The 142925-nt window shown below is 39.1% G+C and overlaps 10 protein-coding genes, 4 long non-coding RNA genes and 10 other non-coding genes across 51 annotated transcripts in view; 7 read left to right on the forward strand and 17 right to left on the reverse strand.

Moving 5' to 3' along the window:
* Positions 1-16384: 16384 nt before the first annotated feature.
* TRNAD-GUC (transfer RNA aspartic acid (anticodon GUC)) lies at positions 16385-16456 on the reverse strand. The gene has a single exon. It is a non-coding gene; the product is annotated as a tRNA-Asp (tRNA).
* Positions 16457-17071: 615 nt separating this feature from the next.
* TRNAD-GUC (transfer RNA aspartic acid (anticodon GUC)) lies at positions 17072-17143 on the reverse strand. The gene has a single exon. It is a non-coding gene; the product is annotated as a tRNA-Asp (tRNA).
* A 639-nt stretch (positions 17144-17782) lies between these two features.
* On the reverse strand, positions 17783-17854 carry TRNAD-GUC (transfer RNA aspartic acid (anticodon GUC)). Its single transcript has one exon. It is a non-coding gene; the product is annotated as a tRNA-Asp (tRNA).
* Positions 17855-19175: 1321 nt separating this feature from the next.
* Positions 19176-19247, reverse strand: TRNAD-GUC (transfer RNA aspartic acid (anticodon GUC)). The gene has a single exon. It is a non-coding gene; the product is annotated as a tRNA-Asp (tRNA).
* A 1325-nt stretch (positions 19248-20572) lies between these two features.
* On the reverse strand, positions 20573-20644 carry TRNAD-GUC (transfer RNA aspartic acid (anticodon GUC)). The gene has a single exon. It is a non-coding gene; the product is annotated as a tRNA-Asp (tRNA).
* Positions 20645-21271: 627 nt separating this feature from the next.
* TRNAD-GUC (transfer RNA aspartic acid (anticodon GUC)) lies at positions 21272-21343 on the reverse strand. Its single transcript has one exon. It is a non-coding gene; the product is annotated as a tRNA-Asp (tRNA).
* Positions 21344-21971: 628 nt separating this feature from the next.
* Positions 21972-22043, reverse strand: TRNAD-GUC (transfer RNA aspartic acid (anticodon GUC)). Its single transcript has one exon. It is a non-coding gene; the product is annotated as a tRNA-Asp (tRNA).
* Positions 22044-22673: 630 nt separating this feature from the next.
* Positions 22674-22745, reverse strand: TRNAD-GUC (transfer RNA aspartic acid (anticodon GUC)). Its single transcript has one exon. It is a non-coding gene; the product is annotated as a tRNA-Asp (tRNA).
* A 640-nt stretch (positions 22746-23385) lies between these two features.
* TRNAD-GUC (transfer RNA aspartic acid (anticodon GUC)) lies at positions 23386-23457 on the reverse strand. Its single transcript has one exon. It is a non-coding gene; the product is annotated as a tRNA-Asp (tRNA).
* Positions 23458-24099: 642 nt separating this feature from the next.
* TRNAD-GUC (transfer RNA aspartic acid (anticodon GUC)) lies at positions 24100-24171 on the reverse strand. Its single transcript has one exon. It is a non-coding gene; the product is annotated as a tRNA-Asp (tRNA).
* Positions 24172-33689: 9518 nt separating this feature from the next.
* On the reverse strand, positions 33690-35984 carry LOC111249457 (uncharacterized). Its single transcript, XM_022803346.2, has 2 exons — positions 34839-35984; positions 33690-34680 (listed from the first exon to the last, which is right to left on the reverse strand). Exons 1-2 carry the CDS (start codon positions 35745-35747, stop codon positions 34303-34305), a joined length of 1287 nt encoding a protein of 428 aa, XP_022659081.1. The 5' UTR covers positions 35748-35984; the 3' UTR covers positions 33690-34302.
* A 182-nt stretch (positions 35985-36166) lies between these two features.
* LOC111250067 (uncharacterized) lies at positions 36167-38262 on the forward strand. The gene is made up of 2 exons (XR_002673185.2): positions 36167-36332; positions 36871-38262. It is a non-coding gene; the product is annotated as an uncharacterized LOC111250067 (long non-coding RNA).
* A 2287-nt stretch (positions 38263-40549) lies between these two features.
* Positions 40550-42043, reverse strand: LOC147756018 (uncharacterized). Its single transcript, XR_015326278.1, has 2 exons — positions 41902-42043; positions 40550-41499 (listed from the first exon to the last, which is right to left on the reverse strand). It is a non-coding gene; the product is annotated as an uncharacterized LOC147756018 (long non-coding RNA).
* On the forward strand, positions 41493-46250 carry LOC111249762 (transmembrane reductase CYB561D2). 4 transcript variants are annotated; one of them, XM_022804051.2, is made up of 5 exons: positions 41493-42066; positions 43435-43562; positions 43721-43758; positions 45049-45150; positions 45517-46250. In XM_022804051.2, exons 2-5 carry the CDS (start codon positions 43493-43495, stop codon positions 45949-45951), a joined length of 645 nt encoding a protein of 214 aa, XP_022659786.1. In that variant the 5' UTR covers positions 41493-42066; positions 43435-43492; the 3' UTR covers positions 45952-46250. The 4 variants fall into 4 exon arrangements, with proteins under 4 accessions (XP_022659786.1, XP_022659785.1, XP_022659787.1 ...); XM_022804050.2 differs by lacking the exon at positions 41493-42066 and adding an exon at positions 42387-42677; XM_022804052.2 differs by lacking the exon at positions 41493-42066 and adding an exon at positions 42781-42916.
* LOC111249761 (uncharacterized) lies at positions 46238-51943 on the reverse strand. The gene is made up of 6 exons (XM_022804049.2): positions 51710-51943; positions 50193-50302; positions 49033-49682; positions 48628-48782; positions 47986-48328; positions 46238-47409 (listed from the first exon to the last, which is right to left on the reverse strand). Exons 1-6 carry the CDS (start codon positions 51762-51764, stop codon positions 46899-46901), a joined length of 1824 nt encoding a protein of 607 aa, XP_022659784.1. The 5' UTR covers positions 51765-51943; the 3' UTR covers positions 46238-46898.
* Positions 51944-53090: 1147 nt separating this feature from the next.
* On the reverse strand, positions 53091-55415 carry LOC147756019 (uncharacterized). 2 transcript variants are annotated; one of them, XR_015325740.1, is made up of 2 exons: positions 55289-55415; positions 53091-53226 (listed from the first exon to the last, which is right to left on the reverse strand). It is a non-coding gene; the product is annotated as an uncharacterized LOC147756019 (long non-coding RNA). The 2 variants fall into 2 exon arrangements; XR_015325739.1 differs by having other exon boundaries at positions 53091-53233.
* A 128-nt stretch (positions 55416-55543) lies between these two features.
* On the forward strand, positions 55544-66052 carry LOC111249808 (uncharacterized). 2 transcript variants are annotated; one of them, XM_086986961.1, is made up of 11 exons: positions 55544-55791; positions 56753-56985; positions 57440-57607; positions 58963-59133; positions 59822-60458; positions 60783-61014; positions 61422-61636; positions 61970-62118; positions 62975-63220; positions 63636-63707; positions 64596-66052. In XM_086986961.1, the coding sequence occupies exons 1-11, from the start codon at positions 55695-55697 to the stop codon at positions 64734-64736; spliced, it is 2361 nt and encodes a 786-aa protein (XP_086843087.1). In that variant the 5' UTR covers positions 55544-55694; the 3' UTR covers positions 64737-66052. The 2 variants fall into 2 exon arrangements, with proteins under 2 accessions (XP_086843087.1, XP_022659892.1); XM_022804157.2 differs by having other exon boundaries at positions 55547-55791; positions 64527-66052.
* Positions 66053-67902: 1850 nt separating this feature from the next.
* Positions 67903-76854, forward strand: LOC111249807 (uncharacterized). Of its 10 annotated transcripts, none has more exons than XR_015326320.1 (14): positions 67903-68235; positions 69849-70090; positions 70625-70792; positions 70921-71091; positions 71621-72041; positions 72228-72459; positions 72854-73056; positions 73466-73614; positions 73968-74198; positions 74635-74736; positions 74833-75027; positions 75665-75691; positions 75789-75997; positions 76367-76455. XR_015326320.1 is itself a non-coding variant. In XM_086986957.1 (14 exons), exons 1-14 carry the CDS (start codon positions 68130-68132, stop codon positions 76526-76528), a joined length of 2469 nt encoding a protein of 822 aa, XP_086843083.1. In that variant the 5' UTR covers positions 67909-68129; the 3' UTR covers positions 76529-76854. The 10 variants fall into 10 exon arrangements, 8 of the variants coding, with proteins under 8 accessions (XP_086843085.1, XP_086843084.1, XP_086843086.1 ...); XR_002673089.2 differs by having other exon boundaries at positions 67904-68235; positions 75623-75691; XM_086986957.1 differs by having other exon boundaries at positions 67909-68235; positions 75938-75997; positions 76367-76854.
* A 6194-nt stretch (positions 76855-83048) lies between these two features.
* LOC147756020 (uncharacterized) lies at positions 83049-88354 on the reverse strand. The gene is made up of 3 exons (XM_086987512.1): positions 88207-88354; positions 86698-87414; positions 83049-85860 (listed from the first exon to the last, which is right to left on the reverse strand). The coding sequence occupies exons 2-3, from the start codon at positions 86897-86899 to the stop codon at positions 85625-85627; spliced, it is 438 nt and encodes a 145-aa protein (XP_086843638.1). The 5' UTR covers positions 86900-87414; positions 88207-88354; the 3' UTR covers positions 83049-85624.
* A 28024-nt stretch (positions 88355-116378) lies between these two features.
* On the reverse strand, positions 116379-126061 carry LOC147756021 (uncharacterized). Its single transcript, XM_086988765.1, has 3 exons — positions 125702-126061; positions 117240-125535; positions 116379-116829 (listed from the first exon to the last, which is right to left on the reverse strand). The coding sequence occupies exons 2-3, from the start codon at positions 117675-117677 to the stop codon at positions 116476-116478; spliced, it is 792 nt and encodes a 263-aa protein (XP_086844891.1). The 5' UTR covers positions 117678-125535; positions 125702-126061; the 3' UTR covers positions 116379-116475.
* Positions 126062-126076: 15 nt separating this feature from the next.
* LOC111248993 (uncharacterized) lies at positions 126077-128944 on the forward strand. Its single transcript, XM_022802223.2, has 2 exons — positions 126077-127089; positions 127700-128944. Exons 1-2 carry the CDS (start codon positions 126322-126324, stop codon positions 128156-128158), a joined length of 1227 nt encoding a protein of 408 aa, XP_022657958.1. The 5' UTR covers positions 126077-126321; the 3' UTR covers positions 128159-128944.
* Positions 128945-132707: 3763 nt separating this feature from the next.
* Positions 132708-142925, reverse strand: part of LOC111248996 (uncharacterized) — an 11412-nt gene continuing 1194 nt past the window's right edge. For 2 of the 14 annotated variants that reach the window (XM_086988755.1, XM_086988759.1), the window contains exons 2-4: positions 137966-138084; positions 135265-135402; positions 132708-135059 (exon numbers count right to left, since the gene is read on the reverse strand). In XM_086988755.1, the coding sequence (XP_086844881.1) occupies positions 133831-134886 (1056 nt within the window). In that variant the 5' untranslated portion in view covers positions 134887-135059; positions 135265-135402; positions 137966-138084 and the 3' untranslated portion in view covers positions 132708-133830. Of the gene's footprint in view, positions 135060-135264; positions 135403-136470; positions 136798-136860; positions 136909-137965; positions 138220-138267; positions 138343-138559; positions 140375-142925 lie in introns of those variants that run through there. The other 12 variants (XM_086988761.1, XM_086988756.1, XR_015327486.1 and 9 more) reach the window with 11 other exon arrangements.
* LOC147756022 (uncharacterized) lies at positions 136862-137661 on the forward strand. The gene is made up of 2 exons (XR_015327495.1): positions 136862-136980; positions 137386-137661. It is a non-coding gene; the product is annotated as an uncharacterized LOC147756022 (long non-coding RNA).
* HPS1 (Hermansky-Pudlak syndrome 1 protein) overlaps positions 140426-142925 on the forward strand; it is a 10785-nt gene continuing 8285 nt past the window's right edge. Inside the window, exon 1 of the mRNA XM_086988746.1 lies at positions 140426-140608. The gene's annotated coding sequence lies outside the window, so the exon portion shown is untranslated. The remainder of the gene's footprint in view (positions 140609-142925) is intronic.

A 142925-nucleotide genomic window follows, 5' to 3' on the forward strand; every position in this document is an offset into this window, starting at 1 on the left:
TATATATATATATATGTAAATAACACGCATCCTGAGTACTTAGCTAACTGGACTATATATATATGCGCAGTGCCCACATAAATTTGTTGCAACCGAGACGAAATTGTGGTATATTTTAAGCCAACCTAAATCGTTTGCTTTCTATTTCGATTTGTGAAATTAGAGATCAAAAAACCCTTTTATTGACAAAAATGATCAAGAATGAAAGAATGTGCAACTCATACTATCTATTCAGTAGAGATAATAGTAGAGATAAATAGCAAATTCATGCGCACGTGCACAGATAAGATCTAAGCCTTCGGTCTGACGTTGGAGCTACGAACGATTGGAAGGTTGAAAATAGCTTGAAAGCTGTCGCCAGGGGAAAGATGGATACGTTATGGTTAAAGTTACTACTACGCGTGCGACGTGGAACGTCGTACATGTGGTAGCAGCTTCATCAATCAGCAATTCGGGCGTATAAACACGGAAAATAAAGCATCTTTACTACTGTTTTTCTTTTTCTCTTTATAACAGGCATTTACTGCGAGGATACGAAAAAAGGCAGAACATGTATGGACTAGTGTCCTTTGTACGGGTCAGATAAATTAACACAGGTTACCAAGATCGTCGAACTTCTATGAAATAATATTGTTGCAAGTTCCATGAAATACGCTTGATTTTTTCCAATGAAACTAGTAGGATGTTCTTGTTCTCTTTTTTAGTTAACCGTTTAGGCTATTGTTTAACCTAGATCAGCATATCAGCGATATAAACAAGATAATTAGAGATTGTTGTAGACATGCAGGAACTTGATTGGCTTGAACCCTAATTGCGGATTGTATTATGTTACAATTGTTACAACGCAACTATCCAAATGTCTGTATAGAAATAGAACAAAAGCGTTAGCTGTGATTCGTTTTTCTAAAATGAAATTTATATATATATTAAAAACGAAAACAGGAGCTCGCAGTAGGGATTATATCGAAAGACTTGAATCTTGAACGAATACAGACCCGTTCATCTAAAGGATGCAATTTTTAAGCTACTGATATATTTTCAGTTGGTACGGAACCCAAAATGACCTAGCATTACTGTCACATAGTTATAAAGGCGCCCGAGAGGTTTTCATAGTTATGCACATAAAAACATGTTTCGGTGTAGACCGGAAGCTCAGCTCTATGCACAGCCACTAATTCGTACAAATCACCTGTTAATGACAATTAGAAGTGTGTATGTCAATGACTATTATTTTGTACGTAATGGCAATTGTTTTCAATCGTTTCGCTCCCGACATCTCTTCCGATAGGTGAGGATATCGAGGCCCATAGAGAACTTTAAGTAACGCAGAATTCTTCGAGACCTTCGACAATGGGGCTTTTGCTCGACAGGTGTCGACCTGCACTTGGATAGTACTCATGTATTTTATTTCTATAAACAGAAATGAAGCTCTGGACCATTCCTATCGCGTCTACTGAAACGTGCGGCCGGGTGGTTTATGGATAGTGCATTAGATTTAATAAAGTAGTAACTTTCTATAGTGTGCTTGTAGCTGAAACGTTCCATGGGTGAACGTGGTCTATGCTTTCTCGAAAATATATAAATAGTGCTTGATAATATAGTGAGTCGACTCGATACTGACAAACTGAATAAACTAGAGTTAGCTTGTTCATTATGTAGCATGCAACGTTTAACGCAATAGTGGCTGGGGTGGAGTTGTGCGGGTTGTTGAGTCGAGGCTGAGAAAAATACAACCAATGATCTTTCTACCGTAATTTATGCTATGATATCGAACGATTATGAAGTTTATTAAGGTTATTGCAGTTATTCTATTGTAAACTGTTTCTCTGCAATACGTTGTCAACATAAAATATTCCAGTTACAAAGCCATTCCGGTACATGATTAAGTAAGCGATCGATATGCGTTTTCCACTATAATTTCATATAGATAGAACTCGCTTGGTTGCTGTTGCCCCTTCACCACCCATTCCCTATGGCGACATGCCAAGCAACTTACTGATCGCAAGCGGTCGGGGCAGCTACAACATTGTAAATTTCTCAGGTTAACAATACGTTTTTGTACGATGTTCCATGAATACGGATTTACCCATACTCAGTTTTATTGGCTCGTGTCTTCCCAGTCACCTTCGGCTTAATTTAGGTATATATGAACAACAGCGTATGTTCAGAAAGCTTTGCCATCGAGCCTACGAATAGTAACGTATGCATCGAATGAAACAATTATCTATCACTGGATAAAGATTACTCTGTTTCGTTTGCTATACGCTTGATGCTACGTGTGGTCATGGCACATGGTCGAAGTAGGCATATTATGTCGATTGAGGCTGTATAGTTCCGGTGGCGGAAATCATTAAGTCCTTTCCTTGTAGCGCCATACAAACATTTCGATCCAAGTTCGACTAATTTTTCGGCAAATTTTAAATGGTTTCTTTTTTTGCCCCTTCACTTCCGCTGGCCGTTGCAGTGCCTGTCTCGTACGAACTGGTGCTTAACCTTTCTAATTCAAATTTAGGCGGTAAATTTAGCATCCAGCTAAACTAGCCGCCGGCCAAGACAATAGTAGTTACTTCATCATCGATGGATGATTCAGATCTGTGAATGCAATATGTCACAATGAATAGTATGTAACGCTACAGCTCTTCATGCGGTCTCGCAAAAGTTCAAGTTTCGTAGCAAACCATCACAGTTATCTAACCTAAATTATCTCTTTAATTCAACGTACCCAGTCATTATTTATTACTGGATAAAATCAGTCATTTGAACACATTTCGATTGGTATCGTTTTTAATATCCGAAAATTGATGCTGTATTGCCTTGCATTGCATTGCAACACTGCATTACTTCATGTGGTACGTGTATTTCAGTTGAACAATACGTCATTGACTATTAAATACATTGTGATAACCTCTTTCACTCCTTTTGTTATTGTTTCCATAGTAGTAAAGCACAAACTTAAACCCGGCATGAAAATACTGATCGTTGTTCTAAAAGCTATCGGCTACTTAAACCGGCAGTCTTAGACTACTGAATACAAATGTCATGATATATTGACTCGAGCGATTCATCATTTCGAGTGTTCCGCTGAGCTCGTGAAACGCTTTGGAGAAACACTTCCCAAAGTCATATATATATAGCTACTTGATAGTGTTTTGTGAAGGTCCTTGCCTGTATAAGGCATGCAGATATCTACGAGCCCATGAGGTTTGAATCACGAAGAACAAAATGGAGATAAGCGTGACTCAGTTCTTGTGGTTGAAGAATAACTCGTACTTCGTTTGGGGTTATGCTAAAAGAAGCATACTCTCACGTCACACGGAACTTTGCCGTTAGTAGTTGAGTAATGATGTGTAAGGTAAGCAATGTGCAAGATCCACAAAGCCGTTCTTTCATGCTCCTTTCAACTGAAAATGTGTTCGTCATTTATAACAAGGTTTGGGTAGGTGATTGTTTAAAACGTACTTGCTGTTTATTGCGGCAAGTTCGTCACCCGAATTTTAAAATGAACAAAGCTTCTCTCTAAACAGCGTAACAATGTTTATCCTAAATAGGATCAGATTATTCCTATTCCTAGGAAATTGCTGAGGGATAGCAAAATAGTGAAGTTTGGTTTATGCTGTAGTCTACTAATATTTTTATCACTAATATTACTGCCGTTATTATTGCGAGGTCAAGTCTTTTTATTATAATAGAGTGTGTCGTTGTTGCCTAATTAGACCATGTATCGAGTACCCCCGACTTTGATTAAATATACGATTATTTTTACGTTCAACTAGCGGATCTACACGTCCACTGACATGTAAGGAAACCCTTAGGAACGAGAAAATTCAAGTAGGAACTAAGGCCCAGAAATGTATATACGTGTGTCAGAGACAATAACAACAACCAAACGCTTCCGGATAGCACATGCGCTCAGACTCGCATCACTCAGATTTTTTGCTGGCTAGTTATTCCATCTAACTGACAACGCGCATCTGATTCATTTTCCGGTGGCACAAAAATTTATTTAGCACTTATAATTTGTATGATTATTTATTTCAACTAGCAAATTTGTAAGTAAGCAATCGCATCGATTAGTAGCAAGCATTAATAGAGGAATCATTAACGATGAACACTTACTGGTAAGGGTTTTGCAAACAAATTTTTTACCTGAAACAAACGCAACTTACTGAGTATAGAGCTATGTACTGGATCCGTAAATTTAGTAGCTATTTTTTTCGATACATCTTTAATCTTGTCGAGCGTTCTATCAAATGATATCTTTTTGATATTTCTCTAAAGTACCATGTTATACATAGAGACTATTTGCAGTTTATCGATAGGCAAGTATACGCTATTTTCTCCTTTTTCTTCTGTCTTTTTTCATGGGCTGTGTGTGTATGGGTTGATGAATTTTCCGGCTGTCAGTAACTAATTATTGATTGGTTCATCGATACACATATAGGCACAGAGAGGATCGTACCCGGACAGCACCCGTGTTATTACCACGCAAACGCCGAAAGTATTTCTGCTAAATCGTTTTGCTTGGGTGGGAGATAAGACGTCGCAGGTGGGCTAAGACAAGGATTTTCGTTACAATTCCCTCTCTAAGTAGGAATATGTGTGCGATTGTTCGGTCGTACTGGTCGTTCAAAAATAGCCATATCGGTGGCGGGGGCGACGGCGGCTGTGATACGCCCTACCTGAAGCAGCGTTCCAACAGTGGCAACGTCACCGGCGAGAGCAGTACACAGCTGAACGCGAAACTGATGTGAGAAAATCGATACGCCTCTGTGTTTCTGTTTGTATAGATGTATTTGTGCGTTCCTGTTTTTGTTCGCTCATCTGTGTGTATACGTAATACAGAGCGCGGTGCAGGAAGCGTTTTGGACCGAGAAGTTGCTGACTCGTCACCTCCGTAAAAAAATAGATTACTATAATCGTATGCTTACGGTTGTGATTCTCGTGCAGTCATGGCTAGCATTGTTATTGTTAACGCTAATATCTCCGTCTGATATTGTCATTGTTGTATACGTAGATACCGACTACCGTTTAAAGCTACTGTCTTACTGGCTTTGGCTGAATTGACGGTGGATACCGGTGTACACAGACGCTAACTGACAAAACGAGGACAAGATGAACAAACATGTGGTCCTTCATGGACAAGGGCCTGTTTATAGCTGTTGTTGATGGTGGTGCTGCTGCTGTCCTTATTGCCTTCGGGATGGAGCTGGCTCTTAATTCGAAGCTCCGCCCACAGCACGTGTGAAAAGTAGCGGCAATCCACCCTGACAAAGTGCCGCGTCCTCAACCTGTAGGGCGATTAACAGATACCCACTCGTAGACACACACGTACGCCAAGTGCACGACAACTTGCGAGCATTCTGTACAGAGCAGTGAGCGACTACAGAGAGCTGTGCTCCAATTGTCCTGTGAGTGCCATTTTCATAACCAGCACAGCCAGCAAGTACGCGAATTTAGCCTGTCCGCCAGCTTAAAAACTCCAAGGACATCAGTAGTTTTGCCATGTCCTTCTCTTTGCAACACTGGAAGGCAACGTTGTCTTAGTTGCAAAACACCATATGACTCAGCACCAAGTTCCAATCTCGTCTGTATGAAAGGGCCGTTTAACATGTGCGAACGTTGTTTCTTTTTGTGTGCGTGTTTGTATGTTAAATAGGCTAACCTAAGCTAAGCGACCGTCAATGATGTTTGACCTTGTCCAAGAGAAGGCTAGAAAGGCTGTGAAAATTACAGGGGGGGCCTTGCTGAACGATCGAAGAGACTTGCAGACAAGTACGTGCCAGCGGACGTGCGCCTGAAAAACAGAAATACTCTTCGCAGGTTTTCCTTGTTTATGTCCTGCTAAATGCAATGGAAATGGAAAGGGGGATGAAATTGGAAAAAAAAGTATCAGCGTCATAGCGTTACAACTACAGCGGCGGATTCAATATAACTAAAATGAGATGAAGCATTAGTAATGTATCCTTAAAATGCTTGACACCTTTTGTCACTCCCTAAAGTAAGAGATGCTTGCTAAGTTCCTGTAACTTCCTTCGGATGAATCCGTCATTTTTTTAAGATGTCGTGTTTCGCATGACAAGTACAGTCTCGTATTTGCGTAAAACTCTATAGAACGCAATATGCGTGTACAAGAGGCAAACTTGAGCCATAAAGTGGAACTTTAAGAAAATTCGAGACCTGATTGCACAATCACTTTTTGCTAGTTATTTTTTTAAAGAACTGTTCTTGTGATCGATTTGAATTTCTGGGCATTAATTACAGCAGAACGCTTTACAGAAATCTTTGAAAGCAAATGAACACTCGGTATAATGTCGTATATAGATTATGCGATCAGAATTGACGCGAAACATTTCTAGCAAAAAAGGGATGTTTTATTTGTTTCCTATTGGACATCTTTTCACATACAAGAACTACCTCGAATTTCCAAGAGAAAAGTGAACAGACTTTGTTACACAGCACAGTTTGTGCCTGTAACGAACGAAAGATGGGGGCGTAGGGCGAGAAATGGGCCTGTCGTTAAATGCGTTACGGGGAGTTCGACGTGCTTCATTTTCTGGGAACGAGGTATAATCGAAGTGGCTCGATGTCACCGGTAATGATACGGACAAAATTCCGCTAAGTTTAGCTTTTGAAAAGTAGAAAAGGTACGATGTAAGAATTTTCGGAATAAGCGTCATTATGCGGCTATGGGCTTTGTCAGTATTGGGTGACTATGTCTGACAGAAATACTCGCACACGTCCATTCTGCCTGCCAGTATGGCTGCATTGAATACAACTAATTAACAATGTTCGTAGCTTCCATTGAAACCGCCGACGAGCTTATGCATAGACAAGATTGTTTATCTATACGAAGGGTTGTTATACATTAGGGTTCGAATAGAATTTGGATAAGTACAGTCAATAAGATCGCTATTCCTAACGTGATGCTAGCGCAACATGTGGTACTTCCACAGATATTCCAGGCACGGCTTTGACGCTCACAGGCGAATGACGTTTCTCACATTAATCTAGACCGCATCGACGGCGCAGATCGTTCAAAAAAAGCCATAGAAAAGTCATGCTCTCAAAATGTTCTAAAGAAGTATTAAAAGACTGAACTTTCCGTTAGCCCGATCCAAAGCAGCAAACCCGAGCAAAGGGAGACTGATCATCCAATACGTGACCGCTCCGGTCGATATATTTTCATACTTCTAATGATTTAGCGACAATTAAGTAAACAGTAAAGTAGTGGCAGCCATGACAGCTTTGGCTGACGCTGCTGCCATTGCTATCGTTCCGCCACAAGATCTCCTCTCAAGAGATGGAAACATGTCGTTAACTTGTAGGGGACAGTCTTTCCTCGAAAAGCTCTCGGTCCGTGCCCCTTGTTATAGGCTGTCACTTCGCCCCATATAGTGCAAACAGTTCGCTTTTATTCGTTTATGCTTCGATAAATTTGCGATAAATCAAAATGGCCAAGTTAGTCACAGGCGAAAAAAACGCATGTATCTATTGGCCGTCGTGGTAATGATTAGCGCCTCGAATATTGGTTTGGAATAGGAAAACGTTTCGTCTTGCTAGATATCGGCACATAAACATTTAGAAATTTCGTTCCCAAATAAATCGTTAAAAATCCCAAATCGACCGTATAACGCTGGGAAGTCAAAGCGGTCGATGTAAGCCGAAAAAGATTTCGATCACTCTGAGAATATCAGGATCTTACGCAAAACAGTAGTCGAGATTATTAATCTGTTGATCTGTCCACCCGTAGTCAGAATCTTATTGTAGCCGTGTTTCACATATCAAAAGAAATCCTCTCGTATGTTTCGGCGTAATCGTGTATCAGCGTGGGTTACCCAATAGTGGGTTATGTAATGGGTCACTGTTCAGCTGGGCCAAATAGAGCCTATAGCAATTTAGCAACGCACGCGCACCGTACCATTGATACTTGAAACCAATTCGATATACACTAAATTAGCAGATGACATTTGATATATGTTATCACTTAAATGATCCTGTGAAATCAATTATAGTATTAGAAGGATAATAATAAACGAACGTGTACGGCATCGGGCGTCTTGGCCACGCTACCTAAATAGGCCGCTCCCTAAATAAGGCAGACGAATATAAAACGCAATCTGAACTGAAACATTATTATCTTGAAGACTGATAGCTTCTAACATATGGTAACCTAAAAACGACTATTTATATCGAAGTGTGCGCATGTTCAACTATTGTTATTATTTCCACATGATCAATCCACACAAAATACAATTTTTTTTTTTACTTGTATAGAACATCAAAGCAGACATATTTATCGGGTTCGAAAGGATACAAAACCAAATAAGTACAAAGTGAAATGCAATTATATAGCGCTATCGTCAAGAAGGTAATTCCCCGGACATGATTTGTACATGACGGATCTTAATTTGCCTAGTGGTATATATCTAATCGAGAATCTTGGTGGTAACGTGCTTTCCTTGAATAGGAGACTTTTTGGTTTTCCGGTGGCTAAAACAGAGACACATGGAAGCGCCCCTCATCGCTTCATATACCTCTCACCTTGAATCATGAATGTAATGGACAATAAAGCAATGTTCAAATCCAGACCGACCTTCGCTCTCTAATATATTAAACCGTCACAAACGAATCCGATGGTTTTTAAAAGGATAAATAAGCTTTGAACTAATAAGCCTGAGGTACTTTTTTTACCACCCAAGGGCTTTGGCATAGGCCTACTATTCGTTATTCTTATATGTAATTTCGTTGTTTATGACTTCTTTAAGTAAATCAACTGTGGAATATAGTTGCCCTTTTTTAGGCCTCGTAATCACATGGACTTAGATCAAGAGAATCAGCGGGCTGCGATCAACGTTGAATATTCCTTTACTCAACCTGAAAATAATTAAGACGTGGCAATGAGATCTAGCGTTGTCATCAAATAATCGCCAATGGTCTTGAGGAATACGAGGCAGCTGGCTTCGCTTTCGGTAGGTATCCTATCGTGGCAGATGTCCCTGATATTAATTTTAAATACTGCCATCACCTTAGTTTCGATACTGCCACCGACCGATTTTTCTCTACTGTGATGCCATTCCCTCTCCACTTTCCACCTGCATGCTCCAGGCATGCTTTTGGTTGATCTAAGTCACGTGGAACGCACTGCACGCGTTCCCAACTCGCCTGGAGGAAACCCACTTTTTTTTTTCAATGTCCGCAGTTTCGACATTTAATTTCTAACTCCGTGACATTTTACGTGCGAAATGCCAGCTTTAGTCGACAGAGCCCTTAGAGTCCGAGCTCTGCTTTCGCCAACTGTAGCGATGCGTTTTTGTCTTTAGGGTCTCGACATTTGGTCATTTCTTCGCTAACTTTCAACATTCCAATCGTCTGTGGAACGCCTGCCTTATTCTCGTACTGTGCTCTCGCTCCTTGCTTCAATAGATTCCGCAGCGCTGTGGTCTTCTTCCGCCAAGACTACGAAATATTTTTCTTTCTGAATTTATTTCTCGTAAAGTAAACTCAGTTGGCGGCTTCCATTCACAAGGTCCTAAAGCATTCACTAATCAAATATCTTCTGCTAGTGGCAAAAGTTTTTTAATTCCAAATTGGCCAGATCTTTTGGCAACAGTTTACTTTAAATAGCGTTTGCTGGAAGAAAAGCCAACAAAGCCAGAAGTGGGTCAGGCATACTAATAGTGTGTTTGTTTACAAATTTTGAAAACGTACGAGGTGGCGCGAGGTTCGAAGCCGAACGTAAACATTCAGGCTTAACCTAAGGGCAAGTTATTTGATGTAGTAATTAAGGGCAGTACCGAATGTCGAACTTGAAACCATTTAGGCCTGGCGTATTTGATTAATGCGGCGTAAGTGGTGATATGTTGATGGAAACAAAAGGCTTATAATTTAAATTTAGAAAAAAATAATAATAATGTTTCCATTGCATTTGTGACGAAAGTCTGGCATCGGTATAGAATTTGCACGAATTTAAGCATGCTGCACTACTTTTGATCGATTCTTAGATCAAGTGGGGAAAATGCATGTTTTCTGAGGCTATTGGCTGGAAATTTACCGTTTGTTTTACATATAATGACTGAGAGTGTGCGAATTGTCCTACTTCAAATCTGGAGGTACTCGAGTAAGGCAGGAAAAAAATTAGGAACCATCTGATGCCACTGGTAGGTTTCAGTAGAGCACGTATTCCCTCGTGAAGTTATGAAGAGATCTGATCAGTTAGTGGTTTGTATCGATCAATAACAATTTTATTAACAGTTAGAATATTCTAAAAAAATATTATCACTTGCAAAATGTAGCTACGATGGTTCGTTTAGGATAAACGCAATGTTCTTGTAGACACGTACACCCCGTCGTCCATAGCTGACCTTAAACTTGCCTATAGATATATATAAACTTGTGATTTATCGGAGTCCATATAATTCCAATAGTTTACCTAAACACAATTCGAATAGCGACGAATACTATCTGTGCGGAACATACTAATAAATTATAGGAGTTGTTTGTCCTGAGCACTAGAAGGTAAGTTTAACCATTTCGATGTCCATTGCAGTCTCCTACGCGGAGAGTTTATTCGATTTATAATGATAACGTATTTCATTCGATTGTTTTTTCAGTTATTATTATTGTTGTATGTTTGGATATTTCATAGTTAGTTAGTTAGTTAATGGCGGTATTCTTAAGTGGTAAGTGCAAGATATTTACTACATAATCTATATCAACAAGCTGTTCTGACTGGATAAATTTTACAAACACTTATGCAGTCAGATATATTAGCGTTTACTAGAGGTTCTACTGCTAATATAGGTTTATTCGTTTGGAAATATCTAGTTCCAAATATAGAACATTAATTCGGGCCATTCACGCGACGAACGATTTAGCGGTAACTTTTATGGGTGATAAATACATTACTGAATTTAGCGAGTTCCAATGCTCAAATGAAGGACGCTTTAAAGGTCACGCTTAAAAAAGAAGTGAAATCAAACGACATAGACTAAAAATGGTGTAAGAAGAATTGTTTCATAGCAAAATTAGTGAAATGAATTCAAATTTAAAAAGGCAGCTTTTTTTTTTTCCACGAATAGCAATAGATTAACCAATAGCAATAGATTAGTGAACAGACCCGCACCCTCCCGTATACTGTTAAAAATATCTAGCATTTTCATCATCGTTACCATGCTGTTGGATTGTTTAGTTTAGCTTTGCTTTATTACTGTATAATTATCTTTCCTACAATTCTAAAGGATTAAGTATTGCTTCTGAAGTACTTCTTCGCTATCCGGTTAGTACAAGTGCTGCATATTACGTTAGAACATATCAAAGACGCAGCCTTCTTTCTGACCGGCCAAACTCCATTCAGTGATCTATTTTGTCATTAAAAAAAAGTATTCAGAACAATTATACCGAATAGATTTGATAAATTCTCATCTCGAACGAATTGCTAACCGTTACATAAAAGTAATGTTATGATCAAAATAAGATCTTTATGTTTTTCTACAACGCGGTAGCAAGTTTCAGTAAACATGGAAAAAAAAAAGGATTTTTTGCCGGCTAGGACTATTTTATGAAAAATCATCCAACTTTACTAAGAATTAGCCTAACCTTCTTTGAAGAGTTTTTCAATGTGTTGCTGTTGCTGTACTCTCGCGTGGAAAATCATCAGATATACGTATGGATTTTCATCCGAAAACCTGTTCTAATTAATTATACACTTCGCTGCAAAAGTGAATTTCGAGATAAGATAATTTTTTAAAATCTTTGCTAATGATTACGTCGTTTGTTACACTTAAAACTACTAAAAAATATCCGACTTATGCAGCTTGGCAAAGCAGAGTTTTATCATACTATTAAAGCTGAAGAAAATTAGATAGCACGCAAGTTCGTACTCAAGACATAATTGGCTTTTTTCTTAGAAAAAAAATAGCTGACAATTGAATAGGCACTCGCATATGAATCTAGAGGGAACATTCGGATCAAAGTAACGTATCATATCGTGGTATTGTTTGTTTCTGTTTGCAACCCCCTTCAGTTATAGACGATACGTCGACGAGGCAGAATCGTCTGATGTAGAAGTTCGGTTCTTTAACACATGCGTGCCCGCTCAATAGGAAAGTTGTGGCTTCGTATGAGCAGTAGCATAATGTCAAGGACATTTTGGAGGATTACATACGCCACCAGCAGGAGAGTGGGGCCGTAAAATGAGTAGCGGTCTGATTTCAAAGGAATTCAGGCTAAATGTCACATTCACTTTACATCAGGGCAATTTTTACTCCTATCAGGAACTGAGGAATACGTTAGGTTATCATTGCCAAAACGATTATTATTGCTCCTTGCGGTGCCTTGTACAGTTAAGCTTTCGGCTAGCAAAATCAGCTCTCGCTCATTTAATCCCTTCGCTAATAACATTACTGTTACCACCCGTCAAATACGAGATTAAATATAAGAAACATAAACTCATCATTTTCCAAAAATCCTTTAACATATTTAGGGAATGTCGATGCAGAAAATAGATTGCTAGTACAGGGAGTCGAGGGTAAATACACTTCGAATGAGTAGATTAAATTGTTTGGTAAAACTAGTTAGACCACCAAAGCGAAGTAAGTTAACGGACCTTTCGTAGACAAATCCGAAGTTCGACTAACAACCTTTGCAGATGTCCTAGCAGTTGTTGTGATATCAATTCATATTGTTGTTACTTTCCATGACATGCTGATACGAATTATGAATAGATATTATGGACAAGGGCAATAATATTTTGTTTGTAAATATACGTTTGGGATAAATCATTTAAGTCAACACCTGATTATCTTGATGTATGTTATACAGACATTCTATATCGGCAGAAGTGTTATGAACAGATAATAATATTATGAACAAAAATTACTCCGGACAGTTTTTCTAATAGGCAAATTCAAGTTATCTTTTCAGCTCATGCTTTTGAAGTTCAGTAATGCACAACGATGTTATATTTGGAGTGCTTATAGAATACAAATAAGCGTTTAGCAATGGCTTAGAAAACTTTTCAATGCTTACTGCCATCTTAGCTATATTGAACTGCCCCAGTTCCTTTAGTTCATTCCAATTTGTACAAGGAAAACTACGAGAGAGCGATAATTAATTCCGTCAAGGTACAAGGATGTTTTCTACGTTTGTAAAACAAATGGAGAATAAAACTTCATAGAATACGACTCCTAAATACCCTTTTATGTTTTCAGCATTGACGATTTTGTTTATTCTTTTGACCCTGCATATATTATTAATGAGCAACAATAAATTATATTTCTGCAGTATAAAATGTTGTTTTTTCCAGTTTCCTAATTTGCTTACTTTGCATTATTATTATTATTATTATTTGTTGCCTGATTTTAGAGACACCAAACTCAAATGCCAATGACCTGACCGCTATTGCTGCTATCGCACCTACCCTCGTGGTCTGTCTAGGATCTGGCGATATTGCTTACTTATAGCGTAAAACTAAGTACTATCATACATCCTTTCATCGTTCAGGGCTCCAGTTTAACTCCCGTCACTTTGAATCCTTTACTCGTTTCATCATGTCGCCGCAGCTGGGACCTAGCGTCGCTCATCTCCATAAGTCTAGCTCTGTATAGCTCGAATTTTTTATTTCACTATCACTAGATTTATTTCTCGTTACGGGAGCCGCTTTACATCCAAGCTCTCAGTCGTCACTCGTTAATTTGACAAAATCATCACTTCAAAAATGACGGCAGCATCTCAAGTACGACGGTGCTTTTGTAGCGTTGCACAAGCGTTCGTTTCTGCTTTACAGCCAAGTGCAACGTGTAGCGGGCTGCCAGATGCTCCTCGTTGTTAGTAACGGAAGTCAATGTACGTGACGCAAATAATCCTATGCGATGACAGTAACTGCAGCTGTTGGTAGAGGCGTATTGTTAATAGCGGCCAGTCGTAGCATACTGCATTGCTGGCCGATTGATCTCGTCGTTCGGTTTCTCTTTTCCGCACTCGTCCTTTTTTCTGCATACGATCACCTGTTTGAGCTGGCAAAATTACAGTACCGCCTGTTGCCGTACCTTGAGTCTCCATTTTTTTTCATAGGCTGTGCACCGTTTGGTGGTGAGGTCCGCAATGTGAGGTGGCAGTGATGATGCACGCAAGCAAAGGATAGGAATTGAGGGGGCGGACTCGACGGTACATGGGTCACTCAGTGGCGTGCTAGAACTGTACATCGTTTGGCAGACCGCAAGGGTATAAGGCTTTTAGGCTTTGCCAGGCAATGACACAGTCGTCACATAGTCACACGCCACTAGTAGGCCTGACAGCGAAAATCAAGTAGTTCTCCAATGTGAACTATATGATGTAAATAAGGAGAACTCTCCATGTGACTGACCGTGTTGTAGCAATTGGTAGAATTGTTGATTGTACAATACATGATTAGGGATAATAGTTAGCGTTACGAAGTGGAGAGTATAATTTGAAAACTGCCTGAAATCTAACAAATAAAAAAGGGGTTGCATGTGGCAAAAAGTGGACAAACCTCAACTATCTTGAATGTCATCGAATGGCAAAGTGGCACTACGAATTATCATTATAATCATAAACTTCATAAATTTATACCAGACTCAAGTCATTGCCTTCAGAGCCCTTCCTCGTATAGAGTGTACTTCAACGTGTAGATAATTTGATTAACTTTATTTATACTTGCCATATGTATATATATATATAGGTCGTATAGGAAGAAATTTACGATGCTAAACACCTGTTAACATTGTATTTAAAGGCCAACGCCGGCCCTAGGACTAGAAAAAAGAGGATAGTATAAAACTTTATGGCAATGTAATTTTTAAGGCTAAAAACGATTTCGCAAAGCGTTACATGCGCCACGAAGTCGTCAAGCTTGCCTTTGCTGACCGGATATTCATCTTCTTTGTGCAACAGTTACTACTAAGCATAGTATAATTATTTAGGAAGGTAGATTAGGTATTTGAAGAGGTCAACAAAACATGATCTTAATAAAGCGGATCTCGAACGTAGCAAAGGGCCTTCAGAATTGCTACGAGTTTCCCGTGTCTCTAACCTTTCAGTTATCATCTGAGGTGATTAGGTTATCAAAGGATTTCAACGGACCTATGTGCGTCATTGGCTCCTTTATATTATAGGAAACAAGTCAACAGATAGTTTTGGCTTTTGTTAAGAGCATGCGGTTTCGAAACTTCTTATTAGTACGGGCTATGCGAGTATATTTATTTATTAATGAACAACAAAGGAACAATTATTCTTGGATATCTATTGAAGTTGGATATCTATTGATCTAGAAGTAAGTTGGCGAATGAAAAAACAATCTGTTTTGAAACCAGTATGTCCCAGTGACTCGTGGCCACGTTTAGAGCTAAGTTATGCTGTACGAATTGAAGATAATAAAACCTTGTGTTTTTTACAGCTTGACGCAACTCTATAAACAATATTTCGTGCGTTTGTATTAAGTGATACAACAAGCCCTTTTAAAATAAACAGCATTGTAGTGTTTAACTGATAAACATCTGACAGTTACCAAAAAATGTTTCCAGAGGGTATTAATTACTCGTTCTCTTTGACCTAAAGCTGCAATTTGTTGTACCGTGACAACTACAGGTCACCACGTCCTGAAGGGCGCACTCAGAAAGTTTAACATATTAAGCAAAATTTTTTAATTAATTATTTCCTATTGCCCTCACCGTTGTAGACTTCCACCCCGGTCTCCCGCGTGACGGGCGGGGATACTAACCACTATACTAACGAGGGCCATGGATTGCACAGCAGTTAGAGGGCGGGGCCAAGCAGATCATAATAAGGTGTACTGAGACTCTTCGCCAAATAAATTTGTCCTTGTTTACGGAGTCAAAGAAGTACTCAAATAAATACCGACACGTGACCGAGAATAGCGGAAAGCGTGCGTTTTGTGTATGATGCGTTCGAAGGAAATGCTTTCTATGTGTTGAGTTTTAAGTCCGGTATCGTCGTTAGGCATAATTCCATCAGACGGAAATGCTGGGGGCCGTCGACTCTGCCGTCCTATGGATGAAAGCTAAAAAATGCATTTTTGCTAATCAAAAGGTAGTAAAATTAGGCTCAGAGATCAGAATCGCCGAAATTTCTTCAAAGCTGGATCTGAATGATGCCAACCCTGCCTACTTTCGCGATCTAAAGGTAGGTGAAGAGCTGCTTTGATCTCGTCTGCTGCTACCGGAAGCTCAAATTTAGCGCAGATTCCATGATCATTAGTTGCTTTATTCGAAGCGAGGAACTTCTCTTGGAGCCTGAGTGCATCTAACAGTTGTTCAACACAAAGATAATACGCGACCCAGTTTATTTTGGCGCGACTTTTTGTCTACAGCGTACTAGCGGTGTAAAAAATGTGCAATGAAAAATTCTTCTCCCCGTCGGGGAATCGAACCCCGGTCTCCCGCGTGACAGGCGGGGATACTAACCACTATACTAACGAGGACCACGGATTACCCAGCACTTAGAGGGCGGGGCCAAATAGTTCATGACAAGAACGTGTACTGTGACTTCGCCAAATAAAATTGTCGTTGTTTACGTAGTCATAGAAGTACTCAAATAAATACTGACACGTGACCGAAAATAGCGGAAAGGGTACTTTTTCTGTATGACGCATTTGAAGGAAATGCTCTCGATGTGTTGAGTTTCGAGTCCGGTATCGCCGTTAGGCATAATTCCATCAGAAGGTAATGCTGGGAGCCGTCGACTCTGCCGTCCTACGGATGAAAGCTAAGAAATGCATTTTTGTGACTCAAAAGGTAGTAAAATTAGGTTCAGAGATTAGAGCCGCCGAAATTTCTTCAAATGGTGCAAGCCCTGCCTACTTTAGCGACCTAAAATCTGGTGAAGAGCTGCTTTGTTCTCGTCTGCTGCTACCGGAAGCTCAAGTTAATCGCAGATTCCATGATTATTAGTTGCTTTATTCGAAGCGAGGAACTTCTCTTGGAGCCTGAGTGCATCTAACAGTTGTTCAATACAAAGATAATACGCGACCCAGTTTATTTTGGCGCGACTTTTTGTCTACAGCGTACTAGCGGTGTAAGTGCAAGGAAAAATTCTTCTCCCCGTCGGGGAATCGAACCCCGGTCTCCCGCGTGACAGGCGGGGATACTAACCACTATACTAACGAGGACCACAGATTACCCAGCAGTTAGTAGGCGGGGCCAAGTAGGTCATGATAAGAACGTGTACTGAGACTTCGCCAAATAAAATTGTCGTTGCTTACGTAGTCAAAGAAATACTCAAATAAATACTGAAACGTGACCGAAAATAGCGAAAAGTGTACTTTTTCTGTATGACGCATTTGAAGGAAATGCTTTCTATGTGTCGAGTTTTGAGTACGGTATCGCCGTTAGGCATACTTCCATCGAAAGGAAAGGCTGGGAGCCGTCAACTCTGCCGTCTTATGGATTAAAGCTAAGAAATGCACTTTTGCGACTCAAAAAGTAGTAAAATTACGTTCAGAGATTAGAGCCGCCGGAATTTCTTCAAAGCTGGATCTGAATGATGCAAACCCTGTTTACTTTGGCGACCTAAAAATCGGTGAAGAGGTGCTTTGATTTCGGCTGCTACCACCTAAGGCAAATTTTGCGCAGATTCCGTGATCATTAGTTGCTTCACTTGAAGCGAAAAACTTCCCTTTTTATCTAAGGGCATCTAACAATTGTCGAAGATAATACGTAATCCAGTTTATGTTGAGACGATTTTTTCTATAGTGTACCAACGATGTAAAAGTGCACATATCAATTTCACTGTGAAATGAAAAATTCTTCTCCCCGTCGGGGAATTGAACCCCGGTCTCCCGCGTGACAGGCGGGGATACTAACCACTATACTAACGAGGATCACGGATTCCGAAGCACTTAAAGGGCGGGGCCAAATAGGTCATGACATGTACGTGTACTAAAACTTCGAAATAAATTTGTTTTTTTTTACGTAGTCAAAGAAGTACTTAAATAAATACTGAAACGTGACCGAAAATAGCGGAAAGTGTACTTTTTGTGTATGACGCATTTGAAGGAAATGTTCTTTGTGTATTAGTTTTAAGTCCGGTATCGCCGTCAGGCATAATTCCATCGGAAGGAAATGCTGGGGGCCGTCGACTCTGCCGTCCTATGGATGAAAGCTAAGAAATGCACTTTTGCTAATCAAAAGGTGTAGAATTGAGCTCAGAGATCAGAATCGCCGAAATTTCTTCAAAGCTGGATCTGAATAATGCCAACCCTGCCTACTTTCGCGACCTAAACATAGGTGAAGAGCTGCTTTATTCTCATCTGCTGTACCGGAAGCTTAAGGTTAGCGCAGATTCCATGATCATTTGTTGTTTTAGTTGAAGCGAAAAACTTTCTGTTGGAGCCTGACTGCATCTAACAGTTGTTAAACACAAAGATAATACGTGACCCAGTTTATTTTGGCGCGACTGTTTGTCTACAGCGTACCAGCGGTGTAAGTGCAAGGAAAATTTCTTCTCCCCGTCGGGGATCGAACCCCGGTCTCCCGCGTGACAGGCGGGGATACTAACACTAACTAACGGGAACCCGGATTACGAGAACTTAGAGGGCGGGGCCAAATAGGTCATGATAAGAACGTGTACTGTGACTTCGCCAAATAAAATTGTCGTTGTTTACGTAGTCAAAGAAGTACTCAAATAAATACTGACACGTGACCGAAAATAGCGGAAAGGGTACTTTTTCTGTATGACGCATTTGAAGGAAATGCTCTCATGTGTTGAGTTTGAGTCCGGTATCGCGTTAGGCATAATTCCATCAGAAGGAATGCTGGGAGCCGTCGACTCTGCCGTCCTAGGATGAAAGCTAAGAAATGCATTTTTGCACTCAAAAGGTAGTAAAATTAGGTTCAGAGATTAGAGCCGCCGGAATTTCTTCAAAGCTGGATCTGAATGATGCAAACCCTGTTTACTTTGGCGACCTAAAATCGGTGAAGAGGTGCTTTGATTTCGGCTGCTACCACCTAAGGCAAATTTTGCGCAGATTCCGTGATCATTAGTTGCTTCACTTGAAGCGAAAAACTTCCCTTTTTATCTAAGGGCATCTAACAATTGTCGAAGATAATACGTAATCCAGTTTATGTTGAGACGATTTTTTCTATAGTGACCAACGATGTAAAAGTGCACATATCAATTTCACTGTGAAATGAAAAATTCTTCTCCCCGTCGGGGAATTGAACCCCGGTCTCCCGCGTGACAGGCGGGGATACTAACCACTATACTAACGAGGATCACGGATTCCGAGCACTTAAAGGGCGGGGCCAAATAGGTCATGACATGTACGTGTACTAAAACTTCGAAATAAATTTGTTTTTTTTTACGTAGTCAAAGAAGTACTTAAATAAATACTGAAACGTGACCGAAAATAGCGGAAAGTGTACTTTTTGTGTATGACGCATTTGAAGGAAATGTTCTTTGTGTATTAGTTTTAAGTCCGGTATCGCCGTCAGGCATAATTCCATCGGAAGGAAATGCTGGGGGCCGTCGACTCTGCCGTCCTATGGATGAAAGCTAAGAAATGCACTTTTGCTAATCAAAAGGTAGTAGAATTGAGCTCAGAGATCAGAATCGCCGAAATTTCTTCAAAGCTGGATCTGAATAATGCCAACCCTGCCTACTTTCGCGACCTAAACATAGGTGAAGAGCTGCTTTATTCTCATCTGCTGCTACCGGAAGCTTAAGGTTAGCGCAGATTCCATGATCATTTGTTGTTTTAGTTGAAGCGAAAAACTTTCTGTTGGAGCCTGACTGCATCTAACAGTTGTTAAACACAAAGATAATACGTGACCCAGTTTATTTTGGCGCGACTGTTTGTCTACAGCGTACCAGCGGTGTAAGTGCAAGGAAAATTTCTTCTCCCCGTCGGGGATCGAACCCCGGTCTCCCGCGTGACAGGCGGGGATACTAACACTAACTAACGAGGAACCCGGATTACGAGACTTAGAGGGCGGGGCCAAATAGGTCATGATAAGAACGTGTACTGGACTTCGCCAAATAAAATTGTCGTTGTTTACGTAGTCAAAGAAGTACTCAAATAAATACTGACACGTGACCGAAAATAGCGGAAAGGGTACTTTTTCTGTATGACGCATTTGAAGGAAATGCTCTCATGTGTTGAGTTTCGAGTCCGGTATCGCGTTAGGCATAATTCCATCAGAAGGTAATGCTGGGAGCCGTCGACTCTGCCGTCCTACGGATGAAAGCTAAGAAATGCATTTTGCGACTCAAAAGGTAGTAAAATTAGGTTCAGAGATTAGAGCCGCCGGAATTTCTTCAAAGCTGGATCTGAATGATGCAAACCCTGTTTACTTTGGCGACCTAAAATCGGTGAAGAGGTGCTTTGATTTCGGCTGCTACCACCTAAGGCAAATTTTGCGCAGATTCCGTGATCATTAGTTGCTTCACTTGAAGCGAAAAACTTCCCTTTTTATCTAAGGGCATCTAACAATTGTCGAAGATAATACGTAATCCAGTTTATGTTGAGACGATTTTTTTCTATAGTGACCAACGATGTAAAAGTGCACATATCAATTTCACTGTGAAATGAAAAATTCTTCTCCCCGTCGGGGAATTGAACCCCGGTCTCCCGCGTGACAGGCGGGGATACTAACCACTATACTAACGAGGATCACGGATTGCGCAGCACTTAAAGGGCGGGGCCAAATAGGTCATGACATGTACGTGTACTAAAACTTCGAAATAAATTTGTTTTTTTTTACGTAGTCAAAGAAGTACTTAAATAAATACTGAAACGTGACCGAAAATAGCGGAAAGTGTACTTTTTGTGTATGACGCATTTGAAGGAAATGTTCTTTGTGTATTAGTTTTAAGTCCGGTATCGTCGTTAGGCATACTTCCATCGAAAGGAAAGGCTGGGAGCCGTCAACTCTGCCGTCTTATGGATGAAAGCTAAGAAATGCACTTTTGCTAATCAAAAGGTAGTAGAATTGAGCTCAGAGATCAGAATCGCCGAAATTTCTTCAAAGCTGGATGTGAATGGTGCAAATCCTATCTATTTTAGCGACCTAAAATCTGGCGAAAAGCTGCTTGGATTTCGTCTGCTGCTACCGGAAGCTCAAATTTAGCGCAGCTTCCATGACCATTAGTTGCTTTATTTGAAGCGAGAAACTTCGCTTAGTGTCTGAGTGCATCTAACGATTGTTGAAGACAAAGATAATACGTGACCCAATTTATTTTAGCGCGATTTTTTTTTACAGTGTACCAGCGCAATAAAAATTTTGCTAGGAAAATGCTTCTCCCCGTCGGGGAATCGAACCCCGGTCTCCCGCGTGACAGGCGGGGATACTAACCACTATACTAACGAGGACCGCGGATTAGCCACGCTTAGAGGGCGGGGCCAAATAGGTCATGATAAGAACGTGTCCTCTGACTTTTCGCCAAATAAAATTGTCGTTGTTTATGTAGTCAAAGGAGTACTCAAATAAATACTGACACGTGACCGAAAATAGCGGAAAGGGTACTTTTTCTGTATGACGCATTTGAAGGAAATGCTCTCTATGTGTTGAATTTTGAGTCCGGTATCGTCGTTAGCCATAATTCCATCGGAAGGAAAGGCTGGGAGCCGTCGACTCTGCCGTCCTACGAATTAAAGCTAAGAAACGCACCTTTTTTACTCGAAAGGTAGTAAAATTAGGCTCAGAGATCAGGGGCACCGAAATTTTTTCAAAGCTAGATCCGAATGGTAGAAATACTGTCTACTTTAGCGACCTAAAATCTGGTGAAGAGTTGCTTTGTTCTCGTCTGCTGCTGCCGGAAGTTCAAGTTTATCGCAGATTCCATGATCATTAGTTGCTTTAGTTGAAGCGAAAAACTTCTGTTGGAGCCTGACTGCATCTAACAGTTGTTCAACACAAAGATAATACGTGATCCAGTTTATTTTGACGCGACTGTTTGTCTACAGCGTACCAGCGGTGTAACTGCAAGGAAAAATTCTTCTCCCCGTCGGGGAATCGAACCCCGGTCTCCCGCGTGACAGGCGGGGATACTAACCACTATACTAACGAGGACCACGGATTACCCGGGACTTAGCGGGCGGGGCCAAATAGGTCATGACAAGAACGTTTACTGAGACTTTGCCAAATAAATTTGTTGTTTTTCATGTAGGCAAAGAAGTACTTAAATAAATACTGACACGTGACCGAAAATAGCGGCAAGTGTACTTTTTGTGTATGACGCATTTGAAGGAAATGCTCTCTATGTATTGAGTTTTGAACACGGTATCGCCGTTAGGCATAATTCCATCAGAAGCAAATGCTGGGACCGTCGACTCTGCCGTCCTATGGATGAAAGCTAAGAAATGCACATTTGCTAATCAAAAGGTAGTAAAATTAGGCTCAGAGATCAGAATCGCCGAAATTTCTTCAAAGCTGGATCTGTATGATGCCAACCCTGCCTACTTTCGCGACCTAAAAACAGGTGAAGAACTACTTTGATTTCGTCTGCTGCTACCGGAAGCTCAAATTTAGCGCAGATTCCATGATCATTAGTTGCTTCACTTAAAGCGAGAAACTTCGCTTAGAGTCTGAGTGCATCTAACAATTGTTGAAGACAAAGATAATACGTGACCCAATTTATTTTGGCGCGATTTTTTTTCTATAGTATACCAGCGGTATAAAAATTCTGCCATGAAAATGCTTCTCCCCGTCGGGGAATCGAACCCCGGTCTCCCGCGTGACAGGCGGGGATACTAACCACTATACTAACGAGGACCACGGATTGCGTAGCAGTTAGAGGGCGGGGTCAAATAGGTCATGACAAGAACGTGTATTGAGACTTCGCCAAATAAATTTGTTGTTTTTTACCTAGTCAAAGAAATACTTAAATAAATACTGACACGTGACCAAAAATAGTGGAAAGCGTACTTTTTGTGTATGACGCATTTGAAGGAAATGCTCTCTATGTGTTGAGTTTTGAGTACGGTATCGCCGTTAGGTGTAATTCCATCGGAAGGAAAAGCTGGGAGCCGTCGATTCTGCCGCCCTATGGATTAAAGCCAACAAATGCACTTTTGCGACTTAAAAGGTAGTAAAATTATGTTCAGAGATTAGAGCCGCCGAAATTTCTTCAAAGCTGGATCTGAATGATGCAAACCCTGTTTACTTTGGCGACCTAAAAATAGGTGAGGAGGTGCTTTGATTTCGGCTGCTATCGCCTAAGGCAAATTTTGCGCAGATTCCGTGATCATTAGTTGCTTCACTTGAAGCGAAAAACTTCGCTTCTTATCTAGGGGCATCTAACAATTGTCGAAGATATTACGTAATCCAGTTTATGTTGAGGCGATTTTTTTCTATAGTGTACCAGCGGTGTAAAAGTGCACATATTAATTTCACTGCGAAATGAAAAATTCTTCTCCCCGTCGGGGAATTGAACCCCGGTCTCCCGCGTGACAGGCGGGGATACTAACCACTATACTAACGAGGACCACGGGTTGCGCAACATTTAGAGGATGAAGCCAAATAGCTCATGATAAGAACGTGTACTGAGACTCTTCGCCAAACATATTTGTCGTTGTTTACGTAGTCAAAGAAGTACTTAAATAAATACTGACACGTGACCGATAATAGCGGAAAGTGTACTCTTTGTGTATGGCGCATTCGAAGGAAATGCCCATTGTGGATTGAGTTTTAACTCTGGTATCGCCGTTAGGCAAAATTCCATCAGAAGGTAATGCTGGGGGCCGTCGACTCTGCCATCCTACGGACGAAAGCTAAGAAATGCACTTTTGCGACTCAAAAGGTAGTAAAATTAGGTTCAGAGATTAGAGCCGCCGAAATTTCTTCAAAGCTGGATCTGAATGATGCAAACCCTGTTTACTTTGGCGACCTAAAAATCGGTGAAGAGGTGCTTTGATTTCGGCTGCTACCACCTAAGGCAAATTTTGCGCAGATTCCGTGATCATTAGTTGCTTCACTCGAAGCGAAAAACTTCCCTTTTTATCTAAGGGCATCTAACAATTGTCGAAGATAATACGTAATCCAGTTTATGTTGAGACGATTTTTTTCTATAGTGTACCAACGATGTAAACGTGCACATATCAATTTCACTGTGAAATGAAAAATTCTTCTCCCCATCGGGGAATTGAACCCCGGTCTCCCGCGTGACAGGCGGGGATACTAACCACTATACTAACGAGGATCACGGATTGCGCAGCAGTTAAAGGGCGGGGCCAAATAAATCATGACATGTACGTGTACTAAAACTTCGAAATAAATTTGTTTTTTTTACGTAGTCAAAGAAGTACTTAAATAAATACTGAAACGTGACCGAAAATAGCGGAAAGTGTACTTTTTGTGTATGACGCATTTGAAGGAAATGTTTTTTGTGTATTGAGTTTTAAGTCCAGTATCGCCGTCAGGCATAATTCCATCAGAAGGTAATGCTGGGGGCCGTCGGCTCTGCCGCTCTACGGATGAAAGCTAAGAAATGCACTTTTGCGACTCAAAAGGTAGTAAAATTAGGTTCAGAGATTAGAGCCGCCGAAATTTCTTCAAAGGTGGATCTGAATGACACAAACCCTGTTTACTTTGGCTACCTATAAATAGGTGAAAAGGTGCTTTGATTTCGGCTGCTACAACCTAAGGCAAATTTTGCGCAGATTCCGTGATCATTAGTTGCTTCACTTGAAGCGAAAAACTTCGTTTTTTATCTAAGGGCATCTAACAATTGTCGAAGATAATACCTAATCTAGTTTATGTTGAGGCGATTTTTTTCTATAGTGTACCAGCGGTGTAAAAATGCGCATATTAATTTCATTGTGAAATGAAAAATTCTTCTCCCCGTCCGAACGGGGTGAACCCAGGTCTCCCGCGTGGCAGGCGGGGATACTAACCACTATACAAACGAGGACCACGGATTGCGGAGGGCGGGGCCAAATAGGTCATGATAAGAACGTGTACTGAGACTCTCCGCCAAACATATTTGTCGTCGTCTACGTAGTCAGATGAGTACTCAAATAAATACCGGCATGCGACCGAAAATAGCGGAAAGTGTGCCTTTTGTATATGCTATTGCGATTAGTCTCACATATTACTGCAGTGGGTAGCTATAAATGGTCTGCGTCTATACTAGGCTTACACATTAACCTTTTGAACATGGAGGTCCAGATATTATAAAAATGTATAATAGCATTAGTAAGTACGGCATCAAAGTATAGCACCACCCTGTAAACATTGCTGTAAAAGCTCGCTAAACCTGCTAAAGTACTCAACTCATGTGTTTGGTTTTCGCGGGCTTATAAAATTGACCTTTTACACATTATTTTCACATCACCTCGTCTGAAAAATGCTTGTCTCTTTCTTCTAATTAAAAAAAAAATAATATAGTTGAAATCTGTGCTGGTTTCAATACTGAATACCCCTCTGATGAACAGATGTCAGTTTTGGGTGTTTTAGGAATACGACATTTTTTATACGCGCGTTTTTTAACGATGCGGTATCTCAGGCAGCATTTTTCGGATAAAAACTGTAGAATCCGGTGGACCTATGTTATAAAGCCAACATCCTTAAAAACGGTACAGGTATCAAAATTTTCGAAAATACGAAGAGAAATCGTAAGAAATTTTTAGTTTTTATTTATTTGTTCAGCGTTGAAATAAACGGGCGCAACTAATCTCGTTCATGTTCTAAATTTTTGTCGGGCGTTAGCACTTTATAATTGTGTTCTAGACAACAAACAAAGAAATAAAACGGTGATGAATAAAGGTAATGAATAAATAATCGAAGAAATAGAGAATTCTTTTGTGCAATACACCACCTTCACATGACAATTGTAGTAGTTTTAATAAATTCTCACATGTCGAAATTCAAACGTTTCACGTTTACGATGTGTTCGCGTTTAAGCATTCAAAAAAACATATTACGCCTTTTTAGTGTCAAGCGTCTATTCTACACTTGAGACAAAATGTCTGTACCGCAACATGGGTTTTCGTTTAGATTTATATTATTAAACCATGTGGTAAAACTGTATTAAAATCACTCTGCCTATTACGATATACTACATGCGTTAATAGGGAACTATCTGCAACGAATTTTAGCATCACTACCATCATGCTTCTATGATGAATTTGATCTAAATTTTTCACAATAAATTTTACAAAATTCAAAGTTAAGTAATCGCACAGTTTGTAGAACCCATCTGCAGGAAAGGATAAGGTCATTGGTAAGGTAAGGTACGCTATTGTCTTATTCTTGAGTACGGGTAAAGTTAACTGTTATTAGAAGTTCGAGAGCCGCCTCAGGTTTGCCGAGCTTGACGGAACTGGTCGTATATTGCAAAGTTTTTTAAGTGTGATTCGAGGATTTGACTACGTCAATTGCATCCTTAAAGTTCCTAGCACTTATTTTTGGTACTTGCGCTATAATTTCCTTATTGCTGTAGAAAAAGTTTGTAAGCGTTCTTTTTTTCGATTTGTAAAAAGCATAGGAACTTCACTCGCACGCATAACAGCAGACATGCTTTGGGTCTCTAGTAGGTCTCTATAATTAAACTTAAGTTTTTACTTTTATTGTGAAATGAACTTTCTCTGGCGAATTGTACCTTATAACGATTTTATATCTCCTCCTGTTTGTTGTTTTATCATCCCGTTTGTTGCCGTTGCACCTGTTTTTCGCTTGGTTCATTGATTCTAAATATCACTTTAATTAATTGAGGAGAACCTTCAGCTACCTTCTTCGCGTTTTATTTCAAACACACGGCGATGTAAGAGATAAACAGACGCTGCCGGTTGAGCGGATTTAACAACAGCGGTTCTATCATGAATTTCAGAATTTGTTACGTTAGGTGATGAGAATAACTCAGGTACAATGAATAGGTCCCAACTTTGTCTAGGCTATCACGACTAATAACGATAAAAAATTAGTGATCGATATGAGACGCTGGCAAAGTCGCGCAGTCCCCTTCGAAAGGAAAACAAACATACGTCCAGAGAACGCCTATCAGTCTGGTGTATAACACTTCGGAGGAAGCTCTCAATCATTACTTTAGTATTAGAATACAAAGTGTTCGTCACTTTCCGTCATGTGAGAACCACCATGATCTTGTCCTTGAATTGCCCTAACCGGTTTAACTACTATCTATACAGAGGTTATAAGTCCGTTGGTTAGGGTCAAAGGCCAAATTTAATGGCGAGCGCTAGATAGTACCTGGCTGTTCAAACATCTACAAACGATCAAATCGGTTATTTGACATTGTGCAACGTCCGATATATATATTTATATATATATATATATATAAAACAGATGTGGAACGAAAAATTGGTGGATAATTGCGGCCGCTGTTAGGAGGCATTTGAGGAAAAGGGGAGGGTGAACTATGCTCATGTGAGCTGTTTAAACCGGTGTCAGTTTCAAAAATAAATACTTCCTTACCAAAATGCAAAACATTTTCGTAGCGTAGAGCTTTTCTAGGATTCTTCATATGTTTATTTATCAGCACGAGGCTAAGATAAGCTTCACGCTTTAGCTATTATTATGGCTTATCAAATAATATATTATATGAATTAAAATTTAAGTTTCGAACAAACGCTACGGCTCAGCAAGTATTATTTCAACTGTACATAAAGCGCCCATTATGAACTCGCAACTTCATCCTATCGTTGGGCTCCAGCAAAAATATAAATAAGGTCCACTCACAAAATCCTAATCAACTCAATCTGGAAAATAATTCTTGAATAATCTGGAGGATAAGACATGAACTTATTTGAAAAGCAAATCTCTTAAATAATATCGGACCCAGTTCCGAAAAAATAACCAATGGGCATATATTTATGGATATAGGCGTTTCAATGCTAGGGCCTCTATTTGTAGGAGTTAAACACATTATTCTATTTATTAATTTTGTTATTCCTTAATATAGACAAATAACCCGCTGATGGTTTATTACAAAATGGAAAATTGAGAATTTGGCAGTATATCGTGAAGAGGTCAGCAGGTGGTACTTAGACTTTTTCGTAAACTTTTTCCACACAACAGAAATATTTTTTGTGCTTCTTAAGTCGGTTACTTAAAAAGATTATCCACTTGAGTTTGCCTTCCGCTTGATCTGCACTATTCTGCAACAGTTGCCTTTGGAAGCTATCTATTGAAATATCCAAGCTTATCCTTACGCTCGAAGCATATGACCTTGTGTCTGCTATAAAGTGAAGCTATCCTAAGTTGAACAACGTATACCAGCAAACTCTAGTACTAGTCGAGCCGTTACGGTCAGCTCGACATGAACAACGTGAAGCCGACGTTCGCTGACCTAACATAAACAGACGCGGCTTAGGCTCACCTAAGAACGAGTTTATCGGAAGTTGCAATACTTAGATGTATCAAAAGGCAAAGCTATTTGTAGAAAACGACGTAAAACCCAAAAACAATGAAATTTTGATTGTTTTGTACTTTTTTATATTTAATTAGACAAAAAAAAAACAGTGATTTTTTACATATTAACCTTATCAGCCTTTTTGAATGTATTCATTTCCTGATTACAGCCTCGTGAAGGTAACTTTTGCAAGCAAAGCTGCCTAATTTCGTAGTAAATTTGATAATTTTATTTAAGATAATTTTCTTTTTTGTGCTATACAGTTCACTATTTCGTTTCAATTTAACGCTCTGAAACTATTTTTTAAGCCACTACAATTTAGAATAAGACAATTGCATTATAACAGCCTTGAGAAAAATAAGTCATGACCGTTGTCTTGCATGAACTCTAATAAAATACTACTGCAGCGACCTCTGGTGTTAAAAGCAGTTGTCAACCCGTTATGATCCAGCTTTTTGCATGCTTCTTACATACTGACGGGGAATAAGATTACGCAGACAGTCTCTGTGCTTACATACATATGTTAAGTAGCTCTATATAAAATTTGTTTTTTGCCATGTACGACTTTGCTTTATAAGGGACTTCAAAAGATGTTATGACATTAGTGTACACCTGTTGGTATCATATACGCAAATATGTTGCTTTATTGTTATGCGTTAGGTTCAGTGAGGGTGGCCACTTCAGTAGATCTTGCCAGTAGAAGTAGTTCAATCATCGGCAACTTGCGTAGCAGTTTCTGTATGATACGTTTCGTAACAATGTTTGTACATGTAAATGTATGAACTATGTAAAATAGTGTGAAAGTCACGTCTGGTAAGATGGACTGTGTAGATGTAAATTGTCGTTAACAAGTAAATACTGCCAAAGGTATATAGTGTCTATAGTGTTGTAATTTTTGCCAGATAAAGTCGACTCTTTCAGACCAAATAAATTATAAATTTATAAAGTTCTGAGCAAAGTATAGAGCGCATAGTACTATCTATTCTCCCATTCGACTTCGTAGAGATTTGTGGCTATCAGAGATAGTGGATAGCTTGCTGTCAATGGTATGCAATCAGATGCTTCACCTACCGTACGCAGCAACCATGTACCAGCATGAAATAGAATTCTCGTTCATTCAAGCTACATATGGGACTAATGTTCGCATTGCCGTCGTCGTAGTTGTCGTAGGAGAGTCGTATTGGCGAAGTTGGCGCTTAGGTAATTAGGTTAGTCTACTAGCCACCCAAAAAATTCGTTCGTCTGTCTCACTCTCACAAGTCAAGAAAACTTGCTTTCTTTTCAATACAGTCTTTAACAACGTTGCGCTGTAACTCTTGAATGTTTTGCGCAATCAATTAAAGTTTTCCCATAATCCGCCAGCGAAACTTGAAGGATTGGAGTATCATCGCCAATCAATCGGCTCTAAATGAGACCTAATGATGAGAGAAAAATCAAGACCGTGGGCAGTAACCTTGGCCTTATCGAAAGGTGACCTGAAGCATATAGGCAAAAGTATGGATAACGGAGAAAGCCTTAGTCTCACTTTGATCGTATATTTTGCAATGTTGTAATAATATACTGCCATAGACCGTTTTTTTCTGATAGGATAGTCTAACATGAACTCCTAAGGTCCCACCAATAAATAACCAAACGTACTTACTCCTTGGCTATAAGCGAATATGGAAAAATGCCAATTTAAATAGTGTATACTTTTTTAGCTGTGAAATGATGTATAGGTATTTATTTGGCACTGGCAATGGTAATAGCAAATGGCTTTGTTATTTCGATCACTATTCCAATTCAAATAGCGCTTGAAATATTGCTTTAAACATTTTCCTCTTTGCCCTCAATATGGAATGCCTTGCAATTGCCCTCTACGGTCTGCTACCGTGGGTTGCGCGCGCTCGATCTCACAGCCATTTAACTAGACGCGCGATCCCACCAGCTTTTTCTCACTGCCTTTTTATAGCGGAAACACTCTCTGATAGAAGAAAATTTCCGTAAAAATTAACAATTAGTTTGCTTTTCAGGAACAAAAAGCAAGTATCATAAGTACAGCCTAGTATGCAAATAAAGATGTTCAAAATATTTGCTTGTCTTCAAAAATTTGTCCTTTGAGAGAGTGCGATCATGACTTACTACGGAACATGAAAGTGTTGTATAAAGACCCGATACTAACAGGAACTAGATAACCTCGAATGCGCGCTGAAAATAAAAGCTCGATTGTATTTAGCGAAGCAGTACCGATACAAATAAGATATACAATTTTTTAAACAGTGCGTAAGCGCTTTTTAGTAATTTTCATCTTCTATTTGCCGACTTAACTGTTAGATTTTGTCTTCCAAAGTGGCCTATGCATACATTTGTTTTTGATTTCAATCTTATACAACTCTTCTTAAAAGCTCGTACGCATACGCACAGAAAAAAAAACAATATTAATAGTCGTTGATGGATGGAATGTAACGTAAGTTACTTTTTGCAATATACTTAATATATCTTTTACATAATAGTCATCTTTGTATACAATAGTAGTCACCTAGTAAGATGGATAACTAAGTAAGCCTAACTGGCTAAGTTTAAAACCAGACTGCAAACTTAAAGCGACAGACGTTGATGGATGCGATTGAGTTCTTCCTACTAGCTATTTAACGGTGTAGGAACAAAAATTGCTTCTGCGAACATAAAAGAAGTAGGTGTCACTAGACCGCTTTTTTAAACAAGTTGTTTTAAAATAAAGGTGAATATTCTCTATTGTAATTCTGCTGTCCATTGAACACTCTTTTTTTTATTAAAAAAAACCGTACATGGCATTGCATTATATCTTTTCGAGTGGCCGATACGACTCTATAGGCATTTGGATGCCAGTATCTCCTATGATATTGCTCGAGTATCTGTGCATAGGTAAAATGCAAATTATAGATTTAAATATGCTTAAAATAAACAAGCATGATATTTTATAGTAGCGTGCAACTGCTTACTGTGTGCCAGTTTCAAAACATTACGTTGAACGTAAATAATAGGTTTCCTATTTCCTTAACTTATATCAACTTGTTCATTCTCTAGCTACAAGCCAATATGGCCGTCATGATAAATTCTCGTTCACATGGAATAGCATGGCATGTTGCTGTGGTGAAAATTCTGTCGTGAGCTTAAGATTGCCTAAACCATGAAGTTGCACAATGCAGGTACTGAAGTAAATAAAGTCTTACTTTCCATTTTAAATACGACTTTTAGTTGCCAATTTAGAGCAAAAAACTAACACAATAACACTATAGAGCATAGGTACTGGGCACTTTAACAATATTTCGTTGCTAACTACGATTTACGTTCATATTAACACAGAATGACAAATCTCATTATGTATATATATATTTACTACTAAAGACTTCGAGCAGTAGGTTTGCCTGACTCCAGTCTATCCTTCGAAGTGGGTTACGTGAATTAGGCTAAGTTTATTCGACGTGTATTATAGGAAAGTGCCTGAGTAAAAGATGGAGTCGAATGAACAAGTACTCTTGCTGCTAGAGGGAAAAGTTTGGTTTCTCGTAGAAAGCGTAACCTTAATTTGATTGACGGAAAAACTTCTTGTTTATTTTGCACGTAAGGCCGTGACGACGGTCGAAACACCAGCGACGGCGGCTATCATGTTATCATGGCTTGCGTTTAACATAAGATGTAAGGCAAATTTTGTTCAAATTATCTGGCAAAGAAAATTATCACTCAAGATTTGAAAATATGTTGGCAGGATTTGTCGTTAAGAAGAAAATTTACCGTTATTGTAAAACATACCTTATAGAAACAAGAGGGGCAACTATCGTGAGCAAGGAAAAATTAGACTGAATGATATAAAGCTGCCTAGTAGCTAACTGGAAATACACGAACAACAAAAAAACATCAGAAAATACGATTGTTTTTATTTTCAGATAATCTCATTTGTGAGTGTGATATCGTTCTAAAATCATGTACAATCCTTAATTAATTATACAAAGCGTTGTTAGTCATAGAATCGGATTACTAATGCCACGTAACAAGCGGCTATCCCTGTTTCATTAGAATTGTTTCATAGATCCAGAGAACACTGCCTACAAGTTTTAAATCGCCCGGAATTTTCTAGCCTTTGGTAATTCAAGATTTAGAAGACGTACTTGACAAAGACAACCCTTAGATTCAATACCTAACAACACACAAAGTGTATATTAAAGACTTAAGCGAAGCACGTATCGAAAAAATGTGTAGCAGGCAGGCAGTGAGTGAAGTGGAAACTAGTGCAAAAGGCTTCGATATGACACCGTGCCACATCGTCCTACGGTACTGAGACGAGCTGAAAGAACAGGACAACCAAGCAGGCAGAAAAACTATTTGTAAGTCGTTTGCGAAATACATCGATCCTTTAAATGCCGACAGTCCGTATTACTAGCGCAGTCAGGTGAAAATGCCCCCATGATGGCTTAGTTTGATATTTGCCTGCTAATCTTAGGGACACTGTAATCTAGACTTAAATAGAATAGGAATAGATACACTTTATTTCATGCCGGGAGCCAGCCATCGAATGAAATATTTAAGGGCGAGACCAGACGTAACGCTTGAAGTATAAGGGTAAAAATAATTAGCACCGTTAATTACGAACAACGCAGAACAAAGAACTAACTGTAGCACGACATCAAATTGTGAAGGTCAATTTGATCATCTTTTGCATCCCTTACAAATTATCTATTTAGTAATACCTTGTCCATTATAGTTGTAAAAATTCAGTCGAAAAAATTGTCTAATCTTCATTCAATTTGACCAAAACTTTCCTACGCATAGGGGATTCACAAACGTTGTAAAAAACGACGGCAAATTTGAGACGTTGGCAAACTTTTCATACAATAATCTTCAATCCAAGACAAGGACAGATGGCAGAACATTGATAGGTCACCATTACGCACATTCGTATGTCCGGAGCTGCGCTATTGTTTCCGGCCATTCAATGCAAAGCAGACGGGTCAGAAATATTAGCCTTTTTAGTGAAGGCGACAAGCAAAACATTGAACAGACCCTACCGAGAAGGTGTTCTAACTACTGTGCTTTTATTTTATTTATTTAACAAATGCGTATTATGATTGTTTTTCAACTGGTGAACATAGACAAATAATTCTGCGATAGTTCACCTCTTCGAGTAGTTTACATCTGTGTTTCAAGATTGAAAAAACCATACGACACATTCTTCCAAATACATCGTGAACATGTTTGCTCAAATGCCTGTTACGGCTTTTCTACGAGAATATTGCCCCTAATCAGATGCACACGAGCAAAATATAAGCTTGTGCTTGTCCCATATAAGAGAACAACTAATTATACCGCGTACTGTAAAGAAAGACAACCTCGAGTCATCTAAATTAATACACACTTTTGTTTTTTTATTTATCAGTATATTCTAGCCTTTAATGTAATAGCAATAAAAAGCGTGGGCCATACAATTATTTTTTTTAGTAATACAGTAAAACAGGATCTTTCAGAAATATAATACTGTAAGTTAATTATGACAGGTGAGTTTTACGGCGCTAATCACAAATGCCGTACTTCAAATATGAGCGGCAATTATTGGCTAGTTTTCAAATGCTTTACACAGCATCCTTGCAAACGTTTAAATGTAAGCGTGAATTTAATAAACTTGCCTCAGTATGAAATCTCCTTAATGGCGAGAAACTAGCTTGTTCGCCACCCACCCCAGCTTCTGCCGGTATCTTGAAGGATGTTATTCATTGTAAGTAAGCTAAGGTGTAATTGTAATATTGTTGTTAAAAAAAAAAAATGTTTACTGATATACACGATTCCGCATGATCGATGCAGAACTGACATTAAAAAGTTGTGATTTTGTCACGTTTTCGTTACATCGAGATGCAAAAAAATGATCTGGTAAACACAGCGATGTTTTTTTTTTTTTAGTGCCGTTACTGTTTACAGTATAGCTGTTTTTGCAGCCATGAGGCTTGGCAGCGACTAGTCAGAGATAACTAGATTCAGATGTGTGCAGATGTTCGTTAGACTGTCTTTTATTCGATTTGGCCACTGAATATGGAAAACGGTATCGAGCTCGTAATCAAGCCTTAGTTTTTCTGGTGATTCATATTGTGCGTATATTGTGTGTGGAAGTGTATCGAATACTTTGAGAATCAGCAGAAGCACCTCCTCCATAATCTGCTGCGTATTCGATGGACAGTCTGTGAATTTTCGCCAAGGATATCGCAGTAAGATGATTTTAATCAAGCCTTTATTAAAAATCCATTTGAGTGCTTCCTCGTGCCGCGCTTGAACGAGGTTCGACACAATTTCTATAAGTCGCATCACGTTTCCATCGGTCGCTAATAGTAGAACAGACTGAAAACGATACACAAATATACAAGAATAACACGGTAAGATATTTTTCATCACCCGAGTGCTACTCGATGTAATATAACGTGCCAACTGATCTTTATTTTGCTTTTGTTTTGACTCCATAAGCAGATTATCAATAAGTTTTTTTAATCCTTATTCACCTTTAGACAAACGAAGACGTACTGCCCTAGGTGCGCTGCGCGCTCTATGACAGTAGGATGTTGAATCAGCGTCAGGATTAGTTCAAACCACGGTTTTTTTACCTCGATCCATGCGATCGGTAAAGATTTGTTGAGCCGGTAATAGGCAGCGACCAGATCTACATCCTGGAATTTCATACGCTGATTTCCATCACAAGTCACAAACCTCCACATGAACCTTATATCCTTACTATCCTGACTAATCGTATAAAAATCCGCGTTGAACACGTTCCGACTCAGGTAGTGATGAAGAGATACTCTAAACATTCTGAACACGTTCAGCTTAATTAGCGTGTCAACACAAGCCTCATCGCCAGCCAGGTCACAGAGAAGATACAATGCCGCGGCAATTATCCTGCTGTTTACCTGCGACAAGACAATTTTCCCTAGGGTGTCATGGATACCTGCACCCATAACGCCCCTCCGGCCCAGTTCAAATTTGGTCAGCTCATAGAGAATCCATAATATGTGAAATGCATTTGCTGGATACTTCCGCAGTATCGAGCCGAGCTGTTGAAAATGGTTGTTTCCAAGGTCGGTGGGGTACGGCAGGCCAACACTCAGCTCGAAGGTTACCGACATCAACAGCCGCAAGGCCAATTCACGAGACACAGGCGAAACCCTCGATTGCGACGCATACCGAATCAAACACGACACACATCCGTTATCAATAAACCAAACCTGGCTCTGACGTTCGAGCGGTTCCGACGATAGCATTCGTAGGGCATAAGTTTGTTCTTCCTCTGTACCATGTAAAAACACGTAGAAGAATGCATTGTATGCGTCGAACCTGGTAGGGTCCTGAAACTCAACTTCTCGCGAGGGTACGACGCGGCGTAACAAGTCTGTTTCATCTGAAGTAAAGCCCATTTTCTCGGATTTTTATGGAAAAACGTGTATTTCGCAGAACGAGTAGCGCCTCTTTATGCAGGCTGTTCTCCTATCCACCCATCAATTAACAATCATACATGAATAAGTATAAATAATCAGCCGAAACAAAAATGAGACAAGTGGGATATCTATGCCGGATAAGAACTGTTCAGCGGTACAAACACTGCAACTTAAACGTGTCCACCGTTGGTTGCCTCGCAGCTACTGTGAGACGGACCGCTGCCCAATTCGATGTGTCCATATAATGTGGGAAAGACTCGTTTGACATGTCCTATTTCATTACTGAGGTTAAGAAGCATGATTATTACGACAGATGCAACGCACGTATGCGAAAATAGAGTACGTCGCGCCAAAAACAAAAAAATTTGATTCATAAGCGTGCATAGAAGTATGTCCGCAGTGCATTAAGGAGCGCCATTCGATATGGCGTAAACGGACTCCTAGTCAGTTCGCCTAGTTATTGTGATCGAAAAAAAACTATTTATGCAGATTTGCCATTTCAATAAATCATAACAATTTACCCTGTACACTGGATGATCGCTACTTTTCACGGACTACTTAACAGTGAGTTTTTTTATAAGGCCATAGTATATGACACTTGTTAATAATTCACGGTATATCGAATTGTAGATGAGGATTGACGCTATATATACGTTTAACGTCCTGACTTAACCTGTTTCCTGCAGAAATACGCGTCGTATCCCAGCGTACCCTTTTGCATGCAACTGAGAGTGCTTAATGTTTTTCAATTAAAAACCCATCTCAGGCTGTTTTAAATTTTTAGCAAGCTGCGCTACTCCGCCAATTTCAAAAAAATGAAATGCTACTATAGGATTATTACGGCATCTTTTGTAATTACTGTCTTATGTTCTGAACAAGCTTTATTGAGAATACTCCAAAAGTATTTTCTGAATAATCTACATTTCAATGGCCATATTATTTTACATAATTAGTTAAGCGTTTTTTTAAAAATCCTCATATATACAGTCTTCCTCGAGGATAGTCTTGTAATAGCAAACGATCTTATATTCATATTGTCCCAAATGTAAGGTGTTCATTGACATCCATTCAGCTAAGATTACTGGAATATATTGAGTTACAGGTAGAGCGTTGTATAGGGAAAGTGATGGCAACCGTACGTCCGGATATCGGAAAAACCCGCGTTCTAAATGAGAACGTTTACAAAAAAGGCGAATCTTGAACATGAGATCGAAAAACGCAAGCAGAAGCAAGAGTGAAGTCAGAACAGAACTTCTTGTTTTAATGATGTTGGTAATATACCTATCTCAAACATAAACACTCTGATAACATTTGGAGATAGCCTAAAGTGACTTCAGGCACGAATAAACATCAATCAAACATGTGCAGAACGAAAACGACTACGTAGGCCAGTGTAATTTTCGCATCATATTCCTAGACTGTGTAACTGCTTCAGCCGATTACTTCCCATTATGTCGACATGCAATTATTAAAATAACAATCTATAGCTACTAATTTTTACTAATCAGATTATCTCAGCCACACCTGCACCGGTAGCGTCCAATGAGTCTCTACGGTTTGTTTCAGCGTCAAGGTCAGTATCTCTCTATAACCTATCAAAGCGTTCTTCAACGCTGACCGTGACCGCTTGGCTCATCCGCCCCACCCCCACGCCCGTCTATGTTTATCCTTAGTATTCTACGTATGTGTGTATGTCGGTATGAACCTTCACGTGTATGCAAGCATGTGTGACCATATCGACGGCAAGCACTTCTCCACTTTACCTCTGGCTAGCTAGCCTTACCTAGATGATTCCACGGACAAATGCCCTCTTTTGTAAATCGTTGCACCGACGAGGGTTGTTCGACAAGATAAGATCCCATCAAGGATGTGACGATCCAGGTGCTCCCGTAGCTTTCTGTAGAAGCGCTTTTAGCGTCTAGTTAGCTATTCATTATAGAAGCGATATACACACGCGATGAGCTATGTATGATAGCAAAATATTACTTCATCTGAGACAAGTCAATCTTCGTAACTGCAGAGAAAAACTGCGATGGTTGACGCTAACTAATTCATTTCGGATCTAAAGTCTCAAGAGATACAGAGTCAGGAGAAATAAGCAAAATAAGCGTCATATATATAAGACACCGGGCAAAGCTCCTAATGCTTTACACTAACTCCCATTAGCGATAACGTGACTTTAAATAATTTCCGCCGCGAAGACAATGCCTAAGAACCGGTTGGATTTATCGCGTCTAGCGAAGGGTTTCTTCAGGGGACTTATCTTTAGATGGCTGATTTCCTATCCTTTGGGAGAAATCCTAGGGCAACATACATACAGATCTATCCACTAACAAAATAATAAGCTAACTAGATAGCTTTTTTTTCTATGTGCTGGTGTATTTTTCTACTTATTAGTCACTGAAGCACCTTAAAACCGTGAGATAAGGGATATTGTTAGAAGTGAAAAATTTGAAAAACCTAATACATTTGAATTCTCCTGTTAGAGCCGCGATGTCTCTCTGTGCTTACTTACTAGAAACAAAATGGAATTAATAATTCGTGCTGTGGCGTCGGTTTAGCGGTTAAAACGGCGGCCTTCCAAGACGTTGACGGGCTTACTATTTGCGACCCACCCAACTTGCCTTGGTTAAACCCGTATGCATATTCCGCAAGCCCTATAGAAGGACAGGTGTTTGAAAGATGGAAAGTATCCATGCATGCTACACCCGTCAGATTATTCTTTGCTTGTACATTTTTGTTTACCGACTTGAGTCTAGAATACCATATATAACAAACAATAAATTGAAAACTTTGTATTAGATAAAGTACATTCAGCAGTCATACAAAAAAGTCTTTGACGGCTTCCACCGGTGCCATCAATACCATAGCGGTTAGCAAGGCTTTCTTTCAAGCAGTATGTACGTATATTTCCTTAATGTAGATATTTTGTTATGTATATTGTTTTTATAATTTATATCATGGATAATAGGTAAAAAAAGTGTAAGCATGGATAAGACGTGCACATGCACGCTTTCCGCTTCACGTAAAGTTCTAGCAGATTACAATATCAAACATTATTCGTATCTTTAAATAAGTAATAAAGGTTTTCGTTTATTAAATAAAACTTTGTTCGGGTTCGATTTGGACTGATGCATCCCGTTTTGAAGCAATGACAATCGTGAAAGGACACGTTCGCAGAGTCGTTGCCATATTATGATGGTGTTTATATCTTTGCGATAACCACTGAACCAAGTAGAAAGCGTGATTGGAGCATCAATACAGCTTCGTTCGTACAAGTTCGAAAATACTACACCTAAATGATTAGCTACATGTACAGGGTAAAAATATGGCCTAGCTTTTGCGGGGTCGTTGGCTGAAGTTTAAAAACGTTATTTCAGTGCACCACCCAAAATTGAGCTCAGAAAAGGTTGTCGTTTTTCCGCTAAACACAAGTGATCGTTGGAAAAAAAATTTAATGTTTAGCTAACAACAAACGCGTGAACAGTTCCTGGCATATGTCGGTCGGGGTAACTCTTACTTAACAATATAGTACCTGATTAGTGTTAGAAATATTAAAAATCGTGATCCTTGTGGTCTCATTTCGAGAGCTGTTGGTGAAGCGACATTGGTCGGATTATAAACTATTCTGTTTTCTATACCGTCACTTAGAGTTCCCTCCGTAAAGTTATGTGCCACCAAAACTTCATGTTTCTATTTGCAAACACTGTAGTAAACTGTGGAATAAAGATTAAGACCATTCAAAAGGCAGAACTTCCGTGATTTTTGTAGATATAAGAAAATTATTTAGTTTGAATTTCGTTCGTCTTAAGTAGTACTTTTCTTGCATACAGTGATAGAATATGCATGCATACGCAGACAGAAATTGCCCCATAACTCGGTGTAGGTTCGCAGCGAATTGAAGTTTTCTTTGCTATATCGAAGATGGATGGCCGTGAGTACGTGAATTCTGGTTCTCGTTTTTATATATGACACTTTGGCGAAAAAGTGGTTCTTGGCCTTAGCCAGAACGCCGAAACACGCTTCTAAAACTACAGAAATAATCCTAGTTAGGAACTTGTCTTAAGTTGTCAAAAGGCCAGCTATTTGAAGCAATTGTTAATCAGAGTACCTATCATAAGACTCTAACTGTATATTTGCAGAATATCGGCTTTTGAATTTTAAAGACACATGCGACATGTATTCAAGAAACCAAAAATAGACAATAAGTTTTATGCTGGGGCCTAGTCACCGACCGTAATGTAATGGGTTTTCTAACATAAAACTCTTAGAGTTTTATGTTAGAAAACCCTTGGTAGAAGAAACTTGGTAGTGGTAAGGTGCTACATAGATACACGTCTCAGATCATCACTGATATCCGGCTGAAGCATCGAAGTATTCTATCTAATACTATAATGATCTTACTTTCTATTGGCGGCGCGCAGGGCTTTTTCAAACACCGGGGCTACCTTCTCAATTCTAAAGCATTAATTCTTAGAAGAACTTCATTTAAATTTACTTACGTTCGTTCAGATTATGGGAAGCATGTGAGACTAATGTACTTTTATTGTGAGCATAACCGACATAATTAAACGTCGTATTCATATTTTTCGAACAGTGTTCGCTCGATAACCGCTAAATTCAGCATTAAGGGTTTTTTGTAGTTTTTAAAATCTGTATTTTTACTGAACTATTAAACTCACCGATGACCGCCTTCGTGAATTAGTTTACTTTAATGATAAAGTTAAATGATGGCAATCGCTTAAACAGTATGGATCTTCTTAAATAGTACGAAAGGTTGCTTGGTTTTTCCTGTTTTTTATTTTTATTTATTTATTTATTATGGTGTCTTTTATTTTACGCAACCAAACTGATGGATCTTCTTGAATATACGTGTATTTATTTTAAAAAATGTATCGACTATATGGCCAGGAAACCAGAGGGGTTTTGGGTATAAGAATGCGGTAGAGAGTTTTTCTGAATAATAAAGCTCGATTATATAATTAATTAAGCAATTAATTATATATAAGTGCGTAAATGTGCCCACAGATTTACTGAGTCAAGTAATCTATATATCTTATTTTAAAGTTAGTTTATGAGAAAGACGATTATGGTTATTAATATGCCTGGTTTGAAGTATGCGCTCAATACTCGAATAAATTTGAATCTCTGTGGGTTGGTTCATTTACCACGTATTTCCATAGCAAAAACTGCTGCAGTGGGCATTATCTCCGTTGAGTTACCATCAATCATTAAAGTATGTACTGATAATCGACAAAATTTCAAATCTTGTTTGTCAAAAGAATTTCACGTATCGAATAAAAGTACATGATCTTTAAATACATACAACTTTTATTATTTCTACATCCAAATCACTTGATTTCTCTCATCAACGGAATTATTACCCACCTTCTTACAATATATCTTGTAATTTTCTAACATAAACAATTTGTGTGAATCAAACTATCATAGAAAGGTTAGTATTCAGCGTTTTGTCACGCAGTAATAACAGTGATCCTTTTTCTTACATTATTCCATATAGGTCCTTTTACAATCGGTGTGTTTTGGAAACTTCATGTTTAAACACTTGTTTTTGATATCTCTCTTTGTTAGCCGTTTTCCTTATAACTTCCTCCTAGAGTCTACTAGCCGACTAGAATTCGAAGTTTAAGTTCCGTGACAACTGCTAGCGGAAGCGCGCCAGATGCGTCGCGACGCCTCGCTGGAGCGATTATCTGTAAGCAGCTGACGGCTAAAGCAAACAACAACCAGCTGAGTTGGTTCGGGTCGAATAATAACAATAATAAGGACAGGGCTTCATAGCGATCGGCGCGTATCACTAAGCCACATAATAATAGCTACGTTGGCGCTTGTTTAATATGAAGTATGACTTTGCTACAGAGGTGGCTGATGTTGTTCGAGTGAGCAAAAAAAAAACACGGTCCTAAATTTGTGTGCGTATTATGGTTTTTCTGTGTGTAAATAGTTCTCTGAGCAGTCTTCGTGATGGCCTATAAAACTTGAGGATAAATGAAATGATCATGGAAACCAGGCATAGCCACGCTAGAAGTAAAAGAAAGCGTTCCTGTTTACAAGCAATGGTCAATTAAGACAGTACCGAATGTGAAAGTTACAGAACAGAGGATTACAGAACTGATTAACGAAAGATTCACGCCGTCCCATCGTCCAAGAAATTGTCTAGTAGCATACGCAGTCTACTATCCATCGTCCTTCTGAGCTATTGCGATTTCCAATAAAATCAACACATCGCGTCTGCTGCGGTTCGTCAGTAACAACATCTGTGGCTGCATTTTGCACGGTGAGTTGATCCGTCAACGTTAATCGATTTATCAAGCATGTCGCGAAACGTAAATTATAGGCCAAACCGCGCACCATTAAACGACCTGGGCAATGTTGCGGACTGGAATGGTGCGCGCGAACACAAACGAACTTTAACTTTCGCCGTTGGCTGCGTATGTATCAACGTCTTGCTCAATATTTTTCTTGCCGCTTACGTGACGCGTTGCTTCTCCACCGTCTGCTGTGCATTGGTAGAGTCGTTTGCGGCTGCTGTTGTTATTGTCCCTATTGTTATCGCATTACATTGCGCTATCCTACATACCAGCAAGTCAAGAGTGTTATCGCCGCCAGATTTGATAGCCGCCTCGTCGTGACTGTGATTATTAATAGCGGCGCCTCCATACAGTTCGAACTGAGAGAGTAATTTTTGACGCGAATTCTACGAACATTTACTGCTGATTGCCAAGATTCGCTTTGCCCCCCCTGTCTGCGAACGCACGTCAGAACTGGACGTATTATAACAGTGCATTACTTGCATTTTGTACACATACAAAGTGAACTCGGAATAAAAATTTTGTTGCTGGTCGATTATAGTGTAGTGGGAATGTCCAGCTGTAGTCTGGGACTTAGGTGAGTTTATTGGGTCGCTTGTGTGCATCTTTGTACGTTTGCATATTGCCGGCGAGCTAACTTATTAAGGAATCTACTGAGAGGGAGAGGGAGGTCACGTTCGCTTAGAAATGACAAGAGCACGGTTACATGAGGACACCACGTTATTGCAACGGCCGAACGACATTTTTGAAAGTCTTGTAATATATACATGTGTTGTTGATATTGCATGGTGAATGCATTCAATAAAATGTTCTGATGTAGGTTCGGAGTTGGTGGAAAAAGTTTCATGCGTATAGTATAATAGTTTATTTTTTATATGTAAAAACGTATTATGAATTAAATGAAGCCCAATGGGGCATTATGATTATAGATAATATGCTTGCTGCAAGGTACTCAAACTTAAGACTGTAAAAACTAAGGGCTTAAACATTTTGTAATAATACTCTTGCATTGCATTTGTTGTGCGTGAAACGCTAAAGGAGTATGTTAATTTTTACGTGAACTAGACACTTGTACTTAGAGCAAACAGTCGGAAAAAGAGCCTCGTTGTGTTTAGCAGCTGTAAGCAAGCTGCACAAGAGATTTTCCTAGTTCCTTTCGTTTCAGTTTTTATTGGCTGTGGTAACTTTTAGCTTACGTTTCCTGCAATACACTGAAAATACCAAGTCCTGGTTCCGAAAAATTGCCGGATTTATCTATACTGAGGCATATATTTCACCTCATATCAGAATTTAACATTACTATTTGATTCGTTATCGTCGTCGGCTTATTACAGAACTTTGTTGAAAAAAAAGTAGTGCTCGTAAATCTCCAGATCACGAAACAAAGCCAAGATGTCTGTGGCCTCTTCCCTAGCCTTTGGATTCACGGGATTTCTAATCTACAATGCCGAACCCGGTTCATGTAAGTCTGATGTTTATATAGCGATCGATATGAATGCGTTCAATTATTTTACTGGACTCTAAAGCACCGTGCTTAGATATGTAGCTGTGTATATATTTTTGCCCGTACATAGAAATTGAATAGAACCTAAAAAGAGGTATTCTATGTGAAAATTTCAGCTTTCTTTGCCTTTCACCCCGTGCTCATGACGATCGCAGTAAGTATTACGCAGGTGACAATATAATTCTACTGCGATAATAGCTGACTTCATATGTGTTCAAATATAAATTATCACGAAAGTCGGAATAGGCTAGCCATGAGCCACAGTCGTCGGAAGTTTTAAAAGATGATTTTTAATAGTTTATGAATAATCTCATCATCTGCGATTAGTTTCTGTGAGCAATAAAGAATAACTTAAAACAGAAATTACTCGAAAAAAATGGCACATTCTCTAACGTTGGACTTTTTCTGTCAAAACAAGAACTACTTAATGGGTGGATAGATCCAACGGCAATTGAGCATGAACACTTATATTTTATATATGAATTCCATATCTTTTATGAGAGCGCATTCGAGTACATTGTCTAAGTTACAACATTGAGCAACAGTTCTAGCATTTATGTTAGTAAGAGTGGACACTTATAATGTTCACAAATAGTGGCTTAGGTGACGCTGACTAGCTTAACTACGTGGCATCAAATTGTAGCAGCAGGTGGAAATGTTAAAATTGCGATGTGTGTTTGAGCTACTAATGTTAACGTACTTTTATTTGAACTGCCTTCAAAAAAGTACAGAGAGCAGATTTCCTTCTAAGACAAACGTACACACCGATAATGAATCGAGACTGTCTAAGAGTATAGGAACAAACGTATCAATATGAATTCGGTTTTGTCAAGCTTTGTTGTCGTATGCTAAGATCTAAGAAAAAATTCCTTGTTTCCTAGCAAGAATGAATTTGAATCGTCGACTAATAGTTTTGTCGAACTAATTAATCAGCAGACGAACTGTTAAAAATCATCGCTCAGTCTACGTGTAGAAATTTTAAGAACAGTACGATTACATGGCTCATTTGCTTTCAGCATTTATCCCCCTGGATCTTATTTAGAGAGTCTTGAGCTCCAAGCAACTTGTTGCATAAAAAGCAAGTAAAGCAAGATTTGCAAAATGCCCTGGTGCTTAAAAATTATCGATCTTATACGAGATTTCAATATAACGTTATTCTTGTGTAATTTTCACCTCTTCATTGTCGTATTAATTTATAATATTTTTCTCTAACGAAAGCACTGGCGCAGTTTTTTCTATAGTGGTTACAGTTATCAAAGAAATAAGGACTCGTCAATGTTTATCATATTGCAGTATACCTGTACGCCCGATGTATGGTTCGTCCCAAAAAATGGTCCGATTTTTGTCAATATCTACGTGTTCTTCTGTGTTAAACATTATTTCCTTAAATACATATAATTCGAGACATATGCTAATGTATATGCCCCGTCATTCACGATTTCAGTACAGCCTGTTAATGTTTGAAGCAATACAGATATTCAACAAATCGAATCCCCTTCGAGATTGGCTTCCTATTAGAGCTGTCACTTTTCATTGGTTGCTTGCGGTAAGAACCAAATTATTACTAAATTATATATTATTACATATACTATTATAAAAATTTGTGTCAACTAGCTAGAAATAATCGCGTAAAAATAGCCATCGTCACGCCGTTAGTGGCATCGACCTTAAAAAAAATGTTCGTCACCATCAACTAACGAATTCCTATCTAATATTCTTAAGAACCTGAAAAATAATTATCACATATACCAAATACGAAGCTATATACGTGCGTGACCAGCTGGATCGAAATCATTTTTTGAGACAAACCCAAATTTTCAACCGAGTTTGCCAGAAACATTATTTTGGCAAACTCGGTTGAATTTAATAATATTTATGAAACTTCGATTGAATTTTATCTTGGTGGTTGCAGACGATTACGATAGCCTGTATATCAGGAGGAATGTTCATCGTGTACGAGCACAAGGAGTCACTTGGAAAAGCGCATTTTACCTCGCTGCACTCCAAATTCGGGTTAATTGCCAATTTGGGTATAATCTGCGTAGCGTTAGGTGGAATTCTGACGCTCTACCGGAAGAACCTGAACTTGCCCGTTATTGTCAAGCAGGGCCACGTCATCGCTGGCGTCATAATTTACATCGCGGCTGTGGGAGCCCTTCTCACAGGTCTTTCATCAAATCTATTCAGTAATGTCATTATGCAATCATCTCCTGCTTATTGGAGGGCCATTTATGTCCTACCGATTCTTTGTGGCTTTGTCATTGTCATGCAGGTAATTAGGAAGTTTATTGCTAAAAACGAAAAAAGCAAAAATGAACATGGCAAGGACAAAAAGAGCTCCGACTAGGCAACCCGTTTTTATCTATTTTTCTGATAAAGTTGTCGCACAAAAATTTTACCGAAATATTATTCCGAAATAGTGATAAGACTCGATGACCAAAATCGTCGAAGGCAGTTTTAACACAGTCGAAAACTGCGAATCTGTTTTCAATAAACACAGAAGAATAACGAAAAATTAAAGCAACAAAAAGCAACGGTTGAAGGAAGCCAGGGGTCGCTTGTTCAAGCCCTGCCAACGACATTTATCATCCTACAAGTGTTATTAGATAAAGAAATAATAAAAACAAAAGCGATGGATGAAAACAAGCTCATATCTTTATTGAACTTTCTGGCTTTTCCCTACCGTATTGTCTACTATTATTACTGTATCATAATTACGGGGTACAAAAGTGTTTAGCATCTTAACGCTATTCTTTTTATTTACATCCTTTGATGTTTTCTTTTTCATATGTTCACCGGTGCATAACTGTGTATGACTGTCTATGTGCGACTTACAAATAAAAAAATTGTGTTTTTTACGTAAGATAATGGGTGTCGGTAAACTCGCTTACCGACGTAAAAGTGGGATTTCCAACTAAAGACTATATTGTACACAGGTCAACGTCCAACAAACCCTACGGAATTTGTGTGACTAAAGAGGTTAACGTCGTATTAGTGTTGCTAATTTTGCTTATAAAGGAACACAATTTTAAAATTGAGAAAAAAGAGTTTGCACAATAAAAATTGTTTTGCCTTAGTAGTGGTTTGTATACTGTACATTTCTCTAACGGCATATATCCTTTAGTCGTCGTACGATCTGCTTTCGATAGCTTTCGAGTTCTATCTTCTTTTTTTCAGTAGTACACTCTGCAACCCAGTGACACGTCGCTGTCTTTCATCATTGTTAAGGGAATTATTTCTTGACATGGTAGGCATATAGACGTATATGCAGTTCTGTTTATTTGTGAATGTGAACTACTTATCACCGTAAACGGGCTCGATCCTGACAATTTCCCTACGAGACATGCAGGGACCATCCTGTTCGATGCTGTTGCTTGGAGTAGCAAAGGTAAGCCCGCGACAAAGCCAGCCTAAGATGGGTAATAACTTTTCATTTTTTTTATTTTCTCCACTTTTTGAGCAAGGTTCGGATTTGACTGGTAAATCGGATTTCTTTCCTGGCGACTTAAAAAAGTTGTCCAGTGTTGTTTGTCCTTTTTGAAGCTTGCATCGACGAGGTCTTTTTTTGGGCGGCGACGCTTCGTTACGAGGGTATGCAGGAGCCAAAAGCCGACCAGTAGACTTACATGGACTCCGACTTGTCGAGGGCGTTGAGAAATTGCCAGCGGCGTCGGTGGTAAGATGTCTTTTATCTCTAACGGCGTCTAAGGAGGGTGAAAGCTTCGTGGGACTCGCGTGTATTCCAAGAGTGAGCTGACGAAAAGCACTCGAAGGGCTTCTCGACGGCGTGCTCGATTCTGAATCACTGCAATATGTTGCAAACAGGTGACACAAAAGACAAGGATAGACAGAATAAAAAATGAAACAAAATACATTAAAGAAAACAAGAAAAGTTACAGTGATTAGGCTAGCGTTTATTAGAACTAGCGAAAACAAACGTAGACTTAAAGGTTGCTCGCGTAGTGTGGCATCGCGTACGACAATCCCAGCCAGTCATAGCCGTGAACTATACTAAAGCCTTTTTCAAGCCCTGAGGCTTCACGGCATAGTTTTTGTTAGTTATCCTTATTTTTTAAAACTAGTCATTCAGAATATTTTACATCACCAAAAACGTAGAATACACGATATGATTGGAAAAATTAAGTTCACCAATTTACTTACAAACCAACACGAATTTCGCATAGTCTATCAAACATACGTTTCAGTGTTATCGTTAGGGACATCAGTTGTGTAATTAACAAATGAATGCTTAAATATAAAAGGATAAGAACGAAAATTAATAACTTCCGCACGACTTCGAGCTGCTTAGCGCTATATCACACATTCCTAGCCAGCCTTCATAGTTTTGACTCGATTATCAGTTCTAGAATTCTTGTCAAACCTGCATAGCAACGGCGGCGTTTCGACGGAGCTGGTACAAACATCTAAGTACAGCAGATCCCTATCGTTCTTATTAGGCTGTCGGGTGTCAGGACTTTCGGGAGTGCAGATGGCTGAGCTTCCCTTATCAGTCTGCTGATTTTCTTTGTTATCGTGAGCTATAGCCGTACACGAATCGTCCACGTCAATAACTTTACCGGCATCTTCAATGGACTCTTTCTTTAGCACTATAATGGCCTCACCCGTGGATGCCTTATGAAGTTTCGACTCCTGATACCATCTGACATTCGAGCTGTTACTAGTCATACAATGGCTAGAGGAGTGAGGTACAACGTCGTTACTTCCTGAAATGCCAAACATCATATGGAAGTTGGACAATTTGCTTGTGATTAATTCTCTAGCAGGGAAGAATACGCAGTTGGATTTTGTACCTTAGACAAATATCTCAATATTGTTATTCCACAAAATTGACTGAGGACGGCATCTGTTCAGTATAATATTTTTAGAAGGTATAGTGGCTTTTTGAAGCAAAGCCGTACTGGATGAATATGTGCAAATCAATTGAGTTAAAAAAAACTGCTGCAAATGGTATGTATTAGCACTTTAAAAAAAGTTTTTTCGAGCCTATGATCTATTGATTTACCTTCTTGACCAGAATATTGCGTGGCAGAAATAGGGTTGGCTGGTGTACAATGAGGTCCTATTGATTCGCAGTCGTTGCACTTATACGGAGACATTGCTCCCTGCGTAAGATTACTACATTTAATATGCGTACCGCTCTTTCCGCAGTCATCGCACCTAGACAAAGCAACAAAAACGGACAGATAACGTAAATGTTGAGAAAGGCATAATTATGCGCGAAATAATTGCAACAACGTTTTGTGTGTTATTTATAATATTTTTTTTTATTACGAGTTGAAACCGTAGTAAATAGAAGTGGTGAATAAAAACTGAGATTGTCAACTACTCCTACAGCAATAGCTATTCAATAAAGACACATAATTATTCATATATGATCAAGCGAGTATAATACTCGTATTTATCTCACCTAACAACTTCCCAGTCGTCATGGTCCTCGATGTTGCTGCGACCCTCCGGGCAAAGACAAACAGGCACATCACAAGTGCTATGAGGTATGTAATGATCGGCAAATTCGTCGTTACGTTCCCACTCGGCGTCCTGATCAGGCACAAAGATGCCGTTCTCCCGACAGGAGTACAAAAAGTCTTCCTCATTGCGGCACTGGCTGCATTTAAAATGATGCAAGCCAGCTACTCTAGCGTAACCACGCAAGCAACCTTTTTCATACAGTTGGCGACAACATGGGCTCACGAGTAGGTCCCTTGGCAAGGGCCGGGTTAAGTCTATCTTAAGGGACTCCAAGCACACGAGACATTCGGCTGTTCCGTCTTCTTTCAGCAGTGGTGAAATAGTCTGACGTCTCCGAGCGTGCTCGGCGCAGAAAACATTAAATGACTCCGAGTTAAAATCGGGAACCGCACCGACCTCAAAGCCGCAGGGAAAATGGAAAATGCGCCGACAAGATGACCTGGCACATTTTACCGTGGCGCCCTTTTCGGAGCAGTAGCAGCATCTGTCTTTGCGCGCACGGCGCAATTCTTTATAAATGTCGACGTCAAGGAAACCTTTAATTCCTTCATCGTCTTCGCCTTGCTGAAGCAACTGAGTCGACAAGAGCTAAAACAGACGAGAACTTATGCTGTTGTTATTGATGTTATTATCTGTAAGCGACACATAGATGGCCGAGAAACTGTACGCAAGTTAATGCGTTCTGTGTTAGACCTGTCTCTAAGCGTTTGTTTATAGGCGTCAGGAATCTAGGTACGTTAGTAGAAAATAGATACATAAGCGTTAAAGCACTCATTCCAACACTACCGATTTTATTAGGAACCCGTAATTCTAAAAGTACTATAATAATTTTGCACATTTAAATGTAAGATTTATAAAATCGCTGCCGTGTAACACTTAAAGCCATCAATGGATCATCGCCGTTGAATTACTACCCTACATGCTTTTTATATACCTATGCTACGAATATGCTCTTATAAGAACGGTTTTCTTATCCGCCAGCTGCAACAACCGAGAAAATTAATCCAAAGTGCGCTATAAAATATATATATCAGTCACTTCCATTTACAAAACACTTATTTTTCAGTAACATTCAAATATTACTGAAGAATGACTTACCATGCAAAAATAGTGCACGGTAAATTTTCCGCTGAATTCACGCTGGCCAAATTTCAAATCGTCGTCGTCATTAATAGCACGCTTACAAAAAACACAACTTCCGTTCGAACCTGCAATTAAAGGTCAAAACAAGTGAGTTATTTCAGTCATTTGCTCTGCCCGTATCGCTAGTTGCTATTAAATGTTAACAAAGCAACTATTAATACTTAGCAATTGTATACACAAATAATAACGTTTAATCATCATGATGGCGATGATTAATTTTTAATTGACCAGTAATCAAAGAATGTATTGATTATACAGCATTGGCAGGTATAAGGCAATATATAGCACTCGTTTCCCCATTCGCCGCTGTTCTCGCGGAAGCGTCAGCAGCTCCTTCGTAGGTATGATATATCACTTAAAAAAGTTTAAATTGGCATTTTGGCAAAAACGATTAGTTAACCCGGAAAGGTTACCTCATTATAACTGACAAAGAAATGGCAGAAGATGGATTGTTGTTCTGGTCACATTGATAATAATATTTCACACGAATGCATTAAAATCACATCATTTAAAATTATAAACGGTGAAATTGTTTTGCATTTTTTTCACTCAAGCTCAAGCAGAACCTTCGGGTGCACGCAGCCTCCGGTTGCGGTGTCTTATTTAAAGAGACGTGGTTCGGCCTTACAAGAAGAAGATGACGAAAAGCGATGATCTAGTTTTTTTCATTAGGAATATCGATATGTCAATTTGCATGTGTGATTGTTCCTTCCCTTTTTCGTTTTACGCAAATTGCATAGTAACTGTCATGTATCGGCCAACTTCAAATGTTGAATTATACTTAAGTACAGAACAAAGGAATTAAATAAGTTTAAATAATTTTTAGAAGGCAATTTTTTGACTGAAACATAAAAAACATGTACTTATGAAAACTAAGCGTATTTAACTCAATAATATAGTTCAGAGTATGTCGATGCATGCGTCGCCTCAAACTGAGGGAGCGTTTCAAGATGATATGGGAATTTGTTAATGAGGTCAAAAAACGCTTTTTTCTAATGAAAAATCGGTCGGCGAAAACTTTTTGTTGGAGTCGCTTCAGTCCAAAAAGTTTTCAGTTTTCTTAACATTAGTTGCCGATTGGCTAACTCAAAAAATTAGTTCAGACAATTGTACAGTCATATCTTTCAATAAGAAATAAGGCCCCCATTTATCTGAATAAACGAAACTTTCTGTTTAAACTAAATATGAAGTTAAGATGATCGTAAAAAGTGTCAAATTAAACGATTAACTTTTTTGTTGTTAGCAGAAAAGCAATTTTTTTAAAACAATTTCAAGTTAACGCTCTTTTAAAAACTTCGATTATTAGCAATAGCTATACGTGTCCAAATTATTTTATTATTCACAATTATATGCATGCAACCACTGAGTAATACATTATAATGCAACAGCTGACATCGCTAAACATCAAATACAACCAATTCTACTGTAACTCGGTATTTATGTGCTGAAGTAGCTTCCAGAATACTATTTACCCTTTTGAAGAGTCTTTTTGCTTTTTTTCGAGTGGTGCGCTGTGGAAGAGGCCATCGTTGGGTATTCGGCTTCGGGGTCCTTTTTGAAAATATCGCAATTTTAAAAGCATCAAAGGACGAGGGCAATTATTATGAAAACACAACTTCACCAAAGCGCACCCAGCAAATTAAGCAGTGTAAGGTAGCGCTCGCAGGTTGCTCGACTGTAGCCGATCACTCACGTACACAAAGCCCATTTGAATCGTAACCACGCCATCTGGTGGAACGCGCGGTTCCGGCATTTGTTCGAATTTTTTGGCGGGATTTTTCTTAATGATAATTGTGGAGACAGACGGCTCTGGGCTGATGTGATGTCTTTCGCCGAAAAGAGACGTGTTTTTGTGTTAATGGAACAAGGCTTGCTGGTTTTCATTATAGAGATATTGTTTCATTAGAGATATTTTTCAGAGATAGTGTTACATTAGAAAAAGCGATCACAAAAATTATGAAAAAAAGGAGCCGATTTATCACTGATGTTAAGTCTAGTTGTATACTGCAGTTGTTCAAAAGCAATCATTTCAGATATTTAGAAGATAGTGTTCCGCTTGAGAAAAATAATTTAAGTATTATCAGTTTTTACGATGTATTTTCCACTGATAAAGGAATAAGGGTTACATGAACAGAGGAAGATGTATACATGTGAAATTTAATTTGAATTAGATACTTTAGTCATTATGAACAGACCTAGACGGTTGAGTATTATATCTAAAGAGCGATATTACCATTATAATAATATAACATGATAATATTAAATTCATTACGTAGCACAATAGGAGGCGAACCTTCTCATAGCGTATATGTGCAAATTAATTTATAGTAAAATAAGCTAAATTCCAGTCGTATAACGTAAACCTCACAAAAAATCTGTCAACATATTGACGTATATAAAAATTGAGGAAAAAGTGTTCTCTGTGGCTTATCTGGGTGTCCCAAAGGTTTACGACATTTTATAAATGATACTACAGAAAAAAAGATCAGAATCGACAACGAAGTATGCATTTTTTGCTAAACAACGTTAGGCGTTCCGCATGAATTTATTCTAGTAGACACACGCGCCTGATTTTCTAGACATGGTCAAATTCTTGGCAATTAAAATAAATTCAAGCGACCTCAAAGAAGCGTGCTGCGGACCTAAAAACTGCAGTAATATTTCGCCTTAAAGTAGGGGATTATCCGCAGGCAGAACTAATTACGTGTGCCAGGTCCTTAAACGATAACTTAGGTACAATTAAGGTTCATCCAGACAGAAAGAAACAGGTTAAGCGAAAATTGTAATTTACAACCATACAAAAGTACATTTTTAGGAAAAGAGGCAACCAGAAAGGAGAAAACCAAATGAAGCTGCTAGGCAAGTAAAAGTTCAGCTTAATTTATTAGTGGACGATTCGACAGCATGCAAAACAATATGCATAGCCTCAGGTGCATCATCAAGCTTTGGTTAAGGTTGAATCCCGAAGGTGTTCGACCCATTCGTCTACCTGAAAACTTAACAGGATGGCATAGAATGGGTTTACTTAAAACTCAGCAACCACATTTAGTCTTATAATACACTGCAATTGCCGTTGGGATCAAAAGACAGATCTGCCGTTAGTCATTGATATCTGCTAGGCTGTAGTAGACCGATAAAATAAAAGTTATTTCAAGATTGATTATTTGTATGTCAAATGGGCAGCATATGTAATTGACGTCCGTCCTAATTATAGTATAAGGTAAACACATATGATTTATACGAGTAATTGAAAATATCTCTGCATTAAGAGTTGCAATAGGAATAAAGCAGAGTTCATTCATATTTTTTTCTCCGTATATCGCCAAACAAAAATACGCTTGTATAGATGCAGGATTCTATGACCATAATCATTTCGCTTCATTAGTTTCTTAAGTAATTGTCGTCACATGCCACGGTTTGCCATATTCACGATGTGCGCTCAATTAATGATACTGTTTAAAGCGTGATTTCCTTACTAACCAGGTAACGGAAATATATGTACATAGATACGTTCCAAATAGCGTTGTATCGTACATGCACGCGGTAGATAAGGTTTGGATACTTCCAATCACCTTCTCACTTTTTAGTTAAGAAATAATGCACGAGAAGGGTACACAACAGCAGATCCGCTGATATCATTTTTTACTATTTTAGGTGCACTAAGATTAGGTCCTACAAGGTAATCTATCACCTACAGATTCTAAAATTCAACGTAAGAGCACACGTGCCCATAACAAACAATTTCTGCTTTAGATGCAATCAAATCATCGATAGCGGCTAATTCCCGACACCGAGTTCGGTTGCAAGCAACAATGATGACCTTATTTTTTTATAACACTGTATTTAGTCGAAGTGTAAATAGTGTCACTTGTTACTGATTCAATTTACATAATACAAGCGTAAAATTATTATGTTTCCTCGGCTGGTTAGAAATCGAGAACTGGTAATTAAGCATTGACATGTATAATTCTAAAAAACTTGTCAACGATCAATTAACTTCCGCACATTCACAAGATAGTCGCCAGCCAGCCATTGAACTTCTCCGGATTCTGAACCAATTTCGTTTCCTTATGCTCCTCGATTCATTTTATAGGTTAATATAAAAATAGGTTTTTGCTTTATTTAGTTCAAAATGATTCTACGCAAAAAACCGTAGTTCTTCAAGACGAGTTAACATTTTCTTCGTTTGGTGACCCCATTTGGTTATGGTCATCTTCATGAGGTCTGTGTTTGCTACCCACTCGCTGCATTCATCAAGCGGGGCGATTCACTTAACCCGGATTAAGCTCCTCAAATAATTTGCTCAAAAAATCTGCAGGAAAAAGCATCACCTAATGGCTAATATGCAAGAACTATCATTAGGAATATCAACGTAATTTTTTTTTAATGATGATACTAGCCAACTGATCGAAGCCTCTATGTTTTGACTTTTACGTTCGGCATCGCCATCAGACGGCTGACTCCCAGCATGAAACCAAGACTGTTTTTGCCCAGGTTCGAACCCAAAGCACAACGTTTCTTCAAGATTAGCACCCACTATTACGTTATTATGGGGAAAAGTGATGGAAACCTATGAGGTATTATGATATTCATTGCTTCAAATTCGTGCGAAGTATTTTCGCACAATTTCACAATACTCACGACGCGAACCTTGTACTTGACAAAAAAACTCTTAGTTTCATTCTATAATAGCAGCTAGAAATTTTGTGAAGTTCCTGAATAAAGTAATGTAAATACTAAATAAAGTACATTTCTGAGAACCGAGTATCGCTCATGACCCTGAAAGTCAAAAATGTGGAAGCGACATACGAGTCAGTGGGAGATTTCATTTAGATTTGCCATTCGACGTCAAAAAAAACTTAACGAAATGCCGCTGAACTCTAAAAACGGACGGGTGAACCTATTGTATATAACTCAGTTTGGCGTAAGAACCGAATATAGAGCAATACGAGGAGCCGTTAATAGCGGCACGCATATTCTTCAGCCGTATAATGTATAGTCAATGAGTTCCTGTATCAATGAACTCAGCCAAGTGTAAAATATTCAATTACTGCTAAAGTGGTCCATGGCGTATCAGAAGCTGTCTTCGGTAGCAGCTAACTCTTGCACGGAAAACTGCATCAATGTTACTATCGTATTAGTCACTCTAGTAATTGTACGCTTTGCTCTGCTCGTCAAAAACAGATGATTGGTTGGTTTCTATCTCGTGAACGTAGGACCGTATTGTGCTATTCACAGTTTCGTTCGATGTGCCACAGATACAGTGTTTGACAAATCTTGCCCACCTGCAGTGCACGCACATGGCAGCTTTGTAAGCATGACAGGTCATTGCCGGCTCTCACGGGGAGTCTCACACTACGAATCACCCGACTGTGCGAATTACTGCTGTTTAAAGTCGGTTACATTTTTCCGAAGAGTTTAGTGAAAACTACGCAGGACTCCTTAGCTAGAAGGAGTATGGCCGGCACCGCTGTGATGCCAAACTTCATGCCTTCGCCTGCTATGGATCAAATAGTTACGAAATTAGTTCCAATATCGCGGAGGCTCTATGAATGTAAGTTACCCTTCGTAACGTTGTAGTCTGTAGGCTGCTATCTGTTGTGGACAAGGTGCTGTTAACTGAACTTCGGTAGGTCGTTATATATCCGAAAGCTGCAATTTGGGTGGATCCGAGTCATGTGCTGTCGTAACTAGACCAGAGCTCAGCATCGTATTTAGTTCTCTCGATATCGAATGCCGTTTCGAATAGTTTCAATGATTGTTTAGACTGCGGGAGCATCTACTCCCGTCTATACAAAACGGTCGTTCCATCCCGGGCTTCAGGCTCGCATAACCCGTTCAAACGTATAGTTAAGCTATACAGTATCATTGTGGCCCTTTACCAAAACAATGTCACGAACGATGGTAAAAGGTAGGTTCTGGATACCTGATAATATTTAATTTCTGTTTGAAGATTACGGTAGCATTCACGGCTCGATAAGCCAGTTTGTACTATAGAAAAGCTGCGCAACACTGCAAGGCACCGTTAGATCTTAGCGACGTCCTATGCTTTTTGCCTTGTTATTTTTTCTATAAATTATCTTTACCACCAACGCCTAATTAATTTTCCGTTCTACTGGCGGCTGTTCATTAAAGCTATGTAACAAACGAGCACTGAAATACAGATCGATAGAGCGGGCAATAACCGAAGCGATCTTCCCTATCACAAATAGAACCCTACTTCTTTGATTAGTAGGTCAGGAGCAGTTTGATTCTCTACGTCTATGTTTCATGTTGTGAGTAAAAGGCAAACATAGATTCATCTTATCGATTTCCTGCATAAGATTGGCGTTTATTAATCTATGCATGGAATACGTAAAAACAAATGAAAATATCACCCGTTGATCCTAAGGATATTCTTATACGTTTAGAATTTTCGTATTGAACCACACAGCATCAAAACTACATCGTTAAATATACTTAACGCACTAGCTAATCATCGCTCGCTACTTTACTGATGTCTATCGCCGTTGTAGGCTCCGCTTTCACCCTAAACCTCTGCGCTCATTCTGGGGTTTTCGTCGACCCAGTGTACCATGTGACCCAACGACATCGCAGTTTCACCGTAGAGAGTCAGTTTGGTCGCGCTCAAGATATGATCATTCCGAGACAAAGTAAAGGCCGACGCGAATATTTTTTTCGTCTGACTGGAACGAGGGAGCAGGTCGCTGTTGCTCGCGAAATCATCGCAGAGATCGCGAGCCTAAAGGTAGATTGTTATTATATACTTTTTGCCAAACGCAACCATTCGTTGCCTTAATGCTAATTTTCCGCGGCTATTAGAGGCCTTGTGATATCGAAATAAACCGTTACAGTATGTATGGCAAAGTCGTGTGTCTGTATTTGTGCATTTAAGTACGAAACGTAGAAATATCATCTCATTCTCTTGGCATATTTCTCGCTAGCTTTGATTGTATAACGTGGTCGTCTGAATAAAGGATCTTCGTGTTGTATTGTATTACGAACGAAGTAATAATCTACCTTTTAGGGAAAGGTGTTTCGATAAGCTGAGAGCGTTTATTTTTGCTTCTGTAAATAAATGGTACGTGTGCTTGGTCCCGTTTTTTGAAGCTTTATTAAATATTTTCTTTGCACAGCTTACAGTTTATCCAGTAAGAGTGCGAGTCGTGTAAAATATTAAGGACAGTTTTTTCCAATTGCAGGAAATAAAGGACAACCATATTACTCTTAAAATGGACGTGTCCTTTGCGGACCACTCATTCATCATTGGGCGGCTGGGCAAAAACATTCAGATGGTGATGCGTAGCACCGATACCCACATTCATTTTCCTGACTCGAACCGAAACAATCAAGTGGAAAAGAGTAATCAGGTATACGGCCACGTAATTGGTAAAGCCAGCAATTTAATGCGTCGTGTTTTTTTGTTTATTTTTGTAATACTGGCCAAAAGTTTCAGTAAATTGCGCATTTTAATTTGTTTATCACATGCTAGTCTAAGGAACACCCAGAAATGTTTTAGCGTTGGGCAAGTAACTTACATGTGCCTAATGGTATATTGATACTTTAAATGATGATCTAGGTATAACTGAAAATATATGTCTATCTGTGTATTGTTCTCAGTTGCTAACAGTTCCCATGATTAGCCTTGCTGATACAATACTATGTATTGTAATATAAATAAATAAAAAGAAAATTCGCAACAGGTCTCTGATTGTTTACGTTGGACTTAGATCCTTTCTTGTATTATGAGTAACCACGATAAAGGAGCGGCATAGTTTGCGTATCACTTTGGGTTCACTGCCATAATGGCTATTAACTAACGAGCAGGCAGGCAGCCACGATGACTTGACCTTCAGGGTTGGCAAAAAATGTCATTATAAATTTATGAGTACTTTCAGAATAAAGTAGGGATCAAGGAAAAATGAGCTTTTACAATTATTAAAGCTGAGAGCCGGTTGCGTAATTGTTAAGCTGCCTCATAGGCTTATTGGGGAAAATCTAGATAAGTGTAGCAATGTCTACCCCGGTCAGAGTCTCAATGAGCGAAATCTTTGACGCTATACCTAAAAAAAGGTGACTTCAAGGACTCGTTCACTTAAGATAAGAGCGAGGCATTTTGAAACTACATTATTTTCATAGAATCTACAATGTGTAGAAAAAAAGGACTTCGATCTCGTTCGCTCCATTCTTATTTATAAAGGAGAGACGAGGTGAAGCGTCAGTTAAGCTACCGATTTACTTGTATACCTAAAAAATATCAAAGATAAAGATTGGTCTCTTTTAGTATTATTAGCCTAACACAAGCCTTTTATTTTTCAGGCTCACTTGATTTATCATTGGCCTGCTCAAATCTCCACCGTTTACACTCTATCCGCCTGTTTGTATTCCAGATTAATCGACAGCCTAATAGACGCCCCCACAATAGGCTGCCTTCTGTTACTTTTTGATGCATTTTGATACGATAAAAAACCACACACGATACAAATACTCCGAACAAAGCTGACATGCAAATCTGCCAGCAGTGCCTCTACTTTTGGAAATATTTCACAGCGATCTTAACTGTTCTCAGCTAGCATACTATAGGGTCATCTTTTTCAAACCTTATTCCAGTGGGAAAGCCAGTACTTCTTCTGTGCATTTTCTATTGCATTGGATAGTTCAAATATTAAATCCAAGTAAAAGGCATACATACACAAAAAAGTAGTTCATAACAACACGCTTCCAGGTATCGGTGGCTGGAGAACCAGATTCGGTGCTTAAGGCGCGTAAAAGGATCCGCGATATGCTTCCAGTATCATTTGTGTTCGTCGTAGACAAGGCAGATTACGTTAAGGTCGCGTGTCAGTATGATGGCAACGAAGGGAAGATACTGGAGAAACTTAAGAGGGAGTTTGAGGTAGGTGACGCTCGATCTGAAGCGTGCTGAATATTCTTAAGAAAAGGTTTTGCTAAATTGGTCGATAGGTTTGAAACAATGTTTGTTCTATTGAACAGCTTATGTTTACGGGTCTTTGAGTTGAACTAGCTGTAGAGCCATTTAGTGCACGTCATGGAATAGCAATAAAAAAACATATATATATATATATATATATATATATATATACATGTATATATATATATATATATATATATACATGTATATATATGTATATATAGACTACTGAATCAGTCATCGCACACGTTTATCTTTAATTATTAAAAAATAGCACTTATTATTGTTCATTGTTTTCGTTCATCATATGGTGATGGTCGATGTACGTTAACTAAAGTCTGAATTAAGGAAAGAAATGACGAAATAAGGAAAAAAAAATAAAGAAAAAGTTTCAATTGGCAACGAGCAAATTCATCTGCATTAGGTAGAAAACCGACGATATTGCGCCAATTGTTATATTTACATTGGGATATAATTGTGTACTCTCTAAAATATAATGCATTCTATTAACTGAAGAGTTACTGTGAATTTAACGTCAAATATTTAGGTGTTTTTTTTAACCACATGGAAACTAACTTGATTCATACTTTCGTATCTAGTTATCTTATTCTAGTCGGCCATTGTTTTCTGCTTTCCCCTTTTATAATTACAGCCCCTTCAAAACGAATATAGCATGACGATCAATTGGCTGCCGGTTTGGGGTAGATGCGCAATGGTTACTGTTCGCGGACGGCGCAGCAACTTTCACCGCATTCGCGAAGGCCTACTCCGGCTTATGGACCTGTTACAGCCAAACAAGAAGCGTCCCGTTGTCTATCTGGGTCTTGAAGTGTCGCCCCATTATTTGAGCTACGTACTGGGCCCAAACGACATCAAGATTCGTTATCTCCAAGAGCGAACCAATTCGAAATTTCAGGTTATAGCTACTCGAAATGAGCGTGCGTATCACATACCAACAATTAGGATTTTCGGCCAAATTGACAATGTCTTCGAAGCGTGGACTGGCGTCATGGATCTGTTGCCAGCAACCTTGCTAATCGACGTGTCAGAAGTGCCCCAATCTTGGCATGACGCAATTAATGAAGAGGAGCGTAGGAACTGGTCGAATGACACGGGCATCGCTGTCTGCGGTAGCGAAAATTCCCAGCTGTTGGAGCATCCCTACTTGGCCTGCTTGCCCTCCGACATTCTCAAGGAGCTCGGCGAATTGAAAGTTGTTCCTTTGGAAGCGCTGGCAAGTGCGCTTATTGCAGCGAGAAAACACGACAGATATGATGCTACCGTTGCAGGTGGGTTGACCGACAGCTGAAACAGGTATTCTTATCAATACTGTTTGATTGAGCCGTACATTTGTTTATCAACGTTTGTATATTGCTAGTGCTTTATTGAAGCTTGAATGACACAAAACACATATATATATATATATATATATTGGTCTGATAGGACGATGAAGATGCCGTTCCATTGCGGACACAGAACGTATGCCCTTGACGGATAAATTATTTGTTGAAATATTGCATGTACTAGCTGAGCAATTTCTACTTGTTTTAATTTTTTCGTCGTCACAATACACAAACCAACGTTTTTTTTATGATAATGTGTTTGTTAATCAGCCATGCGAACAACGGTGAAACTCATATGCAAGATCAATGACATGCTGTATGATTATGATATCTCGTTACTTTTGAGACTTAACCGAGATTCGCGTCAGTGGAAAATTGTAGCCAGAGGTCCTGAAGGATTTGTAAATTTGCTAATGGATGTCTACCGTGCACTTACGCTGCCGAACGTAAATCCTCTGGCCTTTGTAAAAGCGGCAGCAAGCACCGCGAAATCACCTATACGGTATGTCGATCTTTATTGTTGCTCGTAAACATGCCGGTTTAGCTTAAAATATGAAGCTGGATAAAAAAGTTCAACAACTTTCCCAAACGGAGGCCATATTTTTTTGTTCTACCCCTAGGGATTTGCGGTGGCAAATACTTAGAGGTACCTTGTGGAAAACGGGATCGACAAGTAAATCTCCTAAAAAAGAAAATTGCGATAGGTGATACATTGATCCTCCATCGAAGCGACCCCCACTCACGTCCGATATGGCCCTTCAAGGCTGAATATCGTAGTAGAAGCCTCGCTAGTGGTGCGCTGTGGGTGTTTCTTGTATATATGATCATCAGCTAACTATATACAGCTCTGAACTTTCTGATGATTCTAGTTCTAAGTAATCGGGTCACTCTGATTCTGCTTGAATAAAGGTATGCGGATCTGATAAAGTCGGAGGCTTCAAATTGTCCTACACACTCTTTAAGTGAGCCGATGGACAAAATGGTACTGGACCAGTTTGCCGCGATAGTTGACGAAGGCTCTGCAGACTCTTCCGGCATCGTGCGCTCGAAAGTTCTTATGCATCAGAAGCAGCAAACCTCAGTTTTGCAGCGTACACTCTATGATGAAATTGGATCAAATCTAGGTAAAAATTATCGACTAATCCGTTTCGATTCATTTTTACTGCTTACTAGTAAATTTAAAATGTCCCTCTTAAAACGTCGTAATTATAATTTGCTAAATCGTAAAGAATCTGCTTCACAGAATCTTCAGAAATTGACTTGCGAATGTAAATCTAGTCTTTCGACTAAAACATCAGCCTGTTGTTGAATAATTCTAATAATAACTTGACGTTAAATGCAACATCTTAGGAATCACTTTATCAAATAAGCGCTAGTTACAGATATAGACTTGCACGCAATTATCAGAGTTTGCGATGAGGTTCATCCGTTGTCATTTGATTTTCGTTTCTCTCTAGAACGTACCAATCAGCGCATCCGAAAACATGATTCGAGCTTCAATCAGAATTCGGACTTGATTGCGAACAGCGAGTGCGCCACCTCCTTCGGGGGTTACGAGCTTTCTGAAGGAACCTGCCGTACCCGAACAGTAGCGCCCGTTGCACCTGTAAGTTACGATCGCATAAATTGGACCTGGTTTTTGCTGACTTTATCGTCGGTCATTATTTTTAGCGCCCATCCGTAGCCGCTTCATGACCCTTTGGATCGAATCGCTTATGCAATGGATATGTTTGGATGTGTGGATACAGATAAAAGGTCGTTCCAGGTGACGCTCGCCTACTGTCGGATGTAGCGGTCGGCTGCATAGACATCTGTTGTGTAATAGGTTTATCAACGAGGCTTTTCTAGGCTCGTTCTAGATATGAAATATTGCATCATAATAAATGAAATCGCATAGTCATCTATACTTGTATGTATACCGTTTTATTGTCCCTTTTTACCAGGAGCGTCATATTGGCGTTGTTTTAGCGGATGCTCTTTCGTTCAGCTAGTTCAGCAGACGACATATAACACTGATCAGCAGTTAAATTATTTAGGTAGTTTTAAAAGATCGGAGAGCCCGAAGAGTTAATAGGAACGGTGACGTCAATCACAGGCCAAAAACTAGCCGATCTTGTCGATACATTTATTAATCGACAATTTTCAGCTGTGGCTGAACTGATACTCAGCAAGAGAATTTGAATCAAGTTGGCACAAGCCAATGGCACTCTAGGGGAACTAGTTGACCTAACACCGTCCTAGAGTTAAGCTTTTTATTAGCAAATGACTGAGCCAAAAACCTATCGTCTGAAAGAATGTGAAATTCGAAAGCTTTACTCTCATCCGGCTCGTTTTTGTCTCAAATATTTTCTACAGTTTCGGTCCGTATGGGCACTGAGGTACGAGTTTTTCTTTTTAGGAGTAGTAATAACATATACACATAATGACAGTTCGTATTTTTTATTACTTTGGTGTCCTGCCAGGTGAAACTCGAGTCTCTTAGGAGCTGCGCAAGTCTTGCCTATCGTGACCATACTGAAAATAACAGTGTTATAGATGACAGCTCCTTAATCGGTTCATCCGCTGCTGCCTCCCTGATTCCCAAACCTCAAAGGACATGGACGAGCTCGCCGTTACCATCCGTTCAAATGTCATCAAATCGGTGCTCGGACTCAATTGATAGTTGGGAAGCATGCTTAAGTGACTGTTGTTCGCCTATCAGTGACCAGGTATACCTATAGCATATGATACAATGAACTTCATTTTTCAACTTTTCGCGTTAGACACCGAAATATATTTATTAGATTTAATCAATGCTTCACTTTATTCTCTATATGAGTTGCAGACATAGGCGCATACATGTTCTTTTATTATTATCTCAGTTGCACATTGGTAATATTTAATATTATATAAACATATTGTTGCTGCATGAATTTTTGGCGTAAAGAAAATTTTCGTACGAATACAATTAATTGTACATCTTAAAGATTAGAAAAGCATATAGCAAGCAGTAAAGATGTTTTTACCCACGAACAGAAGCCAAATCCATATCTAAACAAAACAGTCTGTCTGGCTGGCAGTGACTGATTTATCTTTAGATTCAGAAGTTATAATTAAGAATTAAGTAAACTGATTGTCATACAGATGTCCCCTCAACCAAAGCCGATGACCTGTACGTTGCCCTTCGATGGCATACCTCATGGCCGATGCGTTCCGGTAAGTTACGAGTTTTGCTACTGGCAACGTGATTGCTGTGAAGTTGACGTGAAGTTGTTACGTACTGCTCGCTTTACCTGATTCAATAGTACAATAATATACTTCAGGGACATGTGGTTGGATTAAACGTATATTCAGGTTATTACGCTGATCTTACTGTTGTCGTTGATGAAGTACAAATAAACGCCACAAATTTGAACCATCTAGCGTAAGTCCAATAGCACGGCCATGTCTAATGGTTCCTCCTCGTGTTTCAGAATATGCAGTTTTGCGATCGTCAAAAAATGATATTAGGTAGCACACACAAGACAGGTTTACCAAACAACATGTCCCACACACGACATCTAAGCCACAGAAGATCAGGAAGGCATAATACTAGGTAGAGTTCAGACTCAACTGAAAGCCCAGTTGAACCTCGGAGCGAGCCTGCAAATATGACAGATCTAGGCGTGCCGTGGTTCACAAGAAGTAAGACAGATTGCGTGCACATGAAACTGGTGTGGTCACAGGCCAACTTCCTTCTTAATTTGTTCTCCCTAACTTAACAGCTAACTTGGTACAGTTATTTAACTTGGTTCCTATCGGTTATCGGTTATCGTAAGTGTAAGGGCGCTTATTTTTTTTGGTAATTTTGATTTTTCGTTGAAGGTGTATGCTCTGTACGCAGACTTGTCAATAGTTACGATTATCCTAGACAAAACGAGATTCGTCTGTTTCATATTACCAAAGATTAGTTCGTCACGGACCTATTCCATCAGTCTGCCTATATTTCATTCTTCTAACGTATCTTCGTTTGTGCACCTGATTATCCTGTTATAGCGGGCGACGGCCACGTCTGATAATTCTACGCAGGATGTTTGTAATCGCGAACTTTTCGGGCCTTTTCAGCCGCATGAACAACTTGTTTCCAAATTTAACGAGCTGAGCGTAAATAACGAGGATAGCGACGGCAACGAATGGAGGAAAAACATCGCGAATTTAGCAGTTGGGGCCGGCAGGCGTCCATTCAAAAGTAGTGATATAGCATAATCGTCTCAAGAGGGCTTCAGCTAATGTGAACAACATAGAGCTTTCGGTTCAAACAGTATAGGCCATAGAAGCCCATATCTGCATGAAGTGGGAGAGCAAGAACGTTAGCGCTTACGTACCGGCGAAATGGTTGCCCTCCGTCCAAATCTCAGGCAAATGTTCCTTGGGACAGTACCAGTTTACCGTTTTAAATCAGCCTTGTTGCGTGAGCTGATTCTAGCCGAAAGCTGCGTTTCGCTCGCCAGAAGGACGAACCTTTGATTATTTCGACACAATGATTGGACTTGTTTAGCTTTATCGATGATGGTGGTGGGTCGGATAAAAACAAAACTTTGTGCATTCTGCAACGGCACAACGTATTTGTTACTCTTGCTATTACGTTATTGGAATGATCATTTCTATGATATTGTTAGACAACCGGAGTATATGTGGTATCATATATAGATGAGTTGTAGATGCAGCTTTGGTCGATCATTTAAAATGATACAGGAAATAGTAGAAGTATAGGACTGTGCTCGACATAGAAGTAGTTATACGCATGAACTTAGTGTTTCATGTAGCGATATTCTGATTATATTATGGTATGCCAGATGATTATCAGGGCCCTATCAAGCTTCTCATCAAGCCATACCGCAACTAGTCTTGTCGATGATGAAGATCGTTTCGTATTTTGCAATTATAGTAATAGTGGTTAGTTTCTATAGCTATCGTTGTTTATTTCACATACGAAACGTAACTGCAAGCCTTAGCAGCGATGGAAAACATACGGCGGTACCTGTACATCTTCATGTAATGGTTGATGGAACCCGACAGTGTGCCTTACTATATGTAATTGGGTCATATCGCTATCATTTTGTTACTATTTTTTATACATCAATTAGCTGAGCTCCACTACCAGAACTATCGATGTTCCGATGAAACATACTAACTTACGAACGAAAATCTCTGCAGTGCGAAAAATGTGACAGGCATTAGAAGATACTGAGTGTGACACCAGAGACAAGGACAAAGTATAACAAACGAAGAGAAGTAATATCATTTTTATCTAAAAAAAAAAATAACAAACAGCCAAAATGGTAGTCTAAGTAAATGCAGATGACATTAAACAGAAGACTAAATAGGGCTATTGGAACAGACTCGCCCGCCGATTGGATGATCACAATCGAAAGGGTCAATTGAGACTATGGTTTGTTGTAAAAGAAAGAACATTGTTAAGAAACTCATGAGAAATAAACGAAAGTGTACGAGACATGATCTCAATTTGCAAAAGAAATTAATCAAAATTTTAAATTTACCAATAAAATCTTTAACAATTATTACTGTGTTTTGTTGTGATTGTCAATGGAGGAAAGTAATAATTATAGAGCTTCAAGGAAATGAGCCGTTCATCTCTGTTATTCTAATAATAATAGTAACAGAACATAACAAATGACGTTAAACGAAACGAAGTAAGACGAAAAAACAAACCCAGTAAACGACTTAGAGAGAAGTTGGCTTTAAGCAATTTTCAGCAAACGTTTGTTAGTGGTCTATTAAAACCGTAGGTCGGCACGCTAGAGATCTCAAAATCTACTTGAAAAGAGTCGAAAACGATAAGCCAAGTGTACCCACGTATGAATGCGCCTATTTATTTTGAATTTCGAAGTTGATCCCGTTTCTTGGATAAGAATACAAAAGGAAAAGCATAACGTCTCGCTTTAAATTTATATACATGTATATTTCTGCCAGTTTGATGCAACTGAGGATAATTGTTACTACAGCATGGACTTTTTTTTTGTTTTTTTACTACATGCAGCAGCTCAAAGTCTTCGTTGTAAGAAGGCACTAACATAATAAAGGCTTGGTATCTCGGACCAGCAAGGAGGCCATCATTTTATTCTGCGACAAGGAGACAATATCTATGTTCACACTGATCCCATTGACGCTTTTAGTTTACCTACTTCTAGCGGACAAAAAAAAGTCAGATTGACATTTAGCGAGGGTTACACACATTTGTAAGCAATATACTATTAAGCAATATTGGTACGGCTATTAAAATCAGTCAAACCTATCTTAATCAATGTAAACTAATCATATGGGGCTAAAAGGTGGTTTCTATATTTCGACTACATGTACATGTCGTATATGATTTACCCGTCGCATGAACCTCAACCGAAGACGTGCTCACATCCCGAAGCCCAACTCAGGTCAGGAGATTTGTGATTTTTTTAGATTAGTATTATATGGTTTTGGAAAACTGTGATTTCTATCATGTAATAAATTTCGTTACTATGATGCTTGCTAAACATTTGATTTTACCAAACAATTTAATTTTCCCTAACAGCTTTATCGTATTTTGCAATCAATTCTCTTCTCCCACATCGTTTGCCTTTTAGGACCTTTACGCAATAGGATCTTTCCAACAATATAAGCTTTTGTGACGCTCAAGGATTGTTATATATGAATTTGTTCGATCCTCAAAAGGAACGCACCCGTCAGGCTTACCTTATGTTTAGGTCATTGCCTTGGCAATGCCAAGTTGACAACTTACGCTGTCTACATGATCTGTGCGATATTTTTTTCGAGCATATGTCTCGGTGTGATGATTTAGTTTTGCAAAGAACTAATCATAAGCGATGTACATTCTAACATGCGACATTTTCCAATCGATGGGAGGCGATGCAGTTTGTGTAAAGAGTTTTCGCTAATTAGACTCAATCGACTTATCCTATCGTATAGTGTCGTATTTCGCTATATTTCTACACTAAACTGATAAATATTCATGCGCTGGAAGAGTACTTTTTACATGTTCCATGTTCAATCTCATTCACCTGATAAGACTCCAACCTCTATCGATGCATTTTTGAATGAAACTGCGTAATCTCTAATAGAAAATAAAGAAAGAGAAAAGCTAAATATTGTTTGAATAAAATCTTCCAAATCTCCTATAGACGTTAGTGTAAAGTCGGAATAAATCCTAAATTACTTATTCATATCCAGTGCAAAACGTGTCAAGCAAAACCTACTACAATGCTTTGAAGCCCAATGTGATTTGCGCGTGAAGTTCCACTTCTCGCTCGCGATAATTTTGTTACGACAGCGTCTTGTGCGCAGACAGATGTATAGCCTTCGTTAAGGAATGTGGTCTTTTGGACGATTGGCAGTACTGATCCGCTGGGCCAGTGAATCTCCCAAGTTCAACAATTTCGCGCCCTTTTTTTCAAACGTACATTCAAAAAGGACGTAATCACTCTCACCAGCGGGTGCGTGCAGTTGTAAAGGTGTTGTGGGCTTGCCTTCGCAGTCAAGCGTGGTACAAAGTTTGGATTCTGAATGATCGCTGATTTCGTAATTTGACGTCTTGTTTGACTAGCGGAGCAGGTACAACAAATTGCTCCATAACCTGGAGTAGCCATGTCGGACGACACCCAAATGGAAATTGTCCGACAGTTGGGCTCCAGCCAGATGGTTGAACAGCTAGTCACGATCCCACGAAAGTTTTATGATCGATTCATAGCAAGTAAGTTGTCGACATTTACCTATATCCTGTGTGTTTTGCGTTAGCCGCGACGGAGTTTCTCTTTCTGATTATCCTTATGGTAACATGTTGCAGTAATCAATCTATCGATCATTTCTGTTGATGTGTATATTGAGAAGTACTTCTACGCTCGCAAGTTTAGCAAGAAATTCATCTGCGTACGTCTAACTGCCAATGGATTCTCTTTAGGGGTCAAGTCGGCTCTCTCATACGCACATGTATACCAATTAATTCTTGCTATTTGCTGGATTTTATAGCTCTTCGTTTCGTCAAGTGTTAAAGACAACTATTAGAGACGTCGCTTTCTCTCCTGCTTACCGTAGGTTACCGTCGTTTTGTACGGCTCACAAGACCTTATCTTGAATTTGGGCTCCCAAATGGGTCGAGCTCATCATCGAGCCTGAAAAGCTCAATGAACTGCGTTCTTCAGGTCGATTGGGCCTTGGTTTAACGTGTAGAAGCCACTTGTGCTAGACTCTCAACTGTAGAAATCTCATCGTATGTGTTATGCTTTCGTGAACATAACAAAGTGATCTCGATTTGGGCCTTCTAAGACAGAAGAAAATCTTTCTAACGATAACACTCTGTCATTCCTGAACAAAGAAACTGAAAAGTCGCAAAACGAATGATTTTCCTAAATAAATCTAAATATTTTGAGTTTTACATCCAGTACCTTTCTGGTTGAGTATTATCTGAAAGGTTGGCTCCCGCTTTGAAACGCGGTGCATCTACGTTCGAACATGGCCCATCTCGCTTGCCCTTATCTTAGTCGACTGCTACCTTTCTTCGTACCATCACGGGGATAGGTTACCTGCTATAGAGTCCTGTAGCGCACAGGGCAATATGATGTAAAAGCCGGATAGAGGTTCAGTCAGTACTTGTTGAATCTGCATGCAAAAGATTTTCGCTTTAATATTACGTACTACGACAATTAACTGTACTACCCGTCGGCTTCTCTTTCCAAAGAGTTACTTTCCAACTCGATACACTTTTATAGAAGATGGATATGATCAATTTCTTTGCTCTGACCATGATAAAAATCAAGGGGTATAGGCTAGATACATTTCTCATCGTAGGCAAATGATCTCGTATTCCGTCAGTTTAGCGTCATCCAATGGTAGACGTCTCCTTCATGTGAGCTATATAATAAATGAGGGTCATCTTGCAAGTTTACGATCACCACGTTCATCACCATGGTACGAAGATCACCGTACTATATTCATCATTACGAATTACAAGGGTACCATTCTCTATAATGGTTGCCCTATACTGTGATTTCGTGACCGTGATGAATCGACTAAAGTATCTAACGTATGCGTCAAAGATAAGGCAAAACAAACGAATAGCTAAGCTTCTCAGCTTATTATGGTTGATCATGCCTGCTTTTGTTGGCTGCGAAATTTCACTATCTACGTACTACTGATACGACTTTCCTAATCATTAAAAAAATCTTCGTCCTATACATATTACGAAAAAGCATGCTTCGATAAAATTGGCTTACGCGTAATTTTACTACGGGAACATATCTGTCACGACCTGTTTATCTTCAGTCTTCAATCGAGCACATTAACACTCTGTTTTTCTCTGTCCTGCAGATCCTCCGATGATACGCGAGTTAACGAAACTTTGTGGTACGCAAATCGAGATTTTGTATCAAGATTTCGATCGTCAATACCAAACTGTTTCGAACTGTTTTACCGATTGCCAGACACAGCCAGTACAGCAGACGCCGCAGAGACAGCCTAAAAGCCGACGTGAATATTTACTCCGAATTGTTGGATCTCAACAACACGTTAGCAACGCTTGTCAAGAAATTTTTAAAATACTGAATTATAATGTAAGTTCGAACGGTGATTGAAGCCATATAAAAGTGAACTACTTTTATTTATAGCCGTAGCTAACTAAAGGCAACTGCTGACTCAATGAACGATTTACTTTTTTTTTTTCAACTACGCTCTTTCTATTCAACTTGGCAGAAGTTATTCGAACTTCAGATATTGCTACAAAAGATGACGCTGTTAACGATACATTTTCCACATGTGAAAATTAACTTTCATATTATGAACTTATGATATTTAGTTAACTAAAGACTTGAAGTAAAGTTTAAAAGAAGAGTTGAGAATTCTTTTCTCAGTCGAAAATTAGTCAATGGCGGTTGTGGCGTACACAACACTCGGGACCTACGTAACGTAGACTTATCCTGCTACTCTTCGACATATAAGAATATTAGTACAGCAGTATAAAACCTGTTTAGATAAAAATTCAATAATAATCAACTGAGCTCGTTAAGTCATCCACACTACATTATAACGTTAAATAAACGTATTCTGCAATATAATTGATCTGCTAATTGGAAAATCTATAAACCCAGGTTAACGGGGCAGAACAGATGACGCTCAAATTAGATGTATCATTTGCCGTCCATTCGTTTATCATTGGCCGTGACGGAAAGGGTTCAAAGACGGTGATGCGCGCCACCGGGACCCTTGTCCACTTTCCCGATTCAAACCGGAACAGCAAAATGAAAAAAAGCAATCAGGTATTTTTATGATGATTCTTAGAGAAAAAAAATACTACACAGACAGACATACTTATCTGCATATCGTTCTCGAACGATTTCAGCAGAAGGTGGCTTTCTATTAGCGCATGTAATTTTTCTTTATGCAGGTTTCAGTGTCAGGCTCGCCTGAACAGGTACTCAAAGCACGCAGGATGCTCCGCGACCGTTTGCCGATATCTTTCATGTTCTTATTGGAAAAAGCTGATTATATTAAAGTTGTGGGTCACTGTGGCGGAAACGAACAGAAAATTCTTGCCAAGCTTAGAAAGCGCTTTGAGGTAAATGCCCATATAAAATATAATTAACATTTATGTGTTTGTATAGTTACAGCAAATAAGTGACACCAGCTGACGCCGCCGATTTTTCTTAAATGGAGATTCAGCTTTGGTTTTGCTTTTTTCACGTTTAATCAAATTCGAGATCTACCTCTAAATTATATATCTCTTAAGGTAGATTAGCGAATCAGTTATTTCCTGCTTCATTTGCTTACCATCTGGCAAACGGTTTTGTTGCTTGGCTTTGTATTGAAATGTATTGAAGCGTATCATGTCGTAACAATTTCTGATGATAACACCCTACTCAGATTTGAGAATAATGACTTCAGTTATGTATCAGTAGTTTGATGATGAAAAATCATTAGAATGGAAAGTCAGTCACGCCTGCACCAAATGGCCATATTTCTCGTTTATTTGATCACTTCCGCGGTAGTTATTATGCTAATACTGTTTATATTGATTTTGCATCGCCCTCGACGCGCGAGTGCCTACGCTTAATTTCTCTCTTCCTACCTTGGGTGCTATTTTACAGGCATTGCAGAACGAATATAGCATGTCGATAAGTTATCAGATATTGTCGAACGGTTGTATAATGGTCACCGTTCGAGGAGCCCGAAACAATTTCGAAGGTATCCGAGAAGGCCTCACGCGACTAATGGAAATTTTAAGACCGAACAGACAACTACCTCCCGTCTCTTCGGGGATCGAGGTGTCACTGCATTACCTCAGCTTCGTTCTCGGTCGCAACGATGTAAAGGTCCGATATTTGATGGCACTCACCAACACACAGTTCCAGGTGATTACTAACCGTGAAGATCGGCAATACCACATCCCAACAATTCGCATCTATGGACAGATTGACGACGTGTTTAAGGCCTGGATGCACGTTCTGGACCTACTACCAGCCACCACATTGGTTGAAATGCCTAGGCCCTCACAAGAGGACATAGCAGGTGAGGTGAAAAACCCGCGGGCCGCTTGAAATCATCACTTATTTGAGTAGGGAAATGGGGCGATTTCCCTGCCTGAAATGGGGCTTCTACAAACTGTCTCGTGAATACTGCATATTTTTCTCTCTTATAGCCTCATTTATGTTGTTTCTTTCCCGTGCTGTTTTTGTGCGTCGGCCTTTAAACCAGACCTGAGAGAAGTGACCCAACGAGTTTCGAGCTTGAATCAAATGCTAGAAGATTATGACATTACACTCAACTTGAAGCTAAATCGAGACTCGCGTCAATGGAAGATCGCTGTGCACGGTCCAGAAAAGTACTTGACACTCCTTGTAGACGTGTATCGAGCACTAGGCAGGTTGGACGTCAATTCTATCCATTTTGTGCAGGAAGCTATAACTAAAACAGGCCCACCACTACGGTAAATCATAGATAATAAACCACAGTAAATGGATAACCATTATGATTATTACGCTACTGGAAATATTTAAGTAATCATTCGTGTATCAGTCTGGCCTGTAACAGTGGCCAAAGCTCTAGAAAGGCTCGTTCTAGAGAGAGTTTTACCCAGATTTTGGCTACCTTAACACCAAATGTCTACCAAGCATATTTGTTTATTTCACAGACTGTGAATTTTTTCTAAATTTTCTTTTGATCGTTGGAATTTCCCTAATTATTCTAAAGGTCACAGTTCCTCTTTAGAATATATGAGTCTTACCTGCGACTGACATCGATGAGACAAGCAATTGTTCGTAGTAATATACAACATGTATTCATTGTTTCACTCACAGTATGCCATCGTAATTCTATTACAGTTATCATGACGCAATAAGGTCATTAGACAAACACCGACTTTTGGTTGAGACGTCACAACGCTCGCATCATTTACCTACGCACAAATCCGAGCCTGAAATAGGCGATGATTTCGACACTGCAACCATTTCGAGATCAACCTACTTTACTAGGCACTGTCCAACTTCTCAACCCATTTACCATTATCATGGCCTAAATACAGGAGGTGAGGACTCTTGGCTACTCAGCCTTTGCTATACACTAGGTTTTCAATGATGTCCATACATACTTGTTATTACATTCAGAGCTGCAATGATTCCATTGCTTATAGAAATCCTTAGACAAGGACTGATCAACAACACAATCAACTGCCCATCGATGCACAGGGTAACATGGAACATTTGATGTCATTCCGTGCATTTGCTGTCTCGTAGTTACAAACTAATCAATAGTCTCTAGTCACGAGACACCCACGAGTAAGCCCAAACGTGCGTACACATGTTCCGTTATGGAAGCAAAATGAGCGATTTTTGTCAAATACGTTAATATTAGCCTCGAGCGTATTGGCTATTCACCACACGAGAAATTGGTCAACGTTAATTAAAACTGGGTTTCTTTGTCTTCTTGAATCGTAGTCACTAATCAACCCAAATCGATATATGCAGATTATCGTGATCAGCGTATACTTGCTGAACAGTCATTGGCTTATGGCGGTTACCAGATCTACGACCAAACTCCACGAAGTGCGCAATCTGCCTCGTCCAATTACCCCTCTGATGCCTCGGTATACCGTACTCTTACTTAATTTGCCGTTTCCGTTGACACGTGTTACCAAGATAGTTCTCAAATAGCTCCTGAAATTATATTTTATATGACTGATAGTTGCAACTTGATCGCAGTAATGGCGACTAGCGCTAAGCTATTGGAATGACCGCGATTTTTAGAGATCCAGAAAATTCTGCTTCCTATTCGCTTTATTTATAAAAGACGCCAGTCTCTATTGGCGAAAGGACCGCTTGGGCAGCCCGAAAAACATCGACGCTATTCATTATCAGTATTTATTTATGGCGTAACCTATAGTGAACACTTCACTAAATATTCTAATATAAACATATTCGGCGTGTGGTAATTTATTAGGGACTGTACGACAGTCTAGCAAGTCTCGCAAGCTTAGGAAGTCTTGCAAGTCACCCGAGTCTCGAAAATGTCAATGCTGTGGAAGAGGTCCCGGAATCAGGCTTTGTAACCCCAATGACATTTCGGGACTTACCACGCGTGGAGGCCGTCAGCACGACATCGATTCGAACGCCGTCAGTGAATCGAAGCTCTTTTGTCTCGACCAGCTTGGCCACTCCAGCCTCGAGCCAGGTGCGCGAAAACAAACGGAGAAATAACGCGCACGAAGCGTTCGCTCTAGAGGGTCATGACGACATATTTGCGCTAATGGCGATACATGTATCTGGTACATTATAAAGTCATTACATGTGTGGATTATGAGTTTCTGGGAGGAGATGTGCCTATACGGATAAGACTATTTTAAAGATTTGTTTAAAACAGGCCTGAGACATTATTTTAGTAAAAAATACAACATTCTACGAATTTTAATAGTAGAGACAATACACGTATGGGCAGTATCACTTTTATTAATTCATAGTACAGCTGAATATATTTGATTTTATTGTCACTGAAAGAGTATGAACTTAGCTGATAGCTTCCTTTATTGAGATTCATTTTTCAAGCACGATGGAGATAGCGAGTTTTTTATTTTATTTATATTATATAACGCATCGGTTTCGATTCACAGGCAAATTACTTGAGCGGTTTTAAGGGCTCGGGCGTCGCGGCCAGCACGTTCCCGTCGACCCCGAAGAGTCTAGCCGACCTCAATGAAACGGAGGGCACAGCCGTCAGTAGATCACAAATGATAAAACGGTCCATTGTTATTATAATGTTCGTAACCTTTCGCATTTCATAGTGACGATTACTTTTTAAACGTTCACAGGGCAGGTACGGCAGTGTTGCAAACTTCACGAGTTTGGGCAGCTGTGGAAGCTCTGAAAATCTTGGTCCGGCTCAAGCCAATCACGGATATGGGTCTATTAGCTCATCTGCCATAGAGACGCCAACGTGTGTTCAGAGGCCACCAGCTAATCGAAATTCACAATTACCAGCCTCGAGTGCTGCAACCTTTGGCCAGGTTTGTGGAACAAGCAACCAATCAATAATACGGTAACATTTTCTACTTAGCGTCATTTTAGCATTGGTATATCACTGGTCGGACGTATGCATGCGAGCCGATGCCATGCTGTGATGTTCCGAGTTTCTAGATCCGATACGGTGATTAAGGATCGTTCCAAATCGCCGGCCTTTCTCAGAATGTGCCTGCGCTCGTTTTTGAACCCAAACCACCTTTTCCCTATTTTGTTGGCCGACATTATTTGTCCCATACTGTAATGTCACAGCATAAACTGGGAGCATTTTTGACGGTGTTTTCTCTTAGACAAGGGGAAAGCACCCTTTCTTTGAAATGGAAGAATATCCGAGTGATTCTTCTGTGGCGCTGTTCTAATAAACTGTACAACATTTTAGCAACAAGCAGTCATAAGTTCTCACACACGCCCAAGGCAATCTATAGTGTTAAGCAAAAATTTTCCTATAACAGATAGAATTTTGTTTGCGGTACATTTCCATGTTTCTGGCTTTATCGATTCCTAAAAATTAAGGGCATACACGATCGTTCGTTTTCAATACAGATCTGTAAGCATATTGGCTACTAATTGGTTTCTATTCAGATGATTACGTCATCTCCTCTACACACTTCAACCCCTTTACAGGAACGGACTCTGCAGCACTTCGCCCCAGTGAGTTTTCTTAGATAATTTCTTGTATTGATTATCTTTTATAGATTGCTTGCAGATCGTAAATGCAAATTATTTGCAAATTTCATGATGGAGGAAGATTTTGGCAAATGTCGCAAAGGCCGGGGTCCGTGAACACTGTTCGAACGAATATCGAAGCGATGGTTCCAAAACGCCGTTATACTGTCTTGAGTGATCTTGTGGGCATAAGGCATCTCATCGGAATCCTATGCTACGTTCTCTTTTCAGAGTGAATTTATTCGTCAAAAGGAAGTGTTTAGCAGTTTCCAACTTTCACCAACTGTAGCAGTACGTATTAAATAAATCTGGCTCCTGTGAGCAGCTTCTTTGTTCTTCTAAATCTCTCTGTTATATCTATCTGCACGCTTTGATCGCCGATATGCGGACGGGGTGGTCAAACTGAACCATCTGTATTTATGCTTTCCCGTATGAATGTTTATACCGCTGCTTAAGATTAATAGAAATACGAAAATCTTAGTTTGGAATAGTGCTAGAATCGGTTACGAAGTTAGATTTCAACATCCGGAGCCCAGGGCTGAGCGGGATCGCTAGGGGGCCAGACAAGCTCCTCGGCAGTAGTGTCTGATTCACACGAATGAGGAAAAATGTATGTAACGACAAACATTGTTTGTTTGTTTGTTTAACATTATAATACAGATGAAAGATGACGAAGATGATTTCATAGTCCGAGGACCTTTCGGTGTGTTGCGTCGCGATGATCAGCAGGGATCGGCTGCTAGGGATTACTTCGCAGGTGACAAATGGACGGTGGCGAACTATGGTAGCGTGATGTCTGTGGTGGGCAGGCGTGGTATCTGAAGCACGGCTACCATTAAACTTCGAGTGATCTGATATCTTAACTAATTTAGAACCTCAAATTGCCTGTTCCATACAGCTGCACCATCGAACTAATATAGACAGTCATAGGGCTTTACAATGAGGGGCTCTTAGTTTGTATATCTGCCAAGTAACTCATTCATTGTAGTTGTAACCTAATGGATCCATCATTAAGGAAGGAAACGCTTGTATTGTTAAAGTGGCGCAAATCTACTTTTCGCTGGACCACCTTTTTCGTCATATACACTGTGGAAGCACGGCTGTATATAAATACACACGAATATAAATACACGTTTAAAAAAATTTAATATACATCAGTATTCAATTTCGGCGTGCTAGTGGTAAAGAGATTGCTGTAAGTATCACGTCATATATATATATATATATATATTTTTATTTCGATCGTACTGTGAGAGTCGGCGGATAAATTAGTGTTTTTTGAGGACACTCTTAAAAATTTGTTTGAAATTTTCGACGTTCGTTCAGGTCATGTTAACAAGAACGATAAGTAAATTTGATGATTGCTTATCGGCCACGGATGGTGCATGTTGCAGTCTCAACAATCCCGTATGGAAATTTTCTTGTACACCCTGACTGGTAGTTCATGATTTACTTAGTGACTAATTAGCTAACAATTCGCCATTTTCTACCACCACTTCTTCATAAGGAGTGGATAAAGGGGAAAAAATTGATACTTTAAGGAATCAACCCTTATAAGGTTTATGATAACATGACAGACGTGAAATCACGTAATTCATTACAAATCATATGAACAAAAAGTTATCAGGATAGTTTTAATAAGCAAAATTTAGGACAAAATGTCGACTATGGTGCACATGACACCCGTGGAAGGTTTTTGTTACCATTAATTAGTAAATAATAACAAAAACAAAAACGACGACGACGACGACAACAACAACAACAAAAACGACGACGACGACGACGACAACAACAACAAAAACAACGACGACGACGACGACGACGACGACGACGACGACGACGACGACAACAACAACAACAACAACAACAACAACAACAACGACAACAACAACAACAACAGCAACGACAACAACAACAACAACAGCAACAACAACAACAACAGCAACAACAAGCCAAATAAGCGTCCCAGTCGATTGTTAGCTTGGGTGCAAACGTATCTTATTATGATGAAAGGAAAAATGGTAAAAAAAATCTCAAATCGGACTTCTCGAATGGCGCTTGCATGATCTATACGTTGTTTCATAATAGTTGATTACTTCGCTGTTTGATTTTTGAAGAAATAGATACCCCGCCATAACTACTAGCACAATTTGAAGGAACTCGTTGCGGGGAAACTCCCGCATGAATTATATTGAGTTAAAGAAATCCTACGCTTATTTTTTTTGGACCTTGTTTCGTTTGCAACAAGCTTGCGTTATGAAAACATGCACCATTCGGCAGAAATCATGGATGGAACATGCACCCCTGCGCCTGCGTGACGTTCCTTAGTCGAGGTGGCTGGCTCAGATACACAAGGATCGACCTAATATATCAATATAGGATATTACATTAGCTAAATAGGACAAAGCTAAACGTTGTTTCGTACTAACTGCCGCAGGAGCGGTCTAGGGCCGCAGATGATGACGATCTCGTAAAGCTATCTATCTTAATTTTATAAAAGCAATCATATGAAGAAGGCATTCAAACAGTGATGATGTATTACCGGTCGCTGGCGGGCGAAGAAAGTCGACCTAATAATCAAATAAACCTAATAATAAAGTTCATAAATAACTGTAATATGCTAGTAAAAAAGTTATATTCTTTTAGTTGATGCAGCTCAACTGATAGCTGGACTATGTTTAGTTTAGCCCCCATAAATCGTGCAGCGCCTTAAAAACGAAAATTTAGATTGCCAGTTAACTTCTCGAGCTTTCACCACCTGGCCCCTATCAGTTAGGAACATAATGAGCTGTTTTTTTTTCGCTAGGCCAATTAGTTAAGCCAAACATCTACATGTACGCAGAGTATCCTGAAGGAGCTGCCCAGGATCGAAAATGAGCAGGATTCAATTTTCGAAGTTTATAGGGCTAGATCCGATTTGCTGGACAACTGAGTGCGAAACGGGCTCTATATCCTTTTGTGCGAGTACAAAGAATCAGCATTTTAACTTTAATGCGGAACGGGTTATCGGACAACTAACATTTCGTATTGGCTATCTTCAGCTTTTATATATACTTTTTAAGAAAAGCCGACGCCTTTCCGTAAGTCGATCGTCAGATAGTTAACAATAGAAATGTTTGTTTAACAACTGGACAATTAAGCATTGTTTCAATCATGTATAAAGAAATATTATTTTAGGATAATCTAAGCGTAAGAGATTCTATTGAGAGAAAGGCTTCGGGCAAGCTCGAAGTCCTGCGCATTGAAGCCTGAACCCAAACCTCACAAGATTTGCCGTTGTCTCGTTATCTCGATATCCTTTCTACAAATGAAATACTACGTACGTTTAAAAGACAGTGCTTAATAGCAATATTGGACATAAAAGTTGAAAACATTAATTTCTGCCGCATCGGTTCTCAATTAGGGAACAGGTAGTTAGCAATAGATTGAAAATATACTTTTCTATTGTGCTAAGGGCACTGACGTCCTTATTGTAACTACGCTTCGTCACATTTATCAACCCATCAGAATGCCGTAATTTAACCATCTGTTTAACATTGACGTACAGCGTAAATCGCTCACACTTTCTGCACTAACGCAATAAAAAGTCCATCAATCTGCCAATGAACCCGTTCAGAATAGAACCAATAGCTGCAAAAGACGTAAAAGCAGAATGTCAGCTGATTCAATGATCTACAGATACTACTCTATAGTACACTGGTGCACTTATGGATAATATAGGTCTCAAAATGGTATGAAAAATAATGAACGATTCCTAATCGTCGATGCAATTTACTTCCTGATTTAACCAAGCAACTTTAATCTAATATGGAAACAATAACCAAAGGGTAAATTTCGCTAGCAGCATCGTTTTTGTTACACAAGGCCTGTTTTGACTCATTTAAGCCCGTTAGCAGCTGGACAAGGGCTCGCAACATGGTCCACTTAGCACGATCCTGTAAATAGGGTGTGCCTATAATGTGCCTCATATATAAACCGTGCCTCACACGACAGATTCTATCTTATAGACTAACTTGCTCAGTGGTGTATTGTTCCTACTAAGTTCTATTTTGTGTTGTTTCAATTAGATATTTCAATCAGTTTAATATTTATGTTTCTCGTTCTATTTTACCAATCATAATAATTTGATTTCACCATAGTAATATCAATCATAAAGTTATATAATCCAATCGTAAAGTAAGACGACCTTCGATCGTTCCGCATAAGTGTGACAGAATTAGATAAAAATGGTGCAGGTTTTCTTCCAGGGTTTGTTACACTTATCGACGAAACGATTGCCATACCACCGAGTAGACTATTGAAAACCCAGTCAGCTGAACAGGGCCAACGTCGATGCTAGCATTTGTAACCTGGCAATTCTATAAGCACATGTTATAATCTCATGTGATCAGTAGAATCTTCACAAATCGTGCTGTTCTATTTAGCGGAGCTTGATGATCATTATCAATATTTGTCTTTAAAATATATTTTAAAAAAATGAGCAATTAAACGCAACAAGAAGCAACGGTAAAAAGCAGCCATAGCAAACAAGGACTTGTGAAAAGGCCTGCATCGATGAACAAAGGATATAAACGTTTTCTGTCGTCCTTAATCCGCTATAATGTGGAAATGGTCAGAGAACCCGCCATCGACGCTTCTCGACTACTCAAGTACATGGGGATGTGTCAAATGTCCAGGTCCCAATTAGGCGGTAAACCGAAAACAATAACCGAGTCAAAAAGTTGAAACGGCAGATGAGGACGCCGTAAGGGGTGAAAACACAAAAGTATCAACTCTTCGCCTTTATGTTACACGTTTTTATTTTACGTTCTGTAAATTGTTCCGCAAACGCTAGTAGCCGGTTGCCGGAGTTCTTTCGGCTTTGTACTTTTTAAGCGAATCATTCCTGACTGATAGCGATGCTCAGGTACGCGGCATAGCCTAGACCAGCAAAACGTCTACTATGAATTTTGTCGCTGTTATCAACTAAAAGCATCGATCGTGCTTAGTTAACATGGAGCTATATACAATTTACGACCATCACTATTTTTCTTACAGTTACTATTAGATGCCGTGTTCCATGGAACGTTTTTTGCTGGATGGCAATGAATAATCGAGCGGATCGTTCAAACTGGGGAAGCTGAGGAAATCAACGCCGATCAACAATCATTAATAATATATATATATAGAACTGCGCGCTTATGTCGATTTCTTCGATTAACTCGAGCACAAACATTTTCTAGTTCAGGCAAGGACGGCAATATTGAGTCTTGAGTATTTACTTTATTGAAATTTCAGAAGTGGTTACAGAGTTATGTTTAAAAAAGGCCAAAAAAGGAACTGTCGATATTTAAGGGCGTTAGTTTTTAATAAAATATCGGTACGCAAATTGTTAACATTTATCAAGCGCATGGTTCTAAAGTGATGGGTTCCGTTTGAGACAGGAACTCTGAAGTTCTCTACTATCTGGACTCAGATGACTTGTAATGCTTATTGGGAAAGTGGACCTTGAGAAGGCCCAATACAGATGGAAACCCATGCTTTTCACTAGGACAAGTCAGGTGTCTGAGGGTGCTTCAAATGAAGTCCGTTAGCTGTACTTGTACGCGGTTAACCGGTTAACAAGAGAACGTTGGTTGTAAACCTGGTGACAATCAAAAGTTCAGCATTTCTGAGACGTTTACGGGTCGAAAACGTGGCGCAAATAAGCGGGCAAATGAAAAAAAAAGATTGAAGAGCCAAATAACTGGTGTCTTTTGCATTTTATAAAAAAAAAAAAAAAAAAATTGTTAATCGATTGATGGTAAAGACACAACCCAATATTCATTAAAGTTCCGTGTTGAAATATCTATGTGCCGTGTTTTTCTTATTTCTCCCTGCTAGTTTCCTTTTAGATCTTTCACTTGGCTTATAAGCGGCTATTGCGAATAGTAATACCACTTCATACGATGGAAGGAAGCGGGCAGTAAACGAAACGAGTATTTACTAATTTATTTACTATTTACGGAGACCGTTATTACTAATAGAAATTCAAAAGATAGAAACGTGATTACTTCACTGCGCCAGAGCGACCGCTCCGTCGATTGCTAATTGATAAGATGGCCAACAAAATTAGGCCGTTTTAGGGTATAACTCAACCTAGTTGACGTTTAATATATGTACATAATGTAATTCATGGTAAATAAAGACGTCGTATCTTCACGCTTTGAATACCGCAGAATGTCTCAGATCGTTCCCGAAAAGCATTTTAACCACGACAGTCCTAGAACGCGCTGACGATGCCGACGGTACATATACCATGGATAAGCACCGGTCGTGATCTGTAAATAACCATGAACAGCGTCCTGCAAGAGCACAATGAATCAATCGCTAGGTGGCTCATCAAATCATAGGTGTACAATGTTCAGATTTTGTTGGTTTTGGAGAATGATGCACACGTTACTTCGGTTCCCAACAACAAGAGAATAATGTGCCAGTATTAAGTGTTAGCATTACGATAGAGAAATGATGATACTTGATTTTTTAAATAAATCATTTGATTTAATTTAAGTTATCACATACTTTCTTAAGTTTTATATCATACTTTATTTAGTGTTATGTGAGCCCTAAGACGAACACCTAGAGTGAATAATATGTACATTCTGTGTACTTTACGAACAGATACCTAAGCAAGCGTTTATCTATTTCACTCTAAATCTTTCTTACAGAAATATTGATAAATTTAATAACGACCCAAAAAAAAAAGATTGAACTGGAATAGTAGGAAATAGGTAGCATCAATTTGGACCACTTACTCTCTGGGCACAAAGAACGCTCAATGTGAATCCAAAAACTGATTTTCGTATCTGTCGTATAGAATTGTCATAAGCCTATTTCAGCAAGCAAGAAACTTGTGTGTGAAGTGTGCTCCTTAAGCCCAAGTTATATACCCATTTCTTACAAAAAAAAAGATAAAAGACCAAAAGTTGTTGATCGGTACTATAATTGATGTTTTTTGGATTCAATAGCTCAACGGTATAATGGACAATAGAAAGACAAAGCACTTCTTACAACAGCATTATAAGGCCATCGTAGAGCATATCTGTTAGAAGAAAAACGTATGATGAACGAAAAACGAGGTATGTGTTTCCGCTCTGATAAATGTTTCGCCATCGTCCTTAGCCGGTTAATAATTGTCCTGCCGAGGACAAACATAATCCGTGTATTTACCTAAATCTTCTTCGAATAGCACATAACAGTTCTTATAGATCATTATTAGGATAGTGTGTTTCTGACGTGTCCCACACACGTGAGGCGACTCAACGAAGCAAACAACTTATCCTGTTTGAAAACCAGGAATCAGAAAAAGGACGAAACGCGTCGGTTCTAGGCAATAAGTTTCATGTCAAAACGTTTATTAACACGATTTTAGTGAGAATAAATGATTAGGGTCAAATAAATAAAAATGGTTTTTAGACACTTTTTGTTTCCTCATATTGAACATTTTGTAATCATCATTTAAAGGATGTAATGCTACCAAAGTAGTTCCGCTAATTGCCTATCACGAAGATGGGATTGCGGTTTCTTCTATGAGGCGCGGCCATTTGCTGTAACCATCCCCGCCAAATATCGTAAATGCAAAACAAAACCATACATGATAGAAATCGTATCGTCTAACTCGGTCGGTAGAACACCGGTTTTCAGGTTTAATCCTAAACTAAGCCTAATTGGTCTTCTCCAGTTATCTGAGTTAGTGTTACTGTCCACCTCACCTTTCGCCACACATTTAAAATCGATCTAGGCCGCGCCACGTGTCGTTCAAAAAAAAGTTCCCTTAATTCAGGCAGGTATATGTCATTACCAAATTCCAGTAGTTCATAATCGTTATGATGCCAATAGTCAATGCTCTTTGCTGTGATCATCGTGAGACCATGTACAGAGGCCGAAATATTGTCATTAAAAGACTTGGAGGTAAATATGGAAGCGCAGGGAATGACTATGCGTAAAGGAGGCGTCTTGTTATTTAATGATAACTAAATTCAAATCAAAACAAGCAAAGTGGATATTTCGAAATGGTAAAAAACGTTTCGGAAGCATTAAGATGCTGAAATAAAGTGTTGGCCTTAGAAAATGATGCGGAGGATGATCACACTAGTGAGATCAAGGTTTCCGGAAACCCATGATCTTGGTGGCGATCTAGCGCGGCGCAGTACGTGCTCGGTTGTTATCTTAGCACGGTGGTGGGAAAGGCCTGCTCGTACCTTTACTGAACTAAAATCGAAAATAGATAAGCTGGGAAAAAAGTTATGACCCTATGATGTCAAGTTCAAACGATCAGCGTATTCTGAGCGAACATTAGAGGCCAGCCAACGACCATCAAGTTGTACAAGTTAATTTATGTTTTGTCCGCAGTGACTTCTGAGAATATCGAATAGAATACCTATTTGAGTTACACATAATACTCGATCCCTAATAACACACAACTAGCACAATGTCAATTGTAAATTTTGGTACTGAACATATCAACATTTCACAACCACTGTTATTTTTATTACTTATATATATATATATATATATATATATATATATATATATATTGATAGACATAAGAGTAAAGTCTTCTGTAACGTGAGGCGGTCCCTCCTTCTGCGTCATGCTTAAATATATCATCCGCATGAAATATGCCCCCGTTGCGGGCAATACTTTTACGCCCTAGGCTATTCAGCATAAGGCCTAAACAGCTTTTGTGCTTCTTCTTCGAACAAAGGATAAGATTAAGAGGCTATATATGCCTTCCTGTTGAAGATATACAAACACTCAATTGGATTACCCTAATTGGTTGCTTTTTATAGCCTTTTCACCAGCGGAATCTTGAACTAAACAGTTTGGTCTTTTTTTTTTAATAACAATACATATTTATTCAATAATATTCGACGTATAACGTAAGATGACGTAGCAGGAAATCAGTTTCGAGAGCTGTAGGGCAAACATTTTTCGTTTATAAACTGGAGGCATGCCGACTCTTTACTGTTACTAACACTAAGCGTACCACTACATTACTAAAACGTCACAAGCACTTAAAAAATCGGCTTATCCAGTGTAACAGACGACAAGGCACAATCGCGTTCCACCAGTATGTCTCATATTAAATACTCCAAAGCAAAGAGGCTGTAGATCATAACCTTACTTCTTGTCGCTCCCAGCAAACCCGAGAGCATAATTCTGTTTACCGCTGCCGATGAACAGCCAGTCAGACCTACTCAAATACTGTAGGCAAAAACCTTGACGTTAGGTTTAGAAGATGCGCCTTTCTGGTAGCAAGTCTTGGAGATTCAACAGGCTAAACGTTGATTTGCTTGATTCTACTAAAAATAAAGGGAACACTGAATTGAGAGAAAACATATATATTCATTGAACAAACACGCTCTTCCGTGTGCTTGTTTACCACACGTAAAGGCTACCTCATGAACAGGCCACCGATGCAGTACCTCTTGCCGTAGAATTTTTTCTATTATTAAGTGTCTTAAGTGGCATGTGGCATATGCGAACATGACAGGGCTCTCTCGAGATAGCATAAAATCGACCTCCTAGCTGAATTCCCCGCAATTACATCACTTCCATTAAAAGATACCTTCATGGTACACTTTGCTGATACCATCAACGACCACCTCGTACATCGAATATCACATGACGTCTTACATGTTGTGGCATTGTCGGTTGAAGATCTTTTTTTCGTTATTGTAGTAACTGTACGACCATTGTGTATGATTACACTTCGCCTTCTTCAGTGCTACTAAGGGAAAGGGTTGGGCGAAACTTGTGGATCTCTATAAGTCAGATTTCACATGTTATTCTTCTTTTTGAATAAACATAGAATTCGCTATTACTGTCTTGTTGACAAGTTATAGCAGACGACAACGATGCATTTGTTGCATGTTGGACGTAACTTCCAGCCACTCTTCACCACTTTCTAGGCTGTTTGGTCTTTGATGCGCAGAAACTTAAAATTTGGAATATTGTACAGCCTTGATTGTTGTTGTATTTCGGGCAGCATTGGCAAAGAAGCTTGTCTTCAGGATTAATTCTGCATGTCTCACTGAGGGAATCGCGCCGTCGCATCCTAGCCAACTCGAATCCACTAAAAGGAGACGTCTCCCATATGCTTAACCCAACACCCCAGGGGTTTTCCGGCGATCCTGAAATATGCATATATACACACATATAATCTTAATGATATTAACAATAATAGTATGCGTTCTTCAGTCTAATTTAGAAATATGTATCACGAAAACTCATCTTTGCCTAAATTGGCGTCAGGGCTAATGATAGTGGCAAGCTGTCAAAATGTTTAAGGCCATACGTAAACCAGACGATAAAAAGTGTCAGCCTTCTATCCAGTGTGTTTGGAGTGCCTTTATCTATGAGAATATTATGTCTTACTAGAAGCGGGTTTAAGCAAATTACTATAAATGATCGTGTTGAATTGACATGTCATAATAAACAGATCCTAATAAAGCTTGTTATTATTATTATTATTAAAAACAATAATACGCTTGTATATGTACCACTGTATCCCATCACCAACGTATTAGCCCGAGTGAGTGATATAAAATGTTTTGACCTATTCCGTATAACACAAATCAGGTGTTTCTATTTAGCAGCTCACTCGTAACCAAAATTCTAATTAATAAATGATTTTCAAGTAACCTCTACTATTCTAAAGCATACCTCACGGACAACGCTGCGGCAATAGAGAAAAATCCGGCCCAAATATATCCTACAAGGCTATCTATTTTTCACTTGTCGTCTAAGATGACCAACGAGCTAAGTTTTTTCTGTGAAATCGAAGGATTAACGAAGTCGATTTGGCCATCCTCGCAGTGATCGTTTCGTGAACCCATGCGGTTTTTAAGAAACCCATTTGTTGTTAAGAAACTTTGTTATAAAGTTTCTTAAATTCATAACTTATCGTAGTTAAGCAATTGCACTTTAAACCCATTCAACAGAAAGTCACAATCGTATTGAACGCTTACCGTTTTGAAGAAGCTGCATGTCGGCTCGTTTAGCCACACCACCGTAATCTGCGCATATTTTCTCCAGAATATCGGCCATGCGTGATCCGCAAATGCGAAGCGGTTTGTTCATCTCGAATTGCTCTTCTAGCGATGACGAACCCCAGACGAGCGGAAGTATCGTCACGAAAGATAAGCACCCGATGGTTGTAAACACGATCATTTTTTAGATTTTACGAATTTGCATCAGAATTGAGATACGACCGGTTGGACCGAAAGGCCCTGATTGGGATCACACTGCCAGGTTGGTGTGATTCCAAGCAGGTTCTTCTGGCTAGTCCTTTTGCTTTTATACTACTTTCAGGCTTGGGGATTACGATCCGCCGATTCTGTTCTGACGTGCACGTCACAACAAGCCTTCGCTGTATTAGTAAGGGTGGCTCGATCTTACAGAATGTATTCAGATTGGTTATTAAAATCGACCTTTCTCTGGCTCCGAATAGGCCTCGCGACAAATCAGTAAGGTTCACCATACTATGAAGGCTAATTCCTGTCCGTTTTATAACATTTAAAGATGACTTCCGCGTTTATAATATACTTCGCTCTGCCGAACAATATACTTTCGCCTGTTATGCCCCATGCGTCGCAGGCCTTTACTGCTCTTGCTTATACATTTGACGTCTTCTTAAATCCGGCCAACATGACTGAGAACTTCAATTGCTATATGTAATTCTATACCTTAACAAAAAAAAGGCAGATTAAATTAATTGAGGTTTTAGAAGATTTTGACTGCCAATATCGAATACTCAAGGGTACATATGTACATAGGCATGCAATACATATGTACATATACATGCACATGAATTCTTTACGTTCATGTGTTTGTTGGTATAGGATCGACCTCAGTCTATAACTGTGGGTTTGGGCCTCGCTATGCAATGCGTCCTCTCTAACTTGTAAAATCATAGAGTTCTTCTAAAAAGTACTTGAATTAGTATTTGTATACCAATATTGTGTTCGATGAAGAACGATCTTCACCCATTGAATCACGCAAAACGTGTTTTCCTTGAACCCGCTTGCCTTGCAAATAAGAGCCAACCCCAACAGCTGGCATCCATTATTTGGTATTCATGTCACTAGGCAAATAGATGACTAGCTATATGGTCTAGTCCTTAAACGCCAATCGTCCCATAATAAAATACCAGTTAAAGATATATATTTTCTTACGAAGATAAATACACGTTTTGCTTGATCCATCGATCCCAACAGCAGGAAACTTTTGACAGCCACCGTCTCACTACCCAAAAGCACTTCTCTCTGTATCGTCGGTGCCCGAACGTGAAGGTCAACCAATGGAAAACAGTTGTTCGTACGTTACCGCCTGCTTCAATGGCATCGTACCTTGTGAGTGACACTTCTTTATATATAACTGCATAACAACACGATGTGGCTTTTTTGTCGAGTTCAGCCAAATGCGCCATTACGAGTTGCAATTACGCCCATGCAATCAGTACAACGCAATTCTCTCACCCGGATCAAATGCCGCTTGAGGCCTACGATGCTAGATGGTCCACCATGAAGCAGACAGATTTGTTGGCTGCTTGGCCTACCCTTCGGATCACGTAGTCACACAGATGCAGGAAAAACAACAGCGACGACGGCGACGGCGGCGGCGGCGGCGGCGGCCACCTAAATTAGCCAAAAATATCGATTCGAAAGCTATATGACTCATGATGTTGACAACATCCTTTCTTTAATGCACAAAAAACTTTTTCGTAGTAAATGTGAATCATGCGATATCGCTAGCCGTTAACTCGTTGTATACAAAAAATTACAACGGAATTAAATTCGAAGAGTCTCAAAGATGCAAGTGCTTAAAGTGGCCAAGATATTCAGAAGGCCTAAAAAAATCGAGACAATCTCGATAGTTAGAACTTGTCTGAGAACTGACGTTCTCTTCCCCAAAAAGACCGTTCGTTTATTTATCAAAAATCGAGAGTGTATCAAAAATATTTTTTAAGCCGTTTTGGTGAATTTTTAAACGCCCAAAATATCTATACTTTACTGAGAAAACTGGCAACAACGTATACCGTATATTTTCGGAAATTCCGAGCAAATCTATATGGGAGTTTGTGCAGAATGCTGAGCTAATCTTCACGCAAGTTCTGAAAATTATTTGCATATTGTCTAGTTCCAGATAAAACCGGCTGCCTACTTAAATCAGAAGCAGCGGATAAAGGCACCATAGAGTACATATACATTTATATAGATTGAGGGTACATTGCTCCTAATGGTAAACTTGACACAATCAGCAATCGGTTGTGTAAATAGGCGATGTTTCGAAATTACAAGGTACGAGGTGCACCCGCAAAAAATACCATCAAAGGTTCTTCATTTCTGTTACATTTTACACAAACACTCTTCGAACTCTTTCTTAGGCCATCGGGCCAAGATCCCTTCATCTTACGAAAATTTGCCCAGTTCTTCTGAAACAAATATGGTCTATTTGTGCCACAGCGATTTGCTAATCTAAGCGTCAAAAATCGAGGACTCTTTTAACGCCATGAAAAATCACTAGAGCTCATCCTGTTGCTAGATTGAACCTGGTACCTTCTTATTATTCATGCGATGCCCTATCGGTACCACAGCTCCCGCTATCCTACGAACATTCGTCATCGATGCACAGTTTTTACTGATGAAGAGCACGTTACCATATAGCATTGAAGCTTCAGTTTATGCCATTCTCAGATACGTGTATTTCTGGGTGACATAATAGCTAATATTTTTCTTTTTTTTTTTTTTTTTTTATTATCAGTGTTAGTTAGTTTACAACAATAACGTTAATTACTGTCAGACGTATTTTTAATCTCTCTTAATCGGATCGTATTGACAGCTTAAATACTGGCGTTGATCCTTACTCATAAAGGCGGCATGAAAAAGTAACGATCGCCATTGTCTGAACTGTTCAACCCACTCTGTTCTGAGATACGTCAGGGCTGCTGCGTGGTGTGCTTTAGACCGTGAATACTGCAATTTGGGGAAAATGTTGCCTACTCTGGGTAACATTGTGCGTCAACGACAATAATTATTAATCGTTCGAATCAATATGTTCATATCATTATGTTGTTAACCATAATGGCATTGTACTGCTCTGTTCTTAGTCCATCCGTTTACCGTAATTAAGAATGTCTTCATACAAATGCACATCGTCCCATAACAACTATACATTTCTTGGCCTATGCTTCGCTTCAAAAATCCAGGCCAATGATTCGTCTGTTATATTTAATGGCAATATATCTCTCAGTGACACCTCGTTCTTATATAACCGTACAGCAAGACGGCTTTCGTTACAAAGTATCTATGATGTTGAGCAATGCACGTGAGCCAACTTTCGACAAAGCACAGGTCCAATGGACCTTGACGCGTACCTTGTTCTTTTTCGTAATTCATACATTGCATTGATTAATTCCCCGACGTGTCTGGTAGGCCCGTGGTCCTATAGACAACAATAATGGTTGGCAATTATCTAAAAAACTTAAGACTTCATTTAAGAATCCTTCTCGTGAGATCTCACAGATGTATTTCACCAGTCATAGTAAAACAAGTGTTCAGTGTATTAAAGAAACGAGTAGATGAGACAAATGTCTCATATAAATGACTTCAGTGGAGAGTGAGGTTTCTCGACGAAATAGCGCTCATAGAAAATCGCTAAATGCTTCACATTTTGTATACGGCTACAATTGATCAAAGGCAAATTGAGTTCACGGAGCAGACGAGGTTTGAAAAGAACGCCAATATATTGCTGGATGTACTGGAATACAGAAAGAAGTAAGCAACAATATGGAGGAACTGTATCGGCCAAAATTTGGTAAAAACAGTCGTGGAAAACAATCGGTTCTATGAGAGAAGAAAAAATTAAACCTGTATGTTCGTCAAGGCCGCCTCTATGATGCGGCCTAAATAGGACCACTATGATTAATTTGTATTTGAGAAACACAACACCACTATGTCGTATAACATATAGTTCATATCATTTAATTAAGTGTTACTTATATTTTCGGCGGCGAAGTAAGTTATTTAACAAAAGGGAAACGCCTTTTCTATAAGGAAACGGCTCAACTGTTACTAGAGATGTCGTTAGTTTATAATCAGTTACTGCCTATATATTATTTTAGCACAGATAGTTATCCAATCGACATTTGTAGCTAGGCAGTGTATATGTTAATAATATTAGCTTGTCCGAATGATATTCTTTACGCTAATAAACGCAATACGCTGTTGACAGTAACGACCAACGTGAAAATATGGTACCTTACTTTAACGTTAAGTTGCGTTATATTAATTTTTTTTCTAGTTTTTCTATCGATCCCGTATATGTTCTTATATAGTTTATTGGTACTGTGAGCTATTTTACTATAAGGATAAAAAGATTATTACGCGATAGGTTTTGCTTAGATGTTATTTTATTTTAAATAGTAATCCTATCAGATTAGTTCAGGATTAGCAAGGTACCTAATGATCTGATGTTTGTATATGTAATTTTCATATATCTTATAGAAATGGATATGAGCAAGCTTTTTCAAATAACGCATCATTTCAATAACAATAGTAGACGTCCAATTTGGGCGAGGTTGAATGCCCATCGATAACGTAACGCTTCTTTAAACTGTGTATGATACACGGTCCGTACATCGGACATTCAAATGAACCCAATAGCTTATTGGGTAGATGGTATTGTACGTTTAAAGTATAGCAGAAGGAAGAAAAGCCTTCCCGTAACGCTATGGCGAATTTATATACATGTATTAAATGTTGACCCTGATCTGTAAGACCCCTGGACGACCCCCTTACACTAACTGTTCACTTACTTGCCGGTAAAACAAACGTAATGGCCGCGTTTGCGCTGCTCGCACGCAGCAATGTTCGCACACGACGGATAAATGATTGATTTTGTGCCGTATTAGACTAGTGATTTATAATATGCAGATTATGCAAGTATTTTAACTACAATATAATGATTCTTCCAAGCTTCTCGACAATGGCTTCTTCTCGGAAGGCTAGCCGGCAGGAGCTGATCGTCGGGCTTGGTGATATTGCGTCGCGTGCGACGTTCTGCTAGATTTCGTAGCGTCTAGGCCGGCTCGTTCATATGCAATACGAGCCAGATCGTTTACGATACCTTAAAACTCGTAAACATACATGTTGTCAATTTCTGAGCCGTACGAGATGGTTGTGGCCGTTCCCTAAGCGGTTAGCCTCGACAGAAGACTATGGATGCAAGTGCTTGAAGATCCAGAGAGAATCTGACGCGAGCAGCCTAATATGCCTGTTTTATCCTTCGCTTGTAATGAAATAGTTCACGTATTCGTATTGCTTCTATAAACGTGATGGATTCAAAAGTTCGCGGCAAATCCGAACCGATAACACTAGAAACAATTTAATTAGAATATTTATTGTGAAAATCCTAATAAGATATTTACCTTTACTAAACTTTGTGTAGATTTGCTAGCTTGAGAGTCCCTGAACACCTGGATTTTATTTAGTCGTGAAAAAGTATTTACGGACATATTTGCATGAATAGTAATAACAATTCATAATAATAACAACTGGCTAACCCTTGCCAGTTTGTGAGTAATGCAACTGCTCTAATATTTGTTAATTTATTCGATACACAGAACTTGAGTACACCGAAACAGAACGATGTTTTTCTTGCGGATGCTTCTAAGAGAGTCACCTAACGAGCCAGGCCGATATTGCTTTACCTAATTATACTAGAGTATAGAATAGTTTAAATGAACAATCGCAAATAGAGTATGTCCGCCGGTTTTAATGGCCGCCCACCCCATACTAGTTTCTTTTTTTTTTAGTAGTTTTGCTATAAGCATTCTGATTTTGCTAACCTGCTTTTGAATGATGGCATTATTTCCCATGTGAATGTACAATGAACCACCTGTACATCGTACTGGAGGCGAGAGATGTCAGTTGTGCTGACACATGAATAATAGGTCCTAACAATGCCAACGTTCAGTGTCTTTGTGTGTGGCCTGCTAAAAATATGGTTCGATGCCATTTGGGAAAAATTTGTCGTTTGGTGAGCTTAATAGGTTTCATCGGTACGGCAAATAGGCCAATTTAGTGTCAGAGATATTTTGACTGGCACCTTTCGAACGAGCAGTAAGCGGCGCTTCTGCGGCGCATCGTTTGTTTACCGAGCCGTATGAAGCTTGTCTTTAAACGTGCGTACTTTTACAACTCAAAGTAAAAAGTGCTAACAAGAATGGCCGGATCATATTTTACCGCCCAAGATTACGGCTTCGACGGGCGATGAAATTACTCCCAGTGAGGAGCAAGTGTTTAAAAGACTAAGGCGGTGTATACATTTTGCTGTGCTAGATATACTTTTGGTAATACTCAGTCACCGCTCCATTGCATTCGCAAGGTCGCTAATCCGCGCGTAATGGTAGCAATATTTCATGCTCTGAGGGATCCCGCCGCCTCCCCAAAGGGTCTTTTCAATATCCTTAAATTGAAGACGGACCTTACGTCGAGATATTGAAGCTCATGCGCGACCTGGTAAAGGCTAATGAATCTCGTAAGCAAATAACAGGTTTTGATATATGTCATGCCTTAGTAGGCGTGCCACCCCCCAAGTGCAGGAGAATTTTACAAACGAAATTACGATGGGAGTCCTATCTTTGCTCAAAGAGCCCTTTGACAGGTCTCGCTTATACGAGGACAACTATAGCAAAACTAGATATTTTTTCGGAGTTTGTAATAGCATTTAATAGAAGCAGAGAATAAAAGCGTACTACACGAATGTACAATTCTATCTTTTTGAGGGAGAGAAGAAACTGCTAGGTCAGTCATCATTTGAACGGCACCGCCTACCGAACGGATCAGGGGTTGTTGGAAAGTTGGGCGCGTTTACTAGCGAAACTGATTCTCGAAATTGATTGCTGCCATGCTGTTAATCAATAGAAATGAAGACCAGTTCTTGTTCGCGTGGCAGGTGACTATTAGTCTTGTGTCTCACGCCTTAGAAAAGCCTCCGATTGCCTAAAAGAAAGGTTTTTTTCGTTGGTTTCTCAACAATACGCAAAACGCCTGCTTGCGAACAACGTACCGATCTAGGAGGTTTAATAGTATAAAATATGTCTAATATAAATATATCTATAAATAATTAGCACCTCCATTACAACTATTTATAAAATGTAGGAAACTGTGACTTCATCACACCATATGATATACCATATATGCCTCTATGCAGACTAACTATATGATATGAACATGAACTTACTTAAGTTGTTGTTGAAAAATGTAAACGTCATTCCCATATCTTCTCATTCATTTCATTATATGTGTGTGTGTGTGTGTGTTGATTGGCTAATTTTAGCAAAACTCCTGCTGGTAATCGAAAGAGGATTATTGACACCAGCATCATTGAAAGAACCTTTGAGCAATATTTAGTATTCAAGAAGGGGAACCTCTAGAGTACGTTCTCCGCAATATTCTACGACAAATGTCATCGTACCGTCGGTCAGCGTTACTTTATCCTTAGCCATCGCGCATGGGACCTAACAACCGCTCTAAAAGTGGGCTATTGTAAGGAATTGGACGAGTTATACGAAGAGATCGATATCACACATCTGTGATTGAAACCGTTATAGGAATGAAGTTGATGGCGCAGCTCAAAATAGCACCTCTCTGCTTATGACCTGTGAATGGGGTCGGTTAGAGAAAGCCCGTGAGTTTTGAGAAGGTGCTCACTTTGAGAGGACAACATAACCGAATCGTTATTGCTACTTTTTATTGTTGTTGAGGGTGTTTTCTACTTGTACGTAGGCCAAAGGTGCCTTAAAAACACCTGAAATTGGCCAGTGTTTGAAATGTAGAATCATTATTCAAAATATAACTAATTCAGTTAAAAGTAAGTTGTTCAGACAAAGGCAGTCCGTCTGTCAACTCAAAATGATGTAATTTTGTCCTCTTGTCTTCCACATTAGTTGCACTCCATGTACATATATATATATATATATATATATATATATATATATATATATATAGTGAAAATAAGCACATTTTGATATGCAGCACCTGTCACGGAAATGAAATTATAAATCACCATTTCTAAAAAGCAAGTATAAATTTCTCGTTATATATAAACATGGTTATTTTAAGGTTACACGAAGTGAAACGGTAAAAACTTTATATACAAATATACCGTGTTACATATTATGGACATCAAACGAGATTTTCTACGTAGCGTTAACAGGTTATTGTCCGGACAGTTAAGAATACAAATAAAATAATAATAGTTAACCTAATATTTTACTAAACGTACACTCTAAGCACACTAGTGTATCCTACCTCGAAATTTTCAGATAAGGTAGCACTGGACAAATTTTTTATTCTATAAATAATCGTATATTCAATGGACACAGCATGATGAAAAATATCGACATAATCTTAAAATTAAATTGTAACCTTTTTTGACTTAACAGAATTAGGTTATTGTTGTCCTACATGTACATGGTTTAAAGACTCAAAAGGGATTCAGGCGCATATGCGTACCGTCTGCCTACGTACTCCACTTCTATTCTGTACTATACACACATAAACATTCGCCTAACATACACAATTACTTTGAACTGAAACGATTAGAGGATCTGTTTTAGATTGTTTGTTTTTTGTGAAATTCTTTAGGATTTGTCTGAACACATCAATCCATAGTCCAAGTACCGCCGAGGTCGTTGGGTCGCGAAGTGCAAGTCAAAATAAGCCCCATATGGCACATTTTGGAAGATTTGGTATAGGACGACTATCGCGTAAATTGGCAGAAACTAACATCTTCAGGCGGTTTAGATTTTCCTCTAGTTCCAGTTCGAAGGGAACTTTTCAAGGAATCGAAGAACATATACTTCTTCAAAGGACCAAACCAGAGTCACTAAAATATAATAAACAAATACCGCATAATAATATCGTAACATGAATTATTACTACTGCGCTCTGTGTGTATTCCTTCAAAAGGCTCACGCACGGGTAAAGCAGGTAGAGGGTTTATAGGGGGTGATGAGACGTGCTTTTGAGGGTAGCTTTACCACTCGTCGTTGGACAAACTGGCGGGGTCTAAAACAGCAGGCTATTGACAAAAACCCGAAGAAGAAGTGGTGTTGGGGTCGGTAGGGGCATGTCATTGCGTAACTAACGACCTAAATCATGGAAAACTAAAGCGGAAATCATTCACGGAGCAATGAAACACAAAAGTGCCCTATTTTCTATGACCGCTTTGAACAACTACATATGTTAGAGGGCTAGCTTACTTGATTTCAGAAATGGGCTTGTCGAAATTTGATTCAGCAAAGCATTGAAAAGGGAGCTTACTGGCGAGAAAACATGTAGAAACGGATACTAAGTATAGTCAAAAGTGTGTGATCGTTTATCACGGACGCCATTCGTTAAGATACATTTTTTGCCTAAAATTGTCGACATATTTTTTAATTAGTAAAACAAATTTACAGATATTGTGAACGATCTGTTGGATTAATCAAGGATGTAAACTCTTTTTCTTAGAGGAAGTCTCCATTTTATCAAAGGCACCCATCGTTACAATTGAGAAAATAACAAGCATATGACCCCTCCTTTCATTCATATGTTTTCTTGCATTTAACAGTAACCTAACTATCCGTTTGGGAGACCTTGATAAAGAGAAGGGTGTTTTACCCAAGTAGATTTCCTCCAAAGCCTTTGGCCTAGATAAACGAATGATATATATAATCGATAAATACGGGCCATTGGCAAGACACAAGTTTGAGTTTGATTACCGAGCTTATTTACGTGACTCTATCATTTCGTAGCTACACGTCATCTTATCGATCACCATAGATGATGACAGGTCTGTACATAATAACAGAATAATTTTGCCCTTGTTGTTACGATTGATCGCCTTATGATCATGCTAGCTGCAATGAAATACATTTTGCGTCCTAAGACTTTTTCAGCTTTAGGCCTGCTTTAGAATCTGGAAAAATATCCTTATCCGATAATAACTACAGTGTACATGTACTGTGTACCGACAACATTCGATCGTTAACAATGAGCCACTTTTTTTTTTATTGTAAGTGTTGCATGCCGAGATATGCGTAGTTTCGCATAGATCATATATAGCGTGTACGTATTCGTAAAATTCGTGGAGAACAACTGGAACTTTCTGTGATTTGATTTTAGGATTCATAAAAAAAAAAAGAAAAAAAAAAAAAGCGATTCTGATCCTGTTTATCCGTTCCAAAAGTGCCAGGGATCTAAGCGTAAAGATATTGTTTTTCATAATTAAACGTATACACAGATTGTTGCATTTTAATATCACAACGGCTTAGGGAGTAATTTCAAAATATACAATAAAAAAATAATACTAGATTATCTAGTACAAAGCGAAGTTTACCTTATGACGAACGCTATGAAAATAACTAGATCTATTTAGAAGAACAGACTTCCAAAGGTTTAACTTCAGTAAGAGGCGTCCGCTAACAGGCCAAATGGACCAACTATGAAACTATAACACTGTGTCGTTTGACCTTTTCAGATACATATATATAGCTGTATAATAGTGATTCACCAAAGGGTTCCAACGTTGCAAATACTGTTCGGAACACCTTCTTCTTCCTTAAGGTGTGCTAACGTGTATTGATAGGACAATTAACTTGGCCGACTCGCTTCTATCTGAACATAGTGACAGCACTCAGAACGAGTGCTATTCTTTCCATTTATATTCTTCAACCTTAAAAGTTCAAACAGATCTTTAAGCTCTTGATAATCCTGTGCCAGAATACATATATTGTACATACTTAGAGCATAAGAAAAACGTGAGCCTGACTAACTGGCTGTAAACGAAAGCTGTCACGGATCAAGCAGAGGATGATTTTCAACGGATCGTTTCGTTGAGTGACCGGTTTTAGTCGGTGTCTCCTGAAAACTTCTTTAATCAGCCCCACGTAAATAAAGCACATATTAGACTTGTTCGCAGAATTAGCGGGCCACTTAAGTTTATTACAACTGAAAAGATGAGTTAGGAGCAAGCCTACACGCACATACACCCGTCATAACAACAATAACTTAAATAAGTATTTGCTTAGGATCTATATTGACTGGTACCACTTCACTTACCCGTACATAGAACTCTATGTACTTCGAGGATAGTTATGTCGACTATAGCATTGTTACCAATCAAACAGTACGGCCTCGAGTCACCGATATATTCTAGACATCATACATAGTTGAGTCAACTGCTCGATAGAAATAGCATTCTACGTTGATCGAGGTAAAAAGTTTTCGATAAAAAAAAATCGATATGTAGAAAGATCATAGCTTGGTCTAATAGCAGATGCCGCTGAATCGGCCTTGGATCATCTTGATCTGTATGAGTAATATCAAACAGTGAAAATTTACTAGAGAGAAACTATTCGTTGATAAAGGCTGAAGACAGGCTATCTGAAAATAGACTACCTTCGAGACGGAAAAAAAATTGGTATTTATATCTGGAAGTTCGCAGTTTTTTGATGTCGAACACCAGCGACCTCAGCAGCTGTGTACAGGCTTCGACCCAGTTCTCACTATTGGTCTCTTCGAGTAAGTGATATAACGAGCATACTGACATGCAGATGGGAAGAACCATACGATATAATGTACTTACCAAATGCTCCCACAAATTGTGATGATAATAGCTAATCTTCTTGAAACAGCTCCTCGAGCGTAGACATAGCTGTCCTGATGCCCTGGATTGTAAAGCGCTTTTGTTCAAATAAATACCAGAGCCTATTATTCGTCGTTCGAGACTGGTGAAATTTTGCCAAGGGCTTAAGGGTCTCCTCAGCTAGAGACTCCTCGAAATGGTAAAATGCACCTTCATTTCGAGATTGTGAAAATTATTGTTTCAAGAGGCTGTGATGTCCCTTAGGCCTTGGATTACCACTACCCTTCCGTTCTGATCAGCCGTGTACAATATATTAGTAACCGAGTATGAATCAATGGGAACTTCGCACCGTCACAGTAACGTTGAAACGCTTCATTTTCGATAGAAGTAGACTTAGATTGCCGGTTTACATTCGGTTGCAAAATGTGCTATGACAATTTTTACTGACAGTTTTTCCTTCGAGTTACAAGGAAATGTAAATCGATAGACAGACTTCGCGTAGAGGGGCACCAGAGTACGTCGAAGATTCGCATTAGCTCAAAAACACAATAGAACGCATCGGTATGTTTATCACATTGGCAAACTGTTCCTGTCTATCGAGTACATCAAACACGTGCAGAAGGAACCCTGTGCACGTGGTGCTCACAGTTTAAACAGATCGCACGAACGTGCTTATTGAATGGTGCTCAGCTGCTAGCTCGTCGACTAGAGTGCATATATCAGCACTGTTAAAGTCATTCCCCTGCATCTGTGTGATATGCAAACGAAACAACCAAAACTCAGATACATATTAGCGCCCTAATTTAAAAATCGCTCATTATCGACTTCTGCATTATGGGTGTACGACCACTGAAGACAGCAGCCAGGCCTTTTAATGATAATTGGGCAAGTCTCGACAGGCACATTTGCGGACGGATATGCCGACTGCTAATCCTTCCTGGAATATTATACCGATAATTTTAGCATTTTTTTCTTATTTGAATGTCTGCAGCCAGTTTTCCGTCAACTACGCTAAGAAAAGTATACAAATACAGGGTCCTAATGAAACAAATATGATGTATTCCGCCTGGGACAGGATAATAAAATCCGAGGTGTGTGCACATCGATCTCTTATCTACGTAACTAAAAAAAACAGTTTACATCAAAAGAAATACTCAAAGCCTGCCTTAGCACCCAACTTGAAAACTACGTTGGGTGCGTTTTATAAAGAATCTTAGTGTTGGAATTAGAAAAACGCTACGAGACAACTGAACATGTAGGGAAGGTACGACAAAGGTCTAGAACAGGCTTATACATATATTTTTTTCATTTTTGTTCCTTATCTCCTCGGCTATCTTCTCTGTGTTAGCGCACCCTCATAATCATCTCTTAGGCATAGCATGGAGGATCTGCCTTGCTAGAAGGAATCTAACCAGGATAGATCTTGCTGAGCTCTGGGGCTTTTCCTACAGACACCATAATAATCATACGAGCAGCTTTTTTGCAACTATTATCTTATTTTCTTCTTTATAGCTCTACAATTCCTTGTGATTCATAATGTTTTTTGGTAAAAACTTTGGCAACGCATAGATTGGAATCAGCAACAACCGCTTTCTAATTCTTCAGGCCTACTTTGGCAATACACTCAAAATATGTGCGTTAACTATTTAAGCTACGACACCCTTCTCCAATCTGATTGATTATTCATTCCGTTAGTTTCAATAGCCTTACAGAAACTAAAAACTGGTCCGCCAAAAAGCCACAAGGGTGTCGAAACCATTGGTATATTATTATCTAATCAAAAACTGCCGGTTTATACGCCTGAATACAAGTGTATCTATGGGTTATTCATGTTGCAACCCATTATGGTGTACATCTAGATGTGTCGAAAGGGCTACACAATCCACAGATGCAGGTAAACAAGCTCATTCGTTTTAGGAGATGTGCCTTCAACCGAGGATAACCCCAGAAAATTGAAACTTTCAGTGCGTTTGTGTAATCTGCTCAAGGTACAACCAATCATCTCATATCTAGAGTTTACTAGTTTATTTCAATTCTTAGCTTAATACTTCATTGTACGCTAAAATATATTGGAACAGTGCCCTTTAGGCAAACGGTGATCGGCGAGTCAGCGATGAGCCTTTTGCCTAGCGCTTGGTATCTCACAGAAGGTCTTGACATTGATATAGCTTTAGTGGAAATTATCGAGAAAAACGGTGATAACACATTTTAAAGTGGAAAATCAAGGGGCAATCAAAACTTCAGGGGCAAATGAAGCAAACAAGATAGCTTTTGAAAAGCCGGGACAGCGCTCACTTCGTACTGGGTTGCCTGTTATTAATACGTAGACGCTAGTGCACTGCACGCGGATCGTTAACGTGACAATAATGCTAGCAATAATCCGTGCTAAGCCACCTTTTTCGAATGAACCGGGTGATAACTTACGGTATTTGACATAACTTGCCAGCTGTGTCAGTCAATCATAAAAAAATATTTCACAAGAAGTGTAACTAGGCCAGCCCTAAATTTGCTTATCGAAATATCGTCACTACAAAAAGCTGGAAGAAGCAAATGTATTTTTACATTCTGTGGAATCATTTTGAGTTATATTCGGCAAACTTGCTCGTAACGGTGATCTCCGATACGAAAAATCTGGAAACCCACAAATGGGAAGACCTGTCCTATTTGCACGCAAAGTAACTAAAACTTGGATAACTTGACGCCTCAAAATAAACATCGATTATTGTTAAGTAATCTATTCAATCGGCGAACCGTAATATATACACATCGAATACGTTTACGTCTTACTAATAGTGTGAATGAAGACATGAATCGTTATCAGCGAGAAATTGTTGTCTAAAGAATATAGTACCGGGCAAAAAAATTGCTCTCAGAGTAAATAGACCTTAAATGTCTCATAACTAGAACAGAGAGCAAAACTTATGTTTATTCACTGCATCGCTCAAGTTTATAATCACGGCAATCATAGAGACCCAGGATTACACGTGATTAAGGAGCAAAGTCTTCATTGTATAAATGTACCGTGCTATATACTAGATGCAAAATACGGTACTCCGTACGGACCTATAATAATCCATTCACACGACGAAACAAGAACAGAAGATTATTATTATCACTACAGTCTATCGCTATTGGCAACAGAAATAAATAGGATAACATTAGCTAAATAGAAGACTTAACGCAAGCAGTAATAAACAGCCTAGTAAAACAAGTAGACTTACGCTTTCTTAAAGGAAAACTTATTACAACTTATTAACATCGATTTTTAGGTGAGTAATCTTCTATCTAAACCTGTGTCACGGCTGTCAGTGTATCTGCGTACTCTAACGAAGATCAGCGACTACATGTCCTATGGAAATCCTACAGATGAAAAATTGTAGGATATGTCTGCTACGTTCAAGAGTTGCGTGTTCACTGTGTTTAGCTAGAAGCGTCCTTAGTTCAACGACGAAGCCGGCTCTTGACTGAAAGAGTTATTGTAAGCACAGAGTTGGCCATTGGCGCGTCATACCAATCCAGATCAACGAATTTATCTGTATTGATACACGTACTCCGTTGACGCCTTCATAGCTGACGAAGGCTTAATAGTGGCAACGCTCTGTACATTTCGGTAATATCGTGCGTTAAAATAAGCCTGGCCAGTACTTTTTCCATAGGGCATTTCCTCGCGTTCGGTGTCCTTCCACATGAATTCTATTTTTAAATTTGCGCGGCTTTATTATCCTAAGTGAAAGTTGCCAACAAAATGGCCATGATCCACCTTTGCCCTTGTAGAGCAATAGGTAATCGGCAGAAATAAAGCCCACAAGATCCTGAACGATGCAGAATTTTCCCTTAGTTAATTGCTGTTAGTTTCTAGTCACCGGTTTACTGCATCCGGAGAACGAATTTTCTAAATAATGTAAAAAATGCAATCAAAACGTTGAGAGACATCGCTCCTTCAAACGATTTCTTTCAAAGCGTTCTGTGTGAAGATGCGTTTTACCTCAAGCTCAACTACATCTTTTAGAGTTTTACCAACCGAGCTTTACTTCTGAAGAAATCTTGAAGCTTATGTTCAACTTGAAAGAGTTTAACAGAAATAGTAGCAGTTTCTAGTATTTACTATGCTTCAATATGGCTTTGGAAAGGTTGGTCAATCATGAGGTATATTCGCTGAGAGCGTCCTATTTTTGCTTAAAGAGTTCCTTTTTTTGCTAATTTGCTCCTTTACAAATGTCCTTTTAAAATGCTCCTTTACATTTCACACAATTATTTCAAATGTGGCCCAGGTGCGATCAGGAATTCTTACGACGATGGGGTGGTTAACCTATTCACCCGATGGCTGAGAAGCAAAGTTTGTTGCGAAGTTCGCACACTTCTCGAGGACACTGATCTTGAATGTAAAAGGCTGCAAATCTACAGATATGAACAGCCATCCCTGTTCGTATCGGCCGGAATTAATCATCCGGTGCGTCCAAAAAAGGCGTCGACTCACTTTACCGGGACCCATTTAAGCAATCGAGTAACTTTGAAACGTGTCATTCATAAACAGCTATTTCAAGGTCAATTTAGGATTATACAGTCAATTGGCAGAATTTCTTCGGTTTAGAATAAGGCTTGAAGAAGCCTACTTGACCCTGCACATTCTGGAACCTTCCGTATACCAATTACAGGGCTAAGAAGTAAAATACCGTTTGGCAAAATCGGCTCACTTCTCCGTTCAACCGAACACGTTTGAGCTTGTTCACGTATATGTATATATAGAATTGTCGAAATACTTTTCGATAACTCTATGATCGTTTATAAGTGAAAAGTAAATTTTTGTATATTTCAAAATAGTAAACAATATGTACACCATTTTGGTGGATGACGCGTTGTTTCCGTGGTATTGCCACAACTGCATTGCTATACAACTTCCGTGGTTTCTTTTAAGCGAAAAAATATAAATGGCCTTCGTTAAATGGAAAATTGCCTATATTACAGCTAAATATATACCATTAAGTACGTTTGGCAGAGCCCGAAGTTTTGTGGTGCAAGGTCCGAGATATATGGCGGATGCACTAAAGTTTCCCATCCAGGTTCTTTCATTTTTTCCCGGGTAGTTTACTATATGTACGGTCTCCCACCGCCATGATACAAGACGACACTTTCTCTATTCGCTGCTTTCGGTCGATTTTTTCACTAGCTTGTTGTAATCTCGCTAATTATGTGCGCTAGGGATCCGAATCAATCAGCAGCAGCGGTAGCTTACTTTTCCAGTTCCAACAAACACGTAACAACGTTTTCTTTGGCGTCTATCTGGACTCTGCCGCTGACCGTAAAGCACGTTTACTTAATTTTTCCCATTTGCATTGAGTCGTCGTTATATGTAATTTATCAGTTATTACCCGTGATATAGCTGCATTTTTGCAAAGCTTTATAGGCCGATACACGATCAAATAAATTTGTATGGCACCCGAACTCCGAGCTACTTTTCGTAACGTCTAGCTGTCTCTTAATGTTATGGAATTGTTTGGCCATGGATCGTTGACTGCCTAGCGAATTTCATCATTTTTTTTCCGTAACGGGTCAACTACTGCGAGGAGCATCATCAAGATTTGCAGAATGAAAGCGATGTAACTAGGTTTGGACCCTGTCTTTTAATAACGCAGCATGACGACAGACAATAAACATTTATGCCTTTAATTATTTTTTCCAGAAATTTCACTCGTTCTATTCTAAGTATGACTGAAGCCATTCCAATACATCTACTACTGGCAAATCGCATTCTACATTAACACCGGATTACTCCTTCTTCCTGCCTGAAAGGGGTTACTTCAGAGCCAGCCAAAGTTAGACAAACCGCTACTCTAGTTTCTGTCAGTTAGCTACTGGTCTACCGGACTACATTCAACAGAGTTTGACGGCAAATATTATTTGACAATGGCGACTAATGAAGACTGTCTTTATTTATTTATCTCAACTTTATCAATATCGTAGAAATCGAGCAAAAAAAAGGAAATTTGTGCCAATCGTTTACTAAGATCTTGAACTTTGTTTAAACTGTACTACCCATGATCAAGTCCTGCAAGTTTCCGAATAGACTAAAGGGTAGGCGTGACTCTTATTGATATACTAATTAATAGTATTAATAAGATATATATGCATATATACTTGTCCCATATGCGGTTGTCAAGAGCGAAAAATTTAGGCAGCTTATAATTCGTTCTAGCAGTAGGCTAAAAGAAAACTTTGTTTGCCAACTTAAAAAAATGATGAATTTGAAACATTCGATCGGTTCGTTCCTTAAGGTTGCGTAATTCAGAAACGATTATGTTCTTCGTTGGCTAGGTTGGGAAGGAGACCTAATCCTTAGGCGTCTTAACAAAAACTCTCAGATAATACCTTCCGATTCTTATTGATCTAGCATCAGAAAGAAGATATTATCTCTCACGCAGCTAACCACCTACCTTATGCGGTACTAGTCCACTTTCTAGTTTAGAAGACGAAAAAGTGTCGTTATCTTTATCTCTAGTTCCTTAGAAAATCGACGATTCTTAGCTGGCTCTAGCGACGATAGCTGCTGTTCGAAAAGAGCAAAGCACTAGATGACATAGATGGTCTTCGCAGACTTTGACTCCTTCGGTAACTGACCGATCCAAACCAATCATGGAAATCAACATACTCGTTCCATAAATGTTCCCTGATATATGCCAGATTGGCTCCCAGATTGGTGTGAAGTTACTGAGGGTGACCGTTAGATAATTAGAACGAATACGCAAAAAATACAACCGTACTTTTATCCCATGCAACCGATATCTTGTTCAATTGAGGTAAAGAACAATTTTTGTATATGTAACCTTAAAAGGAACCTGTAATATTGCACACATTCTGATAGTATCTTTTTTACAGCGTTGTCGGTACATGATGCCGTTGGCCGCACTGTGTTTCCGGGCGCCGTTAGCGTGAGTGAGAGAAACGTGTTTTTATAATCGTTTTTGCCACTTTCCGAATATAAAAACCTAATTCGAGATATAGAATCATGTGTACCAGCTCGATTCCATTCAACACGTTCGATTGGTGCAAACACGACTCCCGCACATAGAGCCCTATGTAAAGATATAATTTGATGCCAGATGCCCTTTTTACTATAACTTCAACGCAGTTTCGCTATTAGTCGTAGCAGATCCGAACAGAATTTTGAACAAAAATTACTTTCTTTCCGAACCGGCTAACGCTTGTAGGTGTTGTAGACAAGGAGGTAGGTGTTTTTGGGTTAGGTCGCAATTGGGTTTCACGGTTAATGATTAAGTCGTTAGGGATTAGTTTGTATGGCTGGCTCCCGGCACGAAATTAATTGTGTTTACGTACGGATTTGAACCACTATGTGTCTTCGAGCTCTACAGGCAAACACGTAACCCACAAGCCGTCTATCACAGGTTCGGTAGGTATAGCGTAGATTGACGTCGCCTTAGTCATAAGGAGTGCGAGGTTTTTTTTTGCTAATTCAGTTAGGTAGATTTAATAACGATGTCGACTCGCAAGTGCATAATAAACAACGTACCTTGATAATTCTACCCACTGAAACAAGGTGGGTCTGGTGCCCGATACGCTTAAACAACATATCAATGCATGAACAGCTGATATAACAAGTTTTTGAATGATATGTATCATAGCTAACGCGGAACGTCAAAGACAAACAAAAGATGTTCCGCAAACTAGATGACAAGTTCATACCGGGAACGTACTGTTGAGAACATTTGCTAGTCGAAAACAGTAACTTCTACTTACATCTGTTTTCGGTTCGTAACCGATATGATAAAACTTCATAATGCAATTCTCCTAACAGCGACGTCTGCCGTGGTAACCTTTACCGGAATTCGTGTGAAGTAGTATGGCCTAATTTATACAAATATGAAACGATGCTCAAATACGGCTAAGCGTATGCACGTGCTATTACAGTCCCAAGTTTCTATTGGGTTAAACGGTATTTGACTTGACGAGGTAGTGAACTGTGAGACACAAAGCGGGAGTTACTTCACAAATAATGCTATACAGAACCTTAAAGCTGGGCAGCTTTACTTACGAAAGCTGCCCAGTTTTTGTAAGTCCACTTTTGTAAATCCACTTAGCGAACAGACACCCTCCGAAAAAGACTGTTACGGTCAATGTGTAGCAATAATGCTGCCTGTTTACCTATCTTTGTAGAGATGTAAAATCAGGCAAAACAAGTAAGTTCTCACACTATTTGAGAAAGTCTTACTTTAATATAATGGCGAGAAAATTATTCTATTTTATTATATGACACAACGTAATATATCAGTATTTGAAAAATTGCAATGTTACAAACTTTTTTCTCAGGTAATCAAATCAATAGACTGCATGGATATGTTTTGATTCAAAATTTCATTCATAACTACGATAATTATAAGGCCGTAATTAATTTTTTCCTGCCTTTACAAATCGCGTGCAACAGGCCAATTGGCAAATATCCCCCCCCCCCCCCCGCCCCGTCCTGCCTTCGTATCCCCTGTTCAGATGCTCTGAGCAGTGGCTTTGTAGAGTAGGCCCAAGGTGATGTGGTTCTAGCGTAAGGAGCCAGCGCTAATAAATCGCGTTTGGATACGATAGTTCCCTTACTGATTCATGTCGGAAGCCTCTGCAAAATTAGCGAGCCATAAGATAGACTACAAACAAAGCAACACGCTGTCAATGTTAGGCACGCACGCGGCAACAGCAATGGCTTGAGTAAATAAATTCTGATAAAAAGTAATCAAATCGAAATTAAACAGCATATTACAGATGACAATAGCCCATTTCTAGCCATATTGTGATTAATAAATTAGCGACTTGGATATACGGAGCGTATGTTGTTAGTTCTATCTATTTAGCTAATAAATACGGCGTTTCATGCTGTGCACAAATTCGAAAAAATTCGTTAGCTCAGATGTACGGAAAAATCTCAAGTCGGTCGCCTATAATCGAGATCTGGAGGCTTTTAGTGTCTTCTATAAGCACCAACAGCCAATTTCAGTGAAGATTTGCTGCTAACCGAACTAATTTCGAAATCGCCGTATATGAATCACGACCGTACACTTAACAGTTATGCTATTCAATTATATTAACTAATATAGATACCTTGATGAAGATAAAGATCACCATCTGTCATAAGGTACCTTCCACTAAAACAGGAACTGATGTTCGTGGCTGTAGATTTCGACAGCTTAGGAAATCGCAGATCACGTTTGTCATGGGGTCTGCCCAACTTGTCGACGCCAACGGATAGGTGATATCTTCGAATCGCTGGTTAAACCATATAAACATCTACGTAAGCTAGATGTTTTTTCACTGACAATTAACGGTTCTGTGTTTGGATATTATCACAAACTGATTCAACAAAACGTAAGAATCTACTTGTCCCAGCCACTTCTTTGTAGTCCTTCGCGTGAAAGCGCTAATTATATTCAGTAGAAATAGCGCTTTTTCTTGTAAAATATCTTCATGGCCTTTTGTCACCCCTCCCATTCTCTGGGGAATCACCTTTGTGGGTCCACAACAACTTAAAACGTGAATTTTTTTTAAAGACAAAGCCCAACACGTTGTGGCAAAACGGCATACGTCATTCGGTGGGAAAATGCAAAAAAAGTCATCAACAATTATACAGAATGTATAACATAATAATTTCGAAAATGAAAAATGTTTGTTTATTAGGAGATTTTTTTAACATTGTGATGAAAATACTCAGTATTGTTATTTAGTGCTGCTTCTTTGTTCAATGAGTTCTATAATAACGGCAAATTGTAACAGATATTAATGTTTATAGTAAAAGTATTAGAGTATGTCTATAGGCTAGTATCGCCTCCCTTAAGCCTATGATTGCCGTAGCTATACATTTAAGCAATTCAACATATAGTAAATAAATCTGAAAGGATTTTAGGTATTTGACAATGACTATAAAGCACAGATAGCGTGCATGTTTGAGAATAGCACGAACGGACAGGTCATGACGTACACAGTATGTTATATTATCGAGTTATATATATATATATATATATGTTATATATATATAGAGGGGCAGCATGAAGAAGCTGGAACCCACAGTTGAATTCAGGTTGTGTCGAACTAATCAATAGTTGCAAGTCATACGATTATAACTAACGCAAAGCACAAGAAAACCTTTGTTTTTTTTTTTTCTTTCTAATAATAGCAGCTATTTTTGCTTAGAAACGGCATCTTCGAAAAGATTTACTCTGGGAACGACTGTTACGACCAATACGTAACGATAACTTTTTCTTATAATTTTGTTTGCGTAGAGTTATGAAATAGCTGCTCGCCTGAACCGTAGTTACGAGGAAATTCTTCTAAATGTTCAATATTCGACCCATTTCAACTTAGCAAGTTGTAACGTCGAAAACTTGTTTTGCAAGGAACTCATTATCGACTTATTATATTTCTTGTAGTAAAATAGCTACGACATGTTAATTGAAAATTTTTGTGGTGAAATTCATTATAGACAGAGTCTACCTGACCGGTTTTTAGGTTATCCTAATGGTAACGCTTCAAACTGCTCCTTGTACAGGTTAATCAAATACTTTGGGTGACGCCATGTCAGATGTCAGGACTCCTCAAGCGTAAGGATAACGTACGCTTAAGTATTTGGATAGATCATTTGTATAGGCAGTTTTTTTCAAAATGACCCCGGAAAGTCATTTGTTTGAGTGACTATATCTACCCAAGGCTTGTTTAATTAGGCCGGCATTAGTAAATCACGTTTACGCCTGCTGATCTCTTTGCTTGATCGGTGTCAGGAAAATTTGCAGAACTAGCCAACCATGTAACTCTGTAGGGATCGGGAAGACGAGCTAAAGACACACGCGCATTAGGTGACTTAGATATCTATAAATATATAGCAATGCAGAAGACAGACAGACACGCACAGATTGACATCAGCTGACATATAGGCTTTACAGACTTCATATATAATTGTGTTAGGTACTGTATTACCACTAACTACGCGCTACTGCCAACAACATCACTGGGGTTTAGGCCATATGGCCATGAATGTTTCTCTGTGTTTTAAAAAACGAATCGTACATATTGATAATTGAAGAACTTCGTGGCGTACGCAGGCTTGCAACATCGATTACAAGAGGTCTCAATGCAACGCCGGGTAGCCCCAGGAAGTTCTGTGCATTGGCAGCAACTAGTGTTTATTTTGTAAACTCGATTCTTGAAATGATTAAATATGGATTCCATCAACAACAACTACGTATGGTACAATTGTAAAATTCATTTGGCTTGGGCAAATGATCGCAAAGAGATATCACGAGCAATCGATGTTCCTGTTTTGAAATAGCAAGCTATCATGTTATTCATTAGCTCTCACACAAGTAAAAAGTCGTTACTAGGTCTATGCGGTGTCAGCTTTGGACGTTGTTGACCAGCGTCGATAGAAGATCTGGCCACATGGGCGACACATCGGAATCATCAATATTAACGTCTAGTTAGACGGTGTTTTTTAGCTTATGTATTAACAATAGCGACCCTGCAAAATCGATGGGTCCTGACTAATAAGGGAGGTAACTCTTGAATTTTAGGCTGAAATGATTCTACGAAATTTGAGAATGTATATGACTCCACCAGCATTTTATAGTTGTCTGTGTGAAGTTCTGATTTACGAAAAAGGTCTTTGACAAGAAATGGGGCTGCCATCATGACCTTTTTTGACATATGACATCATGACTCATAGTTCGTTGACAAGTTTATTAAGGCCAGTACCTATCGTCCTGTTTCAGCATTCTTCATAGTTCGCCGGGTGGCTCATAAGTTCCAGAGTCTTCCTAAGAGAGCGTTCTGAGAAACCTCAAACGATATGGACGAGCCCGACATAATGCTCCTTTTTGCATGTAGGTTTTAGGAAAAAATTATCTGGAGAAGTTGCGATACTTCTCAAAGTATTGCTAATGGCCACCTTTCCGTTTTAATCATCGATCTTGAGTATGTAAGTGAATGAATATCGACATCGATTGACACCGTGGGAGTTTCGCATCGTCCTAGACATTCAAGCGTCCTTTTCGATGAGAATAGTTCTGTCTGTTTGTAAGGCCCTGATTATCTTTTGCGGCGGTAGAATGTACCTTGGCCATTTTTCTCGACGATTTTCACTTCAACTAATAAAACTACGTAAGTTTTAAGATGGATGCCGTATGGCAACCCGCCAATGTTCACCCTGGCCAAGCTTGTTCCACACACAGGGTTCGATTTATCATGTGAATAGAATCTATTAAACAACATGCTGATAGAAGACAAACTCTACGTACGGACGCCAGTCCCGTTCGTTAGCAAATTATGCACGCGTACTAAACGTCCTCTTTGCCAGATGATGCTTAACTAATTGCGCGCTCGCTAGAGTACATATGTCAAAACAGATGAAGTCGTCTGCTTGAATCTTTGCGACACGTAGATGGCCAAATCGGTCTCTGAATTCACAAGCCGGTCATTATGAACTTCGTCGCTTAATAAATAATGGTGCTAAAGGCAAAACCATAGTGGATACGGTCACTGAAGATGTAGAAGTACCCAAAAGTGATTCATATATAGGCTGCAGCATGTACGTTTGCATGCAGACACGCAGATCGGTGGTTTTCGCTAGAGTAATACATGAATATACCAATAGTTACGTTTGTTACTGCGGCATCTCTTCATGGCTTTTGCCTAGTACAATAAAACCAATCTCTTTATTATTACCTTTGGCGAAACAAATACAGAGAGGAACCATGTCAAGTGGCAATAACAGCCGAAACCGAGCGTCATTCACAGACCTCATGTAGGAACGTTTTTACGATACTGAATAATAGTAAACAGTAGCATGAGTCCATCATAAATGTATACATGTTCGAATAGTCTTAATTTTCAAAGTTATTTCGCATTACTATTTCCACCCCCCGATTTAACTTTAAACCTACTTCTTTTTTTTACCATCTGTAGGCCTACTTTTTTCAGCAATTAGAGGAAAATGCCTGCATTAGTCAGATTATTGAGGAGCTTATAGTCGAAGAGGGTTGCTTAGTAATCTCCTTTTGCTTTGACGCGCTAGCGTGCGCTTGTAAGTGACTCATACGCAATGGTGTCTGCGGCATCATAACTCGCTATGAATCATGTGTTTTTTTAGTTGATAGTGTTTTTGTAACTTGTTATTAGCCTGCCATGTATTTTATCACTTGACCTTACTTTATCTTTAAAGATATATGTTTTTTTACGGGGCAAGCTGCTTGCACGGAAAACAACGGATATTATTTTAAGAATACAGGCCTGTTTGGTGCGTTGTGTTGTCTGTTGCCAACTTAACTTACATCGGCTTATTTGTTTCCTACCTGGACGGCAATCGTTATTAATTATACTAGATCTGTCCAAAATGTATTCGTTCAATGCAAATTCAATACAAAGCACTGTGTACATGTGTGATAAGAACTCTGCCGTCTCGTCTCGTCTTGTCTAAACTTACGATATTCATATAGTAAACTTGAGTAGTACAAACAACTGAATATACAATAAGTTACCCTGTCAATGTGAATTACAACTTGTGCAAACTTATTGAAATTTCTATAATCTGGAAGATTTTCCTGATTTAACAACAACTACAGTACGCCTTTGGCAATAATTGCAATATGGATAACAACGATTTATACTGACACTAACGTTTCCACTGTGACAGGTCATAAATATATAATATGTCTATAATAATAACTGACTTCATCAACTTTTGTGCAAAAGATCCTGCTGGCAAAAATCGTAAAGAGGTCGGTATATATATATATACATATAGTTAAATGTATACACAGATCCTCAACTAACAATGGTTCATTTACGCATTAATTTCAAATCATTCGCAACATGCTGTAAAGCGGAACAACAGCACTACTGGCTGTTTGCTACAAGCGAATCCGGTGGACTTGTACACGTTTCAGGAACACAGATTGACGTGCTGGAAACAAACGAAGATGTCAGGCCTTGAGGAACAAAAACGCGTTGCCCTAACGAAATAAGAGTTTCGAGTCCAAGACTTTTGTCATTCAAAGCTGGCATTTCACACGACACATGTTATAGAATTATATCTCAAATACCGAAAATGAACTGAGTAAAAACGGATTACTCGCGAATTGGAAAGGCGTATGGCGTCCTCCACATGCAATTTGCGGAACCTTAATCAACAAAAAACGAACCGGCCTGGGACACATGGAGACCTAATTTGATCGCTACCGCTAGAGAAAGCCTAGACGAGAGGACGGCGTTACTTTAAAGAAAAGTCAAATTCAGTGGCAGTATTTGCAACAGGCATGAGGAAAGTCCACTACTACGAGATATTCCCGCTTTCTTGGGTTCTTCAAGGAACTCATGAACCGTTGGCACGGGAATGGAAGGCACCCAGTCCGGTTTCTTGATGGCAACGTTGGCCCTTACGGCCATGCCGTAACTACTTTCTAGATTAAGCAATGTAATATCCAACCTTGCATCTAACCCGCTTATATTTTCGATTTAAGTCCGTAGGATTACAAGACTTTCCATTTGCTAAAAAAACAGCTGGCAGGCAGGAATATCCCACTACGGATTTATTTCGATAAGCTATATATATATATATATATATATATATATATATATAGCTGTCGAGAAGCTGTCAAAATGCTGGGACAAATGTGTCAACAATAAAGAAGAGCATTCCTAACAGATAAAAAATAGCTTTAGCCTAAAAAATTTATCTGATTCCGAAGTTCGCCGGGTTCGCTTGTAACAGCGTAACATAATCGAGAGCAGCTTTGTTCGAAAAAAAGAAAAACATTTGAAAGTTTCAGTCGAGAATAGGCATCTCCGTGAAGGATTGTTACGGCCGACAAGTAACAATAATACCGTCTCACCTCCTCAAAGATATAGAACTAGAGAGGAAAAATAGGAAAGTTTAGCGCCATTCTACAAAATCTTGTTTTCCACAGTCGCGAGTAGATTCACCACATTATAAGTATAAGGCGCGAACTATAAAACGATGCAACTTTCAGCAAATGACACCGTCCCATGCTCGTTTCTTGAGCATTTCATTAGGACCATGTGGATCACTATATTTATATCACTATATAGCGTATTTCCGAACTGATACACTATTACAAGTATCGCCAATATAGTCATTCTATCTTCAAACTTGTCGATCAAAATCCTAATCCAGCGAATCAATACACCATATGACGCTATATATTGCCCTCACATTACTGTGAACCTATTGTCAGCCTGGCAATTTTCTGCTGTATGTCTTCCAGTTCTTCTAAGCGACCTTCGTACACCCTGATATTCGTTGATAGGGTTAAGGACCATTCGCAAGATTAACGTTAATCGTGGCCGTAGAAAGTTGTCTAATAACCAACGTACACACACAAACATACAAACGCAACAGAATTAATTTAGAGATACATATAAGATTGTCACAAACGGAAACAGCAGCAATAATTTCTCATGAACTTATTGTCTACGACAAACAGTAAAGCGGAAAACAAACCGACTCGTATGGGCTGATCTTAGTTGGCTTGTTAGCAGATAGAACTTCATAGATAATTAAAGCAACACTCTATGGCTGATAACAAGCCTTTAAAATCTAACTACGAGCTTATCAATAAATTATCGCTTTTCATGTATGATTCACCCACTTGGTCCCCTTTATCAAATTATGAATGAATACCAGGTTTAATGTTGTACGCAAATTCGAAAAATCACCTAGTTTATATGTGCAAAAAACCCATTCATGATCGATATGTACAATAGTCTGAGTGTGCTCTAGGAACAATGCCAGATACCCCTAGTAGACTCTGATTTTTAGCCAAGCAAACATTAATTAAATGCCGTCGAAGGATCGATTTACAGTCTCTCGCATGACTAATTCTAGAGGATAAAATCTGTTTTTTTTTTCATTTTAAATCTTACGTAGGTCACGGTGTTGTAATCTTCATCAAAATCAGTTTACGTCCAACAACGAATCACGAATGATTTCGTTGCATCGCTACATCATCACCTGCCTTGGCGCTTTGAAATAAAGGGGACAAAACCAAACCTTTGAAAGAGCAACTTTGATCTTCATTGAAATCTGCCATGAACCGTATACGAAATTGTGCGCATAATGAAACAGAAACTATCGGAGAAGGAAAAACCCTTAGCTTAAATACCAAAGCGGCTCGCTGCCTGTATAGAAACGAAAAAAAAAAAAAACCCAAAGGAGATAATGTAATTTTTTCGTTATGAGACGATGTACATGCTACTAAGCGAGGCGCTGCTTCTATAGCTCGGTCACTGTTCGCATTCCATTTAAAATACTTTGATATGCTGTCTTAATAGAAATCCAGTGTTTTTCCTAGAAATATCGGCACCTGTCCGTTTTTTTTCATCACACAGGAGGCGGCTATCATTATTTATGTATATAAATGATCCTCAGTGGCTAAGTGGCTGTAGTCTGGATAACACGTACTATTACGCAGCCGGTAAGCGTCTGTATACCCGCACGACTAAGAGCTTCGAGTCACTGGTTGTTTTTATTTGTGTTTGCGGTTGAATACGTAATTACGAGTTTCGCGCTATATGACGTAAACATGCAGTTATATGAACTTATCACCACGGTGAAACCTGTTTATCCTTAACTTGACATCTGTCTTGTATAAGAGATTCTCGGCACAACTCCGATATAGCGGCCTAGTGCATAGTACGCCACAAAGCTTAGACAATTGAGGTTTTCTAGGTCTATTTAGGAAATCCCTGGTAAATTCAGGTAGACCCATGTCGGCTCGATTTCTCGCTGAACTTTTATATTATGCGAAAGGAGCAATTTCGAGGACAGATCAAATGCCCACAATTGATAAAAAAGGTTGTCCTTATAATAGCTTTACCTAACTCTAAGACCGCTCATTACACAACAAAGAGGCAGATGATAGTTTATAAACGATCTAGTTATTCAGACGCCAATTTAGCCAATGCTATTCCACCCGTGTGTTTGCACAGGAATCCAATGCAGGGTATAAGCCTAAATAAGGCCTGAATATGTGAAGAGTAATATGCAATGGCCCAACTTTAAGCTAGTGGAGCTACGTTGACAATGGGCAACTAAGTTAAACTAACAACATTTCTGTTGATTTAACTTACGTGAACTTTATTACTTCTTAACTAGAGCCCATATGGAATACGATGAATTTGTGCAAAATATAAACGTGGCACGGTGAAAATTTTTTCGTTTCGCATTGTCCAACCCCGGAATCTCTCCAACAGCTACAACCTCTGTAAATTCAGTATTTATTTAAACTATGAGGTGTGTACCTCATCTGACAACTACCGAGTATTGATATCAACGGTTCATATTTGAATTTCTCGTTATATGTGTCGAAACGTACCTACTTTAATAATATACTATATAGTATGTATAAATACAAGCGATATGGAAGACAATGTAGGCAACTTGAAAAATATCGTCTTGGCAGCTGAACTACGCTTCGCAGCACTGTCTGCTGTGCCAGTCCCTATCAGAGTTCACGCTATGTAAGTGAAGTTCGTACCTGCGACGGCCTCATTTACGTAACTGTGGTTATTACATATAGCTAAACATGCACACATACAATTGCAGTATTAGGGTTATATTAGTATTACTTAAAAACCGTTTGATTAAAACGCACGTTACTTTTCAATAATACTAGACAGCCTTATTTAGAGAAAAAAAAAAAACTGAAGGATTTCCACTAAAACAGACACCCCCTAATGGATCTTTAAAACAATATAAAATAATAACCTGTCTTGTTTTTTTTTTAAGGGAGATATGAAATCGGATAAAATGAACAAGCTTTGATATTCCTCGTTGAAACCTAGTTTTTTTTAAATTCTGAATTTGAATAGTCGGCAAATTTAAGTACTGCAATATTTGACAAATCGCAACAACACAGGTATTAACTTAATGCCACTGTGTCCCTCATCAGAATTTGCTAGTATATCTCAGTAGCCTTTAATAATAATTACAGCGTCCGCCGTAGCAGTCTGCATATTCAACTATATGCAAATATTCAGTGGGTATTTTATTTTATTATATTTTATTATATTATTATATTACCAATTAATGTTATTTATCATGGCCTGCTTGTTCAGCTTAGGCCAACTGGTATTACCCTCACGCTGTACAGGATCTTTAGATGCGCTGGGTAATTGTACTTCAAAGCCGACACGAGTCCAAATGACTCGAGCGTAAGGATAAAATTAGTTTGAGTGTTCTGATTAATTGGGCGCAAAGGCAACAATTCCAGAGGACCGCGAATTATTTTTAGGACAAATTCTAGAGGATCTTCTTTTTGAGCGATCGGCCTTAATGGATATTGCTCGAAGTTTAGGAGGTCGTTAAGGAACCACGTTTGCACACTACGATTTTGGCGTGTAATCAGGTTCGCTAACCTCTGCAGGACTATCGGGCCATGCAACCTTATAGCGACTGGAAAGACGAACTAAAAAAAGCAACAGGCTGAGATTACGTTAACGTTTTGACTACATACATGCTCATAACAATTAGTAACATAGAAAACAGATAGCCCTCCATAGGCTGACATCAGCTGGCGCGGTGTCAGGCAAAACTTTCTAAGTAAATGTGTTGAATATTACATAGTTACAGTTATACGGGGCGACATTTAAAAACCCACGAATCTGGCCAATTTATCATCAGTGAATTGTCGTTTTCGGCATGTATACTTGCTTCGATTCATTAAACTGATAATTATAAACTTCACCTTGTACGTGGGTCTGAAAATTGCTTACCTTACATATAGAAATAACTCAATTTAGTCACATAAATTTATGAAAATGGGTACCACAAAACGAACGACGTTGATTCGCATTTAGCTACCAGACAATTACTTACTTCCCACGCAAATAGAAACTGGTGTTCATGCCTGTGAAGCTCCAGCTTTTGAACGTCGGCGATTAATGCTGTGAATAAGTCTGCCCAACTTTCCAACAGGCCTTGCTGCTCGATATTAACGACTAGGCGGTATCTTCGGGTGGGTAACTTGTCGACTTTGCCCTCCCAGAATTGAGGCAGATAACGAGTCTGCATTTTAATCTCACCTCTAGATGATTCTACAAAAGGTGAGAATATATCTGCTTCTGCCAACATATTGTAGTCGTTCTCGTCAGGGCGCAAACTACAGAACAGCTCTTTTAGCAAGGACAGAACTGCCCTGATGGCCCTTCTTGGAAGGTGTTCTTTATGGTTAACTGGTATGTCTGCCAGGGCATGGTAAACACCAGAGGTTATCATCTGCTTTCGGCATTCCTTAAACCTTACCAAGTTGTGCATGAGCTTCACGGCTTCTTCAGCAGGAATTTCTTTCACATAAAGGATGATGTTGATGAGCTCGAAATAATGTGCATTTTCACACAAGGAGCTTTGTAAAAATTGCTTCGAGAGGCAGCGATATCCCTCAACACATGGATTAGTCCTATTATTACGTTCCGATCAACCATCTTCCGAATACAGTATAGCAGTATGTGAGCGTCCATAAAATTTAACTCTGTAGGAACTTGGCACTGCCGCAAGCTCTCAAATGCTTTGCTTTCGAAGTAAGTAATTCCATAAACTTCTGAGGTCGCAATCGCCTCTCGATCTTCAGCCGTATAAAATGCCATGATTGCTTTTTTCAACCTTTCCGCCTAAAGCAATAAAGCTACGCACACTTAAAGACACGGTTCGTGTGGGCCAGCAACCGTGATACGGTGCGTCATAAATACGATGATTACTGCCCGTTCGAACGATACCACAGAGTCGCTTTAACATAAAATAGAGCACAGACGTATGCCTATAACTATACTAATGAAATTCATCAGGTACGGTAAACCATTGAAGGACGAACTGTGCATATATGGTGGTCGGCCATATTTTGAGCAGACCACATAGGCGTATTGAACGTTACCTTTGCTAGCTAATTAATGTTTAGTTGAGAACACGTTCACTCAGACACATATGTCAGCACAATTGAAGTCGTTATCCCACAGCTGAAGGATTTGTAAGTTATTTCGACGTTCGCACAAATAACGTGCCGCAATTTCGAATTAAGTATGCTTATAGTAAAATTATAGTAAGTATCGGCCACTGAAGACAGCAGCGAGACCCTATAATGATTTACATACAGACTGTATGTATGTATGTATGTAGGTATGTGAAGAATGAAGGTACTATTTCCCAGCGCATGATCTTTAGACACGCTCGCTTAAAGTAAATCTGTTAGAAACTATCAGAATATTGGCAAATTATCTTAGTTTCCACTTAGATCCTAAAATTCTCAAGTGTTTTTATAACTAATGAATGAGGCCTGATCACTAGTTATTCTATATTCACAACGAACTTTGGGAGCCAAATACTCAAGTCTTAGCGACGCGGCTAAATGTTAAATCATTTCTACTAATTACGTAATGGTAATTACCTTGAATCTGTAATAAGATCTATACTCGTCGTTCTATGAACAAAAAAAATAACGATTGAACTGAAAATGGGGTGTGCAAGCGGCACGCCCTATAACGAGTAGTCATGAACTAACTGATGATGATGATCTATATAAAAATAAAGCTGACAAAAAAATAGAAAACGCGCTAAGCAGTACAACGAAACAAATATGGCGGAGCTTCTCCTTTCAGTCAAATGCTTGGCTACTTGGAAATCATAGCCCTCCTGTTCTATAATATTTCTCTGTCTTGCTGTAAATGCCTAAATATATTACAAAACTGGTGCTGTGTTTTAGATTAGGATTCGCTACATGAACTCCCCTGGCTCGAGTCACGTCGAAGCGTGTCGCCCTGTTGTCCGCGCTGGCTTTTTTTTTTTTTTCCAGTTCTTTCAGCATCGCATACACCTCTTGCTTCACGTCACTTACGCTCACCTGCCCTATGGAATAATCTGCAACTTGACCAGCAATCAATCGGCACTATCGATCGAAAAGTGTTAGAGCAGCCTGAATTAATTCCGATGTCGGACATAAGGTCGAGACTAACTACGAGAAAAAGGTTCAGCGCTCCCGCTCATATCGAGTGTTTGGTAAGAGACACGACGCTACTGAATCAGTTTCGACTGCTCTTTGTGCGAATAGAGCGATAGTGTCAATTATATTGGTAACATCAGTAACTTAACTAACGGTTCAGCTCCGTAATTCTCAACAGCACATCAGCTTGGCCCATAAATAGTAGCAGCTACGAATCGATGCTTGCGAAGGCCGTCCATTGGAATACCGGCTACGGGGCAGGCAATTCACGAATTGGGCCGAAAGGTGAAATCCTGCGAGTAGTAAGTTAGTAGCTGTGATCAAGTATTGTAGACAAGAAACTGACAATGTTACCTTTTTCAAACGTGCCAGTAGTAAAAACATCAAACCCCTCTGTCAATTGATAAGTCAATGACCGCATTAGGTGTCATAGTCGATAAGTACACTGACGTACGGAGCATCGGTGCGCAATACCTTTCTGAAAATTTGCTATTTGACTATGAAGATAGTAAGCGAAGGGACGAGATAGTAGTAATGGCTGATGGCCTGGATGTTGTTGATAGTGCCGCACAAGATAAGGCGACCGCTGATCGAACAGGCTTGCCTATTTTAAAGATTACACGAATCACCACAAAGACTGATCGCTTTCCGTACCCACCGTCTGGCCTTGTCTGGCGTCGTTTGATTCATCATCGTACCAGCATCAGCAGCATAAATTAACGACACGACAGCCTCGTCCGCAGCAACCACAAATGGAAGCCTCCACAAAACAGCACTTGAAAAAAAGTGGCCGTAGCAACGACTTGCGTTTAAACAAAGCCACCGTACTGCCGTTTTGGCGAAATGTCTCGGGCGCCATCGCGCTATACCAGCCACCTCAATTATGAGGAGTGGCATCAGATTGTCGACCAACAAAATAGGCATCTTGTGCGCTTTTGACGTCGCCACCAGTAAAATTAATTCTTTTCTGGAGTACGCAAAAAGCGTTATGTGCACGCTACAACTGGGCGCGCCCGTCAGACCAGGAACAAGACTCGCGCTCCATCGGATTCGACATGGACAGTGACGTCTGCGTCAACGGTGGTAACTAGTGGCGACTGCTTCGGCACCTTATTCCACAGTAGTCCTCGAGCTCTTGTGTGACCGGTCCTTGAGCCGGGTAGCGAGCTGAGCCTTATATGTCCCATCAGTCGTCGAAAACTTCAAGCTATCCAACGGCAGTTCAAGAATATGTAGGCAAAAGCGTTTTTGTAGCCCAGAAATATCGTGCTTGCTCTGTTAGTCGCCACAAGGTTGCGTTGCAAGCTATAGCTACAAATTTAAGACGGTTCAGGCTCCTGAACGCCCTGTCAATGTTACCCAGGTTATCAAACCATTTCAAGGGTCCCCTCACAGATCAGGTATTCTACGATGATCTACCAGCACTGTTCATTGGCATCGATCAGTCCTACAGTATACTAACCATCTGTTACCACTGGGTCGAAGCTGAACTGGGTTACCAGTGAACCTATTCGGACGGTAGCCAGACGTCACGCGTGTGCGTTCGATATGCTGCATCGCAACACAACCGCTGCCTCAAGCTAACCGGCCTTTTAAATCATTACGTACCGCTGATCGTACTTACTTTACAACCTTTACTGAGTGCCGTACTCCTATTGTGTCAATTGCCGCCATCGCGAACCTTGAACGCTTAACTAGCTAAAAGGTCGTTGTTTGCACCATCGCTTATGTAGGTAAGTTCGCCACGTTCCCGTTGCCGCCATGGGTCACTTCCGCCCACAAATTGCGCTAAAAGGCCAAGCGCTAAGCCAGTGGCACTCATTTCGCTCATCGATGCGTACGAATCGCGAAAAGCGAAGGCGTGAGCCATGAAAACACCGCATTTTTGTTTATGACGAGATGAATCCTATGGTAGCATAAAGGACGTCTAGCCTAGCTGTGGAACACCATTATCGAACCGACCTTCATATTTTCATTTCTGCCATTGCGTTTATTTCCACGAGCCTAGACCTCCGCGGCCTGTTTGTATGAATACGCTCATTGCGCATCTGTGATTTCTATTATAAAGATCTGCGTCGATATCGTAGCCGGTTGTGTGCGTTTTTATCTCTAACAGCGATCACGCATTCGTTAACACTGCTAATGACATAGAGACTATTCAATGTGATGCGCAACTCTGAATCCTGAGGGCTGCTGACTCAGGAAAGGATTAAAGGTGGCATCGTAACTACAGTAAAAGTGGCGCTCTCCAGAATCTTCGGTCGTAGCTTCGCTAGTTTCAAAGAACTACGCACGACTGTTTGAGTTTGCCCCGTGATTGTTCATCGGCCGCTGACCTATCCCGGATAGAGCATGCATGTGTGCACGGTGAAATTTGCCAATAGACATCGGGCACAAACGGCCAGCGCAAGTTCTATGCCCTTCCAGAATTGTGTAAGAGATGTTTATTCCGTTTATGCTATTCATCTAATACTCTTGCGATATGACTCGGCTCTATGGAGCTATGTGTTAAACTAAAAATCATTCAACTTAATGAGTTTGATTGAAGTGACTCATGCAGAGTCCCACTTCAAGGTATCGAGAATGAAGGTAGCGTGCATGATACCCTTTTTACGGTTGAACATGACAAGCTGATAATGATTATCTATATAGAACCTAAAGCAGGCGAGAAACAGATAGCCTGCTAGGCAGTTCGAGAAGGCGGACATAGTGGTGTTTTTGCTTCCAGTCAGGTCCTTATATAGTCTAGGGAATCATAGCTTTCCTGTAGAGTGATATGCTCTACTTACCTAGCTATAAGTGCCCGGAGACCTCACAGTGGATGCGCTGTAGGTTATACCGTCAATAGCTTAATGGATAGCGTATTTGCGCGCTGGTGTTGGGACAAGTGGTGGCCTTGATTCGAATTCGGGCATGATTAATGATATCTTGTTAATTAAGCCACTTGAAGACCGGTATATTTAAGTAATGTTTAGGCATCGCTAATATTATTCTGCTCTATCTCCGTTAGGTAAGCAATACAAAGAAGAGCCTCTTACGGTGTACAGCGCACGTCACCAATGGACCGAGAGCTATTTAGGCTGTCGACAGTCCCTGCTGAGTGACATGAAGGCCTTATACTTTACTGCAACTTCACAGTGATGACAACAACAGAAAAGTTATAGATTTTTGCAGATATTGTACTTGTGACCTTCGTCTTAGTCAATGTTAAATGGAGAGTACTAGCAAATGTAGAGATATATTTATATCTAGTAGAAGTTGGTATTTTTTTTTAGATTTCTCCTATCAGCTCAATATTATGGGTCTAATATTCTTTAAAGTATCATTTTACATCTTTTCGATTCGATTTGTTGTAAATTTTCAGGAGAAAGTGTACCTACACAAATTAAATTTCATCAGGTTTTATTGATGAAGCATAACCCGAGGTTAGACCCAATTAGGTCATACCTGTAATTTTCTACGTATCGAGTTCCTACGGTCTTAAGACACCGTCTCCCTTACCGTTGACCCCTGTCTATATTGGATATTACTAGACTCAATCCCAATAATAGGTGCGATTTTTCGGGGTTGTAGCAACATGCGCGACAGCATTCAATACCAGGACTCATGTGATTCTAATTTCGAGTGTGTTTAGTATAACAATAAAAACACTGTTTTTAATTTATACGCGTTCTGTTATATTCAGAAACGAAAATAGCATATCGCGTAGCACAAGGCGGAGCTTGGCACGTGGCCACGTCGAAGCTACGCTTTTGAGCAAGCTCTTCTATAATGCGCATATTTGATGATTTTCATTTTCAACAGTGATAGGACCATTAAGAATAGAAGCTGTTGTCAATAGTACTGGCAATGAAAACGCCGCTATTATCTTCACAGATTAAACGATGGATTTAACTATTTTCTCGGAATTTGCGGACTATTTCAAATCGAGCGTATCTAAAAATCATGAGATGGTAGATAGTCTGATCGACAGACTGTGACGGCAACTGTCGCAGAAGACCTTGAATGAAACGAAAAACAAATTCTACGGGTTCGCCACGTCAAGGTCTTAGTTCTAGTGGGTATTGATTCGTTCGATCAAGCCGGCATTCATAAACCACGTTATCATACACTGACCTTCTCGCTCAACGGGTCGCAGAGAACTTTACGGAGTAAGTGGACCATTCAGCCTTACAGTGACGGGAAAGATAAGCTGAAAGTAGACCCACATACACACACCCAATTCAATAAAGTGGGAAGGCATGAAATTATCAATAGATGCTCGCAAACGAACAAAAGCTGGCAGACATCAATTGGCATTACTTTCCATGTCGGCAGACAGAACCTTGTAGTTGAGTCGAACACGTCCTGCGATACTGCTACACGGCACTGCTCACATTACCCTTTGGATGCGTCCATCAGTGGGTGAATATTTTTAATATATATAGGTCGGTTGCTTTGAGTGATCATTTTAGATAGAAGGAAAGGTTCGATCGATTTTACGGCCCTGGCAAACTATGATCATTAATATATAATGCATGCAACGTATTTTCTGACTGCGAGTAAAGTACTCTTAAAATCGCTTTATAAGCATTCCAGAGCCTGTGACGATCGAATGTTTGGGAGTTACTCTGCAAAAATTGCAAACAATAAATACCTATTTTGAAGCAGTCAGCTCCCAGACAACTAGTTACCCCCCACACAAACAGAAACTGATACTCATGTATATGTACTTCTAGCTTATCGATATCGGAGATCAATGCCGTTACGAGGCCTGTCCAACTTCCCGACAGTTCTTGATGCTTTGACTTGCTAACAGATATGCAGCATAAGGCCAGTACGCATGGATGGCATGACCAAACGCGTTGACAAACTGCGAAAATTAATTCACTTCTGTCAGCTCTTTACAGGGGCTTTGTAAGCGAGAAAATAGTTCCTTAACAAGGAATACGGTTGCCTTAATGAATTTCTTTGCGAAACGCCTCTTTTTAGTTATAAGAATGTATATCATAATATAATAAATTCCAGAAGCTATTATTCGTTTACGACACATATTGAATTTTGCCAAATCGCAGATGAGCTTTAGGGTCTGCACGACAGGAGGCCCTTCGTTGTTCCAAGCGAGCTCTTCACATAATGGAGTTTCGGAAAAATCTGCAACGAGAAGCAGCGATATCCCGCAGCGGATAAATAAGTACTACGATTTCGTTCCGATCTTTCATTTCATAGACACCGTAAATCAATGACTGAAAATGAACCCAATAGGTACTTTGCACCAGGCCAGTTGCGTCAGTGCCTCTCTTTCGAGAACAGTAGTTTTAAATACACTTTTTAAAAATATGATCCTTATTCTGTCTCGAATTTTAAAATGTGCCGTCACCGTTCATCCTGGCAATTTTCACTTAGAGTAATAACGCTACAGAAATTACCGAGATGAGCGGCTCGATGCTAGACATGAGTCTCTTTGAGATCTTCGGTCTATTACCAGCGATGAAGCTGCGTCTCCAAAAAGCAAACGAATCGTGAGATGTTTCGTGTTATTAGCGAACTTAACCCGCTATATAAACGCAGTTACAACTTTGCTATTTGCTTTTATGTGCCTTTCGAAATATACACAAATGGAAGCTATAACCAAATATAATTTATTACTCGACACGGCTCTATGGAGGATTGACAATCACTAAAAACAGGGTCAACCCAGATAGACAATTACAAAGATATTAACTCTATTGGCGTATCAATTTAGTAAAGACCACCGATTCATACACCTCTACACAAGTATCTACATTAACGCCTACGATCAACGATACGACAAGTATCTACGATTAACGATCTACATTAATTACCTGATGAACTATGATCATGCATCTATTATAGTTCTACCATAGGCATAGTCAACTTGAACCGGGGCATTTCTATTAGAGCGAGTGCTGAGTAAACTATCTACACATAACAAAGATTCAGGCGAAAAACTTTATCTATCCTTCCATCTGCAGACCTGCTAAGTAACGCCTAAAAATAACAATGTTTATTATGTTTGTGTGCCCTGCTAAAAAAATGATCGGTCGCTATGTGTGCAAATTGTCCTTTAATGATTCGGCGCGTATAAAAGCACGGGTGTGTTTTATGGCGTATTAAAATAGCCTTGACCAATATTTTGCGTTGGCTGGCCCAATCAAACTCTGTCTTTAAACGTTTGCTATTCTGAAAAAAGTTACAGGAAAAAATGATGATGACACATGGTAAATGCGAAGATCAATATGTAGTCAAAGCCTTAGGGGTATATCGTGCAAGTTACTTTGAATATAAAACACTTGAGAAGCTGCAGCGGTCTAGAGTACCTACTGAATTGAATATTTCTAACACTTACTCTCTAATAGATTGTATTCGTAAGATACGTGATTCAAGCAAAATGGTAGCACCACTTCATACGCTAGAGATATCTTCTAGCTAGCATCTATCTTCTGCAAAGAGTCTCTTTCAAAATTTCTTGTATGAAGATGTGCGTTACTTCAAGCTCGTTTACATTGTTCTTAAGGCCAAAAAGACCCCGGCCGAAAGGACCTTAAAGCTCAGGTGCGATTTGGCAAACTTTAGCAAAGGCCAAAAGCAGATGATATCTCCTGGTTTGACAAACAATTTGATTGGCCCTAAATACGTATCTGAGTGAACGTGTTCTCAACTAAACATTAATTAGCTAGCAAAGGTAACGTTCAATACGCCTATGTGGTCTGCTCAAAATATGGCCGACCACCACATATGCACAGTTCGTCTTTCAGTGGTTCACAGTACTTCACGAATTTCATTAGTATAGTTGTAGGCATACGTCTGTGTTCTATTTTATGTTAAAGTGACTCTGTGGTATCGTTCGAACGAGCAGTAATCATCGTATTTATGACGCACCGTATCACGGTTGCTGGCCCACACGAACCGTGTCTTTAAGTGTGCGTAGCTTTATTGCTTTAGGCGGAAAGGTTGAAAAAAGCAATCATGGCATTTTATACGGCTGAAGATCGAGAGGCGATTGCGACCTCAGAAGTTTATGGAATTACTTACCTTGAAAGCAAAGCATTTGAGAGCTTGCGGCAGTGCCAAGTTCCTACAGAGTTAAATTTTATGGACACCCACATACTGCTATACTGCATTCGGAAGATGGTTGATCGGAACGCAATAATAGGACTAATCCATGTGTTGAGGGATATCGCTGCCTCTCGAAGCAATTTTTTCCAAAGTTCCTTGTGTGAAAATGCACATTATTTCGAGCTCATCAACATCGTCCTCTATGTGAAAGAAATTCCTGCTGAAGAAACTTTGGAGCTCATGCACAACTTGGTAAGGTTTAAGGAATGCCGAAAGCGGATGATAACTTCTGGTATTTATCATGCCCTGGCAGACATACCAGTTAACCATAAAGAACATCTTCCAAGAAGGGCCATCAGGGCAGTCCTGTCCTTGCTGAAAGAGCTGTTCTGTAGTTTGCGTCCTGACGAGAACGACTACAAGATATTGGCAGAAGCAGATATATTCTCACATTTTGTAGAATCATTTAGAGATGAGATTAAAATGCAGACTCGTTATCTGCCTCAATTCTGGGAGGGCAAAGTCGACAAGTTACCCACCCGAAGGTACCGCCTAGTCGTTAATATCGAGCAGCAAGGCCTGTTGGAAAGTTGGGCAGACTTATTCACAGCATTAATCGCCGACGTTCAAAAACTGGAGATTCACAGGCATGAACACCAGTTTCTATTTGCGTGGGAAGTAAGTAATTGTCTGGTAGCTAAATGCGAATCAACGTCGTTCGTTTTGTGGTACCCATTTTCATAAATTTATGTGAATAAATTGAAACAATCGAGTAGTATAACTATAAACTCTATGGCCATTGTTATCTAATGATTTAGAAGTTAAAATGAAATTTACATAGTCGATAGAATTTCCTGCATGTTTACTTAGTTAAAAATAAAAGTTAATAAATAAACTTTTATTTTTAACTAAGTTTTATCTGGCATTGCTCAAAAGGTATACTCACTATAATTGATTCAATGATTCCACATTGGCTTTTCAGATCAATGTACAATGTAAAGTTTCTTAGTTATTAATTGGAGTATCTGTGATTTGTAGATCGAAAACGGTAACTCACTATTGAGAAAATGGGTAGAATTTGTCGGTTTTTTTTGTGTATCGTGCCGTATGACCGGTGACAATGTATGAATTGTGCTAAGTTCTGGTAACTGATATCAGCCAATGTGAGTTTGACTGTTTTCTGCTTTACTATATGTCCTGCACATTTACTGAAACTAAACGTGACAGTATTATACCTCGTCACTTGATTACCTTGTGCGTTTGTCAATGTGTATGTGTGTTGTTTTAGCTCATCTTCCCAATTGCCCTAAAGCTAAATGGACCGTTAGTCCTGCAAAGGTTCCTGACACTGATCATACAAGGAGATCGAGGTGTGCGAACGTGGTTTATTAATGCCGGGCTGATTGAAAATATATTTGAGCAATATCCATTGAAGCCGGTTGCTGAAAAAGACGATCCTTTAGAAATTGTCCTGTACATAATTCACAGACTTCTGCAAAAGCTGTCTCCACATCGAATTAATCAAAGCGCTCAAACTTACTTTGTCCTTACGCTTGAGTCATTTGGCCTAAGGCGTGCTCTAAAATGGGATCATCCTACAAAGCTAAAAAAAATATACGGGGAAATTACCGCAATGTTTGAACCGCTACTGGCTAAGGCTTATGAACAAAGAGAGGGCAATATACGCAGGCCTAAGATTAAAGGGTCGCGCCTGTTCGCGACATATGAATTTGGAGAAAGTTTTTAATATACTTAATTACAATATTGCAGTTATTATAGTGAAGAATGAATCGTTAAATCGAAGTAAACCGGCGGATTCTGACGACACCTATTTGATAGAAAGAAAAGCTCGTATCGCTGCAACTTGTCAAATATTGCATACCTAAACTTGTCAAATATTCAGATAGAAGAATTTTCTCGAAATTGTGGAATATGAGACTTTAGCTAAAGATGTTAAATCTTATTTTGTCATATCACTAAGATGATAAAAAGACGAGGCAATGTTATTGTTATATACCGTTCGTAAAGATTTTTCAGAGAATGCTCACTCTCATGTTAAAACCTCTAGAAGGCAACTTCTATAAACGAAGCCGTTTACTACCTTAGTATTGTTAATGGAGTAAGTTTTTATATGACTCGCGATTTCATTTTAATAACGTGATTTTAATTTACTACTTAAACTTTCATAGTCTTTCAAATGCGATAGTTTGTCTATACGTATAGCTGCATGCGGTCATGTATCCAGAGTCGTAACAACGGGACGTTTGAAACTATAGAACTAGAGTTCAAATTTCGCATGAACTCTTGTAGAGGCTCCCATAGTGAACGCTGTTGATGAAACAATCCATCTGTCATATACGCTTGTTTCCGCTTCATATGTATACTCTATAAAAATGTTGTAAAAGTAACATTTCGTTGTTAAAGAGCTAATATTGTCAAAAATACGCAATACTCTACGATTGTACTTGTCGAAAAAATGAATCTTTCTAGATCAAATAAATCCCAACTTACCGAAAGTGGTAGTTACCACTAATAGCAGAAATTATTTATCTTATAGCTCAAATCTATAACTAGAGATATTATAAAGTTGCATTATATTAGACAGTGAAGCTTTTATGACGAAAACATACCGTGACGTATGTTGGAGAGATTCCGTTACCCCATATAGGTCCATCAATCAATATATGATGATTGATAATTTGGTGGCTATCTAAAAAAAAAAAAGAAACGTAAATTGACGTAAGTTACATAACAAATAAAAGGCAGCCGAATGTTTTAACCAATTAGCTCGATAATAGCATCGACACTTTCTGGGGTTCTTTATGCATAAATTTGCCTTGACAATTGCCCCACTGAGCCTATTGCTGCTAAGCATTTTTGCCACCGATGAAAATATTGCTGAACCCTGTGTCTGGTGCAACTGGTTTAAACCCACAAATGGATCATTTAAGCTGCTGCAAATTTTCCCTCTTTTTTAGTTACAACAAGTCATTAAAAAGTAAGTAATTTTTTCAAAAGATTTGTTCTTTGGTATCGGTCCTACACTGACTCTAATTGTTACTTGGCATTTTCTATTTTCTCTATATAAACGTCTGTGGACGGCTCTTAGCTTCGAATTTTGATCCGCCGAATAACGACTGCTCTGTCAATAGACAGAACTGAAATAGATAAATATAAAAATATAAATTATATGCTAATAATTATATTGAATCATCCCTTAATGTAATCGAAGTTAGCATTAGCTTACCTGTCAAACACGTCGCAATGGATGTATAACTTCTCCAGTTTGAACTTCTTAAGATTTGGATTAACAAAAAACAACTATATATTAAAAAAAAAGAGAGAGAGAGAGAGAGAAACCAGACTCATTCCAGAAACCTTTTCCATTGACTCCGTCGTTACCGTCTAAATTGACCCTCAGGCATTCGAATGACAGCGAGCCACCCAGTTATTCTACCGCTAATGAACGCTACCGAACCTTGTGGGCATCGAGCAGGCCACTTTATCCCACTATCTTATATGGGTAACTAGCAAATCCCATTTACGCACCATACAATGGCGTTCCCATAAGGCGGCAACTTAGATAAAAGTAGGACGATTAGAACGGGGTCACTTATTAGCGCATTAAGGGAGGATGGAACACCTGCGTAGATCTCGGAACGGTATCGACTATAAGGTTCACTCTATGGTCGAGGGTGCAAGCGTCTTTCGCTGATTGTTCAAAGAAAGGTTTGCGGTCAAAGCTTAGCCAGCGAAAAAATACGCTTCCAGTTCAAGAGGAAGAGAAGATAATTATGCAAAAAGGTATTTATAAAATAGATATAAAAATAACACCTAGTAAAATACAATTGTCGTTAATGTTCGAAAATAACAAAGTCACGCCTTTACTTACGTTTTATTCACTGTTGCATAAACGTCTCTACATAAGTTGTAAAACACATCTCTGGGTTACTGTCATCACACACGTTTCTCTTATACATCCAAATACCTCGTCCTTCATCAATCGCCCCTGATATAAATAATGTTCTCATCTTACAATGTAACAATAACTTGACTTGAGTTGCTTAAGATATTAGTTTGATTTCTAGACTAACAGAATATGTCTCGATATAAATGCACTAAGTTCACCACACATCATATTGAATAATACATTTATTGTCACAATGGAGATGTGGCATATGAAAAAACACTATATAATATACGCATATTTACTTGCGTTAAGGAGCGCGGGAATATCTATGGTGGATTATTAGGTGCCAAGGGTCAACAGGATGAGTTTCGAAGCCTCCAAACGCACTTCAATGATTTCTTTCTTACTTCGGGATTCGTCGGTTTTGCATGAAGGTCGATGTTCACCAACATGATAAAAGCGGGTACATGTGGATGCACATGAGCGATCAACGGCAATCAGAAGTTACAGTACCAAATTATACCCCCAATCATTACATGCATGCCTTCTTAGCATCTCTTTAGATAACTATACTATCAATATATTTATTTATATCAGTTGTAAGTTCGCTTGTTCTCCATTACTTCCATCCTTTAAAGAGGCAATATGGCATGCCCTACTTTTGATTTTTTTTAACGATAACGAGGTTAGGTTTGCTAGGGCAAATCACTAAGTACAGAATTGCCGAAAAGCTTCGAGGGCGCTTGCTTTATTGCGTTTTTAGTAGAAGGAAGTACGGCTGAAACGTCTTTGAATTCCTTAATCTACCTTGTAGGTTTTAAAAGTGATTCGAGGTTTGGGTCTCCGGATCCCCTAGTTGTATACACGCTTTATTTGGCGCCTCCCTGTTAAACCACACGCCCGCCGGTATTGCATACACTTGGAGAAGTAGCAAAACTTTTTTCAGTTAGTAAATGCCGCAGGTCTTTGCTAGTTCCAAGCATCATATAAACATGTAAGAATGTAAGTACTAAAATATTGCCCTAAGGTGATCGAGAAGACAGTGTGTTAGACGCTAAGAAGCAATTGTATTTTTCCCAGTGCCTTAAAATAATAGATCAGACTTTTGGTACATTTTAACTATATGAAATATGTATATATTTTTAAGTCAAGCTAAACAAAGTTATATGATATTTGTCTTATATTATATATAGTCTTAATATATTTGCCTGATTTAGTTTGATAGCGTATATAAAATGCGCTAACTATACATATGTTGTTCGGACCGTTATTCATGTTATGTATAAGTTAATTAAAATTAATAAATTACTCGTTTTACTATGTGCTATATAGTCCATGATTTTTTGCTATAAAAAAAACACAATAGTTTGTGTCTTCATGTGGAGTACAACATGTAAATATTTATTGGCAAAATAATAAAAAATAGAAAATGTTTCTTATTCTGGTAACAATTCAATTAAAACCTACTAAATGCTAAAAAAAAAATTGTTATAAAACATTTCGATCATAGAAAAGTAAATAAATAACGACACACTTAGTCTCTGGTAAGGTCCTGGAAACAGTCAATATCGACTCGATCAATCACTATGTCGAAGAAGCGTCGGTCGAAAACCGAGTCGACATGAAGCGTTAACTTCATTCTTGCGACGCTATCGGAAAAGCTTTCCCAAAATCTAGCCGTTCAAGCTACGTCCCTGGGGCAGTTGGTCGAGGTTGACTGTAAATAGCCATTATTGAAAGGTCATTGTGTTGTATTATAGAAACTTTACACGTAGAAATATATGAACAGAGCTTTGACGATAAAGAATGCACGACTACTGCGATTTCTATAATAAGTCTAATCGCCTATAAAAAAGTACGGCCTGCTTCCTAATTGGAGTTAAAAGCTTGTTCAAAGTTGGTAGACCCAATAAAACGAGAATTTAGCCAACCGCTTGGGGTTGTCAGCACTGTTCAATGAACTTGCTGCGCGAAGGGTTACGAAAAAAATCGAAGAACTTACCCCGACCAAAACCTAAATCGCAGCTATTAATTGTTGATAGAAGTTGACGTATATCGCGCTAATGCTGCCATTTAATCAATGATGTAGTTATGACAGAATAATCAATGCTCCTCTTTACGTTCGTTAAGTGTGAACTACTTTTAAATCGCATTCGATTGTTTCTGTAGAACGGGGAGTTGCGAGGACGACCCTCAAAAGCACCTAGCATATCTGTCTTGTCAGCTTTGAAAATCTTTAAATTTGTTTATTTTTATTTTTTCTAAATATTAGAAAACTGTAAATGTACGCTTCAGACAGCAGACCATACGCACGGATACGATAGTTTTTGGCCGTTATTACATGAATCATTCAGAAGTTATAATTCCATCATTAAGATCCTTGTCGTGTAAGAACTTCGATTTATTTGCTTGGTCTTAACTATAACATGTATTGTGTTACAACGTTACACTGTTTTTATTTACTAAGAACGTAAGTAGTAACATGTTTATTTATGACTGAATCTACATTATGGTATTCACACGGTTAGATATTAGCCACAAGGTTAAATATGAGATCGGTAAGCGGATCTACAAGTTCTGGTAATAGAGACCTTAGTTCAATATGATGAAAAACAGGAAAAGGCCATCGGAAGGGAAGAGAATCCTTTATTCCTAGGAAATCTTCTTCAGTGATGTGCTGTGTAATTTTGTTCATGTTTTTTAAACAACTAGTATACGAAAACGTAATTAATAATTGGTACAAATCTTTATTATTTATGTATAGCCTACCAAGTATATAAAGTAATCATACGGTTTAGTTCGAATTTTTGACTCTCCCACATGAGCATCCTATGCAAACGAGGGCTAAAAAAAATTGCTAAACAAAGTATCACAAGAATTTTCCTCCCTGAACCTCGAAGTTACAATTCTATTAGCTGCGGTAGTTATGAGTGGGATAACCATGCCGACCATCGCCGACTTCATGTAACAGAGACCAAAACGAATAAGTTAATAAGAACGAGTAAAAGACTCGTTTAAATGAATAATAATCACCAGTGAGGCTATGGACCTGTATCAGCATCGAATAATGTCCTAAACATGATAAATATTTTAACGAAATGCTATACACAAATATATAAATATCTTCTATATACGAAAAATGTTTATTTTGTTTACATATTCCTCTATGAGCCATCCTGTCTTGGTAATGACAGTCAAAACTGAATAGAATAGAGCTCATAAGTATATCCATTCTTTAATCAGTACAACGACAGTCGAATAATAGCATTATGGACGACTATTATATAAAATATTAAATTATAGAAAATCTTTGGTATCAAGAGATACGCAGGAGCGCCTTCATTTTTTCTTTCACATAGCATAATCACTATATTTAGTTTTGGCCCGGTGTTTATCACGCAATATACAAACTCGACATGGCGTCATACATACATATGTATATAGTTAGATTCAAACACCTCCAAACGATCTAGCCGATAGGTCTGTGAACGACATCTAATAAAAAATGGTCAATGATCGAAATTATCGTAACGAGGCGTAGCTGAAATCTGCCGCTGGCCACTGGTTCGTCCAAAGGTTAGGCGTTGAAACCCACGGCCGACTGGCTCGGATTCTACTACCAAGTGAGTTCTTACCAGTGCCTGGTATGACATCACGTCTGGGGCTTGCGGTTCACCAGAAGCGTCTTCTGCTGCAATCTCGTTGTCGGTCATTTTTTTCAGTAGTTCGACGGAAGTCACAACACTGCGAAGCCCTATGTTACTGCAATAGTTTTCAAACTGCTCCTCGATTGTATGTGTGAGCCAGTTCGGCGTATAAAGCAGGTATGATGGAAATTCGATGTGCTGTTTGAATTTTCGGCGGGTAACGACATAATTGATGAAGGCATTTGGTTCTTTAATCTCTTCCTTTTCTAGACTATTCGATGCCTCGTGAAGTTTCCCAGGAACTGGATAGGATAGCACGAACAAATGTGCCGCAGAATTAACAACGGGACATCGGTACAAGTCGTTTATCTTGGACGAATGCTTTCGTACAAATTCAACGAGTTCCTGCTTAAATGTATCTTTGCCGGCACGATGTATTAGAGAGAGTTTTGGATCGCCCCCAAGATTAAGAATCCTGTACGCAGGAAGCGTTCGATCGTACTCAAGATTCGCGAACATACCGGAAAAATGCAAGACGCCCGCGGCTGATCCACGCGAATCTCTTTCAACGAAGAAATCCTGAAGGGAGAAGTCACCATACGGATCCTGGACAAAGTCCTCTCGATTGGGTACGAGCTGAAAGCAAAAAGGCGTTGAACCATTTGTGTCTTTGAAGTGCATGGCGATAGAGTCGGTCGCATCACGAAACTGTATTGTTATGGTTGAGGGTACGCTGCAGGTGCACTGCCGATACGTACGAAGATCGCGGATAAACCGCACTCCATACGGTCTTAACCACTGTACAATATCGGCATCTAGTTCATCTTCCTGACTAGATGTATCTTCTAACGGAAAAAACGAATCCGAACTTCGACTACTTCCTATACCTGACATACTGAAAGACCGCTCAGAGTTCATCGATAAAAGTGGCGGCAGCACCAGCGGCGGCTTGTAAGGTGTTGCGTTTCGAGTGAGAGAGTACGAATTTGTTTAGTCAACGATGGCAAACGAAGGGGCTTTCGCTCCTGGCCCTGCCGACATTTGGCCACAACTCCAATAATAAAGGGGACGGATGGCTATTATCCGTGATTCTGGAATGAGGACGCATGACGCGTAATTAATTATTATTTCAATGTTCGTTCACTGGCAATACTATCAAGAATATCAAAAGCATTTACTGCTAATGAAAAGCAACAAATTGTTTCATACATTGGAGCATATCGGGCATGCCTAGTTGTACAATAAATGATCGCATTTTGGCATTGCCGCATATATGCAGACTATAGTTTTGCTTACCTCGTAATGCTCCGGTTACAAAAGAGTCCTTTACCCTGCTCTGATCTGAAATTTTCCAGGGTACACGTGACGTTGTCGCCGCTCATACGCGGCAATTAAACTACTCCAAATAGAAAAACCGAATTCAATTCAGGTACACTTGAAATGTTCAGAAATACGTGACATTAGCGCATTTGATGATATTTAGTATTCACAATACCATAATCGAATATGGCCATTTTCATACGGCACAATAAATACATCCACTATATAGTCGAAAAGAATCGTGTGTTTTGTTCCTTGCAATTTCTTACACGTTCTAAAATTATGGGTCATATATAACGACCCAGTCATTTATAACGAGTCTTTATAACGTTACTTAATATAAGAAAGGCGCGCCGGGTTAGCTAATTATGTTTAGTTGAACTTTTTGCTATAATACAGATAAGAGGTACTTTGATTTGAATTTAAGTAAGTAAATCAGATATTGTCAAACGTTGCATTAGTTAGAAAAGTACAAGTCTAATAGATACAAAAGGAATAAAATTGACAAAATAGCTTGTTTTTTATTTTGCATTTGCCATGTGAACTTTATTATTCTATCGGTGACGTTGTTTTCCCTCTCTTAAGCTTAGACTTGGATCAGAAATAGATCAGGTTAGACTTGTATATATTATTTGTCCGATTTTGTATGTTTGTGCTACCGATTGTCAAATTTAGTTATTAAAACACCGCATGTCACTCAGCAGTAACGTTAACTGTACCTCATTACTATATTAATAAGAAGGGCAGTGTTCGTATATCCAAGATTAAATATGACCATATTTTTTCCCATTTTCTGGTAAAGCGCATACCAATCGAATTGTGTTCACCGATACTTCTATGCGGCCCTGTTCCTTACGGAAAAATACATTTTAACTAATAGATTATATTACACAGCCAATGTGATTACTTTGCGAATCACTACAGTATAGCAGTGCAGGACGTACAGAGACTGACTGTGCATAAACGCAATATAAATTGATTAAGCTCTTATACAAAACAGTACATCTCAATCGCAACGGGCGACTCTTATGTTGTATTACCACGATGATATGATCCCGATTATTGACTTCCGCAAAAGAATGACAATTGAAAGTATATTTATTTATCAGTATATCGAATTTTTCTAATTAACGCCATAACCACAATCATATTATTATCTGATACGAAATATTCAACAGTTACCTGCTCACTTTGGTCCCATAACGTTTTTCCATTAGGTATAAGTATCTGACGAAATACAGTTTACCCACATACAGTTTGCGAGATGGTTATAGGAATAGACCCTTTTTTACACCAGATGTGAACAAGTGTCCCCCCCCCCAGGAGACAAATAGCCAGATAAATTCACTTCGATACAAACTTGTGAAGCTGTGATGTGAAACACGAAAACACAGGAAAGTGAATGGGGCAACAAGTGTCAAATAAAGGCAAGAGCAGCGTTCGATCATAAGTTATTCAACTTAGGACGGCACTGGACATATGTACGAAAAAGAGGATAATACAAACTGTTTCAGCTAATTTGGAACTGAAAGGAAAGTCATCTGTACCAACGAGCGTCGTAAACATACATACTCGTGTGTTGTGCTACTATAGAAAGAAGTGCGCTCATAAACATTATTCGAATGCTGCATTCTGATAGAGCGCCTGTCATGCATTTGCCGCACAGCTCAAACTGTGTACGGCGGATTCGAAGTAATGGCTTTTTAATTGTAGACCTAATAAAAGAACCTATGCGATTAAATCCATCATTAGTTGGATGCGACTTTCTTCGCGCCGTAAAGGACACACAGCGGGCCTCGATAAAGTCGCAGGAAACTGACAAAAATATGTTTTATCTAAGCGTAGATAACAAATAAGGAAACGGCTCATATCAACGTTGCATAAACATTTACGAATATGCATCAACACAATTGCCCTTGAATTCACCAGTATATAGATAGTACAAGTGTCTGGTCCGGATTTACATTTAATTAATATATGAGAAAGCCAGCTTGTCGGGAGCTATGTTCTTGCTACAGCAAGATAGCAATAATGATGCTACCTAATTTTAAGAAAAATGAATGAGTCTGAACACAAAAAAAAACTGAATTATTTCAGGACAGCTCAGCTTTAAACAGCACGCAAACAACAGAGGCATATAGAAAATGTGGCCAAAGGACGAGCTCATGCAAATTTCCTCGTGAACAGCTTTGTTTGAGCATAACTCAGTTAATGGGTAAGCTGCAATATAGATTACTAAAAAGTAATAATAACTTGATTCTCAAGCAGAGCGTCTACCCATGGGTTAATGTTCAATTGGTTTAACACATAAACCAACGCAACGCGTTAGCTATTTATATGAAAATATATGTAGACTATTTACCATGCGTTCTATACTGCCGATGTATTCTTTCAGTCGCAATAGAGCTGCAGTTATTTCTATTGGCGCTTGACCTCCATAAAAACCACCAACTGTGACTACGTCTCTGTGTTTTTGACGAGATATTGGTTACTGTTAACACTAATTTCTAGTTTCAAAAAGAAACTGTATTAAGGTACGTTGTACCTTAATAAATAATTTCTTTTCTACGACGAAAGTACAATCTAAATTCGAGGCATAGTAGATCTACTACGAGCAGCAAAATAGTATCATTTTATCTAATGGACACAATAAGTGACTAAGCGCTTCGACACGTACCCTTTTTTTGCACGATCAGAAATCCCATTTGAATGTGATACAATATCTATGTTCCGAGTTAAACGTTTGGTATTTCGGCCGATACTGGATGGCTAGCTCCCAGCACGAGACTGTCGAACCTAGAATGTGGTATGATCACATTTCTTCTTGCTTAATACTTTTCCAAGTAATATTTATCGTATAGACTTCGCTGTGCATATGAACGGTTTCTTAAGCACTCCACATTCAGTTCCAGGAGTTGTCTATTGATTTTCATTTGTTCATCATTATCTAGTTATTATTATTTAAAAACGGGATATTACCACTTAGATTGATTCTGGAGGTGGAAACGGTAGTCAAGACCTTCCTTAGCAGCATTTTGAATTTCGTTTTAGAATCTATAATTAAATCAGACTAATTAATAATTATTCAACAATGCTAAACGAGCAGGTTTACCACAACCTGATTTACAACATTTAGCTAATGATTTTTAACAAAGATTTCTTCAGGGATTTAAGCAAGAGATAAATTTAATGAGAAACGATTAGCTCAAATGGTCAAAAAATGCTATACGATTTTTAATGATTGTAGGAAAGGCGGAGTTATCGTTTGTACCTTCGCAAGGATACGAAATGATGAATCAAGGAAAGAAACGAAGTTCACCTGAACAGATGGCAGAGACAAACAGAATCATTTTCCCAACTGTAATAGAACCTAAGCGAACGAGTAGTTGAAGCGAAAATGGCGTCATGTCATATATTTCTAATCGACTTGCCCTTTGCTTTTCCGTTGTTCGAAGCTATCCAGTGAGTAGCTTCCTTGTTTTCGGCTCATAGTTACATATGTTAGGTTGTTACAAGGGAATATGACGGACTTAGTAGGTGGGCTAACACGTGTTAGAAGGATTCTTTTTCTACACACTTGTTCTAGCTCTTATGTAATTACAGGTAATTTCGTCTACTAGCGGCATGTACTTCACAAATCGTTCTATTCCTCTCAAGGGCCCTGTTATTTTCCATCCACCCAACTGGAGCGATCATGCTATTTTTCTAGATTCGAAATTAGAACACTAAGACAATCTCCACGAAGTGATTGGCTTACTCAATTCTTGCTTAATTTAGAAAGATCCCTCTTGGAAAAGTAACCTTTCTCGAAAAATTATTCTACAATATTGCAGGATGGAGTGCAGAGATATCTGTCGCCTCTGGGTCTGTTCATAAATGTTCTAACGTAAGACATCTGCTTCGAGATATGTTGTTCGCGCCATAATGTTTTATCGTGAATCAGACGCAGCTGGAAAAAATCGCAAAAGGCGTTTAGTTCTTTAAATGATGAGCATATGTATTTATTTTATATTATTGACCTTCTTTATCCTCTTTATGGGTTGAGTGAACGAAACACAGTTAACTATAGTAACATGCATGTAGTGACAGTGAGCCGATTTCCGAAAGTTTGATCCGTGCTTACTTGAAAATTCATTGGCAACCCCGGCAAAGGCTCATCGCAACGCTCCGTCTAATCTACGAGAGGCAGAAAACGGGCCCTACACAATAACAGAGCTTTCCGCAGGGGAAAGTTTGCAGGGCGCACTGGTAACAAGCTCTTAAGCGAATATACCGGACGCGTGCATGTATTGGATACTCTAATGTTATGTATATACCACTGTAACTATGTAACAGTTTCTAGGTGTTTTTAAATGACTAATCAACCTTTTTTGCTGTAATAGGCTTGTAGCTATACTGTTACTGTCATGGTCAAAAAAAAAGTGCTTGCGACTGTATTCTGGCACCTGCATACATAACGTATCATATATATATTTAGCAGCTTGAATGTTTAACAAAAGAAAAAAAGGCTAAAAATAAAGGTTAAACTCTTATTAAGGTTACCGTGGCAAAGTAGTTTTTATCCCATGTAAAACAAATTATCAGAAAAGAAACCGTTGAACTTTGCCTCAAATGTATGTCGATGCCGAGTGCGTTCCGCCTGAATAGTCATAGCTATTTTGTTGACTTTATCACTTTGCCCTTCCAAGACAAGAACACAAACGGGAATCGCCTGTCGCCATCGAATCAAGATACCGTTGTCTGGACTACGGAGCCAAAGCACAGCCGTGTCTTTGTATTATACGGATGCGATATCTAGCTGAATCTCTATGTTGCAACAATATCTCTGGAAAACCCACCGTAGCAGTGGTTGCGTAGTGAAGACGCATATTTCACCAATATCGCAGCTTTTATTCGACAGCGGGAAGCAACGTGGAGGTTCTACGTGTCGATAAGTGACGTGACTGCCTTGTTGTCGATGGCATATTTATCGAGTGTTATAAGCACGACGAGAATATTATGTGTCGCCATAGTTCCGCCACCTGTGCAGACGACGGCGCCATTGTTTACAAAGTTATTGGCGCCAATTCACAAGGTAACTAGACACTCCGTATAGAAAACGGACTGCTTGATATATTGGTAACGAAGAGCGGGACAGATAATGTGTCCTGTGTTGCAAAACATTGCGAGTGTGCGACAAGTAACTAAAAGAGTCATTTTAATTAAGAATATCTATTTGTGCGTTCTGTCTGAATAAGTAGATAAGCTGCACAAATCATCATCGGCTCGATGAGTTAAAAAAGTGGACGACTTTTACAATTGCGTGAAGTAGACGATACGGGTAAGCGGAAAATCAGAATCTGTAGCCGATTGTAGGCACAATTTGTGTATAGTCAAACTCAAATGATGGACAATCAACTTAGAAATACTAAAAGTATTGTTGTTATGAATATGATTAATGTTCGCAAGCTAATTTGAAGTCAGTTGCGCTAAAAACTTAAATTTGAACTTAATAGATCAGTTGAGGGGATCGCAGTTGGTTCAAAGAGACACCGCGTACATATATGCCAAGGGCGATTCAGTGTGACTGACGCAGTGTGTAAAAAGAAATTCTGCGGGCTACTGCCACTAGATCACTGTTTAAGCGTCTTAACTCAATAAAGTTATGGACAGAATGATCATGTTGTTGGTTTATTTACATGTACTGAAACCGAATCATCTGAAAGTCTGAATTGTTGCCGTCATTTTCAATCTGACTGTATTGCCTATTGACGTGAGGGGGGGGGGGTCTCAAAAACTGATTCACTGGCAGTTTTCAAGAAAAATTATTTACGGTTTAAACGTACATTATGCACCTGCATATTTCAAAAGTTCAATTATGGCTAACAATCGAGATTGCTTTCTTTATGCAAAAGGGGGGTTATTAATAGTCTATTAACCAGCCAATAGGGACGCTACACACCTTCCACCACCGTGTTCGACTCCACAAGTTCAGTTGAGGTAGAGGCAAAAGTACGCGGGAACTGCCTAGCCCCTACGGGGAAAAGTACTTGAATACAACAGATCGAAACTCTGTGGGTACATGTGCAAGGTTTTCAGGTTGCAGTGGACAGCGGTACTATCATCGATGCTAACATCACTAAAAGCGTCACGACTATTGCCTGAACAGTTTTCCATAGAGAAGCTATTGATGTCAAAGAAAATCAGTCATTTGCGTTCGTCCTACTGAAGCAAGCAACTGATACGTAATGTTTGCATAATGTAATTTAATTAGGCACAAAGAACAAATTCTAGGCACACAGCAGCATCACATACCGCTACACCGCATAATCCTTTAATCATCGTGGAACTCACGAATGCTCTTGCACTTTATTATATAAACAAGACGCTTTGTGATATAAGTGACAGAAAATGTCGCATAGTATTAGAAAAATATTATAATGTCTCACTTTACGTACGTTATTTCGGAGCAACCGAAAGATGCAGACATGTCGAAAATACTGCTATATGCTTTGATAATTATTACTTGTTAATGATCATTCACCTGGTTTTTGTTTTAACAAACCAAAATTTAACCATGTCTGGGGGAAAGGCCAAGTACTAATTCAGCTCTGGAAAGTATTGGATGTCTAATACAGCGCCTAAAGATTTATTTATACGACACACATTTTTAATACATGTTACGTCCCCCTTCTTCTCCCCACACACACACTTCTGTAAAACGCATCACACAAGAATCATGAGCATTATTGCAGAGAACGCATTTTATGAGACCAGGGACGAGTTTTTTAGAGAGTTGGAAGTGTGAATTTGAACGTACTTTAGTGATTTATCTGCCATTCGATATGGAAAACGGGATGAATACAAAATCGACAGACAGTAAATACTACTATCGCTGAAAAATACGCTAAACATGCAACATAAACTCGTGTGATGCCAATGAGACTAATGGACAACGCCGCATGGCCCAGCTGAACGCCCAACATTGGCCCCGGTAGGAACTCTTTTATCATGAGCGTCGTAACGATACTTGGCTATGGTTAACATAGCAGTGCCTATGGGACGGTGCAACTTATTGTAGTGTGCTAAATCAATCAGTCTTCATTTGCTCCGTAGCCTGTAACACTGTTTTTGTTGATAATTTCTTAGAGAAGCCGTCCCTGCCTGTTTCCATGAAGAAAAATAGTACAGATATGACAGTTGGTTCGTACTATATATATATATATATATATATATATATATATATATATATATATAATATTCAATAAAATAGTGAAATTACTCTGTCGGTCATTCTGTGTTCCATTAAAGACTACACTTAACGAGGCCTTGACCGCGAAGGGCTATCTATAAGACTTTTGAGAATATGTATCCTACTAATATATATATATATACTTTATTTTCTAGGCATTGTCGCACGTGCGACTCTTAAAAGAGCTGTAGCGTAGCTAGTGACAGCATCAGAGAAATTTTTCTTTTCACGATACCGAAGAATGATTCACAGCATTTAGCGCAGCTATACATAGAAGCATCGCTAATACTAAAGTAGATGGTAAAGCGTACATGCGGTTCCGCTGTATCTTAGTGGTAATATAAATTAGTGCAGCTTAGCTGCCTGAGTCAAGAGCCAGCTAAGGACAACAGTTACAAAAAGTCGT

This window comes from Varroa destructor, unplaced genomic scaffold (assembly GCF_002443255.2).
Source record: "Varroa destructor unplaced genomic scaffold, Vdes_3.0 BEIS01000004.1, whole genome shotgun sequence".
NCBI lineage: Eukaryota > Metazoa > Arthropoda > Arachnida > Mesostigmata > Varroidae > Varroa > Varroa destructor.

Coding starts and splice junctions, on each gene's coding strand:
- LOC111249762 (XM_022804051.2), top strand. CDS start 43,493: ATGTCTGTGGCCTCTTCCCTAGCCTTTGGATTCACGGGATTTCTAATC. Junction 43,563..43,720: donor CAATGCCGAACCCGGTTCAT/GTAAGTCTGATG, acceptor TGAAAATTTCAG/CTTTCTTTGCCTTTCACCCC. Junction 43,759..45,048: donor CCGTGCTCATGACGATCGCA/GTAAGTATTACG, acceptor TCACGATTTCAG/TACAGCCTGTTAATGTTTGA.
- LOC111249807 (XM_022804152.2), top strand. CDS start 68,130: ATGTCGGACGACACCCAAATGGAAATTGTCCGACAGTTGGGCTCCAGC. Junction 71,092..71,620: donor AGCTTAGAAAGCGCTTTGAG/GTAAATGCCCAT, acceptor GCTATTTTACAG/GCATTGCAGAACGAATATAG. Junction 74,737..74,832: donor ATGAAACGGAGGGCACAGCC/GTCAGTAGATCA, acceptor AAACGTTCACAG/GGCAGGTACGGCAGTGTTGC.
- LOC111248993 (XM_022802223.2), top strand. CDS start 126,322: ATGGCATTTTATACGGCTGAAGATCGAGAGGCGATTGCGACCTCAGAA. Junction 127,090..127,699: donor AGTTTCTATTTGCGTGGGAA/GTAAGTAATTGT, acceptor GTGTTGTTTTAG/CTCATCTTCCCAATTGCCCT.
- LOC111249808 (XM_022804157.2), top strand. CDS start 55,695: ATGGCCGGCACCGCTGTGATGCCAAACTTCATGCCTTCGCCTGCTATG. Junction 55,792..56,752: donor ATCGCGGAGGCTCTATGAAT/GTAAGTTACCCT, acceptor TCGCCGTTGTAG/GCTCCGCTTTCACCCTAAAC. Junction 57,608..58,962: donor AAGTGGAAAAGAGTAATCAG/GTATACGGCCAC, acceptor ACACGCTTCCAG/GTATCGGTGGCTGGAGAACC.
- LOC111249761 (XM_022804049.2), bottom strand. CDS start 51,764: ATGGCCTCTTCCACAGCGCACCACTCGAAAAAAAGCAAAAAGACTCTT. Junction 48,329..48,627: donor GCAATATTCTGGTCAAGAAG/GTAAATCAATAG, acceptor TTGGCATTTCAG/GAAGTAACGACGTTGTACCT. Junction 47,410..47,985: donor ACGCCGCCGTTGCTATGCAG/GTTTGACAAGAA, acceptor AACATATTGCAG/TGATTCAGAATCGAGCACGC.
- LOC147756021 (XM_086988765.1), bottom strand. CDS start 117,677: ATGCACAACTTGGTAAGGTTTAAGGAATGCCGAAAGCAGATGATAACC. Junction 116,830..117,239: donor AGTTTCTATTTGCGTGGGAA/GTAAGTAATTGT, acceptor TGCTTTTTTTAG/TTCGTCTTTCCAGTCGCTAT.
- LOC111249457 (XM_022803346.2), bottom strand. CDS start 35,747: ATGGGCTTTACTTCAGATGAAACAGACTTGTTACGCCGCGTCGTACCC. Junction 34,681..34,838: donor ACGTCTTCGTTTGTCTAAAG/GTGAATAAGGAT, acceptor TATCGTTTTCAG/TCTGTTCTACTATTAGCGAC.
- LOC147756020 (XM_086987512.1), bottom strand. CDS start 86,899: ATGATCGTGTTTACAACCATCGGGTGCTTATCTTTCGTGACGATACTT. Junction 85,861..86,697: donor CATGCAGCTTCTTCAAAACG/GTAAGCGTTCAA, acceptor TGCATATTTCAG/GATCGCCGGAAAACCCCTGG.